Genomic DNA, 103,555 nt, shown 5'->3' with positions numbered 1-103,555 from the left:
CAGGGGCATTAGTATAGTGACAGTGTATATTATTAGCACTGATCACTGTATTAGTGTCACTGGTAATGTCAGTGGCAGTTAGTCAGTTCCCAGAAAGTGTCAGTTAGTGTCAGATTGCCTGCCATACTATCACATTCTTACTATAAGTCACTTATCACTGCCATTACAAGTAAAAAAAAAATATTATTATTATTTTTATACAGTATTTATAAAGCGCCAATAGTTCGCTCAGCGCTGTACATTACAAAGGGGGACAGAACATGTGACAGAACAATACCAATACAATGCAAAACATGAGGGGATCGAGGGCCCTGCTCTTTCGAGCTTACAATCTAGGAGGGAGGGGATGGTGGCACAGGAGGAGATAGCTGTGGGGGATGGAGTGGTAGGAAGAGTGGAGGAGGTCGGCAAGTTAGCAGGGGGTGGGATAGGCTTCCCTGAAATAATAAATAAAAATTCCAGTATATATACCATCATTTGCAAATGCTATAACTTTCACGCAAACCAATTAATCTACACTTACTGGGATTTTTTATGCACCAAAGTCATATAGCAGGATACATTTTGTCCTAAATTTATTTTTTTTAATTGAATGTGTTTTATAGCAGAAAGTAAAAAGTATTGGGGTTTTTTCAATCTTTCTTCGTTCACATAATAAAAAATTAAAAACCCAGTGGTGGTCAAATACCATCAAAAGAAAGCTCTATTTGTGTAAAAAAAAGTATATAAATTTCATTTGGATACAGAGTTGCATTACCGCACAATTACCAGTTAAATTAGTGCAGTGCCGAATAGCAAAAAATGGCCTGACCATGAAGGGAGTAAAATCTTCCAGAGCTCAAGTGGTTAAATTGAATCCTCTGAGGTAGTCTGATTAGCAGAGGTTCAACATCTTTTTTTTTTGTCTATATAGTTTTGAGTAACTGAGGATTCCGGAGTATTAAATAAAAAAAAAGGTTTGTAGGCCTTTCCGATTATTCTTTATTGGATGGAGCACTACTAGAGAGAAGCAGCTTCCTAATGATCTATACATTTCTGGTGTAAACTCCATCATCCCATATATCAGCATGTGACCTTCTCCCTTCCTCTAAAAATGGAGTGTTCAGACTCGACCAGCTAATCACCAGTCCTGAACACTATCACATGAAAGAGCGGAGCAGGTCATTAAACCCGTGCATGCTCTGAACTGAGCAGCCTAGAAGAGTACTGAATCAGACTATCAGGGGTGAGCTTTCACAAGAACTTGACACTTTGCCCTGAATAATTCTTAGGCCCCTTTCACATGAAAGGTCTGATAAGGTCCGCCTGTCAGTTTTTCAAGCGGACCTGACCAGAGCCTTCAGAGCCTGACCAGAGCCTCCTATGGATTGGCGGGTGTAAATTGACTTGAATTGTCAAAATTAAATGATTACTTAAAAAGAAATCCAGCCTCTATTGGCACATTGAATTTTTACAGCAATACATGAAGGACAATATCAGTCCTATGGATCTCAGAATACAGTTCTATACTACATTTGAGAATATTTCTTCTGACTTCAAAACCACCTGGGAACAAACCCTGATGAAATGTAGTGTTGAACTTATGAATCTCTTAGTGGTACAATATCAAACAGATTTGGACACATTAGATAAAGAACTATTGTTACTGTACTCAAAATATGAAGTGATTAAAAGCCAAAATTGTAAAAGACAGATTAGCATTCATTGAGGGATTTGCCTACCGGTGGTCAAACCCTCCATATACTAGGGTTCCTCGTCGTGATGATCCATCAATTGTTTAGAATAACGTATATGCAAACATTGACAATAAAACTGAATCTGATTCATCTGTGTTATCTCTTTCTTTTTAGCAGCTCTATAAGGATATTCGCACACGGACATTCATGAACACAGGTGCATATAAGAGAAATCACCATGTTGGGTATAACACTTCTCATTTATCTAAAAAATGTCCTGTCCAGTATCAACAATTTAGTCCTAAACCTGCACATGGTGTCGGTGCTCAACCCAAGCTTGGTAATGGGAGCATTCACTTGGTGATTAATCCAAAGAAAACCCATTTGGAACCTGTGGCTGCACAGGCCCTTCAAATATTAGGTATGCAGTCTTCTACTCAGCACCCACAGCAAGTTCCCAACACTCCTCGAGCAATCATTGGTCTTGCACCATGCCTTAACATGACAAATGCACTACCTTCTATGTCTTTTTCGCAGCCCCCTTTGGTACCACCTTCCACACAACCTCAACTATGTGCACGACAAGGAAGGTTAGACCCATATCTGACACATGAATCCACAACTCCTGGGACCCGTTCCACCACTCAGGGATACCCATGAGTTAGAATTAAGTATCATCAACCTTACTCCATTTTCATCTGAGGAACTTGAAGTATCGGACTGAGCTTCTCTCCTTCTGCTAAGATAGATATGAAACAATAAAAGACTTACACTCACTGGCCACTTTTTTAGGAACACTTTACTAGTGCCAAGAAAATATCTCCCATACCATTACACCAACAGCACTAGCCTGAACCATTGATACAAGGCAAAATGGACCCATGCTTTCATGTTTACGACAAATTTTGACCCTACCGTCTGAATGTTGCAGCAACTAGTCTACCCAATTTCCTCTGACCTTTGATATCAGGAAGGCATTTTTGTCTACATAACTATCCCTCACTGGATAATTTCTATTTTTCGAATCATTTTCTGTAAACCCTAGTTTGTGGGTGAAAATCCCAGTAGATCAGCAGTTTTTGAAATCCTCAGACCAGCCCATCTGGCACCAACAACCATTCCACGTTCAAAGCCACTTAAATCCCCTTTCTTCCCTATTCTGATGCTTGGTTTGAACTTCAGCAAGTCTTCTTCACCATGTCTACATGCCTAAATGCATTGAGTTGCTGACGTGTGATTGTCTGGTTAGCAATTTGTGCTACCAAGCAATTGAACAGGTGTGCCTAATAAAGTGGTGAGTGTATATCTATTTGCAAGGAATCTAACTTTCAAGTTTCTGTACGATCCAGAGTAAGTCTAAAACAAGATAAAGAGATGATGGAGAAAATGAAATATTTTACTGTGGAGGATTTTAGGACCCTCTGAGATCTCATTCTGTTGCTTGAAGAAAATGAATACCCAATACACACACAAGAATATGCTGCTACTTCTACTTCCAAGACTAATAAGAGACTACCTAGGTCATTCAAAAACCTCATAAATTCCCAGACCTAATAGCTACGTAATGCCAAAATTTGGGCATTTTTAACAACTGTTGATATGAAGCGTATGCCTATCACACCGAGTCCCAGTAATCTGATCCAAGTGTAGCAACAGGCTATCACTACCTTAAGTAACCATCCTGACCTAGTGATTAAACCATCTGACAAAAGGGGATAACGTAGTGCTGATGATCAAAAACAGTATGAGAAGATGTGTTTTGATGTCCTTAACAATACAAACTGGTATCGACCTATTTTAGGGAGACTCATAACACAATAAAATATCGAGTATAAGAATTTTATCAATGTTGCTTATTAGGAAACACTGATAGATAAAGACACTTATGAGTATTTAAATACTCCATTTCCTCACAGTGCAACATTTTATACTCTACCGAATATACACAAAAATCCAGTATCCCCTCCCAGATTGTTTTGGGCATAGGTTCTCTTCCAGTAAACGCAAGCAGATTGTAAGGATATATGTCTTTTTAACTGGCATCCATTTTGTATAATGCTTCCATTTCTAGATGTGTAAACAGTTAGTTTTGGTTTTGAGTTTCGCTTGTAACTTCTCTCTCTTTTCCTTTTTCTATGGTACTCATCAGCCATTTGTAGTTTTTATCTACTTTGATAAGAGCATAATATTTCATCGGTCATTCTGGTCTAGTATCGTCTGTAGAATTTGTGTATAATACTGCTTGCATGCATTAAACTCTCAGAGATTTAACTTTTACACTTCTGTGTCTGGAGTTTTATTTCTCTCGGGCCTGGGGGTGAAAAATAATCGAGGACAAGTTGGGCAACAGCCAAGAATTGATCCTATCAATTTGGTGTCAGAAGTGGGATTTGAACCCATGCCTCCACAGATTCATTGATTTTTTTTCTTGATACCCCATGTGACAAGTTTACCCTCATATATCACAGACACTGTCAACGCCTGTAGTAGTGAGCTCTTTTGATCCACAACTTGGGGTTTCCCAGGGCCCGGAGTCTAAGCCTCGGCCTGCTTGTTCACCAGGGCCCCTGATGGTGGGGATGGACTTGCAGCAGGCTGGGACCAGGTCGCGGCCCCCAGGTACACCCAGCTGAGGTAGAGAAGACCGCTAATGGGAGCAGGGTACAACGGGAGAAGACACAGGGAATCCAGTAGGCAAGCCGAGGTCAGGACAGGCGGAAAACGAGCAAGGTCAGGAACGAAGCCGGGGTCAGTACACAGATAAACTATATAGGATTCACAGTAGAAACACAAGGGAGCTCCAAAAACTAAGACGTTGCTTAGGCAAAGTGGGATAGACTGAGCATGTCTTATATAGACAAGCAAACTAGGAGGTGGGCCAGGAAGTGATGGAAGGGAAGGACATAAAACCCAGAGGATAGCAGACGATGCCCACAGGTGAACACAGACAAACACACATGTGAAGGAATCAGGAGCAGCAAGGAGGTAAAAATAAACAAACATGAGGCTGCAGGCTAACTTGTGACAGACACACTGGACTTCATCAAACACATTGAAGGCCTAGTTCTGCTTCCAGATGCCCTGCTGATGACCTTGGATGTGAAGGCATTATCCAGCATCCCTCACGAGCAGAGCATCAGGATAGCATGAACATTTTTGATAGAGCAAGATCTTTCACAATGGGAGTTCAATTAATTAATCTTAAAGATGTTGTTGTTTATTCTGACTGCTAATTGATTTACTTACAAGGATTCCCACTACCTCCAGATACAGGGGGTGGTCATGGACTGTGCCCCTGTGTACGCGAATCTATATCCAGGGGGGTGGGAACAGACAATATTTACAGAAAATTCTCTTAGCACATATGTCGATCAGATGCTATGTTGGTCTAGGTATATCAATGATATCTTTGTAATCTGGAAAGGTTCTTTGGAAGACTTGAATATATTTGTGAACTTATTGAATACAAACTAATTCAATCTTAAATTAACATTGAATTTTGACTATCACTCAATCACATTTTCAGACTTACAAGTCTTTAAAGATCCTGATAATTGTTTAGCAACCATGCTGTACTGCAAAAATAGAGCTGGAAACACAATTTGGCGGTGATGTGTGCACGTCCCCTTGCACTTGTCTGAAGTATACATATGCTCAATATACTATATATTGTACCCAACTTACAGATTTGAAACTACAAGCGGCACTGCTATGACAGAGCCTATTGCAGCAAAGGTATTCTAAGTCTCTTCTGCGGAAGGCCTACAGCAGTGCTTTAAGGCAATCAAGAACCTATTTATTGTATAACATGAAACAGCCTACCTTGTAGACTACAGCAAAATGGATTACCAAATATTCTTCTCAGCACTCTTAGTTATGGGCAGTGTTACAGAAACATTGGCATTTACTTCAGGAGGATCCCATTTTGAGTAAATACATGAAGGAGCAGCCCAAACTAGTTTTTAGGAGAGCTCCGTGACAAAATGACCCAAGGTCATTATGTTTCAAGCCCTTCCCCGAAGAATCCTAGGAAGGGGATTTATAGATGTGGCCAATGTAGCTTCTGCATTTGGGTCTGCCCGGGGACATGTTTCACACTTCCCAATCGGAAGACTTTTTCCCCTAGATTCTATGCAGACTGCAACACTGAATGTTTGGTTTATTTGAGGTTATGCAGGTGTGGGGCATTTTATGTAGGGAAAACTATCAGGAAATTGAGGCAGAGACTTAGACACTGATCATGTGTACTATTCAGCCAACAGAAAAATGATCACTTCAGTCAGTAGAGATCTAGATTCATACCATAAATTTGATACCACATTTGTTTCCTTTACTGTGCTGGAAGTGATCCCAGAGCATCCTAGGGGAGGGGATTAGGATAAGAAAATATTACAGAAACAAACATATTGGATTGAATGGCTAGATGGCATCCATCCACCTGGTATCAATGAGATATTGACATACAAACCCTTTCTGTAACAAGGCTCCCTATTATTTTCTGTAGGTAATAGGTTCCTTGAAGATGGGACATATAATGGGTTGGGGTTTTCAACAACCCCCCCCTTCTTAGTGAAGGCCGATATGGGGCATCATGGTTGGGCAAATACATCATCTGCCTGATTTTTCATTAATGTTCTGATTTATGTTGTTCTGGTATGCAACTTGACAAGCTGTTTTAGGATATAGACCTTAGTACTACTGCTAAGTCAGGCATAAAAAGGTGGTTTTTGTTTTTGGTAATTTAAAACAGCCTGTCTATGCATGTGTATACTGCACCAACATGTCCATATGCCGCACATCTCAATGACACAGAATCCAATTGGATGTTATTGATTGTTTAAACATACTATTAGAAGATGTATTGTATTATTTTTGGAGCAGCATGTTTATAATATTTTTTGTTTAATTTCCTTATGACTATCCTGGGTATGGACAGAGTGGTTGGTTGGTCTGTGTGGACCTCCCCCCTAGGTGGATAGATGTGTGGCTCCTTAGACAGGATCACTATCCCCCCACCCTTATCGGCCAGTCTAATTACTATATCTTCCCTTTTACGTAACAATTTTATACCTTTCTGTAATCCAACAATATTATTGATACGAGGTATCCCCCCTAGGTGGATAGATGTGTGGCTAGTAGTGCTGCTACACATTGCCATGGATCGCCTGTGTTGTGGTCCCCTTGGGAAGGACGTGGTACTGGTGGTGTTCCCTAGGGGTCACTCCCTGTGGAGATTTCCCCTCCTTGACTGTGTGAGTGCTTTGGGCTTCCTTGTGGCGCACCTCAGTGTTGTCTTATTGACTTTCACTAAAGGTCTATGACGCATGCGTGGGAGGGCAGACGCATGCGCAGTTCAGTAGCTGGGCCAAATGAAGTACCAATGTATGTAATGGGGGTTTTTTTCCACTTTTATTAAGAGAGGGTTAAAACCCCTGTTAGTTTTTTTTGTACCATCTGTGTCCCATTGGAAGATTTCAATTTACTTTCCTTTCTATAGCCAAACAGGAAGTGAGAAGAAATCCCTCTAAAGTGATGCAAATCCCTGGTTGTCACCAGAACTAGTGTCCCCATTGGAAGATTTTCCCTTTATTACTTTTCTGGTGACAACCCAAATTTTCTTTTGCTACCACTTTCAATGATAACGGTAAACAGGAAAAATAGAGAGGGGAAATCTCCTTGATGGGGACACAGACAACAATAAAAACCTGATAGGGGTTCTAGTCTCTCTTTATTCTGTCCAAAACTAAAAAACAAAAATTAGCCTTTACACCCCGGTCACATCAAGCCCGATTTTGAAATCATGCAACTTACAGTGAAGTTGCACGATTTCAAAGCCGGGTGACTTGCCAATTTCAGGTGTGATTTGCAAGACATCTGACACAGATGCCTATGTAAATCGCACCAAAAGTAGTGCATTTACTACGTTAGACATCGGTGCGGCTCTGACCAAGTCGGAACTGCCGAACCGGATATCGTATGTACTCTCCAGCGCCTCAGGATATGCACAGCCAAAAGGGAAGCCAAGGGTACCAGGACAGCGACAACCAAAGGAAATGCTTCAGGGGTGCAGCCCTCCTCAGACGGGGAAATCAGCCACTGGATAGAGAGAAAACAGGTGGCGCACACACCTAGTGCATTATCCAAGGTTTATTGTAGGAGTGAAAGAATAATAAAAACATACTCACAGACAAAGCATGTATCTAAAAAGCATAGAAAAATTACAATGGCCACAACGGCAGGCAAGGTGTTCTCACTGTCAGTGCGGTCAAATGTTGACGCGTTTCGGGGACAAATCCCTTTCCTCAGAGCTGATGACCAGCCTCTGATGCAGATGTATGATGAATGGAAAGTAGGAGCCTTGCTGTTGATGCCTTCTATGCTTTTTAGATACATGCTTCGTCTGTGAGTATGTTTTTATTATTCTTCCACTCCTACAATAAACCTTGGATAATGCACTAGGTGTGTGCGCCACCTGTTTTCTCTCTATCAACTCGAAACTGCACCAATATTACCGCTCTAATTGTGGACAATAGGCTATGACTTGGCCTGCAATTTTCAAGTCACATTGCATGCAAATCGCATGCCAAGTCGCACCCAGTGCGACCGGGGTCTTAGTCATATTTGAAATCCTAACAACTGAACAAAGTGGCTGAGTTCAACTCAATATAAAATACAGACAGCAATGTAAAGTGATACTCCCTGTCCATGGTGCTGAGTCACCAGGCATATAGGCACGTAGTACAGCGAATTACACCCTATTGCACAATAAATGACATGGAGTTCTGAAATGGAATGTACAGAACTGTATGTCATAGCATTTCTCATCTCAGGAATTAAATTTAATTCATAAGATTTTTGACATGCTATGCCTTTCTCAATAGACAGGTGTTTTTTTTTTTGCATAATTTTTTGGGGCTCATCCAACGAGAAAGAAAAACCTTAGAAAAAGAGGGCCACTCTGTACTGTTTTGTTAAAAAGTTGATCTTTTTTTCCTATCTTAAAATATATTTAATAAAAACTTATTTTTAAAAAAATGTTGATCCACCTAGAAGTGACATTTAATTTTTGTTAAGGTGGTCCTTCACATCACAGTCCATCACAATCTCTATACAATCTCTGTTAGATTTATCAAAATGACCATATGTGTTATGATTGCCTACCTAAACTAACCATTCAATGTATCCAATCATGCAGGCACTTGTACTACAAGGTTGTTGGAAGGTGTACAGAAGATTGGAAAATCAGATCATAACATGTATGGACAGCTTTAGATACTGCAGAATAAGGCTGCATTCACACCTTACTGTCATGTTTTTGATAATTTATTGATGATTTGTCTCATGTTTCCATGCATGTTTTTGTACAGAGTTTTTTTTGCGCATTTTTAAGGTATGTCGCTTTTTTTGCGTCGACCAGCATAGGGTCACAACACTTTTAGGATCTCTAGAAATGGATCCTTCATGTACAGAGCTCCTCCATGACTGCATCACTTTCTCCTGGATGACATCCCTCTTTCAGACTGGTATATGTAATGGCAGACCTCTTTCCCGTAGTACCGTAAGTATGGCCAGTGACTCGCATAGAATATAAGCAGAAGCTCCAAATAGTGTAATACTGTTTTTATTATTTTATATAGGTAACAGAAAAATATGCACTCACATATTCCTCCTTGTGAAAAGCATTTACAGACATTCCCCTTCACAATGGGTGTAGCTGAATGGGTGCACAAAGATGGCGTCCGACCGGAAGTACATCACCGCGCACCTACGCGTTACGTCACGTGGGTATCTTGACTTCCTGTGGGCTATCGCTATTGGGTGACAGACCTACCTTATGTAAGCAGCCAGATGAAAATCACGTGGACTGGGCAGGACTAGATTAAACTAATTACAACTCCGGTGGCCATATTTGTGTAGATCGTGTTGCTAATAAATACCTGGTCTATGAAAATTATAAATGTGTGCACTAATACTTATTAATCTAATCAAAATGAAATAAAATCAAGTTATTAAAAATGGAATGGATGAAAGAGGATCTATATATAAATATAACATATAAATTAAATAAAAAATATATTTATATACTGTCTGCAGCCATGATGTTGGAGCCCTATATTTATTATCAATCTATATCATGCTAACAAGACACTATCCATCCCCAATAAATGTACAATAAAAGATAAAATCAATGTATGTGTAAAAATGTATGTATAAAAACTATGCTAAAAATGAAAAAAAAAAACAAAAAAAAAAAATATATATATATATACATATACATATATACATACATACACACACACCTATGTATACCCCTGCTAAAAATCTACATATAGGATAACATAAGCATATATAGCTATTATGACACATGCAGCTACATCATTGGATCACATGAGCACATAAAAATAAATACATACACATATAAAATAGTCGATATGTACATGAAGTAATAGTAAAGATATGGACATAATATTATAAAACATGGTAGCAACGCATTTTATAAAATAAAATACCTCTAAAAATATTAATAATCAGCAATGAAACAGTTAAGATCAAAGTCAATGTTAAGCCCTCTAGGGGTCAACGTCTGCATACAGTAAATCCATCTAGATTCGATTTGGCTCAACAAATGGATTTTGTTACTACCCCTCCAATGCTTCTTATACTTAACAATACCCCAAAACATTAAATCTGAGGGATCTTTGTTATGATATTTCAAAAAATGTCTAGACACGCTGTGCTTCGGGAACCCTTTTCTGATATTTTGTATATGTTCCCTTAACCTAACCTACAGCGGTCTTTTGGTTCTGCCTACGTACTGTAGCCCACAACTACATTCCAATGCATAAACGACTCCCTCCGTTCTACATGATATGAAGTCTTCTATGTCATGTTTTCTACCAGTCGAAGTGGCTATAAATTCCTTTCGTTTTTTATTTTGTCTTTTTGTAGCTAGGCAGGTGTAGCATGTTTTAAAAGGATAAAATCCATTTTGATCCAAAAAACGTAATCTGTTTATCTCTTATAGGAGGGTCCAAGACACTTTTAACTAGTTTATTCCTCAACATAGGTGCTCTTCTATATATGAATCCTGGACGCTCTGGCGAAATCGTATTTAATATGGGATCCGCTATAAGAAGCGGCCAATGCTTCTTAAAGATACTTTCCACTTTCTTATGGTGTACATTATAATTCAGAATAATTGCCAAGATATCATTAAAATTGTTATCCTTAGTGTTATCTTTTAAGAGTTTTGCTCTGTCCCTATTACCTACTTCCCGAATAACTTCTTCTATTTTCTCTCTGGGATACCTTTTATCTATAAATCTTTTTCCTATAACTTTAACTTTCTGATAATATTCCTCCTGTAGCGTACAATTTCTTTTTAATCTGACGCACTGTCCCTTAGGGATGTTCAGTAACCATGGTGCATGATGGCAACTATCAATAGGTATATAGCCATTACGATCTACACCTTTAAAGTGCGTTTTTGTGATCAATTTTCCATTATTCAAATCTAGAAAATTAATTTGTTCATAGCTATACTCCCACTTCAATATAATATTTTTACTATTATTATTTAACTGGTTAAATCCCAAATGATAATGATGTCATCTCTATATCTTTTATATAGTTTCAATTCCTTTGGGGGTTTTTCATAAATAACATCTTTTTCCCAGTGTGCCATAAAAAGATTCGCCACACTCGGCGCAAAACGGGCACCCATAGCAAGTCTTTTAACTTGATGGAAAAATGATTTGTTGTACCAGAAGTAATTATAGGTGAGACAGAATTTCACACTCTCTAATATATAGTTTTTCTGTGTTCTTGTTATATTACTATATTCCTCTATACCTCACTTTGTAGCTTTTATACCATCTTCATGACTGATATTGGTATATGATGCTACATCCACACTAGCTAAAATAACATTTTGTGACTCTCCTTTCATTTCTTCCAAAAGCCGAATGAGATGCTTCATATCTCTGAGGTAAGAATTGGTATTCTTTACTATTGGCTGTAAAAAGGTATCGATATATTGCCCTAATCTTGCCAGTATTGATTGTATCCCATTCACCATAGGGCATCCTGATGGGTTCGTACTATCCTTGTGTATTTTTGGTACTGTATAAATAATAGGGATCCTGCATACGTCCGGTATTAAATATCTCGATTGTTTATCATTTAAAACATGTTTATCCACTCCTTTTTTGATGTTTCTCTAACTCCTTCTTATATTTTAGAGTAGGATCTTTTGGTAATAGCAGGTAGGTATTCCTATCTGCCAACTGAGATTCCAGTTCCTTAGTATAGTACTCCTTAGAGAGGATCACTATCCCCCCACCCTTATCGGCAGGTCTAATTACTATATCTTCCCTTTTACTTAACAATTTTATACCTTTCTGTAATTCAACATTATTATTGATACAAGGTATTTTTAGTATGTCCAAATCACGATTTACCATCTTCCTGAATGCTTCTACTTGACTGTTATTGGTGACCTGAGGATTAAACAGAGACCTATTTCTCAAAGATGTGTGTATAATGTCACTGCTAGGGGCACTGCTACTGACCGTTTTTGCTCCCGGTAAACTTAAGAAATGCTTCTTAATATTAACTCTCTAAATACATTTTTGTGTATCTACAAATATATTGAACTTATTTGCTGATATAGGCGGCGCATATTTTAAGCCTTTATCTAAGACCCATATATTCTTCCTGGGTAAGGGTAGATCCACTTAAATTAAAAATCCCCTCACCAACTACTCTTTTTTTCTTTTTTGGTCTTGTAGCCTCCTCTGCATCCTCTCCTCTTATGGGGCTTCTCCTGCTCCATTCTTCTCTCATAGGGCTCCTCTCCCCATAACTCCTCCCTAAAAAACCTCTCTGCTGGTAACCTCCCTCTCTGAGAGGATCATACCTATTGTATGTAGGCAAAGGACTTCTTCCCATAAATCCTGGACTCTTCCAACCTCCTTGGTAATGTCTAGGGCTCTCCTCATGGTATGTTCTATTCATAGGTCTTGGTTGAATATTAGGTCTATACGGGGGAGGATGGTACTCAGGTCTTGACTGATAGTGAGGCCTAACAGGTAAATAATATGGTCTCCTATTATTTACCTGGTAATGTCTAGGGCTCTCCTCATGGTATGTTCTATTCATAGGTCTTGGTTGAATATTAGGTCTATACGGGGGAGGATGGTACTCAGGTCTTGACTGATAGTGAGGCCTAACAGGTAAATAATATGGTCTCCTATTACCCCTGTATTGGGTCTTTTTATGAAAAGAACCTCAATTATTGGGTCTCCATCCGTTCCGTAGTGTTCAATAAACTGGGCCCTCATTGTAATAATAATGCTGTGGATTTCCCTTTACAGGCCCTCTGGGAGGATCTATTACTTCATTTGTTGGAGCTATATTAGAATCCATTCTGACCTCCTTGATAGGGGTAATATTAGTGGATACTATATCTGTATCTCTAACTACGGACTGCCATTTGATCTTGTTTAAAATCATTTAAATCCTTTTTGGGAACTTTTTTGCTTTTCTATACTGCACCTCCTGATCCACTTTTTCTAAATCTTTTTTGAGTCTTTTATTGAAGTTAATGATATATGGGGTTTCTTTAACAGGTTCCAATCTTTCTTTTATGTCTGCTATCTGTGTATCCAAGCTTCTCATTTTTTTCAGCTTCCTTTTTAATAAAAATTGAATAAGTTCTAGACTTTTTTCGTGGAAGAAATTAAACAATTCTTCAGTGGACTCTTGGTCTATCAGACCATCAAAAATTAGGACATCCCATCTCAATCTCGTCGGGACTAATCTATCCTGTAAATATTTTTCATGGGTGATCATGTCCCACCATGTATTCACCTTCTTTTCCATAAGGTGTCCCAGCTTCCTAAATAATGTATTAATATCCTTATCTGATCCCTGGTTTTGTTTATTAAAGATTTCTTCCATATTAATGGACCTATTATCTAAAAAACTGAAGACATCCATACTGAGCAGCTGGAGGGAATGGTATAGAGAGATGACAAATAAAATATGTGAACCTCCTGCACTACTAAGCCTATACTAAGAAGATATAATAAAGCTTTTTATGAGACAGAGGCATCAAGTTGTCACCCTAAAACAGCAAGTGCCTGAACAAAGATTTTCATTACAGAATTATGGTATAAATGTAATGAAATCCACAGGTTTAGAAATGTTATTTATATACAATTGATTAGATAGATTAGAATAGACATAACATCAAACAATACATGGGTAGTTCAACTGTAAACACATTTTAATTAAAACAAAAAAAAGACATTAATCTCTAAATCATCAATATTACCAATTAATCACACTTGAAAATAGATTAATAGTATTATATCCGCATGTTTCTCGGAACATTACATGGAACAATCCGATCTATAGAGGTGTGCTCCTTAATAGATGGTAAGCCTCTATATCTTTGCCGGGTGTGCTCTCACACACCCAATGAACAAGTTATGGCAGGGGTAGGCAACCTTTTGAGCATAGCATGCCAAAAAATATTTTCTAAAAAATTAAGAGTTCCAGCTACATATAAAAACTGAACTTTACACTCTCAATCATGAAAAGGAATTTTTTATAGGAGAAATTATGTAAACGACTTATACGAATAATGGTAAGAAATTATTATGGAGCTTTGTACCTTCGCAGCTCAGATCAACCCAATTCCTGCACTATAGACGTCAGATCTCCCCAAATCCTGCACCTTCATACCTCAGATCAACCCCAATTCTTGCACTTTGCACCTCAGATCAACCCCAGTTCTTGCACCTTGCACTTCAGATCAGCCCTAATTCCTGCACCATCACATCTTGCATCAGATCTAAAGTCTGCACCTTGAGATCTCAGATAAGCCCATTTCCTGCACCTTCACACCTCAGATCAGACACAACTTCTGCACTTTCAGATCTTAAATAAGTCCAATTCCAGCAGCTTACACCTCGGATCACCTCAATTCCTGTATCTTCACACCCCAGATCAGCCGGAACTACTGCACCTTCACACCTCAGATCAACCCAATTCCTGCACTCTCACAGCTCAGATCAGCCCCAATTTGTGCCCCTTCACACCTCAGATCACTGTAATTCCTGAACCTTCATACCTCAGATTAGCCCCAATTTCTGTACCATTACACCTCAGATCAGACCCAAGTTCTGCACCTTCAGATCTTAAGTAGGTGCAATTAATGCACCTTCACACATCAAATCACTCAAATTCCTGCACCTTCACACCTCATATCGGCCCCAATTCCTGCACCTTCACACCTCATATCAGCCCCAATTCATCGCATAACGTATCACCCCAATTCCTGAACCTTCACATTTTAGACCAGTCTCAATTCCTGCACCTCCAAATTTGTAGTTTCACAATAGATAGTTAATTACCAGTCCAAAATGAGAGCAGGCAGCTTGGGGTGTCCAACTCAACTCCAGGACTGGATCTAGTCTGCCTGATGTGGGGCTGCAGTAAAAAATGTCTGGGGGCAAAGGATTAGTTGGTCAGCAAGGCAGAGGCTAGGGTCAACAGTTTGTAGGACAGTGTACAGTTGCCAGCAGAGCAGAGGATGGGAGGTCAGCAGGGGAGTGTACAGGAGTCAGCAAAGCAGAGGACAGGGGTCAGTAGGGCGGAGAACAGGGTTGAGCAAGGTAGACAACAGGGGTTAACAGGGCAGAGGACAGGGGTCAGTAGGGCAGAGGACAGGCCCACATGGAAGAAAAATATATTTGAAATATATTGTAAAAATATTCTTCCTAATTATATTGACATATATTTGAAATACTACAATTTTGGCCATAATCAATATATTTCAAAATATAGTTCAATATATATATATTTTGAAATGTGTTTTTATTACAAAATATATGAAAAATATACTGTATGTCTTTAAAAATACAAATCTACTTTTTGGAATGCATTTACAAATATATGTAAAAATATATATTAAAACGACTTTTTTTGTATGTTAAAAAAACTGAAGAATATATTTAAAAAAATATATTTTCAAAAATATTTTACATATACTTTGTAATATATAAAAAAACCTGTATATGTGTATATATATATATATATATATATATATATATATATATTGAATATGGCCAAAATTGTTGTATTTCAAATATATTTAGGAAGAATATTTTTAATATATGCTCAAAATATATTTTTCTTCCATGTGGGAGTGTACAGCACTTACTAGGAACAAGGGTAGGGGATGGAGTCAGCAGTGTAGTATACAGGGGTCAGCAAGGGGCAAAAGAGGAGTCAGCAGGGCAAAGGATGAGGTCAACAGGGCATAGAACAGGGTTAGCAGGCAGAGGATGGAGTCAACAGGGCAGTGTACAGTGGTCAGCAGGGCATAGGACAGGGGTCAGTAAGGGCATAGGACAGGAGTCAGTAAGGGCATAGAACAGGGGTCAGAATCATAGAGGATGGGGTCCGCAGGTCAGAGGATGGGGTCAGCAGGATATAGGACGGTCAGCATGGCATAGGATGGGGTTAGCAGGACATAGTGGTACCATAGGAAAAAGGTTGGCCACACTGCCAACAGTGTAGCAGATGTAAAATCCTTTACTTGAATATCTATAAACAATGGGATAAAAATATGACAGCTCCAAGACTGGACAGGAGAACAGTAAACACGTTTCACACAAACACGTGATTAGTCATTACTAGGTTTCATCTGTCAAAGAACAGCTTAAATAGTGATTCACAGCTGATTACAATTAAGGGTTAACTCCTTTCCAAAAGCAGGACCTAGGACAAGGCTAGAAGGGCAGAGGATGGGGTCACATCTGGCAGGTCAGAGCTCCTCCTTCCCACACTGCACACAGCTAAGATTCTTTTGCAAACACAGCCTTGATCTGCACAGTGTGTACCTGGCTGTTGCAGCTGTGTTGCTTTTCCATTCTGAGAACTATTCAGTTCTACTTCTTCAAATCGGATTTTTTTAAATATATTTAATTTTGTTTTGGATAGATTTATAATTTTTTTCACTTACTCCTCAGAAGTCTGAATAAAATTTACATATGAATTTTATATATTATGCTCTTGGTGCTTTCGTCCTTGCTCACCTAGTCCCTACTCCAGCAAAAAGTCATTGGCAATTGCTCCTGGGAAAGAAGACTAGGGAGAATCATTGCTTAAAGTGGAGTCTCACAAATTTTTTTCACTTAGACTCATTGTGATGCCCAGCAATAATGCTGCCATCTTTGGATAGTACTACAGTACAATATTGTCAGAAAGTGCTATTTTGTTTTAGTTGTCCCCTGGTCTTCTAGTTGCAACCACATTAGCCTGTCCAGTTGACTCCTGGGATATCTATGTCATCGATATCAGGAGTCTTCGGTATCTAAGGAATCTGTTATAGCATTATTTCCTGACTGAGAATGACTTGATTGGGAGGAGTTACTGTTGAGGTGCGAGACCAAGAGGTGCATGCTGGGTAGCTAGCTGCATGGAAACACGGAAATGGATGGAGGCCAGCTTCAGCTGCCCACACCTATCATGGGCGCAGCAAGAATTCAAAGAGAAGAAAAACAACTAATGATTTTGTTGTAAATTGAGAGCGGAAATGTACAACAAAATCCAATGTGGATGATGTGATTTAGAACCATGTCAATGATGTTGTTATTATAATTTGGCTTATCAGCAGGGCAGGATGTTGCTTTTCCAGTCTGAGAACTGTTCAGTTCTACTTGTTCAAATCCAATTTTTTAAAATATATTTAATTTTGTTTTGGATAGATTTATCATTTTTGTAATTTACCCCTCAGAAGCCTGAATACATTTTACATGTGAATTTTATATATTATGCTCTTGGCACTTTCGTCCTTGCGTACCCAGTCCCTGCTTCAGCAAAAATCCATTGGCAATTGCTCCTGGGAAAGATACTACACCTACGCTAGACCTACACTACTTAAAACCTGACTGCGAACACCTAGTACTTTAAAAGATAAAAGATCCAGCACTCTACACTTTTCTTCTTTTCCACACTTTTTTTCTTCATCTGTAAACCCACTAGGGAAATTGTCCTCACTTTCTGTTCCTGTGATGTCCATGCCAGAAATGGAGGACTAGTTGCCTTCCAGGGCATGAAGGCCCAGGCAGCAATACATTTTTACCAGAAGGCTAATCACTGATGGAAAATCTCCCAAGTAGGGACTCAAATAATATTCATTATAGGCCTTCCCCTCTCTACCCATAACTTACATACTTTTATAGACTGGACAATATGTACAACTTCTACTACAGTTCCAGTAGCAGATCAGTAGCTGTATAGGTCAAGGTGCACACAGTAATGGTAGTCCTCTTTTTTAGTACTGTGAGCAAGACAGGTGGCAGTACTACCTCACTGCAAAGATTTGTTGGGATTGTAAAGCAATGCAATGGTTATGTTATACAATGCACCTCCTGAACTGGTCAATACACCAATTTCATCCATGGTTCGAGTGAGAGGGGCTGAAGATGTAAATGTTCGCATCATTGACATAAAAAATCCATCTCTTTGTCTCTGTAAAACCAACATACTGTATTTCTGCTCACCATTTCATCAATGTCACTTCTTTATGACTACGACTGTATGACATTTGAGATTTAAATTGAGCTTTGGAAAAAATCCAAAACAGGTGTAGATGTGATATTTGATACACAATGGCACATTTTCTCAGAGGGGAGGTGTCCATTGGGTTTCACAGTGTGAAGTTTCATAAAAAGTAATACTTTCATTAGGCATATAGTCCAATAGTGATCCTCCTCAAGGCAAATACTGCTTAATCCCATCAAGACCCCACTGCAGGTGAAGATCAAAGATGCTGCCTACATTGGTAACAGGTCAGGAGAAATTAATCCTTTTATAATCTTAAAATTAGAGGGAAATTATTCCAAATACCATATTATGGAGCAATGTTACAGTGATATGTACGGTATAGCTTTCAGTCAAATTTTAACTTTCAATGTATTGAGTTGCCTGTTATGCATTACTTCATATACAGTACTTCATGTTTTTCATGTTTAATTCCATTAGATCTATTTGTCAGTATATTTAGAGGCAGAGTTCCACTCTTCTAAGGTTAAAAAAATTATCTTAAGCATAGGAATAAGATTAAGAATAAGCGTTTGGCAATTCAGTATGAATAACATAACCGCTCATAACAGCAGATCAGCTGTCAACTATTATTTTTGATGTCCGGAGTTGAGAATAATTCAAGGAATTTGATTGATTGTTATGGGATTCAAGAAAGCTTCTCATTAGAACACTTTTTCAAATGTTTTATTTTTTTTTTTTTGGGGGGGGGGGATGGGAGGGCTGGAATTGATGACACTTATGTACCTTATATATTGTGAAGGCAATGTTATAATCAAGGGCATTTTGGTTCCTTTTGGAGCCTTCATCATGACCTAAAGGCTTGCCACATCTATATCAAATTTAATCACAATTGCTTAATAAATCAATAGACCTTTTTTTGCACTCCCCCCCCCCCCAAAAAAAAAAAAAAAAAAACAATTTAAAATAACAAATCAACAATAAAATAATAAATTAACAATGAATAATAAAGCTGCAGCATCAAAACTGTCTAACTTCCATGGAATAAGTCTAGTGTAAAGCAGTGCCATGATAAATCAAAAATAGATACCAAATATACACTCAACAGCCACTTTATTAGGTACACCTTGCAAGTGTCAAGAAAATCTCCCCCACACCATTACACTACCACCAGCAGCCTGAACCATTGATACAAGGCAGGATGGATCCATGCTTTCATGTTGTTTACTCCAAATTCTGACCCTACCATCTGAATGTCGCAGCAACCAGTCTGCCCATTTTCCTCTGACATCAACAAGGCAATTTTGCCCACACAACTGCCGCTCACTGGATATTTTCTCTTTTTCAGACCATTCTCTGTAAACCCTAGAGATGGCTGTGCATGAAAATCCCAGTATATCAGCAGTTTTTTTACTCAGATCAGCCCTACTGGCACCAACAACCATGCCACATTCAAAATCACTTAAAAACTAAAACCCTTTCTTCCCTATTCTAATGCTCGATTTGAACTTCAGCAAGTTGTCTACACCAAGTCTCCATGCCTAAATACATTGAGTTGTTGCCCTGTGATTGGCTGATTAGCAATTTGTGTTACCAAGCAATTCAACAGGTGTACCTAATAAAGTGGCTGGTGAGTGTATAAATCAGTCTTTAAATCATAAATATATTTCTAGTGATAGAGGCTTTTTGCCTACCCAAAAGTGAAATGTACTCAATTAATAATTGTATAAAATGTTTATATGTATAAATGGAGTACATTTCACTTTTGGGTGGGCAAAAAGCCACTATCACTTGCAATATATTTATGATTTAGGGACTGGTTTATATGTTTAGTATTTATTTTTGATTTCACGCGACATTGCTTTACAGTAGACTTAGTCAGAATTGCTGGTACAAATTTAGGTGCTAAAAGCAAAGTGAAAAGTGCTGCAACCTGGAACAACCAATAGAGAAATGATTTTCCAATCATCTTGTGATTGATGTAAAGCAATATATTGTATATTAATGGGTATGGGTTACTACACTGTGCATGTTACATTTGCATAGTTGCCAAGTGTCTCTATTTAGCAGGACAATCCACCCACTTTGAGAGTTTTTACACAGCCCCACAAAGTGCACCCCCATTTTTTCCTATTGTGAAATTGTCCTCTATTGGGGAAAGTTGACAACTATGTCATTGTTCTTTCCATCTACCTATTAAACAAGATTTTATTTAAAAAAAAAACAACATTGAAAGTGGCGATAGCTATGATGTTCAGTGCAGTAAGCCTGGAGCTCCTACAGAGGCTGCTGGGGGTTCCTTGAGCAATGAGCACTTTCTGCTTCTAAGATATGCTACCACTGGCCGCAATTATTATTTAGGTATCTGTAAAAGAGGGTATTCTACCCACTAACCACTAGGTGCTAGGAGTAAATAGATTTCGTTCTGGCTCACTGTATCCAATGGAGCTGTATTTTGTTATTAGCTAAATTTAACTTGTTTCACTGTAATCAGTCTGGCTGTGATTCCTGGGTTTGGCAAATTTAGCTCTAGCTCACTGTAGTCAGTGCAGCCGCATGTTAAGGTTAGGGTTTATTCTGTGTCTTACAGGCTGTAGATTGAATTGCTCCCACTCTGTATCTTCAGAATTTCCTGGACAGTTGGGGAACATAGGTGTGAGATAATGTAAATGCATGAATATTTATATTGTCCCAGCCAATCTTAGCAGGCCCTGCACAGGTGGCTGCTGAGAAATGGGTATAAATAGTCTGAGACCTGGGGCATTCTTGTCTTGTCCTGGAGAGCAGAAGACCAGCCTGGAGGTCCTGCTGTCTTCTGGACAATTCTGCCATGTGCTTGCTGTTTGTGAGGCTTCAGCTGGGCTACCTGAGAGGCCTGGAAGCTGACTGAGGGGCTGTCATCTGTGGATCTGGTCTGAGGTCACTGGTAGAGGTGTCTGGAAAACCTTGTAAGGAGACATCCATTCATCTGAAGACATTTGTGAGTACAGACTGGTGTGAGAGATCCTAGAGACTGTGGGCTGCTGCCACCCTTCTGGTGCCAGAGTCAGGGGATCGGCGAGTATCCTGAAGATCTCAGTCCATCTTGTTTGGTGTTAAAGGAACCAGGGGCAGACTGACCATTCGAGCACTTGGACACTGCCCGAGGGCCCGGGGTCAGTAGGGGGCCCCATGAAATGCCCCTGGTACCTTTTATAGGCTTTTTTGGGTGTACTTTGAGTGTGGGCAAGGACACAGGGGCCCCATGATCCCCTATTGCCCGGGGGCCCCATGTGTTGTCAGTCTGCCCTTGAGAGGAACTCTGCTCAAGTTGCTTAAATTATGAAGCTTGTGCCTTTATCTGCTTCAACTAAGCCAAGTTCATTACTAGCTCCTACAAGGACTGTTTAAATAGTATAAACAATATACTGTATACAAAGCCCACAAATAAACTGCCCTGGTTTATAAATAAAAAAAAAAAAATTGAGCATGACTAAATGGTTAATTGGATGCTCTGAACGCATTATTAAGATATGATGTTGTCTCCTTTTATATTTTTTTCTTTTTTTCAGTGATTATAATTCATGGCAGCTTTTGGAAGTTAAGGTGCCTAATAATGGGGATAGGGAAAGCATAAACGGGGTGTTAGCTATGCTGAATGTGCAGCAAACTAAAGGTTTTACTCAGAGATTTTTTTCTTAGAGAACAGGTGCAGGAACTCTTCCTGTCCAAGTCGCCCTTGTCTCCACCATTACCCACCTCCAAGCACTGTTCCTTGATACCACCCCCTACCCACCTCCAAGCACTGTTCCTTGGTATCACCTCCTACCCACCTCCAAGCCCCGTTCCTTAGTACCACTTCCTACCCACCTCCAAGCCCTGTTCCTTGGTAACACTTCCTACCCACCTCCAAGCCCTGTTCCTTGGTACCACCTCCTACCCACCTCCAAGCCCTGTTCCTTGGTACCACTTCCTACCCACCTCCAAGCCCTGTTCCTTGGTACCACCTCCTACCCACCTCCAAGCCCTGTTCCTTGGTACCACCTCCAAGCCCTGTTCCTTGATACCACCCTCTACCCACCTCCAAGCCCTGTTCCTTGATACCACCCTCTACCCACCTCCAAGCACTGTTCCTTGGTATCACCTCCTACCCACCTCCAAACCCTGTTCCTTGGTACCACCTCCTACCCACCTCCAAGCCCTGTTCCTTGGTAACACTTCCTACCCACCTCCAAGCCCTGTTCCTTGGTACCACCTCCTACCCACCTCCAAGCCCTTTTCCTTGGTACCACTTCCTACCCACCTCCAAGCCCTGTTCCTTGGTACCACCTCCTACCCACCTCCAAGCCCTGTTCCTTGGTAACACTTCCTACCCACCTCCAAGCCCTGTTCCTTGGTACCACCTCCTACCCACCTCCAAGCCCTGTTCCTTGGTACCACTTCCTACCCACCTCCAAGCCCTGTTCCTTGGTACCACCTCCTACCCACCTCCAAGCCCTGTTCCTTGGTACCACCTCCAAGCCCTGTTCCTTGATACCACCCTCTACCCACCTCCAAGCCCTGTTCCTTGATACCACCCTCTACCCACCTCCAAGCACTGTTCCTTGGTATCACCTCCTACCCACCTCCAAACCCTGTTCCTTGGTACCACCTCCTACCCACCTCCAAGCACTCTTCCTTGGTACCACCTTCTACCCTCCTCCAAGCACTGTTCCAACCTCTGCCCACCTCCCAGCACCACTCTTTTAGAAATTACAGAACCAGGCATTGTTTTGTGGTGCCAAGTAATCTGTATGGAATTTGTTAATGATAACAAGAAAAGCAGTAATATAGAACCCCTTCAGCCATAAACAGTAGACCCCCTCCAGCAACAATAGACCCCCCAGCAAAATTAGACCACCGGTGGCAGCAACAGATCTTCCTGCAGCCAGCATCAATAGACCTTCGAGCAGTCAGCCACAATTGATCCCCCCAGCAACATAAGACCCACCCCTAACTACAATATATCCCCCACTAGCAAAATAGACCCCCCACAAAAATAAATCCCTTCCAGCAACAACAGATCTCCCCATGGCCAGCATCAATAAACCCCCAAGAGTCAGCAACAATAGACCCTTCCCACAACAGTAGATCCTCTCCAGCAACAACTGTCCCCCAGCAACATAAGGTCCACCGTTAGCAACAATAGATCACCCACCAGTCATAATAAACCTCCCCCGCAACAATAGACCCCCCCCACAAATATGGATCCCCTATACCCAGCAACAATAAATCCTTCAGCAGCCAGCATCATTAGATCCTCTAGCACACCCAAGCATCCCATGCCATTACATACATTCAGTGCTGCGTTCTCCCGAGTTCCTGCTGAACGAAAGCCCTGATTTTACTTCACCTAGTGTATAGTGTTTAAAAATGGGTCAAACAATGCTGGAGTATTGGTTTCTGCTATATTGCCATGTACTTGGATTGAACTGTGGATGATGATGCCAAGAGCTAAGCCAGAACAGAGGATTTAATATGTGTTTGTTTAAAATGGTTGCATAATATCCTGGTCTGTCAAATCAATATAGGCAATAATTCACACTAAATATGACACTATACAATGTATACCATGATAATGATTAACCAATCGTGGAACAGAAGGACAGTTGGACTGCAGTACCAGTGTAAAGCTGGCCCAAAATGGAGAAACAGAAATAGGGCGCACCAACCTAGTGCATTATTGTTTAAAATAATTTATTAAAGAAACAAAAATAGGTATCATACAATGGACATAATAACACAGGCATGTCAAACTGAACAAGATATATGATCCAAACAACATCTGAGTCCATACGATGGAACCCTGGATGACCAACTGGCTAATGCGTTTCAAGGACACAACCTCTTCCTCAGAGCCCTAAAAGCTGAAAGTAAAGCTGGCCCCGCCTGCCATGGCATCATCAGCCGATTTCGGATCTTCCCATCTTGATTGCGCAGTGTATATCCAGCAGCCAAGAGAACATATTTACTGGCCCTTGTTCCTGTCCATGGACCCAAAGAAAATAACTCTATTTAAAAAACTGTTGATAAATGAACGGATGGCAACCCTGAATATGACACTATACAGTGTAAGTGTCTCTGTTCTTGATGGTATGATCCAGCTTCTCAATTGCAATGAGCAGGACAAGTGGACTGCAGCACCAGCATCAAGCTGGCCCCACCTGCCTGACATTACCACGTCATGATACGCTCACCTGCCTGAACTCAGCAGATCTTGGATGGGCTGGTTTTTTGAATTGAACAGGCCCAGTGTATATTATATATTATATTTATTTACAGTATATAGTGTATATTTATGCCTGTATATGGGACATTTTTTGCTGGTGCATGCTCCCGTTCATGAACAACTCTAGACAGGTGCAAAATGTCTTTTTTACAAACTGTTGTCCATTCAGCTCAGTATAGAAATCAACAGTCCATATACTGTTTATTCTCCGTTTACTTATTTTCTCAGGATGGGAAAGGATAGAATTGTGTTCTATGACTGTTGCATTGGTTGCTCTCTGTTTGTCCTTCCTGATGATTCTCAATAAGAAGAAGGGTAAGCTTCCACCAGGTCCCAGAGCCATTCCCGTACTAGGCAACCTTCACCAACTGGACACCAAAGACTTGGTCAAGTCACTGAAAGAGGTAAATGTTTTAATTTGTTAACAAAGACCAATTGCAGAAAATAGAATCACAATAACAGTTTTACCTGATATTAATTAGTATGATGTACACTATACACTCATCGGCCACTTTATTAGGTACACCTTGTTAGTGCCAAGAAAATATCCCCTACACCATTACACCACCATCACCATGCTGTTTATGTCAAATTCTGACCCTACCACCTGAATGTCACAGCTGAAATTGAGACTCATTAGACCAGGCAATGTTTTTCCAATCTTCTATTGTCCAATTTTGGTGAGCCTGTGCGAATTGTAGCCTCCCTTTCTTGTTCTTAGCTGACAGGACTGACACCCGGTGTGGTCTTCTGCTGCTGTAGCCTATCTGCTTTAAGGTTCGATGTGTTGTGCACTCAGAGAGTGTATTCTGCATACCTTGGTTGTAATGAGTGATTATTTGAGTTATTGTTGTGTTTCTTTCATCTTGAACCAGTCTTCCTATTCTCCTCTGACCTCTGACATCGACAAGGCATTTTGTCCACACAACTGCTGCTCACTGGATATTTTCTCTTTTTTGGACCATTCTCTGTAAACTCTAGAGATGGTTGTGCATGCAAATTCTAGTACATCAGCAGTCTTTAAAATACTCAGATTAGCCCGTCTGGTACCAACAACCATATCATGTTCAAAGTCACTTAACTCCCCTTTCTTCCCCATTCTGATGCTCGGTTTGAACTTCAGCAAGTCGTCTTCACCACATCTAGATGCCCAAATGCATTGAGTTGCTGCCATGTGAATGGCTGATTAGTCATTTGTGTTAATAGCAATTGCACAGGTGTACCTAGTAAAGTGGCCAATGAGTGTATAATTAGAGATACACTTCCTGTTGGGTCTTTATGAACATCCTCAATGTCCAATAACAAATTGTGGGAGGGTAGGGACTATCCTCGACTCAAAACGTTGAAGCCAGAAAGTCAACAATAGCCAAGTAACTAGAGTTTTCAGAAGGAGGTCAGCCTTGGCAGCCCATAGGCTTCTTTTAAAAATGACTACTTAAATCCATTGTTGGCCCAAGCCAATGCAGAGGCTTTTGTGATTTACTGCTTTGCTGTAAGTAGCCTGAAAAACAGTAGATCAAATTACATAAAGGTATTTACAGTAATTGTCTATGGACTAGCAGAAGTAACCAAAAAGCAAGTCAGCAGTTTTGGGCGTACTTATTAGAAAGCCTACAATAAACTGTAAGCAAAGCATCAAGGACATAAATTATGTATTTCATTAGTTGTATTTTGTTACTGTTTGCTGTGATTCTCTACTTCTCTTATGTGTATTGTTTTTATTCCATATGTTTTACAATCTTGACTAATGTTACAACATAACTACAGCTGAGCAACAAATACGGCCCAGTCTTTACCATCTACCTTGGCCACAAGCCCCATGTTGTCCTTTATGGCTACCAGGCAGTCAAGGAAGCTTTGGTGGAACAAGCTGATAATTTCAGTGGCAGAGGGAATTTCCCTGTGGTTCAAAACTTCACCAAAGGCAATGGTAAGATTTTTTCTTTATTTCCTGTGATGAAAATTTACAGCAGAATTACTAATTTTTAAAAAAGAAAGGGAATAATAAATGTTATTACATATAATTGATAAGAATACGCTTTAAAGTAGATAAAGTCGACTTTAAAGTCATAACTGAGTGACATTTAGTTTGCTTAACCACTTGCCCATAGCCCTATAGCAGAGATACTGCTACAGGGTGGCAGGGCTGCACAAAATCATGTATATAAAAGTTATTTGCATTTCCAGGTAGGGGGTGCGTGTGCCGCTGTCCTACCCGCTCTGCCATTGGCGGCTAGGGATGTCAATCACCGGGTCCCGGCCAGAGATTCCCCGACTGCACCCGGCAATCATCGGGGAAAGCTGACAGGGGAGAGACCTGTGTGTAAACAACACGTCTCTCTCCTGTCGGCATGGACATGCTGTTTTGTATCTCTCTGCACAGCAAAGAGATACAAAGCAGCATGTTTCACTAGTGAAACACACACACAGCACACAGTTAACCCTTTGGTTGCCCCAGATGTTAACCCCTTCCTGCCCAGTGTCATTAGTACAGTGTCAGTGCTTTTTATTAGCAGTGATCACTGCATTAGTGTCACTGGGGATGTCAGTGGCAGTTAATCAGTTCCCACCCAGTGCCAGAATGCCCACCGCAGTCCTGTATATATACCGCCATTTGTGGATGCTATAACTTTCACGTAAACCAATTAATGTACCGTATTTTCCGGCGTATAAGACGACTTTTCAACCCCTGAAAATCTTCTGAAAAGTCGGGGGTCGTCTTGCGAGCCGGTGTCAGGGCGGCACTTTTTCGAGGGGCAGCGCGGCGCCGCCCCCCCTCCTCCTCCAACGGACACTAAGTACAGGGGTGGGCAGAGGGGCTGCTGTACCTTACCTGGATCCGGTCCCACGACGATCCGGTCCAGGCAGCGCGGCTGCTCCTTCTTTCAGTTTGGCCGCTCGATGGTCACGCGGCCGCTCGGCTCCGCCTCCTCACTGGTGATTGGGCGCCAGCACTGGAAAGGCACACAGGCAACCAATCACCGGCGAGGAGGCGGAGCCGAGCGGCCCCGCGAAAATCAAGCGGCCAAACTGGAAGAAGGAGCAGCCGCTCCTCTCCCCCACTGACACCAACGATGAGGCACTATTCCTCCTCCACACTGACACCAACGATGAGGCACTGTTCTCCCCACTGATACCAATGATGGGGCACTATTCTCCCCACTGACACCAATGATGGGGCACTATTCCTCCCCCACTGACACCAACGATGGGGCACTATTCCTCCCACTGATACCAATGATGGGGCACTATTCCTCCCACTGATACCAATGATGGGGCACTTTCCCCACTGATACCAATGATGGGGCACTATTCCTCCCACTGACGCCAACGATGGGGCACTATTCTCCCCCCCACTGACACCAACGATGGGGCACTATTCCTCCTCCCCACTGACACCAACGATGGGGCACTATTCTCCCCACTGACACCAATGATGGGGCACTATTCTCCCCACTGACACCAATGATGGGGCACTATTCCTCCCCCACTGACACCAATGATGGGGCACTATTCCCCCCACTGATACCAATGATGGGGCGCAATTCCTCCCACTGACACCAATGGTGGGGCGCAATTCCTCCCACTGACACCAATGATGGGGCGCAATTCCTGCCACTGACACCAATGATGGGGCGCTATTCCTCCCACTGACACCAATGATGGGGCGCTATTCCTCCCACTGACACCAATGATGGGGTGCTATTCCTCCCACTGACACCAATGATGGGCCGCTATTCCTCCCACTGACACCAATGATGGAGCACTATTCCTCCCACTGACACCAATGATGGGACACTATTCCTCCCACTGACACTAATGATGGGACACTATTCCTCCCACTGACACCAATGATGGGGCACAATTCTTCCCACTGACACCAATGATGGGGCACTATTCCTCCCACTGACTAATGATGGGGCACTATTCCTCCCACTGACTAATGATGGGGCACTACTCCTCACACACTGACACTAATGATGGGGCACCATCATTGGTGTCAGTGGGAGGAATAGTGTCCCATCATTGGTATCAGTGGGAGGAATAGTGCCCCATCATTGGTGTCAGTGGATGAAATAGTGCCCCATCATTGGTGTCAGTGGGAGGAGTAGTGCCTCATCATTGGTGTCAGTGGGAGGAATAGCACCCCATCATTGGAATACCATACTGAAATACCATACCATATTGAAATCAAATCTGATGTTTTTTCATTTTTATTTGGTGTGCGTTGGAAGAGGGGTAGTCTTATACGGCGAGTATAGCTCAAACCCTGTATTTTAACAGGAAAAGTAGGGGGTCGTCTTATACACCCAGTCGTCTTATACGCCGGAAAATACGGTACATGTATTGGGATTTTTTTTTTAGCAAAGACATGTAGCAGAATACATTTTGGCCTAAGCTTATGATGAAATTTGATTTTTTTAATTTTTTTTATTGGATATGTTTTATAGCAAAAAGTAAAAAATATAGCTTTTTTCAAAATTGTTTATAGTGCAAAAAAAATAAAAAACACAGAGGTGATCAAATACCCCCAACAGAAAGCTATATTTGTGGAAAATAAATTACATAAATTTAATTTATGTACAACGTTGCATGACCGCACAATTGTCAGTTAAAGTAACTTAGCGCCATATAAAAAAAAATGGCCTGGTAAGGCAGGGGGGTAAATCCTCTGGAGGGCAAGTGGTTTTTAAAGAGTATCTACTGTTGGGAATACAACAGCATGTACTATATACAGTATTGTGTGTTAATGTCACTTGACCAGTAGATGGCACTGTACACTAAGGTTACCAGTTGTGCATATCTGAAAACTTATAAGGTAAAATATACAGTAAGCGCTCATCAATAGTGGCAGCAGCTGAACATAAAGGAAAACGCATATAAAGTCCCACAATTCATATATATAAAAAATGCAGCGCTTGAAAAGAAAGGTGATGATAAGACACAGTCCAGTGAACAAAATGTGCTCCGTATTTCCTAGTGCAGGTGGTAAAGATTTACACTAACCAGATAGCGTAAAATTATACGCATGTGTATATGTATCCTGTAGAGTCCCCTTCTGCACTCAGATCTGGTCAAATAGATAGCCGGAAAGGATAGACATCCTACGCCCTCTCGTGGTAAAAGAGTGGTCCAGCAAGTCAGAGCGATGCCAATCAGAGTAAGCCTTCCCCCTTCACTGGAGATGACAAGGAGATTCCCTTGGGGCTGTAAAAGTTGAGGAAGCTCCTCACAGGGGACACAGGGAAGTGCTCATAGTGTAGTAGATAAGGCTTTATTGTAAAAACATAGGTGCACAGTAAAACGGGTGTAGACAGGTATGGATGAACACACTGACCCCCTTGGAATTAAAGATGGCCGCCGGGCCTCCTCGTGGCACCGGCGGCTTAATGTCAACGGCGTCCTAGGTCCACCTGACGCGTTTCGTGCGCACGCACTTCTTCAGAGGTGGAGCAGGGACCGCCGTGACCGTCTCCTCTAACATATATACCGTATCTGGCGCATGCGCACTGATGCGGCGCCATCTTGCCGAGGTCCGGGCGTCCGCACCTCGGCAAGATGGCGCCGCATCAGTGCGCATGCGCCAGATACGGTATATATGTTAGAGGAGACGGTCACGGCGGTCCCTGCTCCACCTCTGAAGAAGTGCGTGCGCACGAAACGCGTCAGGTGGACCTAGGACGCCGTTGACATTAAGCCGCCGGTGCCACGAGGAGGCCCGGCGGCCATCTTTAATTCCAAGGGGGTCAGTGTGTTCATCCATACCTGTCTACACCCGTTTTACTGTGCACCTATGTTTTTACAATAAAGCCTTATCTACTACACTATGAGCACTTCCCTGTGTCCCCTGTGAGGAGCTTCCTCAACTTTTACAGCCCCAAGGGAATCTCCTTGTCATCTCCAGTGAAGGGGGAAGGCTTACTCTGATTGGCATCGCTCTGACTTGCTGGACCACTCTTTTACCACGAGAGGGCGTAGGATGTCTATCCTTTCCGGCTATCTATTTGACCAGATCTGAGTGCAGAAGGGGACTCTACAGGATACATATACACATGCGTATAATTTTACGCTATCTGGTTAGTGTAAATCTTTACCACCTGCACTAGGAAATACGGAGCACATTTTGTTCACTGGACTGTGTCTTATCATCACCTTTCTTTTCAAGCGCTGCATTTTTTATATATATCTGAAAACTTGTTGGTTCTCTTTCTCTTCTCTCTCTCTCTTCAAAACCAAGATGTCTGCTGTTACACATTACTGAAGTGTTCTGTATGTTTGCAACTTAAGCCACACAACTAACCAAGTTCTGCGTCATCACAAACTACCAGTGTCTTCTCTAACACATAACCAACATCTACACCCACTGCCATGCATGAACGCATGCAGAAGAACACATTTTCATATACCACATGGAAATGCTCTGAACCCCAATGCATTTTTGCAAATGCAGGTACTTTCACAGCCAGTAAAACGCATAACACCACAGTTTTCCCATAATACCAATAGCCCATTGAAATTCATGGGCTGTCAAAAACATGCCGAACTGTACATGCGCGTGAATGCACCCCAAGTGGCAGTTAGTGTCAGATTGCCCTCTGTACTATCACAGTCCCACTATAAGTCACTGATCACCGCCATTACTAGTATTAAAAAAAATTAAATTCCTGTATCTGTCCTTTAGTTTGTACACTCTCTAACACAAAAACCAATTAATATATACTTATTGGAATTTTTTCACAAACAATATGCAGTAGAATACATTTTGGCCTAAATTTTTGACGAAATTTGATTTTTTTTTTTTAAATTTAATTTCATATGTTTTATAGCAGAAAGTATTAACTATTGTCTTTTTTTCAAAATGTTCTGTCTTTTTTCATTTATATAATAAAAAATAAAAAACAGTGGTTATCAAATACCACCAAAAGAAACTCTGTGTGAAAAAAGTATATAAAATTAATTTGGATACAGTGTTGCATGACCATGCAACTGTCAGTTAAAGTAGCTCAGTGCCGAATAGCAAAAAATGGCCTGGTCATGAAGAGGGTAAAATCTTTTGGAACTCAAGTGGATATTGTATATTATATCTATATAAATATCTATATTTTTTCTGCAGAAGGGAAGTAACCTTTCAGCACTATGTATAATGATCAATTTTCTTTTTTTTTCTTTTTATCTTATAAAATACTGTTTATCCCTCTTCTTCAACCTTTTTTTTCATATCAATGCTGTTGATCTCATCCAACCTCTTTCAGTCTACATGCATTCAATCCAGTTTCAGCTGCACCTTATTGCTCTGAACAAATTTCTTGATAGTGACAACAGTGGACTATGCCTACTCAGTTTGGGGCTGATTTACCAAAGGCAAATAGACTGTGCACTTTGCAAAGTGCAGTTGCATTCTGCATGTGCAGTTGCTCCAGAGCTTCATAAATGGGTAGAAGCTCCTGACTTCCATCATCCAATCATGTGCATGCCAAAATGCTGTTTTTTTTATTTTCCTTGCATGTGATTGGGTATTCATTCCAAAGTGAAGCTTTACTTCATTTTTTAAGCTACGAAGCAACTGCACTTGCAGAATACAACTGTCTATTTGCCTTTAGTAAATCAACCCCCTTGTGTCATCAAAACCACTTGTAGTCTCAACTAGGGCTGCATGTTATATTTGGGTGACAGTTGACTAAATATAATGCCTGAACAAGAACCTCAATGGCCATTTTAATGAAAGGCAACAATTTAAAAAGATTGAAAACGTTTGAATTTAAAAAAATCTTAATAAAGCTTTAACCTCCTTAGCGGTTTTCCCGAGTGTAGCTCGGGGTAAAATTTCATTACCAAGAGCGGTAACCCCGAGCTACACTCGGGCTTATTATGCGGCGTTGCTCAGGGGTTCCCTGCAGCACTTACCTTGTCCTTCGCTCCCGCGATGTGTCCCCTGCAGCGTCCCCGGCCATCTCCTCCGGCTGATGCCGGCATCCGGCTTCCGTGTTCCGGTCCCTGTGACATCGGGACGTACGTGCGCCGGAACCAGCGGGAAATTTGAAATTTTTAAAAAATGGCATTTTTGCTGTCATTGCTGTTTCAATGCATTTCACATATATTTTGTCCCTAATGCTTTGTCCTGCCCTGCCTGCATTTTGAATGTTCTTTCTGCCTGGAAACTTAGAAAAGTCCATGGCGTCCAAAAAGCGTCCCTTTACGTCAAAAGCGATTTTAGACCGGCTAGAGAACAGCGATAGTAAATCAGAACCACTTGCAGAATTGAGTGATAATTATTTGTGGGGAAATTCGTCATCAGACACTGAAAACAATTTTGCGACTTTGCTCAGCGATGTGCGAATTTGCCTCTGTATTTCAAATTTCAGTGTTTTTGGTTTGATTATATTATTGAATTAAATGTAATATTATTATATTATTATTATTTCTGATTATTTATTATATTATAATTTATGATTTTGTGTTTCAAGTTTTATCTTATCCGGGATGTTTAATAGACTCTTGTTCGGACAGATTTCAGTGAGTTATTCCTAAAAATTACAGCCTACAATAAAAAACTACATATTTCCATGCAAAAAAATGGTACCGCTTTCAGCATAAAAAATCGGAAAGAATCATACCGCCGAGGAGGTTAATGAGAGTTTAGCACTCAGGTTTATGTTTACTAATGGTTTAGCTAGTCTCTGAGTCTTTGAGTGTTCCATTGTCCTATGACTGAACATTGGGAATTATTACTTTCTCCTACTGTTAAGCACAACCATTGTCCCATGTTCCTGTTCATTTTCTATGGAATGGGTTAACCCATTGGGGAATCTAGGGATGCGCCGCAAGCTGCAGTGTCACATGCATGCTCTACATACTCTGTGCCCCCTTCTCAGCATTAGGTAGCTCTTGCTGACATTGTGCTAATTGTAGAGGACCCATGCATTTTCTTTCAGTTAGTCCTTGCTGCCGCCTACAGTGGCACAGTCACCCAAGCACCTCAAGATGTATTAGCATGCTTAACCTTTTGGCGCCGATGGTACACAACTATGCAGCCTCTCGGTGGCTGGCCTTGATGCTGAGTGGACGCATATTTTCATACCAAAAGTAAACAAACATGTGCCATTTGTGATTGGGACCTTTCTGATCATGTGACCGCTATGACAGCCAATCATGGCAGTGACATGACCCTGAACTGCAATCTGCCTCCTGGCATCAAAAACCACTTAAAGGGCTGTAGGCGCCAGCGCCAAGGGGTTAAATTAGTATAATGAAGTCTCAGGTGCCATTCACGTCACGTATTATAGTAGGGTATCCAGATGTATAGTACCTATGTGCAAGTCTATATCAGTTTCAAAGGGTAATCTGGATCTCCTTCTCCAGGCAGTACAACCTAGTAATTATAAGTAAAAATTAAAATATATTGTACATCAAATGACAAAAGGATAAATCAAACTTAGTTGTCAAGTCGAAGCATTCACTCCTAGAGGATGTCACATGTATCCAACCAACAATGCAGGAATTATTGATCCACATGGTGTAAACAGCATCCTTTAATTAATTACATGTTGTAGACAAAAAGAAAATGAATATCCCAATAGTCCTCACCTACCACTGTGTATTATATCTGGTCACTTATGCCCTGCTCTTTCCCATGGCCACACAGGGCATGGACAAGAAATTAATAGGAGGCTTTCCCTTTCGCCATGTGCTCTTCCAATTTTGCCATACTGCACCATCCATTTATTGATGCCATTTCAGCCTCACAGCACTGACCAGAGGATGTTAAACATCTCCCTCTGTATACAAGACACAGAAGCAGAGAAGTCACTGAGGAATGGGTGAATTGAGCCAGGTGTCTTCCTTTCAGTTAGATGGAATTTTTCCCAAAAAACAATCCAGCCCAATTTCATAAGGGGGATTGGTGATGCACCACAATGTCCTAAAAGAAATTGTTGTAAGACAGAGGGAATGAAAGAACCCATTGGGGTAGATACTGTATGTTGTCATATAGTCTATTAACAGCAGTAGCCTAATTTTTGACAAAAGTACAGTTTTAGTCATACATAATGTAAATTTATAACAAAATGTATTTTGTACATCAAAGGGCCTCATGCACACAGGATGTTATAAAAACACCAATAGCGTTAGCTGTGAAAGACGCATTAAAAATATGAGTTTTGCAGCGTTGTTGCATAAGTGTTTTGTCACGCTAGCATTTTTTAGCAAAAAAACACCACTCTGCTACTTTTTACTCCCATCTTCCCACAATACATCACTGTCATTGTGTATTTGTGTAGTCACCATTTTGAGAGCTATTTTTTCTGCGTGGAGCACAAATATGCAGTTGGCCGTGCTAATTGCATTTCATGTTTTGTCTGTGTGGAGCCACACAGCACAAGGTCAGATAATGAAAGCAAGTACAGAAAACCACACTGGGAATTGTAGGAATTTACTGTATAATGACATTTGCAGTGTCCAGCACTCCTAGTTGTGTTTTGGCACGTTTTACCAAGTTTAACAGCGGTAGAGCGTTTTTACAGCTGAAAAACTCCTTTTCAAATGCGGTAATTCTGGGATTTTTCCAGTCTGAAAACGCCCCTGATGCTGATAGAAGTCTATGTGTGTATGGACACATAGGATAGCATGCTGGGGAGTTTACTGGCTGTAGAGAAAACTACCAGACACCAAAAACAGCAGCTGTAGAACAGGGGCGGACTGCATCTCATGGGGCCCCCCCAACTGGGGATCATGGGGCCCCTGTGTCCTTGCCCAAACTCAAAAAGCCTATGAAAAAGGTACCAGGAGCATCCCATGGGGCCCCCTACTGACCCCGGGCCCTCGGGCAGTGCCCGAGTTTCCAAATGGTCAGTCCACCCCTGCTGTACAAATGCCCAGTTTTGTGGCCTAAAGGTTCATTTGAAGCAAGGAGAGTGTGCAAATTGTAGAAATGGTTTAAATTAGGTGGCTACATCTATCCAAAGATATTTTGTAGCTCAATGAGAGTGGATCCACGTCATTTCCAACTGTAGATTTTTTTTCTTCATAAAACTTTTTATTGAAGAAAAGTTGCACATCATACAGTGATAAAGACATCCAAGAATACACAAACATCAAGAGATGAGACATGCATGGAGCATACAGACAGTGCCATAATAAGTCAGGGAACATACCTGCACCAAAAATCTTACGGAAGAAACAATACACTGGAGGACACATGAAACCTAAGAAATAGTATGCTTCAAATGTGAGCACGTCTCTCTTGTGTTTATCATTCCCTTCGTTCGTTGCTCCCATTTAAAGCAAACTCTGGTTTGTCAAACAAGAGTTAAGAATAGCAAAAGGGAGGCAGTAGAGACAGAGAGGGCCAAGAGAGGGGGAGGTGAGGAAAGAAAAAAAAAATAAAGGGATGGGTATAAAAAGGAGGGGTCTAAAACTGGCTGGAGCCATCCTCACACTTTTCCCATACCCCATACCCCCAAATTGAGAAGGCTCTAGGCCTCTAGGCTCCACTCCAAAGGTAGATTTTTTGTACCAAACTCCCTCACTTTGTTCAGAATGCACCCAATCAAGGGTTAGAAATTTAATGCAAAAGGGTACATAGCTGCCTGTCTCCATATATGGGGTACCCCAAGGTTCTGTTCTTGGGCCCCTCCTTTTCTCTCTCTATACCTCCTCCCTGGGCCAACTGATAGCCTCCCATGGCTTCCAATACCACCTCTATGCTGATGACACCCAGATCTATCTCTCCACTCCCCAGCTCACCCCCTCAATCTCCTCACGTATCACAAATCTACTAAGCGACATATCAGCATGGATGTCACATCACTACCTTAAACTCAGTCTTTCAAAAACTGAGCTTGTAATATTTCCTCCTCCCCGATCCCCCACTCACGACTTTACCATTAAGATCAACAGCACAACCATTGGTCCTTCCCCTCATGCCAGGGTGCTAGGCATAATCCTAGACTCTGACCTCTCCTTTGGGCTCCACATCCACTCACTGGCTAAATCCTGCCACCTCAACCTCCGGAACATTTCCAAAATCTGCAACCTTCCTGACCAATGACACCACAAAACAACTTATTCACGCCTTGGTTATATCCCGCCTCGATTACTGCAACTCCCTCCTCACTGGTCTACCGTTACACAGGCTATCCCCCCTTCAGTCTATTATGAATGCTGCTGCTAGACTCATACACCTTACCAACCGATTAACAACCGCTGCCCCTCTCTGCCAATCTCTTCACTGGCTTCCACTAACCCAACGTATAAAATTCAAAATACTAACCACAGCTTACAAAGCCATCCACAACACTGCCCCTAGCTACATCACCGACCTCATCCACAGATACCGCCCAAATCGCCCACTCCGCTCTTCCCATGATATCCTCCTCTCTAGCTCCCTCATCACCTCCTCCCACGCTCGCCTCCAAGACTTCTCCAGAGCCTCTCCCATCCTCTGGAACTCCCTACCACAGCATGACCGGTCAGCCCCCACCCTGTCTGCCTGTAGGCAATCTTTGAAAACTCACTTCTTCAGGGAAGCCTACCCCACCTCCACCTAAGAACTGTACTTGAATCACGTCCGCCAGATCATCTCCTGCAGCTATCACCTTTTGTATCACCTCCCCCTTCCTTTAGATTGTAAGCTCCACAAGCCGGGCCCTCCTATTCCTTCTGTACTGAACTGTATTGTTGCTGTATTGTCTCCCGTTATATTGTAAAGCGCTGCGCAAACTGTTGGCGCTATATAAATCCTGTATAATAATAATAATATATGGGAGTCTATGAGAGCTTACAGTTTGTACTCTAGAAAATATCCGTATGTATGTAGTGACATTGCTATTTCAAATCTGGAGAAGTCAAACCATGCAAGCAAAGTACATGTCAAAGCAATCACTACAGAAAAAGATTTTAGCAATTGATGTTTTAAGCAAATCTCTTCTAAAATAAGCTTATAAATTTCTGCCTAGCTCCCTATTGGTCACTAAGGAGGCTAAGGATGTGGCATCTGGTCAATGAGCAGTTGACCACATCTAGTCCTGCCACCTTCTGGATTGAAGGTATTGTCTCTATTACTAAAACGCTACCATTGTGAGCTGCAGTCTCTGGGAGTGAGAGTTTGTAGGGAACAAATAAACAAATATTTGACTCAAGGGAGGTAAAGAAAGTTGTATTTTACTTTATAAGGCTTGTGCATCACATAATACCTGGTTTAGGACTTGTTTAGACTATCACACAATAGCCTTTAAATGTATTTCATATAATACATTTCTACATAGACAACAGCATTACATATGACTGATTGATTTTAATATTTTGCATCATATCCATACATAATCATAATACAGCATCTGACCTCTTCTGTAATGCAAATACCAACTTCAACTTAGAAAGTCAAACCTAGGCCCCTAAACTTGCTCTGAGCACACAAAACAGGTATAGGAGCTCCAACCTCTAAATGTCTGCCACAAAAGCTTATGAGGAGCCATGTGGTTGGCCCAATAAAAGTTTTGTTGGTCCAGTAATTCAACCTCTCTTGTTTTGTAATGCAATTACCAACTTCAACTTGGAAAGTCAACCCAAGACCACTAAGCTTGCCCTGGGGACACAAACAAGAATAGGAGCTCCAGTCTCTAAATGCTTTGCACAAAAGCTAATGAAAAACCATGTAGTTGGCTCAATATAGGTTCTGTTGCTCCAGCAACTCAACCTCTCTTGTTTTGTGATGCAAATGCCAATTTCAACTTGGGAAGTTAAACCTAGACCCCTAAGCATGACCCTGGGAACACAAACCTATATAGAAGCTCCAGCCTCTAAATGCTTAGCACAAAAGCTAATGAGAAGCCATGTGGTTGGCCAAAAATAGGTCTTGTTCCTCCAGTAATCCAACCATCACTATGCTCTGCTTTCATTTGCTGTGCTGTTTCACACCAACCAACAATGATTTAACAAAATAGGGCTTTTTTCCCCTATTTATACTTACCTAAGAGGATGCAGTATCGGTCCGATGATGCATCTGTCCCCCACCAACTCTAAGGGTAAGAACTCAGCGATCACCTGATCACTGAGTACTCAGTCACTCTGAGCAGAGTGTGGGACTGTCAGTCATCGTTGTCTGCTCTGCCCCCCCAGTGCACTGGGCTATGGAGGGGGAGGGAGCAGCTGACTCAGGCTCTCAGTACTTCACTGCGAGGCTGAGCCAGGTGCCGCTCCAGACTCGGGTGGATCCCGACTTTGAAGTCGGGATCTTTCCCCAGCCTGGACCAACTGAATGACGTCAGCTGAAAGCAAACTTCAGTAGGAAGTACTGGCCTATAGAGTTGGATTTTCTAAAAATGAATATCTATTAGTAGTATTTGTCTGGATGAAATAATAGAAAATATGATATGCCTGGATTTTTCATTGTTGTATGGCCTTTCTGTGACCCATTACCTTTCAAAAAGGCATTAGTGTGTGCATGTTAATGCAAGAAAAGCTAAATAATGCAAAACCTTTCACTGAACAGTCTTTTGAGCTCATAATGATGTCCCCAAACATAACCTGTACATTCCTTTGTTGGTAAACATAGTCTGCATAGCAAATAATGTAAGAGTTGAAGAGGTGGAAATGGATATCTTTCAATGTATAATCCGCTTATCTAACATTTACACAGGACTACTTTGCCACTGTGACACAACAAACCAAGCCAACAACTTTCAACATGGGAGGTTGTGAGTAAAACACCAGCCCAAATGCTGAAGAGACTTGCCTAACCAAACTATACATTTTCTGTACAAATCTCTAGACAAAAGAAATGGGCTTATTTCAACTTAAACATCTCATGGCTGCCCAGGCATGAGGGACAATTCTACCCAAAACCGATATTTCAGGTAGACAAAAGTGGTTTGGATCATCCTTTTGCTTCTGAAATATTTCAGAGACTGTGTGGGTAAGATTTCCCCAGAGCAAGTAGGCTCTTAACTCTTTGCCAAATAAATGTGCCTCTTTCCTATCTCTGGATCTCATAAATATTGATCATTCTACAGTATTAAAGTCTAATTGCACCCTAAGCCTAACTAACTCTAAACCTGCTGCCAGCACCACTCTAAGCCTCATCTATCTAACCCTGTTTAAGAAAAGATGTGTATACTTACCTATTCAGAAGCCGCTCTGGTCCAGTCCGGTCTCCAGCTGTGGCTTCTGTGTAGAGAGAGGAAGCCAACAATGGCTGGGAAATGAAGAGGAGATGATGTCACTCGTAGACCTCCATTGTCGGCTGCCTCTGCTCTACACATAAGCCACCACTGACAGCTCAGCGTGGGACTGAACCAGAGAGGCTTCAGAATAGGCAAGTATTCACATCTTTTTCTTTACAGGGTTAGATAGATTAGGCATAGAATGGGACTGGTAGTAGGTTTAGAGTTAGGTTTAGGGTGGAATTCCACTTTAAGAAACCAAAAAGGCATGATCATTTGGCCTTATGGTCGCTGTAGTAACCATATGGCCTAATGTTTACTGTAGTTGGGTAGAACTGGGAATTCTGGAAGAGAAGAGAAGAACTAAAATGTAGATTAGTTGACTTTATGTAAAATTCTGCATTAGCAAAGAGCACTTCCACTTTAAACCAATTGATGTGGTATACATAGCCAAAGAGTGTTGTCAAGATGTGGACATTCCCACTGAAAGCTGGTGCCTTGTTTTTTGATGTCAGAGACCTCTGTGAACCATAATTCCATGGGTCTCCATGTTTTTTTATGAGGGAAAGCAGCATAGACCATAATTATATTGTAGAAGTATAAAGCTTCTAATCTCTTTTCCCATCTACATTCTTTCCTATGATTCTTTTATAAAGTATTCATGTCATCTGTGATAATATACCACATTCCACAAAACTCTAAGGATAAAAGCACTTTCAGTACCTTTATCATTTTAACTCCTTTCACCCATCAGCAGTATGTATTATGCCTAAATGCCTCCATGATATTCTTCACTTTACAGTCTGCAGGACAGAACACAGCATGTAGACAAGTGCAGACTCGTTTCTCTGCTGCAGGTGGTGCTCAAACCACAGAGGCATTTAAGAGGGAGAGGAAGTCAGTAGGAACTTACTCCTCTATGGTTTCCGGAGTCACAGGGAAGCGATCTGGTTGGTTATTGCTGTCCCATGTGACCAGGCTTGCCACGCATTTTGGGAGTGGTGAGTGTAGGGACAGGTCACCCACCTGTTATGGACAGGGAAAAGCATCAGGGAAAGGTTCCTGATGAGTAGGAATAGATCTGGGACACTCTATGTTCTACAGGAATCCTCCCCTGTTGGGTTCAGACTTGCCAAGCCCAATTCTACCCTGTAAGACAGGTGTTGTTGATCCATGAGGACCGGTTCTGCCTACATTGCCACAAGAACTGTGAGAGTACCTGGCTGAGCATCTTCCCACTGGGCTTTTTGTATCTTTGAGCCATTCCCTCAATACAAGTTTTGTTCATTGCAACCGGGACTCTGTGTGTTCATTGCTGCTGCACCACACTGCACCTACCCACAAGCAACTCTTTATAACCTTCTCATGCTTGCAAACTGGTCCTAGCACTATGCACAGCCCGAACGTCAGTCATCTCAATAAGAAAGCCCACCAATACCTTGATACAAATATATTGCATAAAGATTTCCTAGCCTGCCTTACAGCCAGGAGGAGATGAGTGATCCCCATAGACATGAGTTTATTACCTGAAAATAGCTTGCTCAGGTGGTTGTTGTCTTGTGTCTAAAGCTGTACCTACACACTTAAAGGACTTGCTCGGTTCCCTCAACCATTCAACCAACAGCCTGGATGAATGGATTTCCCATGCCAGCTATTGTATTTTGACATCCAGCACCCACAGCAGGCAGAATATCCAAACAGTTTCTGCAGCTGTTTGGATGACAGTTTGCCACCCTGCTCCTTTGATATTTCAATCAAACCTTGTTGAGCTAGTCAATGCCTACATGGCCCTCTTAGTTAGAATTTCAGAAGAGTCTCAAGAAGAAGTTGAAATTCTAACAGCGTATGAACGGCTTAAAGGAGAATTTTGGGGCACTTAAAAAAACAAACATACATACTAATCTCGATACTGCAGTATCGCTGTGATGTTGCAGTTGTCCTCCACCAGTTCTAGGACCAAGAACTGAGCAATCTCATGACCACTGTCAGTCACCACTCTCCGTTCTGCACCTCAATTAGTCACAGTAAACACCAAGATGTATATGCAGTAAAGCATGCTTGTTATACTTACTGTGGAATCCTCCACATTATGTAAAAAGACTGTTTTATCCTGTCTTCTCTGATCCTCACCTTCTTCTAGTGCCACCAATCCATCTGCTGATAGTACAGAGCCATAGGAGACACTCTCCACCAGCTCAATTTGGTGTGTATTGCTAGAGAGGTTTTGTTTTTTGGGAGGGTGCATGTGATCGGCACAGGGTCAATTAGCACTGACAGGGATTATGCAGTCTCATAGGACAGTCAGAGGAGAATGAAAATTCCATCTACAGGATTAACCAGTGCTTGGCCAGACACTGATAGAAGTCACAAGACTACTATATACTGATGATGAGAAAATATATTTAGCAGTTTATATTTACTAAAATAATTGCATTTTCATGTATTGTGTATTGTAAAAGACTGGATATAGTGAATGCAGGGTCCTGGGTTTAGTAACACTTTAAATGCCATATGTGAAAGAGGAGGGGGAGAAGGAGCAGAACTTCCCCTTTTGGGTTAAGTTCTGCTCTAAGTTAAGGCTAGGGAAGGGCAAGCAGTGGACAACTTTAGTATTACCATTTTGACTACGTAAAAAAAACATTGATATCATTATGTGTCTAAAGCGGCTTCAAAATAGGTAAGTATAAGCAGCTTTTCTTTTACAGGGTAGGTAGACTAGTCTTAGAATAGGGGTGTGAGTGGATTTAGACTTAGTTATGGTTTGACTGGAATGCCACTTAAAAGTGCTTCTAAAGGCTGGGTGCAGAATCCCCCTCAGCCCCCCCTCCATACTCACCTGAGCCCCATCCTTATCCAGCGCTGTGCACAAGAGCAGAAGCTCTCCCGGGTCTCTGCCTCCTCATTGGCTGAAACACAGCAGTGAGAGCCATTGGCTCCCCCAGAGCCAGTGAGCAGGGTTTGGGGTGCGGGGCTTAGCTGCACTATGTGTGTCTCTTAGAGGCACAGAGGGGACCCAAGAAGAGGAGGATCATAGCTGCTCTTTGCAAAACCATAAACCATAACATGTTGGTTATTAGAGGAAAAAAAAAACGATCTGAACCTTTACAACCACTTTAAATTCTGGCTTAGTGCATTAGAGATAATATTAACACTGTTCAAAATATTGTTTAATAATAGGAAAGGTAAAGTGGTTCAAATAAAATATTCACATAAAAGGGGTGTTACAATAGAAACAAAGAGACAATAATGCAACAGAAAAACAAAGAGGGTTTAAAAGTGAAAATACTTAACCCCCCCTGGCGGTATTCCCGAGTGTAGCTCGGGGTTAAGTTTCAGTGCCAAAAGCAGTTTACACTGCAGCGTTGCTCTGGGATTCCCTGTTTCACTTACCTTGTCCTGCGCTCCCGCGATGTCCCCCCTGCAGCGTCCCCGGCCATCTCCTCCGGCCCATGGGGTTCCAGTCCCTGGGAGCGTCAGGACGTATGTGGATGGAACTGGCGGGACATTTAAAAATTTGAAAAAGTGACATTCTCTAAATACACTAAAATCACTAAAATCACATAGTATAACATTACTGTATCAAACCATTTCACATACATTTTGTCCCGAGTGCTTTGTCCTGTGCCCTGCCTGCATTTTTACTGAGAAACATCCATTGCGTCCAAAAAGCGTCCCTTTAGGTCAAAATCGGTTTTAGACCGGCTAGAGAACAGCGATAGTAAATTAGAACCACTTGCAGAATTGAGTGATAATGATTCGTGGGGAAATTCATCATCAGACACTGAAAACGATTTTGCGACTGAGCTCAGCGATGTGCGAACTTGGCGCTATATTTCAAATTTCAGTGTTTTTGGTTTGATTATATTATTGAATTAAATGTATTATTATTATATTATTATTTTTTGTGAGTACTTATTAAATTATAATTTATGATTTTGTGTTTCAAATTCTATCATACCTGGGATGTTTGGATGTTTACTAGACTCTTGTTCGGACAGATTTCAGTGAGTTATTCCTAAGAATTACAGGCCTACAATAAAAAAATGACATATTTCCATGCAAAAAAAGTACCATTTTGAGCACAGAAATACTGACATAATCAGACCACTAGGGGGGTTAACAAAACCTTGGTTCTGTGAGTTTTGCCAAAGTCCAGTCAATCAAGGGGGAGTGGCCTGGAGCATTGGCGTGGGACCCGAGAAGAGGAGGGTAAGAAGGTTCAGTGGCTCTCAAATATTGGTTTTCAATAAATCTTGGCTGATGTTCCTTATTGATGGCAAAAGAGAGAGCTCCAGACTAGTGATACAGTCTCTCTTTCTGTTCCCTTGGGAGGGTGTTGACAGAAATGATCTGACCAATGAGAAGGACTGAGGAGTGGCAAATGGGATGTCACAGTCTTTATGATCATTCAGCTGCTACTCCTTCAAATACAATTTTATACATGTATTGATATCTTGGAATACTTACAGGTTGCATTTTGGTAACTTGTATAGTATTGTCCAGCATTGAATTACCATTTGAATGAATACAAATGTGATGGGTATCAGATTTCACCTAGGAGATGTAATGGGCCTGATCTGCCTCCAGTACCTTCTAGGATAGTGGTGTTTGGGCTTAAAGTGCTGCAAATTAATTGATACAATGTGATACAATGTGAGGGGTGTAGTTCTGTGAGATACTGTATATACGATCCAATGACAATACAGTGTACATATACCCTTTTATACAAAGATACGCTGAAATGATTGCCAATGTTTTAATGCTGCTTCTTCAGTTGAGGTGTAATCTTCCAATGAATGCCGACATTTACAGTTCCTTCTTCAGGGCTAAGGTGGGTATAACATTTCTATAATATAACATGCAAAAATCAATAATATATCAAACATAATTAAAAAATACTTCACAAGTAGAATGTGCAGGAGTGAGTATGTACATGCTCTACATAGAACATTTTTTAAATACACTTACAGCTTGTATATGTATGATACTATATCCAAAAGCAACAAATGTTGCCAAATATATTGAGCTGGTATCTGCCAAACATCACACAGGTCCTGCCAGGAATCCCCTCCTGGACTGACCGCACAGCCACAAGGATCCCTGAGTCTCCACAAATGGGTTTCCAATGGGTCTGCAATAAGCATGTGCAGAAAATGATTAAAGGCAAAAATGTCATCCCAAATGGACAGGTTAGTCCTAGAACTACACAAAAATAATTTGCGCTAGTAAATAAATATTACAATTATACCTGTGAACAAGAGAAATATAAAAATGTTATCAATGTGAGTAATAATTATAAAAACATAATTGAAAAAAAATTTATATATAAAAGTGTCCAAAAACAGTCCAAATTAAGATGTGTAGTACAAATCCGAAGAAAGGTGCACAAAAATGTGACAATCCACCACCAAAAGCACTAAATAAACTCACCAGAGCTATAAAAAACTGAAGCATACTGTATATTGCTCTGGGGGCGATGGTATTAGCAGAGTAATGAACCACTCATGGATGTGTCTTCAGGGAGTAATATTCTGCAGAACCCAGCTCCAAGCAGACCAATTTCAATGAAGCAATGCTCTATAATTCAATACCACTGAGGAAATCCACTTCTCCAAGAGATCACTTTATTCGTATCCAAAAGGGGTAATACCAGACACTCTGAAGAAATAACAAGAACTTCATGGTGCAGTATTTTTAAAAAACAGCTTAATTTATTATGCACTCATTGCACTTAACTCAAAGGGTGTCCCAGCCAACACCAGCGTTAACAGCATATAGGAATCACAATGAAACGAACCCAGCCACTCGGCACATGCGCAGTAGATCACTGGGAAACGTAATGACGTCACATCAATCAAGCCTCGCCCTACGCGTTTCGTCATCGACGTCCTCACGGATCGGATCTGTTCGGAAATCGACCCATGTATGGCCAGCCTTAGTTTTTAAGAATTCTCACTTAACTTCCTGCATGCTTGTTCTGAGTATAGTAGTCCTTGCTCTGATGGGTGTGGTATGTGATTAGTGACCTCTCTGTTGTGTATTCTGAAAACAGGTGTTGCATTTTCAAATGGAGAGAGGTGGAAGGTACTCAGGCGGTTTGCCCTGACTAATCTTAGGAATTTTGGTATGGGGAAGAGAACTATAGAAGAACGAATTCAGGAAGAAGCTCACTTCCTATTGGAGGAATTTCGAAACACAAAGCGTGAGTATTGAGAGACATGGCTTTCTTCTGTAGTTTTGGTGGAGACGCTGATGATAGTTGAAGGAAACATTGCATGCCGTGAAATGTCTGCTTTTTAAATGTACACCCCTCCCTCTTGCTGCAACGCTGAGTAAAAGATAAAAAAAACACTTGTAGATGAAAAAGTTAGATATAAGTCTGCATTGACACTTGGGCTGAGTGGCTTTGGTTATTTTAAAAGGCTTTTTTTTTAATGTTTACAGACACTTTATGAATTTTTAGACTGTCTTAGACTTGAGCAATTTTTAACTACTATTTTTAGCCAATAGAAAGCAAGTTACTAGGGAAAAAACATGTGTGTTTGCATGTTTCCCAGGTGTTCCCACTGAAGTCTGTTGGGGCCAAAAACATTTGATGATTGAAGTTCAGAAGAAGCTCATGTACATTTTTGAGCTGCAAGCTTCAAGTGACAATACACATAAAGTGTTACTAAACCACGGACCCTGCATTCACTATATCCAGTCTCCCTGGACCTTGAATTCACTATATCTGGTCTCCCCGACCCTGCATTCACTATATCTGGTCTCCCTGGACCTTGCATTCACTATATCTGGTCTCCCCGAACCCCGCATTCACTTTATCTGGTCTCCCCGGACCCTGCATTCACTATATCCGGTCTCCCTGGACCTTGCATTCACTATATCCGGTCTCCCCGGACCTGGCATTCACTATATCCGGTCTCCCCGGACCCTGCATTCACTATATCCGGTCTCCCCGGACCCTGCATTCACTATATCTGGTCTCCCCGGACTCTACATTCACTATATCTGGTCTCCCCGGACCCTGCATTCACTATATCTGGTCTCCCCAGACCCTGCATTCACTATATCTGGTCTCCCCGGACCCTGCATTCACTATATCTGGTCTCCCCGGACCCTGCATTCACTATATCTGGTCTCCGCGGACCCTGAATTCACTATATCTGGTCTCTCAGGACCCTGCATTCACTACATCTGGTCTCCCCGGACCCTGCATTCACTATATCTGGTCTCCCCGGACCCTGCATTCACTATATCTGGTCTCCCCGGACCCTGCATTCACTATATCTGGTCTCCCCGCACCCTGCATTCACTATATCTGGTCTCCCAGGACCCTGCATTCACTATATCTGGTCTCCCCGGACCCTGCATTCACTATATCTGGTCTCCCAGGACCCTGCATTCACTATATCTGCTCTCCCCGGACCCTGCATTCACTATATCTGGTCTCCCCGGACCCTGCATTCACTATATCTGGTCTCCCCGGACCCTGCATTCACTATATCTGGTCTCCCCGCACCCTGCATTCACTATATCTGGTCTCCCACAGTACACAGAACATGGAAGTGCAATTATTTTAGTAAATATAATTATATTTCTCTTCAGCAGTATATAGCAGTCTTGTGACTTCTATCAGTGTCCATCAGAGCACATGTTAAAGCTTATAGAATGAGTGTTCTTTCTGCTCTAGGAAGATGCAGAACCCCTGACCTCTGTCTGGACAGTGCTGATTGGCCCTGTGCTGATCACATGCACCCTCCCAAAAAAAAAAAACCTCTCTAGCCTAGCAATACACACCAAACCGAACATGTGCAGAGTGACTCCTAGAGCTCTGTACTATCATCAGATGGGTTGGGGACAGTATACGAATGGGAGAATCAGAGAAGACAGCCTTTTTACACATTGTGGAGGATTAACCCCTTAGGTTCCACAGTGAGTATAACAAGCATGCTTTACTGCATATACAGACTGATTTTACTGTTGTGGGTTTAGTAACAATTTTGGAGCTTCAAGCTTTAAAACTGTTCAGGTGTGAATGAGGCCTTATACTTAGCTTTAGTTTAGCTTCCATGGTGCAGGGGATGATGTCATCAATCCACCAATGAGATCCTAGAAAATCTGAATACTCCAAATCTCACAAGAAAATACTGCTGCACAGTGCTGGGAGTATTTGGGCTATTCAACATTCCCCGGATCTCACTGGAAGGAGAATGATGTTGCTTTTGCCTAGGCAAAGCAGGTAGAAGCTTAGTACTGGTAACCACCTGTCAACCGCTCTCAGTAAATATAATGCGAGCAATCAGCAGGTGCAGGCACAATCATGTTGCAGGAAAGAAAATCGCTTGATTTCCCCATCAACACAGTCAGTGTTGATGGGGGAACCCCTTCAATGGAGCCACTGTGTTCTCCCGATTCAGGGCGAGCTGAGCCATCCCTGCTGGGAGAACACACAGTGATTACTGCTGGTGGCTATGACAGCCGCTAGCAATTATCACATGTAAAATTGGAAAGGCTGGTTGTACCGAAGTTGATCGATCGATCAATTTGGATACATTCAACCTGCCCATACATGACTTGAATCTTGGCCGGTTCAGCAAGCGAACCATCTATGGTTGGCTTTCAGGATAATGTTCTCCTAACAATAACCTTTCCTTAATTTCTAACATGGGACTAGACCAGCAATGGGCAAATTACGACCCGCGGGCCGTATACGGCCCGGCGGACCTTTTAATCCGGCCCGCGGAGCTAGGCTCCCGCTAGGCTCCTCTCACAGTCCACCCTGAATGAAAATCTGTCTCCTATGAGGATCTGTCCCCCTCGACGTATCTGCGCATGTGCCGGAGATCGCGGATCGGCTGCTAATGCCTGAAGTTGGCACATGCGCAGATACGTCGAGGGGGACAGATCCTCATAGGAGACAGATTTTCATGCTACACCGGAACGGCGAGAGGAACGCGCGGAGCAAAGGTAAGTGAATTGACACAGGGGGGACTTGGGGACTTAATATGGGGGATGAATTACTATGGGGGATGAATTACTATAGGGGGGATGAATTACTATAGGGGGGATGAATTACTATGGGGGATGAATTACTATATGGGGGATGAATTACTATATGGGGGATGAATTACTATGGGGGATTAATTACTATATGGGGGATGAATTAATATAGGGGATGAATTACTATGGGGGATGAATTAATATGGGGGATGAATTACTATATGGGGGATGAATTACTATGGGGGATGAATTACTATATGGGGGATGAATTACTATATGGGGGATGAATTACTATGGGGGATTAATTACTATGGGGGGTGAATTACTATGGGGGATGAATTACTATGGGGGATGAATTACTATATGGGGGATGAATTAATATGGGGGATGAATTACTATGGGGGATGAATTACTATATGGGGGATGAATTACTATGGGGGATGAATTACTATATGGGGGATGAATTACTATATGGGGGATGAATTACTATATGGGGGATGAATTACTATGGGGGATGAATTACTATATGGGGGATGAATTACTATGGGGGATGAATTACTATGGGGGATGAATTACTATATGGGGGATGAATTACTATGGGGGATGAATTACTATATGGGGGATGAATTACTATGGGGGATGAATTACTATGGGGGATGAATTACTATATGGGGGATTAATTACTATGCTTACTATGGGGGAATATTACTATACTTACTATGGATGACACATACACATCATTCATCTACTCTTGGTCCGGCCCCCGGGTCCAATATATGAACCCATTGCGGCCCTCAAGTCAAAAAGTTTGCTCACCCCTGGACTAGACCCTGCAATAGCATACTAAATTAATGACCCATTTCTCCTGGGTGCTCTTGTTTTCTTGACTAATCCAAAAACATATGGGCAACTTGTATGGGTGGCTTGGCTGGAAGTAACCTGAAAGCTTTATTATATACATTTATTTATTTTTAAAGAGGCTCCCTTTGATCCAACCTTCTTCCTGAGTCGAGCTGTCTCCAATGTCATCTGCTCCATTGTGTTCGGTAATCGGTTTGATTATGATGACAAGAAATTCCTGGCACTCCTTGAACTCATCAATGACAGCTTTCGGATCATAAGCTCTACCTGGGGAACGGTAAGACTAATAGACTTTTTTATATTTTAGGGCAACTTTTATTTAGGGTGAATTTTGTGCAGTTTCCATTCCAATCAGTGGGGGATCAGCTCACAGCTCCACTGCTGATCGGATCACAGCGGACGACGAATGACACACCTGTCTGCTCAGTTTCTGCAGAGCAGACATGTACAGAGCCTGCTCTGCTCTATGGGCAGTTGGGTGTAAATGGACTCTGCTTACACCTGACTACCCAATCCGCCCAAATGGAAAAGGATGGATCCCTTTCCATTGTTTTTTAGTGGACGGGATCAGACCCGGAGGCAGGTGTGTGTAAATGGACACAAATCTCTTCATACCCACCTGTCCATGGGGATACTTGGACCATCCAATCAGGTAGGAAAAATTGACAGGGGGACCTGATCAGATCGCCCGTGTAACCCAGCTAAATAATATGAATGATTTTTTTCCCCCAATGCCTGTCATATAGCCTTAACCTCTTCCCGTCCGGCCCATACCAATAGCAAAAAAATACAAATCCCAGTGGTGAATAAATACCACCGAAAGAAAGTTTTATCTGTCTCAAAAAATTTGAAAATTTTCACTTGGGTACAGTGTTGCATGACCGCGCAATTGTCATTCAAAGTGTGATAGCGATGAAAGCTGAAAATTGGCCTGGACTGAAAGGGGTGAAATTGTCCGAATGTGAAGTGGTTAAAGGGAACATACAGTGAAACAAGGGGAATTTCTGAAAATTGGAGCACCCAGAACCTGGAGTAAGTTTGCGTGACAACCAGTCAGCTTCTATCTTTCATTTATAAAGATTAAGGGCTCTTTTACAGTGGCTGAAGTGCTTACTGACCTCTGAAAAATGATCTTTTCAGATGGAGGCACTGCAGAGACTGGCAGGCATTCAGGAAAGGATCCGCTTTTTCTTTTAAACCCAAGGGTGATTTTGTATTAAAATACTGTTTGGCTCACAGTTGTGCTCCTATTGTTCTCCCTCGTGCTCCCAATAACTCCAATGGCACGTTTTACAGCTGAGTTGAATTTGCCAGGGCATGTATACAGCACCATGGAAAAAATAGATAAATAAATGAAAAAGCAGATTTTGATCCAACTCCACTGTCCTTATAAAGAAGATAGGGAAAGTGTGTCCAAAATAACATATGCAAACACAGTTATTAGAAACTTGGCCAAGTACTTAAAAGAAAACAAATACAAACTGGCTTCCTCCTATATAACAAAAGTTGCCTATAAAAGGATATACAGTATAATACAAAAAATGTATGAGAGCCTCTTATATTACATTAATATGGGTTAGAGCCCGCGCAGATCACAAAAAGCACCATTTGATATGGGTTAAATCCCCTTGATATTAATCATATACATCAAGTGTCATTCATTCCAATGTGTTCCAAATTCTGACGAGTAACTTATATTATAATATCAAGCAAGCCACATTAGTGGCAAGAATTCAGCATGCAGTAGAGAATACAGATGAAACATCCTATGATTTTCCTACTGCAATAAACCAACGAGGTCATGCACAATAACAGCAGGATTTGCTCAGACTCCTCCACTATATAGGAGAGAACTGACTTCTCCACTATATAGGAGAGAACTGACTTCTCCACTATATAGGAGAGAACTGACTTCTCCACTATATAGGAGAGAACTGACTTCTCCACTATATAGGAGAGAACTGACTCCTCCACTATATAGGAGAGAACTGACTCCTCCACTACACGGGAGAGAACTGACTCCTCCACTATATAGGAGAGAACTGACTCCTCCACTATATAGGAGAGAACTGACTCCTCCACTACATAGGAGAGAACTGACTCCTCCACTATATAGGAGAGAACTGACTCCTCCACTATATAGGAGAGAACTGACTCCTCCACTATATAGTATAAAACTGACTCCTCCACTACATAGGAGAGAACTGACTCCTCCACTATATAGGAGATAACTGACTCCTCCACTACATAGGAGAGAACTGACTCCTCCACTATATAGGAGATAACTGACTCTTCCACTACATAGGACATAACTGACTCCTCCACCACATAGGAGAGAACTGACTCCTCCACTACATAGGCTAGAACTGACTCCTCCACTATATAGGAGAGAACTGACTCCTCCACTACATAGGCTAGAACTGACTCCTCCACTATATAGGAGAGAACTGACTCCTCCACTATATAGGAGATAACTGACTCCTCCACTATATAGGAGAGAACTGACTCCTCCACTATATAGGAGAAAACTGACTCCTCCACTATATAGGAGAAAACTGACTCCTCCACTATATAGGAGATAACTGACTCTTCCACTACATAGGAGAGAACTGACTCATCCACAATATAGGAGAGAACTGACTCCTCCACTACATAGACAAGAACTGACTCCTCCACTATATAGGAGAGAACTGACTCCTCCACTATATAGGAGAGAACTGACTCCTCCACTACATAGGAGAGAACTGACTCCTCCACTATATAGGAGAGAACTGACTCCTCCACTACATAGGAGAGAACTGACTCCTCCACTATATAGGAGAGAACTGACTCCTCCACTATATAGGAGAGAACTGACTCCTCCACTATATAGGAGAGAACTGACTCCTCCACTACATAGGAGAGAACTGACTCCTCCACTACATAGGAGAGAACTGACTCCTCCACTATATAGCAGAGAACTGACTCCTCCACTACATAGGAGAGAACTGACTCCTCCACTATATAGGAGAGAACTGACTCCTCCACTATATAGGAGAGAACTGACTCCTCCACTACACGGGAGAGAACTGACTCCTCCACTATATAGGAGAAAACTGACTCCTCCACTATATAGGAGAAAACTGACTCCTCCACTACATAGACAAGAACTGACTCCTCCACTATATAGGAGAGAACTGACTCCTCCACTATATAGGAGAGAACTGACTCCTCCACTACATAGGAGAGAACTGACTCCTCCACTATATAGGAGAGAACTGACTCCTCCACTACATAGGAGAGAACTGACTCCTCCACTATATAGGAGAGAACTGACTCCTCCACTATATAGGAGAGAACTGACTCCTCCACTATATAGGAGAGAACTGACTCCTCCACTACATAGGAGAGAACTGACTCCTCCACTACATAGGAGAGAACTGACTCCTCCACTATATAGCAGAGAACTGACTCCTCCACTACATAGGAGAGAACTGACTCCTCCACTATATAGGAGAGAACTGACTCCTCCACTATATAGGAGAGAACTGACTCCTCCACTACACGGGAGAGAACTGACTCCTCCACTATATAGGAGAAAACTGACTCCTCCACTATATAGGAGAAAACTGACTCCTCCACTACATAGGAGAAAACTGACTCCTCCACTATATAGGAGATAACTGACTCTTCCACTACACAGGAGAGAACTGACTCCTCCACTATATAGGAGAGAACTGACTCCTCCACTACATAGGAGATAACTGACTCCTCCACTATATAGGAGAGAACTGACTCCTCCACTATATAGGAGAGAACTGACTCCTCCACTACATAGGAGAAAATTTAGGAAGGGGTAATGATAGGACTTTGAGGAAATTTTATGGGATGTGTTATGTATACAGCCCTGCCTGGCTGTAATGTTAGAATTTAGGTGGGTGGCAAGTAAAACCATGGTTAAGCTGCTGCCCACACCCCACTGACCCCCCCAGCTGCTCCAGATTATGTCTGCTCCAGTTTTGATAAATTCACCCCATTGTATTTTCAGCAAAGGTATATTTATTATTTCAGTGTTTAACCACTTGCCAACCTCAGTAGCGCAGTAAAATGTAGACGGGTTGCTCATACAGGCACAATCACGTACCTGTACGGCAGTAGTGTCTTCGGGTTCAGGGAGCCTGGAAGCCCACCCCCTGCTAACTCCCGCTATGATTGGACACTGCGGGATTTTGTAAGCAGGTTTCAGCCAATGATTCATAGCTGAGACCGGCTGATTGGCTGTGTCCAATCACAGCCCAGAGTCCTGTGTTGACAAACACACAGGGCTCTGTACAGAGGGAACAATCTGTTTGTTTTCTCTCCCTGCTGAACAAATAGATATTTAGTAAAAAGCAGCACACATTACACAAATTAACACTTGCTAGGCACACACTTAACCCCTTGATTACCCCAAAATGTTAACCCCTTCCCAGCCAGTGTTATTAGTGTCAGCTTACCTGCGGCACAATCACAGTCCTACTATAAGTCACTGATCACCACCATTACTAGTATAAAAAGACATAAATAACAATCCCAGTATATAAACCATCTTTATTAGAAGCTAATACATTTGCACAAACCAGTTAATATACACTTATTGGGATTTTTTTTAACAAAGAAATGTAGCAGAATACATTTTGACCTAAATTTATAAAGAAATTAGATTTTTTTTTTTTTGGGGGGGGGGGATATGTTTTATAACAGAAAGTAAAAAATATATATTTTGATTTATTTAAATTTTTGGTCTATTTTCATTTATACTGTATAATAAATAAAACCCAGTGGTGATCAAATATCACCAAAAGAAAGCTCTATTTGTGTGGAAGAAATTATATAAATTGTATCTGGATATTATTATTATTATACAGTATTTATACAGCGCCAAAGGGTATGCTCAGCGCTGTACAATAGCGAGGGGGACAGAACAGTAACAATACAATACACGAGGGGTTCGAGGGCCCTGCTCTTTCGAGCTTACAATCTAGGAGGGAGGGGAAGGTGACACAGGAGGAGATGGCTGTGGGGGATGGAGTGGTGGAGGTTAGTTGTTAGGTGAGGTCGGGTGTTAGGTGAGGTTGGGGTAGGCATCCCTGAAGAGGAGGGTTTTCAGGGTGCGCCTGAAGGTGAGGAGGGTAGGCGACAGTCTGATGGATTGGGGTAGGGAGTTCCAGAGGATGGGGGAAGTCCTGAAGAAGTCCTGCAATCGGACGTGGGAGGAGGAGACCAGGGAGCTAGAGAGTAAGAGGTCCTGTGAGGAGCGGAGGGCACGGGTAGGGTAGTATTTGGGTATCAGGTCAGTTATGTAGTTTGGGGCGGCATTGTGAATGGCTTTGTAGGTCAGAGTTAGCAGTTTGAATTTGTTGCGTTGGGCAATCAGGAGCCAATGAAGGGATTGGCAGAGGGGGGAGGCAGATGTGGAGCGGTTGGTGAGGTAGATGAGTCTAGCCGCTGAGTTTAGGATCGATACAGTGTTGCATGGCAGTGCAAATACCAGTTAAAGTAGCACAGTGCTAAATAGCAAAAAATATCCTGGTCATGAAAGGGGTAAAACCTTCAGGTGGTCAAGTGGTTAAAGGGGACATTTCAGTCTTAGTAAACTTCTATAATGTCTCAATATACATGACAGTAACATTTTCTGAGTCAACCTTCACCTTTTATCATAAGGCTCCATGCACACTGGGGGGGCGTTTTGATAACGCTGGTAACGTTAGCTGTATAAAGTCACTTAAAAACATGAGTTTTTCAGTGTTTTTTAGCATTTTTGCATCAGCATTTAGCAGCGCTTTGCCGTGTTTAGTGACATTTTCCCATGTTGGTGTTTTTTAGCCTTTTTTTCATCAAATTTTCTGGTCAAAAAAACATCCAAAAACACCGGGTAGTGGCGTTTTACAGCGTTTTACCGCGTTTTGCAGCGTTAGAGCATTTTTACAGCTAAAAAACTCCTCCAGAAACCCACTAGTTCTGGGATTTTTTTCCAGCCAAAAAACATCCTAGCCAGAAAACATTGATTACAGTCTATGTGTGCATGGACACATAGGATAACATGCTGGGGAGTTTACTGGCTGTAGAAAAAAAATGTCAAAAGCCAAAAACAGCCGCTGTAAAAACGCCCCGTGTGCATGAGGACTTAAATGACAGTTGTTGAGTTCCAGTCCAGTGACTTTGTCTGGACTAAAATGATGTCATCAATCTGCTGCAGAGAACATTTCTCCTCCCTAGTGGTCAGACTGAAATACTGTAACTTTGTAGCAAGTCACAAGATAAGAAGCTCCAGACTCTTTATATCTGGAGGAAAAGAAATTTAATCTCCAAACACGGAAAGGTTTCTTCACAGTAAGAGCTGTGAAAATGTGGAATAGACTCCCTCAAGAGTTGGTTCTGGCCAGCTCCGTGGATTGCTTTAAAAAAGTCCTGGATTCTTTCTTAGATACACAGAATATAACTAGATACTAACATTTATAGGTAAAGTTGATCCAGGGAATATCTGATTGCCTCTCGGGGGATCAGAAAGGAATTTTTTTCCCTGCAGGAACAAATTGGATTATGCTTTGCTGTTTTTTTTGCCTTCCTCTGGATCAACTGTGGGTATAGGATTATAACTTTTTTTTAATAGTTGAACTGGATGGACTTTTGTCCTTTTTCAGCCAGACTATGTAACTATAAAATGGCTGAATTGTGTCATCTCTGAGCCAGCATCTTGGTTGAAAAGTAAATGCTGACCCTGGAGGATGCATGAACAAAGAACAAAGATGAACATGGCTCTGGAGGGAAAGCAGATAAAGGCTTTGTCAGGGGGAGTACTGTGATCTCTGTGAGAGGTAATAGATACCTAAAAGTTATACAAAAGCATAAACTTATCATGGAAAAAATAAATCTGATGCTGGTAAGAGTTGATATGACTTTTACGTCTTATTGACTCTCTTTTAACCAATACTGGGATGGGACATCAGCCTCACGGACAATGCACTGTTTTCAATAAGTCATCTGACTTTCAGACTTGCATGATTCTTTAGTACTGCAAAGCAGTAAGTAGAGTCTGCATAATAACAAGTAAATACAGCAGCCTCAATGCATAGATATTATAGTGTAGGCACCACAGGAATGCCGTCCAGGTCTTCCCCAAAAGCTTTGCCCCACAGTCAGGCACATAGGCTCACTCATGCATTCCATCAATGGCCAGTGTAGGGGATGTTTTTGTTGTTTTATTTTTGGAGAACTTGGATAGGGTTGATGGAATTAGATGGGATACTCCAAAAACAAGAACTATGTGCACTTGAGGACTTAGATATTCTTCAGGATAAGCTGTAACAAAGTCTGTGCTTGAAACAAACCGTGGACTTCAGCTTTAAGGCATCAGCTGTAGTAGAAGTAGTAGTTTATCTGAGTATCTCTTTCTTAGAGCCACAAGAGCAGAGTCCCTTTTTAGTAGGAGAGTAAGTGGACAGAGCTCTTCAGAATACCAGCCAGTGTCCCCTTTGGCTAGACCAGTGGTTCTTAACCTGGGTTCGATCAAACCCCAGGGGTTCGGTGAGTCAGTCTCGCGGGTTCGGCGGAGGTGAAGACCCACACCCGACTCATATGATTCGTGCAGTAAATATTCATTATTATGTTTTTGTTTTTGTGTGAAAATCATGTTTTAATGGTTTTGTTCTTTGTTCTTAATGGTTTTGTTCATTTTGTGCACCTATGTATAAATATATACCTAAATATATACCTATGTTTTGAATTTGAAAAATCATATTTTATTTTTCCAATTAAGAAGGGTTCGGTGAATGCGCATATGAAACTGGTGGGGATCAGTACCTCCAACAAGGTTAAGAACCATTGAGCTAGACCCACAGCTGACTCCATAGCATCAGAGGGGTTTTAGGACAACAAAGTCTCTAAGATCCTTTCAGAGGTGTCTGCACTCACAAGGTCCAAGGACAGGTGGTTGCCTTCCTCTGTGATACCAGACCAGATCTTCAGTAAATGGCCCCTCAGTCAGCTCTCAGTAGAACCTGGGTCTTGGCATTCAGGCCCTCAGGTCAGCCACCTGAGGCTTATGACAGCAGATGCAGCAGCATTGCCTGGGAGAGCAGCATGTCCCCTCCAGGTTGGACCAGTCCTATACAGGAGAAGGTCCAGAACTCACTGAATATATACAGTTTCCCAGCATGCCATCACAGCCTCTCTCTCTGGGATAGGCCAGGGCTTTATCAATATTCATGTGCCCATCTGCAAGGCTCCACACTTTTCATCCAGAAACTTCTCAAGCTTTCTGGATGCAGAAGAAGCTATCAGCCTGGCAGCAGCTGAACATACTGAGCGGACCTGACTAACAGAACACAGCAACACTGATTATAGTGCGCAAACTATGCTTTTACCTAACAATAATCACAACCACATTGACGGTAGTGTGCAACTAAAATTACCTATCAAAACACATACTAAACCTTGTCTATCAAAACCTAGCACCTATCTTGGTGGGTGCTACAATAGCAAATTATACAGAGAAATAGGCTTTTTAAAATCTTAGAACATATTTATGGTAGAATTTTGATCAAGGTGATCACTTTTACATGTCGATCTACAAAAAAAACCTTAAGAAGACTACATGTAATGTAATGTTTATCAAGAACCTTCCATCATCATTTTTTTCTTTTGTTCTTTTTTGTGTGCTTTTGTTCTGTGTTATAATGTCCAGCAAATTACAGTTACTAGTTATATGATACCCTGATGGTTCTTGTCTTCTTTCTCTATATCTACTATATTTTTAGTAGTGACTTTGAAGAATTTGTTTACAATGATAGCTACAACTATTGCATTTATTTATGTCTAATATCATTTTTACCGTGTAGTTATATAACATATTCCCGGGATTCATGGATTTTCTGCCAGGACCTCACCATCGCATTTTCAGGAATTTTGAAAAAATGAAGATCTTTGTGATGGAGCACCTGAGAAAACATGAGGAGACCCTTCAGCCAGACTGTCCTCGGGACCTGATAGACTGTTTCCTTACGAGAATGCAAAAGGTAAGCGAAAATTAGTCTTTCTAGAGCGCACCACATTATACTATCCTGAATAATGGTCTATAAATTTACCAACCTAGGAGAAAGGGAATCCAAAGAGCAACTTCAACATTGACACCACAGTAATGACTACACTCAACTTGTTTTTTGGAGGAACAGAGACGGTCAGCACAACCCTGAGATATGGAATTCTTATTCTGATGAAGTACCCACACATTACTGGTATGGGAGTCCACAACTGGGCTAAGTATACTGACTACAATAGGTGACATAAGCAGTGAAATATGACCCTATTTGCAAAGTGTTAAAAAAAAAAATAGTTGTAGGGTGGGGGGGGTTTATGTAAAGGTGATAAGGATGCTCCAACTACACCATTTTATGAACAAGGCCCAGCATGTCCATGTACTCGGGGTACCTTTGCTAGAGTCAGGCTTACCAATGCTCGGGAAAAGGTGGGATCTGAGTTCATGTGAAAGTCTGACTTTAATGCGTTCTCCCTACCCGGAGATGAGCTAACACTGAAAGCAGTACAAATCCCTATTTCTTCATTTCAAGAGCTGTCCCATTGCTCTACTCCCAGTGTATAACATATGTTGCATTCAGGTTGGCGGGTTGAATCATGCCACTCCACCGGCCAGCATGCCTCCACTACGTCACTCCGAGTAATGGAATGGAACCCCGCCGGATACTTAGTGTGGGTCTCATATGTGTCCTGTGTTAACTCCTTCTGTACCACACCTACTGGTCAGGATCAGAATCAGAAGGATCAGAAGCCCTGTGCTGCTGGTCTGTTCCCGGTTGCCTATGGGAGACAGACTAGAAAGGGAGCCCAATTGGCGCTACCTCACTACCATAGGTTACCTCATCCTTCCAGATACCATGCCTCAACTGGTTGCTTGTGGCTCTAAGAGATGAACTTGGTTGCCCATTCTCCTGACCTCATTCTCCATTACCGTGCAGGCTACTTGTATTGTAGTACCGTGCACTTCATACCCCTTAGTGCTATTACAGGACCATGTTCTTTGTATTCACCATCCTTATTATGCACACCATCAGACCAGGCTCAGGAAAAGGTTAACAATTTTTTAACTCTTCTTCCAAGTGCAACATGATACAGAATAAATTATGAACTGTTCCTTAACCAATTCACTTTCACTCCCTTCCTGCCCAGGCCATTTTCCAGCTTTCAGTGCTGTTGCACTTTGAATGAAAATTGCGCAGTCATGCAACACTGTACCCATATGAAATTTGTATAATTTTTTTACACAAATAGAACTTTCTTTGGTGGTATGTAATCACCACTGTTTTTTTTTTTTTTTTTTTGCTAAATAAATGGAAAAACAAACAAAAAGGCTATTGCTTCCGCATCATCAGGAGAAGAGGGTGGCAGCTTGGCAGCGAGCAAAACAGTCGGTGGGTTGTCTCCATCGCCACACTCTGCCATGTGCCACTTTCAGGTCTCCTCACACACTGCTGGTGTGTTGAATTTTTTGACATAGGGTGCTGGCAGATTACGGGCCTCCCATAGCTGCTGCCAGGCCCCTAATCTGCCATAGGCCCCTATATACCGCCTCCTCATGCTGCTGCCAAGTCCAGAGTCTCTCATGGGTCCCTGTACGGCCTCCCATTGCTGCTGTCTCCATCGCCACACTCTGCCATGTGCCACTTTCAGGTCTCCTCACACACTGCTGGTGTGTTGAATTTTTTGACATAGGGTGCTGGCAGATTACGGGCCTCCCATAGCTGCTGCCAGGCCCCTAATCTGCCATAGGCCCCTATATACCGCCTCCTCATGCTGCTGCCAGGTCCAGAGTCTGTCATGGGTCCCTGTACGGCCTCCCATTGCTGCTGTCTCCATCGCCACACTCTGCCATGTGCCACTTTCTGGTCTCCTCACACACTGCTGGTGTGTTCAGTTTTTTGACATAGGGTGCTGGCAGATTACGGGCCTCCCATAGCTGCTACCAGGCCCCTAATCTGCCATAGGCCCCTATATACCGCCTCCTCATGCTGCTGCCAAGTCCAGAGTCTCTCATGGGTCCCTGTATGGCCTCCCATTGCTGCTGTCTCCATCGCCACACTCTGCCATGTGCCACTTTCAGGTCTCCTCACACACTGCTGGTGTGTTCAGTTTTTTGACATAGGGTGCTGGCAGATTACGGGCCTCCCATAGCTGCTGCCAGGCCCCTAATCTGCCATAGGCCCCTATATACCGCCTCCTCATGCTGCTGCCAAGTCCAGAGTCTCTCATGGGTCCCTGTACGGCCTCCCATTGCTGCTGTCTCCATCGCCACACTCTGCCATGTGCCACTTTCAGGTCTCCTCACACTGCTGGTGGGTTCCATTTTGTCATAGGGTGCTGGCAGATTACGGGCCTCCTATAGCTGCTGCCAGGCCCCTAATCTGCCATAGGCCCCTATATACCGCCTCCTCATGCTGCTGCCAGGACCAGAGTCTGTCATGGGTCCCTGTACGGCCTCCCATTGCTGCTGTCTCCATCGCCACACTCTGCCATGTGCCACTTTCAGGTCTCCTCACACACTGCTGGTGTGTTGAATTTTTTGACATAGGGTGCTGGCAGATTACGGGCCTCCCATAGCTGCTGCCAGGCCCCTAATCTGCCATGGGCCCCTATACCGCCTCCTCATGCTGCTGCCAGGTCCAGGCGAACGTAGTCACACAGGGGAGGAACTTCTCAGTGTAATGAACAGAGAAATCGACAGATGGCTGTCTCCGCGCAAACTGAAAATCGGAACCATGTTGACCGACAACGGAAAGAACATGGTGTCTGCTCTGCGTCAAGTAAGGTTGTGCCATGCGCCATGCATGGCTCACGTGTTCAATCTGGTTGTCAAGCGGTTCCTAAAATCCACCATCCCACTGCAAGACATCCTTAAAATGTCACGTAAACTTTGCATGCATTTCAGCCATTCCTACACCGCAAAGCACACCCTCCTTGAGCTGCAGCGGCAGAACGGAATTGCACAGCATCGCCTGATCTGCGACGTTGCAACAAGGTGGAATTCAACCCTACACATGTTATACCGCCTTTACGAACAGCGAAAGGCCATCACCGATTTCCTGATGTTACAAGCGGATAAAGGTACTCCCTGTGTAACTTAGATGTCAGCCATTGGCAGCTCATGCGTGACACCTGCGCTTGCTCAGGCCCTTTGAGGAGGCCACGCTATTCGTGAGTCGGCAGGACTATGGGATGAACGACGTCATTCCTCTGTTGCACGTCCTGGAACAAATGCTGTTAACAATGGCTGGTCAGGGTGCGGTAGACGTGGCGCACAGATCTCAACGCCACATGACCCCTGTGGGGGCAGGACAGGAAGAAGAGGAGGAGGTAGAGGAGGACATTTGTGCTCAGGAATTATTGAGTGAAATGGGTGGTTTTTCCACTCAGCGGACAGGAGTGGAGGAGCAGGAGCATCTGGTAGAGGAGGAGGAGGAGGAGACAGAGGACCCAGACGCACCGTGGCAGTATGCTGTGGAGATGGAGGCAGGGAGTTTCTCGCATTCCTTGGCACAAATGGCCCATAGCATGCTCGGTTGCTTGCGTAGCGACAGCCGAATAATAACCATCAGACAGAGGGATGACTTTTGGCTGTCCACCTTGTTGGACCCTTGCTACCGTTCAAAAATGGTGGCCTTTTTCACACCTGCTGAGAGGGAGGCCAAAATAACGTACTATAAAAACCACCTATGTAGTCAGCTGGTCTCTGCCTGTCTGCGCCAACGTCCATCCTCAGACACTGTGGGCCCTGTGCGCTCACGTTCCGCTGCCATGGCAGCAGGGGAGGGGTGGGGTGGTAGGAGCAGTGGCAGCTCCACCAGCAGCAGCTGCCTCAGTCTGCAGTCGATGATGAGTAGCTTTCTTCACCAGCGCAGTGAGGAAACTACTAACCAGCCGCAGCAGCAGCAGCAGCAGCATCAGGTGGACCTGGAGCAGGACCTCAAACAACAGGCTTAGGCCTACTTGGACAGCACCCTGCCAACCGAGGTAGACAATCCCCTTGACTACTGGGCAACGAAACTTGACCTTTGGCCCCAACTAGCTGAATTTGCCCTTGAAAGGCTGTCATGCCCGGCCAGTAGCGTGGCATCGGAGCGCGTGTTTAGTGCGGCAGGAGGTATTGCAACTCCGCGGAGGACACGACTGTCCACCCAAAGTGTGGAGAGACTCACGTTTGTGAAAATGAATCAGGCGTGGATTAGTCTGGATTTCAAACCACCAGTTCCTGACACAACTGACTAAATCCGCCATGAATCATGCCTCAAACATGTGCCACTTTCAGGTTTCCTCACACACTGCTGGTGTGTTCCATTTTTTGTCATAAGGTGCTGGCAGATTACGGGCCTCCTATAGCTGCTGCCAGGCCCCTAATCTGCCATGGGCCCCTGTACCGCCTTCTCATGCTGCTGCCAGGTCCACAGTGTCTCATGCCATGTGCCACTTTCAGGTCTCCTCACACTGCTGGTGTGTTGAATTTTTTGACATAGGGTGCTGGCAGATTACGGGACTCCCATAGCTGCTGCCAGGCCTCTAATCTGCCATGGGCCCCTATACCGCCTCCTCATGCTGCTGCCAAGTCCAGAGTCTGTCATGGGTCCCTGTACGGCCTCCCATTGCTGCTGTCTCCATCGCCACACTCTGCCATGTGCCACTTTCAGGTCTCCTCACACACTGCTGGTGTGTTCAATTTTTTGACATAGGGTGCTGGCAGATTACGGGCCTCCTATAGCTGCTGCCAGGCCCCTAATCTGCCATGGGCCCCTATACCGCCTCCTCATGCTGCTGCCAAGTCCAGAGTCTGTCATGGGTCCCTGTACGGCCTCCCATTGCTGCTGTCTCCATCGCCACACTCTGCCATGTGCCACTTTCAGGTCTTCTCACACACTGCTGGTGTGTTGAATTTTTTGACATAGGGTGCTGGCAGATTACGGGCCTCCTATAGCTGCTGCCAGGCCCCTCATCTGCCATGGGCCCCTGTACCGGCTCCTCATGCTGCTGCCAGGTCCACAGTGTCTCATGCCATGTGCCACTTTCAGGTCTCCTCACACTGCTGGTGTGTTGAATTTTTTGACATAGGGTGCTGGCAGATTACGGGCCTCCCATAGCTGCTGCCAGGCCCCTAATCTGCCATGGGCCCCTATACCGCCTCCTCATGCTGCTGCCAGGTCCAGAGCCTCTCATGGGTCCCTGTACGGCCTCCCATTGCTGCTGTCTCCATCGCCACACTCTGCCATGTGCCACTTTCAGGTCTCCTCACACACTGCTGGTGTGTTACATTTTTTGTCATAGGGTGCTGGCAGATTACGGGTCTCCCATAGCTGCTGCCAGGCCCCTAATCTGCCATGGGCCCCTGTACCGCCTCCTCATGCTGCTGCCAGGTCCACAGTGTCTCATGCCATGTGCCACTTTTTGGTCTCCTCACACTGCTGGTGTGTTGAATTTTTTGACATAGGGTGCTGGCAGATTACGGGCCTCCCATAGCTGCTGCCAGGCCCCTAATCTGCCATGGGCCCCTATACCGCCTCCTCATGCTGCTGCCAGGTCCAGAGTCTGTCATGGGTCCCTGTACGGCCTCCCATTGCTGCTGTCTCCATCGCCACACTCTGCCATGTGCCACTTTCAGGTCTCCTCACACTGCTGGTGTGTTGAATTTTTTGACATAGGGTGCTGGCAGATTACGGGCCTCCTATAGCTGCTGCCAGGCCCCTAATCTGCCATAGACCCCTATATACTGCCTCCTCATGCTGCTGCCAAGTCCAGAGTCTGTCATGGGTCCCTGTACGGCCTCCCATTGCTGCTGTCTCCATCGCCACACTCTGCCATGTGCCACTTTCAGGTCTTCTCACACACTGCTGGTGTGTTGAATTTTTTGACATAGGGTGCTGGCAGATTACGGGCCTCCTATAGCTGCTGCCAGGCCCCTAATCTGCCATGGGCCCCTGTACCGCCTCCTCATGCTGCTGCCAGGTCCACAGTGTCTCATGCCATGTGCCACTTTTTGGTCTCCTCACACTGCTGGTGTGTTGAATTTTTTGACATAGGGTGCTGGCAGATTACGGGCCTCCCATAGCTGCTGCCAGGCCCCTAATCTGCCATGGGCCCCTATACCGCCTCCTCATGCTGCTGCCAAGTCCAGAGTCTCTCATGGGTCCCTGTACGGCCTCCCATTGCTGCTGTCTCCATCGCCACACTCTGCCATGTGCCACTTTCAGGTCTCCTCACACACTGCTGGTGTGTTCAATTTTTTGACATAGGGTGCTGGCAGATTACGGGCCTCCCATAGCTGCTGCCAGGCCCCTAATCTGCCATAGGCCCCTATATACCGCCTCCTCATGCTGCTGCCAAGTCCAGAGTCTCTCATGGGTCCCTGTACGGCCTCCCATTGCTGCTGTCTCCATCGCCACACTCTGCCATGTGCCACTTTCAGGTCTCCTCACACTGCTGGTGTGTTGAATTTTTTGACATAGGGTGCTGGCAGATTACGGGCCTCCTATAGCTGCTGCCAGGCCCCTAATCTGCCATGGGCCCCTATATACCGCCTCCTCATGCTGCTGCCAAGTCCAAAGTCTGTCATGGGTCCCTGTACGGCCTCCCATTGCTGCTGTCTCCATCGCCACACTCTGCCATGTGCCACTTTCAGGTCTCCTCACACTGCTGGTGTGTTGAATTTTTTGACATAGGGTGCTGGCAGATTACGGGCCTCCTATAGCTGCTGCCAGGCCCCTAATCTGCCATAGGCCCCTATATACCGCCTCCTCATGCTGCTGCCAAGTCCAGAGTCTGTCATGGGTCCCTGTACGGCCTCCCATTGCTGCTGTCTCCATCGCCACACTCTGCCATGTGCCACTTTCAGGTCTCCTCACACTGCTGGTGCGTTGAATTTTTTGACATAGGGTGCTGGCAGATTACGGGCCTCCTATAGCTGCTGCCAGGCCCCTAATCTGCCATAGGCCCCTATATACCGCCTCCTCATGCTGCTGCCAAGTCCAGAGTCTGTCATGGGTCCCTGTACGGCCTCCAATTGCTGCTGTCTCCATCGCCACACTCTGCCATGTGCCACTTTCAGGTCTCCTCACACTGCTGGTATGTTGAATTTTTTGACATAGGGTGCTGGCAGATTACGGGCCTCCTATAGCTGCTGCCAGGCCCCTAATCTGCCATAGGCCCCTATATACCGCCTCCTCATGCTGCTGCCAAGTCCAGAGTCTGTCATGGGTCCCTGTACGGCCTCCCATTGCTGCTGTCTCCATCGCCACACTCTGCCATGTGCCACTTTCAGGTCTCCTCACACTGCTGGTGTGTTGAATTTTTTGACATAGGGTGCTGGCAGATTACGGGCCTCCTATAGCTGCTGCCAGGCCCCTAATCTGCCATGGGCCCCTATATACCGCCTCCTCATGCTGCTGCCAAGTCCAGAGTCTGTCATGGGTCCCTGTACGGCCTCCCATTGCTGCTGTCTCCATCGCCACACTCTGCCATGTGCCACTTTCAGGTCTCCTCACACTGCTGGTGTGTTGAATTTTTTGACATAGGGTGCTGGCAGATTACGGGCCTCCTATAGCTGCTGCCAGGCCCCTAATCTGCCATAGGCCCCTATATACCACCTCCTCATGCTGCTGCCAAGTCCAGAGTCTGTCATGGGTCCCTGTACGGCCTCCCATTGCTGCTGTCTCCATCGCCACACTCTGCCATGTGCCACTTTCAGGTCTCTTCACACTGCTGGTGTGTTGAATTTTTTGACATAGGGTGCTGGCAGATTACGGGCCTCCTATAGCTGCTGCCAGGCCCCTAATCTGCCATAGGCCCCTATATACCGCCTCCTCATGCTGCTGCCAGGTCCAGAGTCTCTCATGGGTCCCTGTACGGCCTCCCATTGCTGCTGTCTCCATCGCCACACTCTGCCATGTGCCACTTTCAGGTCTCCTCACACACTGCTGGTGTGTTGAATTTTTTGACATAGGGTGCTGGCAGATTACGTGCCTCCCATTGCTGCTGCCAGGCCCGTAATCTGCCATGGGCCCCCGTACCGACTCCTCATGCTGTGACGTTGCAACAAGGTGGAATTCAACCCTACATATGTTAGACCGCCTTTACGAACAGCAAAAGGCCATCACAGATTTCCTGATGTTAAAAGCGGATAAAGGTACTCCCTGTGTAACTTAGATTTCAGCCATTGGCAGCTCATGCGTGACACCTGCGCTTGCTCAGGCCCTTTGAGGAGGCCACGCTATTCGTGAGTCGGCAGGACTATGGGATGAACGACGTCATTCCTCTGTTGCACGTCCTGGAACAAATGCTGTTAACAATGGCTGGTCAGGGTGCGGTAGACGTGGCGCACAGATCTCAACGCCACATGACCCCTGTGGGGGCAGGACAGGAAGAAGAGGAGGAGGTAGAGGAGGACATTGGTGCTCAGGAATTATTGAGTGAAATGGGTGGTTTTTCCACTCAGCGGACAGGAGTGGAGGAGCAGGAGCATCTGGTAGAGGAGGAGGAAGAGGAGACAGAGGACCCAGACGCACCGTGGCAGTATGCTGTGGAGATGGAGGCAGGGAGTCCCTCGCATTCCTTGGCACAAATGGCCCATAGCATGCTCGCTTGCTTGCGTAGCGACAGCCGAATAATAACCATCAGACAGAGGGATGACTTTTGGCTGTCCACCTTGTTGGACCCTCGCTACCGTTCAAAAATGGTGGCCTTTTTCACACCTGCTGAGAGGGAGGCCAAAATAACGTACTATAAAAACCACCTATGTAGTCAGCTGGTCTCTGCCTGTCTGCGCCAACGTCCATCCTCAGACACTGTGGGCCCTGTGCGCTCGCGTTCCGCTGCCATGGCAGCAGGGGAGGGGTGGGGTGGTAGGAGCAGTGGCAGCTCCACCAGCAGCGGCTGCCTCAGTCTGCAGTCGATGATGAGTAGCTTTCTTCACCAGCGCAGTGAGGAAACTACTAACCAGCCGCAGCAGCAGCAGCAGCAGCATCAGGTGGACCTGGAGCAGGACCTCAAACAACAGGCTTAGGCCTACTTGGACAGCACCCTGCCAACCGAGGTAGACAATCCCCTTGACTACTGGGCAACGAAACTTGACCTTTGGCCCCAACTAGCTGAATTTGCCCTTGAAAGGCTGTCATGCCCGGCCAGTAGCGTGGCATCGGAGCGCGTGTTTAGTGCGGCAGGAGGTATTGCAACTCCGCGGAGGACACGACTGTCCACCCAAAGTGTGGAGAGACTCACGTTTGTGAAAATGAATCAGGCGTGGATTAGTCTGGATTTCAAACCACCAGTTCCTGACACAACTGACTAAATCCGCCATGAATCATGCCCCAAACATGTGCCACTTTCAGGTCTCCTCACACTGCTGGTGTGTTCCATTTTTTGTCATAGGGTGCTGGCAGATTACGGGCCTCCCATAGCTGCTGCCAGGCCCCTAATCTGCCATGGGCCCCTATACCGCCTCCTCATGCTGCTGCCAAGTCCAGAGTCTCTCATGGGTCCCTGTACGGCCTCCCATTGCTGCTGTCTCCATCGCCACACTCTGCCATGTGCCACTTTCAGGTCTCCTCACACTGCTGGTGTGTTCCATTTTTTGTCATAGGGTGCTGGCAGATTACGGGCCTCCCATAGCTGCTGCCAGGCCCCTAATCTGCCATGGGCCCCTATACCACCTCCTCATGCTGCTGCCAGGTCCAGAGTCTCTCATGGGTCCCTGTACGGCCTCCCATTGCTGCTGTCTCCATCGCCACACTCTGCCATGTGCCACTTTCAGGTCTCCTCACACTGCTGGTGGGTTCCATTTTTTGTCATAGGGTGCTGGCAGATTACGGGCCTCCCATAGCTGCTGCCAGGCCCCTAATCTGCCATGGGCCCCCGTACCGACTCCTCATGCTGCTGCCAGGCCCGTAATCTGTCATGGGCCCCTGTTGTCGCTTGTTGGCATATTCCGCTCGTTCAGATGCTCCTTCTCCTGCTACTCCTCTTCACGGATTCCGTCAGCAGTCTTTCTTGGAATCCGTTTCCAAGAGACAACAGTTTGCGAGCACGCACCAGACGGTGCAGAAACTGAACGTCCTCCTGTCCAAGTTGCTGCTGCCAGGCTCGTAATCTGTCATGCGCCCCTGTACCGCCTCCTCATGCTGCTGCCAGGTCCAGAGTGTGTCATGGGCCCCCGTACCGACTCCTCATGCTGCTGCCAGGCCCGTAATCTGTCATGGGCCCCTGTACCGCCTCCCCATGCTGCTGCCAGGTCCAGAGTGTGTCATGGGTCCCTGTACGGCCTCCCATTGCTGCTGCCAGGCCCGTAATCTGCCATGGGCCCCCGTACCGACTCCTCATGCTGCTGCCAGGCCCGTAATCTGTCATGGGCCCCTGTACCGCCTCCTCATGCTGCTGCCAGGTCCAGAGTGTGTCATGGGTCCCTGTACGGCCTCCCATTGCTGCTGTCTCTATCGCCACACTCTGCCATGTGCCACTTTCAGGTCTCCTCACACTGCTGGTGGTTTCCATTTTTGTCATAGGGTGCTGTATGGCCTCCCATTGCTGCTGCCTCCACCGCCACACTGTGGCTCCACACTCTGGCTTTGGCCCCGTGACTGCCCAAATGAGTGAAGTGTGCGGTGATTCTAAGATCGACGGCACTCATCTGCATGTCATACTGACTGACAGTATTATTTCTCTTCCCCAGCAGACTCCAAGGGCATTTAAATTAAAGGTACAGTGTTCTGCACTAATATTAAGTCTCTCTGAAGCCTAGAAACACCCTTTTTTAAGTTAAATTCACAGCGAATATATTCAACTCGAATCAAAATTTTTCCACGAATTCGCCGAATCAGTCGAATCGAATTTTTGAATACTTCGCTCATCTCTAATTATTTAGTCTGTAGGAAAGTTATAGAGTCCAAAAACTATGGTATACATATATAGTATAAATCTGAAATTCGATCACTCCTGATGTACTGATGGCCCATCTCATTTCTTGAGGCCCGAAAATGCCAGGACAGTACAGGACAGAAATTTTCTAATTTAAAAAAAGCTGATTTTTACACGTAAACAAAAAAGTATCAGAAAAGGCTTGGCCAGTGAATATATTGCTTAATTTATTTAACCACTTGAGCTCCAGAGGATTTACCCCCCTTAATGACCAGGCCTCTTTTTGCTACTCGGTGCTGCACTAATTCAATATATATTGATAATTGCGCGGTCATGCAATGCTGCACCCAAACGAAATTTACGTCCTTTTTTTCACACAAATAGAGCTTTCTTTCGGTGTAATTTGATCACCTGTGCGCTTTTTATTTTTCACGCTATAAACAAAAAAAGGCCAAAAATTTTGAAGAAAAACAATATTTTTTACTTTCAGCTATACAAAATATATAGTAAACTCAAAGTTGGTTATAAATTTAGGCCAAAATGTATTCTGCTACATGTTTTTAGTAAAAAAAATCCCAATAAGTGTATATTGATTGCTTTGTGTGGAAGTTATAGCGTCTACAAACTATGGTATAAATACTGCAATTTACGCCATTTTTCTGCTATACAGCGCTGCGCTAGTTTAACGGACAATTGCGCGGTCATGCAACATGGTACATAAATGAAATTTACATCCTTTTTTTCCCCACAAATTGAGCTTTCTTTCGGTGGTATTTGATCACCTGTGCGGTTTTTATTTTTTGCACTATAAAAAAAAAGGCTGACAATTTTGAGGAAAAAAAAACAATATTTTGGACTTTTTGCTATAAAACATGTCCAGTAAAAAAAAATGCAAAAATCAAATTTAGTCATAAATTTCTGCCAAAATGCATTCTGCGGCATGTCTTTGCTAAAAAAAAAAAAACAATACGTGTAAATTAATTGGTTTACGTGAAAGTTATAGCGTTTACAAATGGCGGGAAAGATACTGGGATTTTTAGGGGTTTTTTTTATACTAATAATGGCAGCGATCAGGGACTTATTGCGGGACTGCGGCAGACATTCTGACATTGGGGGGTGCTGACTTGGGGTCACTGACATCCCCAAAAACACTAATACAGTGATCAGTGCAAAAAAAAAACCACTGACACTGTACTAATGGCAATGGGGAGGAAGGGGTTAACTTTATTTTGCAGGCAAGGGTTATAGGAGTGAGGGGAGTTTTTTTACTAGGGGGTGGGGGTGTGCTGGGCGGGACAAGGCTGATCGAGAAAGAGAAACTCTTCTTTCTCGATCAGCTCATCCTCGAACTGACAGGGAAGTGACAGACAGCACAGCTACTGCAGCTGTGCTGTCTGTCACTGTTTGCCGCCGATCGCCGTGAAACAGCCGCTAAGGACCGGCTGTGACCTTGCGACTCACATCTGCGGCTGTGATCGGCGGGACAGATAGGGTGGCGGCGCGCCTTGTGCGCGCCCCCTATTTGTTTACAAAACACACGTTTTAAAATGTGGTTTTGCCTGCGAGTGCCGCCCTGCCACCATATATCTACAGTGGCTGGGCGGCAAGTGGTGTAATGTGTTTTCACAAAATTTTAAATTTTTTATGTATGTGCAGCAATAAATAAAAATGGCTTAGGCAGCCAAAGGGTTAAGTAGTACACGTGACACCGTATTAGTTATTATTATTGTGTGTATTCTGATCAGATGTGCCTCATTACATACCAACGAACAGAATATGTAGGATTTTTTATTTTTTTTGGCACAGTAGAGTGTAATTTAGCATAGATAATATCTACACATGATGGATTAGTCATTCTGAAGGAGATGGAACAAACCCATATCTAATGAATTAAAAGCTACTCAGAGCTCGGGGCGTTTCTGACTACTGTGTAATAGAAAGGCAAACAGTTCTCCTGTACAATGGATGGGAAGGACCTGGGATCATCTTGTCCTGTGTAATTTCTTTGTGTAGACAGCATTTAATGCTCTTACATGACTTTAACCACTTAAGCTCCAGAAGATTTCACTCCCCTCATGACCTGGGCAGTTTTTGCTATTCGGAGCTAAACTACTTTAACTGGCTGACTACGCCATTTTTATTGTTGCACATACATACAAATTAAATTTATATACATTTTTTCACACAAATAGAGCTTTCTTTTGGTAGTATTTGATCACCACTGGGTTTTTTATTAGAAAAACAAAAAAAGACTGAAAAGGTAGAAAAAAAATTCAATATTTTTTACTTTCTGCTATAAAACATATCCAATTAACAAAAAATTTAAAAAAATCACACTCCTTCACAAATTTATGCCAAAATGTCTTCTGCTACATGTCTATGGTAAAGAAAAAAATCCCAATAAGTGAATATTAATTGGTTTGTGTGAAAGTTATAGCATCTGCAAACTGAGGTATATATACTGGAATTTCTATTTATTTTTTTCCTTTTTATGCTAGTAATGGTGGTGGGCAATCTGACACTAACTGACGCTGGGTGGGAACTGTCTAACTGACACTGACATCACCAGTGACACAAATACAGTGATCAGTGCGAATACTATACAGTGGTGCACTCAGAATCTGGTGCACCTGTGCATGGTAACCAATCAGCTTCTAACTTCAGCTTGTTGAATTAAGCTTTAGCAATAAAACCTGGAAGCTGATTGGTTTCTATGCAGAAGTGCACAAGATGTTGAGTGATACAGCTTTAGTAAATAATCCCAATTTCACTGTACTAATGGCACTGGCTGGGAAGGGGTTAACATCTAGGGGCAATCAAAGGGTTAACTGTGTGCCTAGCTATGTGTAATGTGTGTAATATGTGCTGCTTTTACAGAGCCCTGTGTTGCTAGTAAACACAGAGCTCTGTACTGTCATTCACTAAGCTGATCAGCATCCCAGCCATAAATCATTGTCTGTGACCTGCTGACCAACTTGTGCTGAAGCGAATGACAGCACAGATGGGGTGGTGGCATGTGCGCCCCCTACCCATAAATGCCGGATCACGTACATGTGTGTGATCAGGCGCAGCCAGGCCGCTCTGCCGCAGTAAAAGTGTGGTGGGCAGTCCACAACTAGTTTAATTCAGCCTGGATTTCCAGTAGTAGAACCATGTGGCTCCCTGATAACAGGCGCCTAGGCTCAGTTTTGTAGACAATCTTCCTATAAATAACTAGACAGGGAATTGCTGTAACTTATACTAACGATCGCAATATAATTAGACATGTGCATTTTGTTTCACTTTGATTCGTTTTTCGGATGAAAGTTTAATCCGAATCTCTGAATGGACGTAGTGACAAATGTCAACAAATCCAGAAAAAGTGATACCGAAATTACCAAATGCATTTGTTTCATTCGGATGACATCACGTGATGCTATAGTAGTTCGAGCCCTTGGGGAGATTAATTAAATTTTCAAATTTGTTTGATAATTCGGATTCGGATAATGAATGGAACTTAATTCCATCCCATTTGTTAATTCAGATGCACAGTTGATATTGTCCAATCAGCTCATGTCATTGCTCTTGGTAGGTTGGACTAGCATCTGAAAATATTGAATCCTGATTCGAATCCATCTAATTTGATATTACATCAAATATATAGCAATCTTCTGGAAAAACTGCTAAATTTTTCAAAATTGCCAACCAACAAATGAATATACAAAACAAATGTCGAAGATACGGAATGAATTCTGAAAATTAATCAGTTCAACATAACGAATATGACGAAATGAAATTCTTCAATGAACGAATGCATCCAAAACTAAATGAAAGGATCATTTCCGGCGTGCACATGTGTAATAATCATTCCTGAGAGCTTTTAGGGCACATATGTCAAACAAAAGGCCCACGGGCAGAATCCGGCCCTCCAGGCTATTTCATGTGGCCCTTGCACCTCTCCTGCGGGTACACCCTTGTCTCCGCCCCCACCTTGTCTCAGCAGTCAGCAGAGAGAGGAGAATAGAACTCTGCCAAATCCTGCACCTCTCAGTGTAGCTGCAGCACCCCCTCATCTTTGTCTCCCCTGATCTCAGCATTCAGCAGACTCTGGTAACTGATTTCACTCCTCCTCTGGTCCTCCTCAAGACCCTGCACTTTCTGCTGTTCAGCTTTGCCCCCAAAGGGGGTGCACGGTGATGTTAGGGAGGGTGCAGGGGCAGACTGACAACTCATGGGGCCCCCGGACAATAGGGGATCATGGGGCCCCTGTGTCCTTGCCCAAACTCAAAAAAGCCTATGAAAAAGGTACCAGGGGCATCTCATAGGGCCCCCTACTGACCCCGGGCCTAGGGCAGCGCCCGAGTTTCCAAATGGTCACCCTCAGTTGGGAGGGTGTGGGATTCTTGACATCTGATGTAATGGGGCGTGGGGAGCTCTGGACATCTACTCTTACAGATACAACCGGCCCTTTGAGGGCAATCATAATGCTGATACGGCCCATGATGAAATGGAGTTTGACTCCTCTGTTTTAGGGGGTGAGACTTGGGCCTTATATATGATTGTGTTCTTACTAAGAACTGAAGTCAATTCTTGACAGTGAATTCCTGACCAGGGAACATTAGACATGGTCTAAACATTTGAATCTGATTGGTGACTGTGGGGAGACAACTTCAGTTCTTTGTAAGGATGCGTTGATACCTTGAACCTCCAGTCTAACCTTGAATCCCATTTTACATTTATGTCACCTATAATGGATTTGGTGGGATGGCCCCACATCTTGTCCCTCTGTCCCTCTGGTGTTGTGCCCTGGACCATGTTCCCGGGATCCCAGTAACAATGTTATCTGAGATACTGCACAACTGCAAAGGTATTACTTGGAGGGGGGGGGGGAATAATCAGGGCCATGAGTGCAGCCTGGTCCTCATACACAGTGGGGCAAAAAAGTATTTAGTCAGCCACCAATTGTGCAAGTTCTCCCACTTATAAAGATGAGAGAGGCCTGTTATTTGGCATCATAGGTAGACCTCAACTATGAGAGACAAAATGAGAAAAAAAATCCAGACAATCACATTGGCTGATTTGGAAAGAATGTATTTGCAAATTATGGTGGAAAATAAGTATTTGGTCACCTACAAACAAGCAAGATTTCTGGCTCTCACAGACCTGTACCTTCTTCTTTAAGAGGCTCCTCTGTCCTGCACTCATTACCTGTATCAATGGCACTTGTTTGAACTTGTTATCAGTATAAAAGACACCTGTCCACAACCTCAAACAGTCACACTCCAAACTCCACTATGGCGAAGACCAAAGAGCTGTCGAAGGACACCAGAAACAAAATTGTAGACCTGCAACAGGCTGGGAAGACTGAATCTGCAATAGGCAAGCAGCTTGGTATACTTTTTTGCCCCACTGTATTTAGGGATGTGGTCTATGGGACCAACCTGTAAAATGGGCTTGGTTTAGGTGCACCCACCGAAAAGGTTGGTATGCAAAATGTAAATTATGGATGGTGTTAACAGTGTCCTAGAATGAGGGACCATAATGTTGGTATGAGTCTATACAAAGATTTCTGCTCATTACTATGCTCCAGTGTCCCTTTTATAGCCAAAAAAACACTTGAGGACCACCTTGGTCACACCATGAAGATTCTAAACTAGTTTCTGCCCGGCCAATAGGAGGTTGATGACCGGGTGGGCCTTTCCTCCCTCCAGGTTGACATCATATGACGTCCTCCCGGTCACACCGCTCATGCGTTCATCAGTGCAGCATATCAGTGTCCATCAGTGCCACCTTATGAGTGCCCATCAATGCAGCCTATCAGTGCCCATCAGTGCAGCCTCATCAGTGCCCATCAATGCAGCCTCATCAGTGCAGCCTCATCAGTGTCCATCAGTGCAGCCTCATCAGTGCCCATCAATGCAACCTCATCAGTGTCCATCAGTGCAGACTCATCAGTGCCCATCAATGCAACCTCATCAGTGTCCATCAGTTCAGCCTCATCAGTGGCCATCAGTGCAGCCTCATCAGTGCCCATCAATGCAGCCTACCAGTGTCCATCAATGCAGCCTCATCAGTGCCCACCAATGCAGCCTACCAGTGTCCATCAATGCAGCCTCATCAGTGCCCACCAATGCAGCCTACCAGTGTCCATCAGTGCAGCCTCATCAGTGCCCATCAATGCAGCCTACCAGTGTCCATCAGTGCAGCCTCATCAGTGCCCATCAATGCAGCCTATCAGTGTCCATCAGTGCAGCCTCATCAGCGCACATCAGTGAAGACGAAAATGTACTTATTTGCAAATTTTTATAACAGAAACTAAGAAAAGGTTTTTTTTCAAAATGTTAGGTCTTTTATTTGTTTGCTTAGCAAAAAAACCAGAGGTGATTAAATATCACCAAAATAAAGCTCTATCTGTCTCAAAAAAATGATGAAAATGTCATATGGGTACAGTGTTGCATGACCGCGCAATTGCCGTTTAAAGTATGACAGCGCCAAAAGCTGAAAATTGGCCTGGACTGGAGTCCAGAAGGATTAGAACCTTTGTCAGTTTTTTACAACTCATAAAATAGAGAAAGCCACCACCCCACAATGAGCCTCAGTTATGTATTGGGCTCACCATACAGGCAGCAAAGAAAAATTGCCAAACACATGTTCTTCCACTGAGGACCCTGTGGTAACATATGTCTTCATCTTTGTAAATGATATGTACTGATCTCAGATACTCTTTGTCCATTCAGAAAAAGTTCAACAGGAGATAGACAAAGTGATTGGAAGGAACCGATACCCCGCAGTGGAAGATCGGAGTAAAATGCCGTACACGGATGCTGTAATACATGAAATACAACGTTTTACCACCATCATCCCCCTGAGTCTGCCACATTGTGTCATACGAGACACTGACTTCAGAGGATACTTCCTGCCAGAGGTAATCAGAAACAGAAAATCATAATAAATCATAATAGATCATATGGGCAGCACAGTGGCTAAATGGTTAGCACTTCCGCCTGGCAGTACTAGGGTCGTTGGTTTGAATCCCAACCATGGCACCACCTGCTATGCAGAGCCATACAAAGCAGTGCGTTTACAGATAAAAGCACTCACACAACTTACAGTAAAACAGCACACAGTTAACCCTTTGATTGCCTCACATGTTAAGCCCTTCCTGCTCAATGACATTAGTACAGTGTCAGTGCTTTTTATTAGCACTGATCACTGTCTTGGTGTCACTGATGATGTCAGTGACACCATGTCAGTTCCCCCCAGTGTCAGAATGCCTGCCGCAGTCCCGCTATAAATCCCAGTATATATACCGCCATTTTTAAACGCAATAACTTTCACGTAAACCGAATAATTTACACTTATTAGGGGTTTTTTTTAGCAAAAACATGTAGCAGAATACATTTTGGCCTAAATTTATGACGAAATTAGATTTTTTAATTTTTTTTCCTGGACATGTTTAATATCAAAAAGTCAAAAATATTGTTTTTTTTCTCAAAATTGTTAGTCTTTTTTTTTTTTTTTATAATGCAAAAAACAAAAACCGCACAGGAGATCAAATACCACTGAAAGAAAGCTCAATTTGTGGGGAAAATAGCTTCATTTGGGTGCAGCATTGCATGACCGCGCAATTGTCAGTTACACTGCACCGCAAACAATGGTCTGGTCAGGAAAGGGGGTAAATCGTCTGGAGGGCAAGGGGTTAAAGGTTATGCAAGGTAACATTTCCATCTATTTCTTTTTGAAGTCAACTGTAGGCACAAGATTCTTTGCATGTGCGATCAAAGAATGGCTTCCAGCATAACTTTAGATATGCATGCTACCTCATAAACTGAATGACTGAATGAGGACACATCTATATTGATGCTGTGTGTCCTTCACAATGTAATGCAAAGAGACCATGTGTAGTGTGTAACCCTACCGGCTCATGCAATCCATGAGCACTCTGCATTTACTTACAAGGGGTCCATCAGGGTTGCCTGGATTGCTGGGTGGAAACCTCCTCCAGACATCTACCCTCTGAGAAACACTGTGATCAATCCAGCCTTACCTAAGCTGGACCTGGGCCCTCCAACTTAAACTGCAATCTCTTCCTACCAGCCTTGGTCCTGCTCATATCACTGGGCACAAGCCCATGTCCAACAGTAGTCCTTCATTGGTACACAAAGGCAAAGTCCACACCAGGCTCCTTAAAAAGATAATGGACTTTATTGGAGAACATTAGGTGATAAATCTGCCATGTAGGATATTAGCAGCACCATACTTAAACAAGTTGTTGCAATGTGGAGGAAAGGAAGAGCCAGAGAGACCTTTGCCTTACCTGTGGACAGATCCTAATCCTGAAGCAAGAATGCAATCAGTATTACGCCACCAAGCGTCAAAAGCAGGGGCGGACTGACCATTTGGAAACTCGGGCACTGCCCAAGGTCCTGGGGTCAGTAGGGGTCCCCATGAGATGCCCCTGGTACCTTTTTCATAGGCTTTTTTGAGTTTGGGCAAGGACACAGGGGCCCCATGATCCCCTATTGCCTGGAAGCCCCATGAGTTGTCAGTCCGCCCCTGGTCAGAAGGCTTCCCCTAATAGGTAGCTTGCATAGGAGGCTTTCCTGGCTACAAGATGAGAAATACTGCTTGCTTCTTCCCACAGATTGAAGGCATTCTCCATTAATTTGCCAGATTAGTAATATAACCCTCCAGGAATATCCTAGGCTGGCAGGGAAGAGATGCCAAGCAATCTGAAGCAGGATACCACCTCAACGGGCTTCTATTGCGGTAACTGCCTAAATACGTAGAGACAGCTTGTGATGGCTGGACCTCCAGTACATTGGGGATCTCTTTCCTACAATAACACTGGATTTTTTTTTCATGTTCCCCTACCATCAGCATATTTTTTGTGTGTGTTCCAAACAGGGGCGGACTGACAACTCATGGGGCCCCCGGGCAATAGGGGATCATGGGGCCCCTGTGTCCTTGCCCAAACTCAAAAAAGCCTATGAAAAAGGTACCAGGGGCATCTCATGGGGCCCCCTACTGACCCCAGGCCCTTGGGCAGTGCCCGAGTTTCCAAATGGTCAGTCCGCCCCTGGTTCCAAAACACTAAAGGATATGTACTGTATAGGTATGGTATAAAAAGTCTACTGGTACTGGAACAATCAAGAGTTATAATTTCTATTATATCCTATGCAGGGCACAGAAGTCATCCCGGTGCTCACCTCTGTTCACTATGATCCTGAGAAATTCAAAGACCCTCACACCTTCAACCCTGAAAACTTCTTGGATGAGAATCATCGTTTCAAGGCTAATGACGCATTCATGCCGTTCTCCTCAGGTATTTATCTGGCTTAAATATCTACTCCAATCAATTTTATTTTCAGGAGACATAATGGGAGGTGTGGAGCAGTTACCATACCCCAGGTTAGAGGAAACCTATGGCACTCACTATTCAAAATAAAAATTCAAGCTTGAGAGATGCCCAAAGGGAGCACAACCTACCTGCCCAGTAGTAGAGTTTGCTGTAGTATACCTCAGTCTCATTTCTCCATAATCCGGTGATCTGTGCAGGAGAGGATTTTCTAATCCTCCCTCCCTTTCCCTATATGTCAGTGCTTAGTTTTACCTGATCATCAATCAGATTTCTACCTGCCTTGAAAGTTTGAATGTTCCAAAAAACTCAGATTAAAGAGTATGTAAACCCAACATTTCATATTCCTGATCTGTGCCTGCTGTACCATGTACTTGTATGAAAAGGTATCCTGTTCTCTTTGTATTGCTTCCTTTGTGTGAAATCCGTGGTATTCCTGCCAGTCCCTCTGCTTTCCTATTAAAAACTAACCACACTAAGCATGAGATCACACTGTGGTCAGCTTTCTAGCTGAGAACTCAGCCTGCTCTCCTCCAATAATCAGACTTGCCCTGATGCGCCCCCCTTCCTGCACAGCCATTCATTTGGAAGACCAGTATGCTGCTGCTGTTTCTCCACTCTCACCGCTATATGCTGCTGAGAACAGAGAGTATGTGAACACATTAAAAAAAAGGGGGAAAAGATGTGTTTTTTAATGTTTTTATATCGATATACAAATGTTTTGCATTTCAATTCTATTTTAAACTGAATGGGTTGTTTTACAAGGTGAGGGTTCACATATACTTTAAGGTAAACTAAGTGAATTCTCTGATTTTAGCACAACTTCATTGTTTGTTCAATAGCCTTAATAGTAACAGAGAGAGTTGTTCTCTGAATGGCGCTCATCCACAGAGCTGTGAAAATGTGGAATAGACTCCCTCAAGAGTTGGTTCTGGCCAGCTCAGTGGATTGCTTTAAAAAAGTTCTGGATTGTTTCTTAGATACACAGAATATAACTGGATACTAACATTTATAGGTGAAGTTGATCCAGGGAATATCCGATTGCCTCTCAGGGGATCAGGAAGGACTGTTTTTCCCTGCAGGAGCAAATTGGATCATGATTTGCTGGGGTTTTGCCTTCCTCTGGATCAACCGTGGGTATAGGATTATAACTTTGTTTTTTTTTTAATGGTTAAACTGGATGGACGTTTGTCTTTTTTCAGCCAGACTAACTATGTAACATTGGACAAAGCTGGACTATGCAAAAACAAAATCATACTTGGATTTCAGCTTTAAATTGAAATTTAATTGTTAATTGTTATCTCCTAGATTGTAAGCTCGAAAGAGCAGGGCCCTCGAACCCCTCGTGTATTGTATTGTTACTGTATTGTCACATGTTCTGTCCCCCACTATAATGTACAGCGCCGAGCAAACCTTTTGGCGCTATATAAATACTGTATAATAATACTATAGCCAAAATGTTATTTTTTTGCGTAGAGTAGGGAAGGGCAATGCTTCCATTAGATACTACATTTTTTGTTTTGCCAGAATTCTTTCTATTATTTATGTTGATTATAGTTCTCCATGTGTCTTTGTAGGAACGTACAGTTTTCAGAAAACTGTTATTAATGTTTATGTAATCCCTAGTCTGCAATATCACCGTATATTATACATTACAGCAGGGAAGTCTGTATCAAGTGGACAATAATCATAATAATAATATTTAAAAATAATAATTTTTAATTTTTTTCCTAACAGGTAAACGGATATGCCTCGGGGAAAGTCTGGCCCGCATGGAGCTCTTCTTATTCTTTACCACTTTCCTGCAAAACCTAATTTTCAAGCCAACAATTCATCCGGATATGATTGACCTCACCCCATCAATCAGTGGAACTGGCAATGTGCCCCCTGTTTATAAGCTCGGCGTTATTCCTCGCTAGATGACCCTGTTTGGCTTTAGTTTAGTCCCTTGCTTTTGTAGAACAACTGCATTAATCTCTATTAGCCAGCAGAGGGCAGCAGAGTAGCATTTTTATTTAGAGCTCAAAAAAATATTGACTATGCTGTATGAACTGACAGTTTAAAAAGTAAAGACTGCTAAATTCAACATTATCGTCTCCAGAAAATGTGTTCATTAAACATATTTCTCAATTTACAGTAATATTATGACTGTAAATTAAACATTCAAGCTTAACAACTAAATAAACTGCTGAATCGTATTATCATTTTTCAATACTGATTGTCAATGCGCAACCACAGATACTCGCTAACTGGGGCAAGAATTTTATTTGGTGGAGGAGGAATGAGGAGAGAGCTTACTCCAAAGACATGCTGGTAGGTTAATTGGCTCCTGTCTATATTGTCCCTAGTATGTGTATGCATGAATGTGAGTTAGGGACCTTGGATTGTACGCCCCTTGAGGGTTAGGGACTGATGTGAATGTACAATATATATGTAAAGCGCTGCGTAAATTGATGGCGCTATATAAGTACCTGAAATAAATAAATAAATAATAAAATACTCCGAGAAGATAAAACCAGTGGTGATGCAGTTATCACAGCCTGCAAAACTTCTGGTTGCCACTGTAGAGAGATTCACTCAAATTTAGCTGGCTGGACAGACATGACAGATACAAATCTTGAATACAATTTGGTACAATTGAAGGGTTGTGGAGAATGCAAGTGATTACTACACACCTGAGATTCCACAATCTGCAGTGCCATGAAAAAGTATTCATACCCCTTGAAATGTTCCACTTTTTGTCATGTTACAACCAAAAACGTAAATGTATTTTATTGGGATTTGATGTGATAGACCAACACAAAGTGGCACATAATTGTGAAGTGGAAGGACAATGATAAGTGGTTTTCAACATTTTTTACAAATGAATATGTGAAAAGTGTGATGTGCATTTGTATTCAGCCCCCCCGGAGTCAACCACCTTTTTGTTTGCAATTCCAGCTGCAAAGTCTTTTTGGGGATGTCTCTACCAGCTTTGCACATCTAGAGAGTGAAATTCTTCTTTGCAAAATAGCTCAAGCTCTGTCATATTGGATGGAGAGCGTCTGTGAACAGTAATTTTGAAGTCTTGCCACAGATTCTCCACTGGATTTAGGTCTGGACTGTGACTGGGCCATTCTAGCACATGGATATGCTTTAATCTAAACCATTCCATTGTAGCTCTGGCTGGATGTGTTGGGTCGTTGTCCTGCTGGAAGGTGAACCTCCTCCCCAGTCTCAAGTCTTTTGCAGACTCTAACAGGTTTTCTTGTCCTGTATTTGGCTCCATCCATCTTCCCATTGACTCTGACCAGCTTCCCAGTCCCTGCTGAAGAAAAGCATTCCCATAAGATGATGCTGCCACCACCATGTTTCACAGTGGGGATGGTGTGTTCAGGGTGATGTGTAGTGTTAGTTTTCCACCACACACAGCGTTTTGCTTTTAGGCCAAAAAGTTAAATTTTGGTCTTATCTGACCAGAGCACCTTCTTCCACATTTGCTGTGTCCCCCACATTGCTTCTCGCAAACTGCAAACGGGACTTTTTGCTGCTTTCTTTCAGCAATGGCTTTCTTCTTGCCCCGCTTCCATAAGGGTCAGATTTGTGGAGTACACAACTAATAGTTCTCCTGTGGACAGATTCTCCCACCTGAGCTGTGGATCTCTGCAGCTCCTCCAGAGTTACCATGGGCCTCTTGGCGGCTTCTCTGATTAATGCTCTCCTTGCCCGGCCTGTCAGTTTAGGTGGACAGCCATGTCTTGGTAGGTTTGTAGTTGTGCCATACTCTTTCCATTTTCGGATGATGGATTGAACAGTGCTCCATGAGATGTTCAAAGCTTGGGATATTTTTTTAGAACCTAACTCTGCTTTAAACTTCTCCACTTTATCCCTGACCTGTCTGGTGTGTTCCTTGGCCTTCATGATGCTGTTTGTTCACTAATGTTCTCTAACAAACCTCTGAGGGCTTCACAGAACAGCTGTATGTATACGGAGATTAAATTACACACAGGTGGACTCTATTTACTAATTAGTTGACTTCTGAAGGCAATTTTCAGATATTTATTTGTAAAGAATTTTGAAAATCATTTCTTATTTTCCTTCTGCTTCACAATTATGTGTCACTTTGTGTTGATCTATCACATGAAATCCCAATAAAATACATTTATGTTTTTGGTTGTAACATGACAAAATGTGGAAAATTTCAAGGGGTATGAATACTTTTTCAAGGCATTGTATCTAAAATCTTGGTGTGATCACTTTTCCTACTGCCACATACCAGACACACGACTAAGGTTAGCATACTACCACCTGCATTTTGTCAGCGAACTAGTCTACTAGACAATCATACACTCAGATCATCAGTGAATTTATAACTGAATAGACGTGTAATTTGTTTCCTTATGAATCAATATTCAGACAACATTTTCATTATTCGGAGATTCAGATATGTCCAAATCTTCGAATCCCAAAAGTAATGGATTTCAATGAATCCCAAATAAATTACAGTTGCAAGAAAAAGTATGTGAACCCCTTGGGATTACGTGGAGTTTTGCATGAATTGGGCATAAAATGTGCTCTGAACGTCATCTAAGTCACAACAATAGAAGAACACAGTCTGCTGAACATAATACTACACAAACATTAGATGTTGCCATGGTTTAATTGCACATAACATGTAAACATTCACAGTGCAGAGAGGAAAAAGTATGTGAGGCCCTAGCTTAATGACTTCTCCCAGAGCTAATTGGAGCCAGGAGTGAGCCAACCTTGACTAAAAATAGTGTGATGATATTGGATGTGTTGCTGACAGCTGTCCTGCCCTTAAAAAACACACACCTGTTTTGGGTTTACTGGTTTCAAGAAGCACTGTCTGATGTGAACCATGCCTCACAGAAAAGAGCTCTCAGAAGACCTACGATCAAGAATTGTTGACTTGCAAGAAGCTGGAAAGGGTTACAAAAGTATCTCCAAAAGCCTTGATGTTTATGTGTCCACGGTAAGACAGACTGTCTACAAATGGAGAAAGTTTAGCACTGTTGCTACTCTCCCTAGGCGTGGTCGTCCTGTAAAAATGACTGCAAGAGCACAGTGCAGAATGCTGCATGAGGTAAAGAAGAATCCCAGAGTGTCAGCTAAAGACCTACAGAAATCTCTGGCACATGCTAACATTTTTGTTGACACATCTACAATAAGGAAAACACTAAACAAGAATGGAGTACATGGGAGGACACCACGGAGGAAGCCATTGCTGTCCAAAAAGAATATTGCAGCACGTTTGAAGTTTGCAAAAGAGCACCTGGATGTTCCACAGCACTGCTGGCAAAATATACTGTGGACAGATGAAACCAAGATTGAGTTGTTTGGGAAGAACACACAACACTATGTGTGAAGAAAAAAAGACACAGCACACCAACATCAAAACCTCATCCCCACTGTAAAACACGGTGGAGGGAGCATCATGGTTTGGGGCTGCTTTGCTGCCTCAGGGCCTGGACGAATTGTTGTCATTGATGGGAAAATGAATTCCAGAGTTTATCAAGACATTTTGCAGGAAAACGTACGACCATCTGTCCGCCAACTGAAGCTCTGCAGAGGATGGGTGATGCAACAGGACAATGACCCAAAGCATACAAGTAATTCAACAAAACAATGGCTGCAGCAGCACAGAATACGCCTTCTGGAGTGGCCCAGTCAGAGTCCTGACCGCAACCCGATTGAAATGCTGTGGCATGACCTTAAGAGAGCAATTCACACCAGACATCCCAAGAATATTGCTACACTGAAACAGTTTTGTGAAGAGGAGTGGTCCAAAATTACTCCAGATCGTTGTGCAGGTCTGATCTGCAACTACAGGAAACGTTTGGTTGAGGTTATTGCTGCCAAAGGAGGGTCAACCAGTTATTAAGTCCAAAGGTTCACATACTTTTTCCTCCCTGCACTGTGAATGTTTACATGTTATCTGCAATTAAACCATGGCAACATCTAATGTTTGTGTAGTATTATGTTCAGCAGACTGTGTTCTTCTATTGTTGTGACTTAGATGACGTTCAGAGCACATTTTATGCCCAATTCATGCAAAACTCCACGTAATCCCAAGGGGTTCACATACTTTTTCTTGCAACTGTATACGAAAACAACAAATTAATTTGTTTCATTCAGATGACATGAGCATCTGAAATAACGCAACAACATAACGGATGATCGGAATTGATTCCGATTCTTTTCATTTTATTTGTCTGAGAGTGGTGTGGTAATCTTTGACTCTTAGATAGTCAGCCGATTCTTTTTGCATTAAAATGTTTCATTATTATAAAAAAATGCTCTATATATGAAATTGAAACATATTGCAATAAACACAGTAAGCTATAATATGATGACTGCTACTTATTGTGTTTCGGTTGGATGGAGGTGGATCCATCAGAATCTCCAAATCATAACATAATGAAGTTACTTTTGTTACTCCAGTCTATATCATCCAATCAGCTCATTCCATTTCTCTTTGTGGGTTGGACTAGCAGGGATTAAAAATTATTTTGGATACTTTTTTCTTTTTAAAGATAGAGTCTGCCTGCTGTCTCCCTCTTTAGTTGGCCTTATGGAAAACAATTAGATTTGCACAGCTGATCTGTAAAATATATAAATTTGGAGTCTGATAAAATAACAGTACAATTGAATATTTTGATCGGAAATATGTGTAGAGCCCCCCAGACCTCCAGTGGAGTGGTGGCGACCCCCAGAGACAGGTAGGGCTGACATTGCACCTCACGGTGCAGGTTGCTAGGCATGGTGGGTGGTGGGCAGTGAAACAAAATGGAGCCAGTCACTTTTATGCTGAATAAAAATGAGTTTATTGCTCCAAACAACAACAATTCAGGGAGGGAGGGGTAGGACACAGGACACCCCCCCCCAAGTCAAATAAAGCAGCAGGCCCCCCAAGTCAAAGGGTACACAGCAGTACAGGAAGAGAGCCTTTAACCCTTTCACCGCCAAGTCCAAATGTTGTATGGACCTGACAGCGGGGGGTTTTATACACAATCCGATGGCTGCAGCCACCAGGATTATGTATAATACTGCCAGGCAGACTCCTGCCTGTCAGGTGGAAGCGGTTGGGCAGCTGCACTGCTGCCCGATCACTTCCACAGCCCCCGGAACCAGTGCCCCCCCACACTTGTGTGTTCCCACCATGTATCTAGCCCTGCTTGCCCATCTGCGGGCCCGGGGAGCATCCTGGCGGGTGCCGGAGTGTGGAGAGGAGAGAGGAGAGCAGACAAATGTTCGCCCTCTTCCCCTTCTTCCTGCGACCCAGAAGGCGATAAGTAAACATACACGTTGGAGAGCCTACGAGTGAAAGCGTTGATTGTTGGAATACACATGTTCCATATCACCACGCATGCAGTCATTTATTGTGCTTTTTTACCCTAAAATTCACTTTAGTGTATTTTTTACAGAAAGTTTGCATTTCCTAGACCTAATATCGTGTTACATAAAAAATTGGAGCTATCGCTACTTTATTCTCTAGGGCAAGGGTCTCCAAATTTTGTAAACAAAGTGCTCGTTTTTTACCCTTCAGACTTTAGAGGGGCCGGGTTGTGGCCAGTTGGAGTAGAAAATGCTCTGGCATCGATAACAAAGCCCCATTATTGGTGTCAGTGAGAGGAGAAGTGTCCCATCAATGGTGTCAGTGAAAGGAATAGTACCCCATCAATGGTGTTGGTGAAAGGAATAGTACCCCATCAATGGTGTTGGTGAAAGGAATAGTACCCCATCAATGGTGTTGGTGAAAGGAATAGTACCCCATCATTGGTGTTAGTTAAAGGAATAGTACCCCATCATTGGTGTTAGTTAAAGGAATAGTACCCCATCAATGGTGTTGGTGAAAGGAATAGTACCCCATCAATGGTGTTGGTGAAAGGAATAGTACCCCATCATTGGTGTTAGTGAAAGGAATAGTATCCCATCATTGGAGTCAGAGAAAGGAATAGTGCCCCATCATTGGTGTCAGTGGGAGAAATGGTGCCCAATCATTCGTCTTGGTGGGAGGAATAGTGCCCCATCATTGGTGTCAGTGGGAGAAATGGTGCCCCATCATTGGTGTTGGTGGGAGGAATAGTGCCCTATAATTGGTGTTAGTAGGAGAAGTAGTGCTCCAACACTGGAGTCAGTGAGAGGAATAGTACCCCATCATTGGAGTCACTGAAAGGAACAGTACCCCATCATCGGAGTCAATGAAAGGAATAGTGCTCCATCAATGGTGTCAGTGAAAGGAATAGTACCCCATCATTGGTGTTAGTGAAAGGAATAGTTCCCCATCATTGGAGTCAATGAAAGGAATAGTGCCCCATCATTGGTGTCAGTGAGAGAAATGGTGCCCGATCATTGGTGTTGGTGGGAGGAATAGTGCCCCATCACTGGAGTCAGTGAGAGCAATAAAAATATATTATTCTGTGCTTGAAATAGCTATAATTTTCAGCCTGTCTCCCACAAATATATATTCCTGTATAATTGTATTGCTATGACTGTCATATTCCATCCTATTAAAAAAGAAGAGATTCAGTGTAGTACATACGTACCATTACAATACAGTGTCTTGATTTTTTCTTTCCTGCTGAAATATGATTTCTAACTGCTTCTGAAATTTCATTGGATTAAAGGATTTAATGACTCTCTGGATCAACTCCATTAAATTTGTATACAATATTTGAAGAGCTAAATTTTAATTTCATGTTTCTGCCTTTTAAATGCCTACTCCTTGCCTCTCAAAATGCATCCTAAAAACCAGTATGAGGTTCTGTGCTTCAAATGCATACAATCTTTATACATTTCCCATAGAAAAATAACAGTTCACTTAATATTTGTAGGTGAAATGTGCCTACTCTCTGCCTCCAACACACCTTCACATCTATAATATGAGTCAGTTTAGCAATAAACTGTTTCCATTTGTAGACTCTAAAACAAGACACTAATTCTACATACATGTGATTGCTCTTTCCATCAGAAATTGTTACCTATCCAGTAATGGATTCAACTGTGTGCTGCAAAGTTTTTTCCTTTTACGTTTGAAACAAATAGACAGATGGGGTGGTTTTACTATAGGCAAATAGACTCTGCAAATGCAGTTGTGCGCATTTTCCCCAGAGCTTAGTAAATGCAGTAAAGCTTCACTGATGAAGAATACCAAATCAGGTGCAAGGAGAATTAAAAAAAAAATGTTTGTTTGAACATAATTGGATGATAGAAGAGTGGTAACACATTTACTAAGTTCTGGGGAAAATGAGTGCAACTGCCCTTGCAGAGTGAACAGTTTGTTTGCCTTTAGTAAATCCATGCAAATATGTCTGCTCAATCCCTTAGAAATTGTGGCCTCTCAAGAAAGGGTTAATAGCCGTGGTGCTGAACTGTAATTTTTTTTTCCTTCTCAGTCTATGAATCTAGACACTAAGATTTTATTTTCAGATGACATATGCACGCTAGGTTGCTCAGAAATTGCAGCCTGTCCATACAGGTTTAGGATCTGTGGTGCTAGTCTGTGTCAGGGATGCGGGTGTGACCAGAAGTGTGTGGACTGACACAGGGAAACGTAGGCTTCAGATATAGTAAATAATATAATTTATTGAGACTAACAATACAAATATAAATGCAGTGCACTAAACCCCAAGCTAACACAAATACATACAACAAGGTGAAACAAACCCAAACCTAAACTGATATAGATACACAGGTACATATACATATAGAGCACAACGTAGTCAGGCAGGCCGGGTCGATAACTATCGGGCAGGTAGGTACAGGAGGAGCAGGCGGAGAGAATGGTCAGGGTCACAAGCCAGGGATCAAACAGGAGAAGTCAGCAGAGGTCAGGATCAGGCAGGGTCGGCAACAAGTCAGGCAGAAACAGGAACAGGAACAGGAATGCAGGTTACAAGATACAGGGGCCCATGGAAAAACACACACCAAGGCCCTGACTGTGAGTCTGGCCATTCCTTAAATACAACCCCTGCAATCAGCTTCAGGTGTTTTGGCTGACTGCAGGGGTGAGTCTCTGATTGCTGAGAGCACCCGCTGGCCAGCCCTGGTACTGCAGCCCACAAGGCAGGTGAGTCCCACCGTTATTGGCAAGTCCATTCCTGACAGTCTGTGACATTTTTCCATCTTCTGTCTTTTTAAAAAAAAATTTTTTTATTTTTTACCAAATGCAGTCTGCTTGCTGTCTACCTCAGAAATTACAACCTACTGTGTCCAGAAAAGGCTTAAGGTGGGCTTTAAAACTGCATTTTCTTTTCCTTTTACATTCAAAACAAATAGGCACATTTTTTTTTTCTGTAAAATGTTTCCCTGTTTAGTCTTTAAAGCAAGACACCAGTTTTTAATAATAAGCCATACAGGCATAAAGTTTTGACATCATCATTCCCTTGCTATGGGGGAACCTGAGTAGGTGCACTCCCGAACCACTGTTCCGTGTGTCCATTAACACACGGAGCTGTGGCTCGGCCCTGCCCCCTCGGTCTCCCCATTGGCTCACTTGCTGTGATTGACAGCAGCAGATGCAAATTGCCCCCGATGCTGTCTCAGCCAGTGAGGAGGCAGAGACCTGGGACAGCCGAGGTTCTAGTTCACATCGCTGGATCACAATTGGACTCAGGTAAGTATTAGGGGGGCTAGGGGACTGCTGCACACAGAAGGTTTTTATTTCTAATATGTTTCTAATATTTGGAAATATAATAAAATAAATATGCTGTTATTGCAATCAATAAAAAGGAAAAAACATATAAAGACCCTTAAATAATAGCAACCTTTTAAAAAAACTACAAAGTTTGGACCCATCTTTTGCTGTGTGGCTATAGAATTCATGAAGATAAAAAACACTGAGCCTCTACAACCACTTTAAGTAAAAGACAACCTGTTTTTTGGACATGAAATCTGCCCGCTCTCTCCCTCTGAAATAACAGACTATCAAAAATGATGAAAAAAATCTGATGAAAATATGTACTATTTTTCAGGCTCAAAAACAATACACGTTTGTTCGTTTGTTTGTTTGTTTGTTTAATCAAGGTGAAATCTGCATGCTTTCTCCCTCTAAAAAGGAATTCATACTATCCAACAAATCCATTCTGTTGTTCTCGCTTATGGCTCTGGAAACTTTCATTCTAATTTAGCTATATATAAAACACCTGCCAAGTTTCTCCTTTTTCCATTGTAGTCTAGTAAAAACATGGCATGCAACAGGTGTGCTTTTGACATTATTTTTTTTCAGAATGACATATGCCTCATCTCTTTCTCTAATATATTGGCCAAATATAAATGTTTGCTTAATGTGAAGCAATTCTCTATATTATTTATTGCTGCTTTCTTTGAAATATCTTACTCTGTAATTTTAAAAAAAGTAAACTTACACTATATTGCCAAAAGTATTGGGCCACCTGCCTTTCCACGCACATGAAGTTTAATGGCATCCCAGTCTTAGTCCGTAGGGTTCAATATTGAGTATGTTAGTTTTCACTAGCCCAGGTACTTCAAATGTTACATTAGGCACCTGTCTAGCAGTGGAATGACCTGTATTATTAAAACCTTTTATAATACACACGGGTGAATTTGGTTTCACAGGTATGTTTTCTCTGGTAAGACTAATCCCAGATCCGCTGTCAATCAAAAATGTAATCTTTTTACCATTTAGTAAACCTTGTATAAATGGTCTTCCATTGTCATCCAATACAATTGGAGCGACAAATTCTTATGGTATTGGGGCTGAATGTGGACGTGATTCTATTTTTGGAACTGGTAATAAACCATTTGTGTCAGTGACAACCCTTCTCACCATGTTGTCAGAATAGTTGTTGCTAGTCATATTATGAATCTGTTTAATTGATAAGACATAAGACAATTCCGTTAAACCTTTATCATTACACAACAAAGCAGGTTGTACAACAGCTACTTTTTCACTTTTTATTTCCATTTTCTTTATTTGTTAGTCAATTTTAAACTTCCAACAATGCCGTCTAATATGACCTTGTTTATGACAGTGAAAGCATGTTGTATACTCTTTATGACCCACTTGCTTGCATCTGTCATGTGATTCTTACTGGGACTTGTGGTACCTGGCATGACTGTCTGGCTATTTTTGTCACTTTGAATCACAGTTACCTCGTAAGTGAGATTGCTATTTTTAAATTTTCTCTGGATTTTGTCAGTGAAACTTACTATGTCATTCAGATTTTGTTTTTCCTCTGCTATGGCAACTGTTACTAGGTCAAGATACTTGAATTTCTTTACAAAGGCTTTGATCATAGCTGAGTCTTCCTCATTTTCTACTCCAAATATAATTTTATATGCTTTGGAAAACTTATTTTTAAACTCAAAAGGGTCTTCGTCAGCAGTAGTCTGAAGTAAGTCTAGCATTTCTACAAAAGGTACGTCTTCACCTGTTGAACATAACAGCAATTGTCGCAGTCTGTCTGTCACGTCACTATGTTTTTTCTGGTCTTTATCGTTAATAACAGAATTTTTTATTCGAGCCATAAATTTAATTGGTAGCCATAACGGAAATAAACAATTTATTTCATGATTTGAAAGCTGATGACATTTGACGTGCATTTCATACATTTCCATGCTGCTGTAGATATCTTTATCTGAATCATAAGCAGGGATGTCTTTTAAAACTTTCATTATTGATTATGTATTTGCAACTTAAGTTTTGCAGTTTTACATAACAATTCTTTATGTTTAATATGTGTTTCATCAGAGTCAATATCCGAACTTTCAGAAATATCGGACGGTCGTGGCTCTGACCTTAAATCACTCTGTTTGTCATCTGTGTTTATCATGGCAACCTGTTTACTGTCATTCTGCAGTCTTAACAAAAGATTTGTATTTGAATCAATTTGTTCCTCAAGATTTTCTATGTACCGTATTTTTCGCTCCATAAGACGCACTTTTTTCCCCCAAAAAAAGGGGGAAAAACGTCAGTGCGTCTTATGGAGCGAATATAAAGCGGCCGGTCCGGTATTTCTGCCGCCACCATGTCAGAATACCGGGCCGGCCGCTCAGCTGTTCTCTCCTGCAGGGCCTTACCTGTTCCTCGCTCCAGCGCTGCACAGTCTTCCCGCGCTGGCTTCTGTGACAGCCGGGTGCCCACTGCGCATGCGCTTCACTTTGTGAATGGTCCGGTGTCTTCTGGGACACATGACAGGCTTCTCGCACATGCGCAGCGGGCACCCGGCTGTCACAGAAGCCGGCGCGGGAAGAAGAGAGAAGTACAACTCCGCGGAAGTGTGAGTGGGTACCTGTCATATTCAGGTACCCGCTCCCCCTCCCTCCCCAAAGGTCCGCAGTCTCTGGTCCTCTCCTTTACTGTCTGCAGTCTCTGGTCATCCCCTGCACTGTCTGCAGTCTCTGGTCATTCCCTGCACTGTCTGCAGTCTCTGGTCATCTGTACTGTGTCCCTGGTATTTTCCCTGTTCTATGTCCGCAGTCTCTGGTCATCTCCTGTACTATGTCCGCAGTCTCTGGTCATCTGTACTGTGTCCGCAGTCTCTGGTCATCCCCTGTACTATGTCCGCAGTCTCTGGTCATCTCCTGTACTGTGTCCGCAGTCTCTGGTCATCTCCTGTACTGTGTCCGCAGTCTCTGGTCATCCCCTGTACTGTGTCCGCAGTCTCTGGTCATCTGTACTATGTCCGCAGTCTCTGGTCATCTCCTGTATTGTGTCCGCAGTCTCTGGTCATCTCCTGTACTGTGTCCTCAGTCTCTGGTCATCTCCTGTACTATGTCCGCAGTCTCTGGTCATCTCCTGTACTGTGTCCGCAGTCTCTGGTCATCTCCTGTACTGTGTCCGCAGTCTCTGGTCATCTCCTGTACTGTGTCCGCAGTCTCTGGTCATCTCTTGTACTATGTCCGCAGTCTCTGGTCATCCCTGTACTGTGTCCGCAGTCTCTGGTCATCTCCTGTACTATGTCCGCAGTCTCTGGCCATATCCTGTACTATTTTTTCGCAGTCTCTGGTCATCTCCTGTACCGTGTCCGCAGTCTCTGGTCATCTCCTGTACTGTGTCCGCAGTCTCTGGTCATCTCCTGTACTATGTCTGCAGTCCATTGGTTCAGAATTTTTTTTTTCTGTTTTTCGCCTCTAAAACCTAGGTGCGTCTTATTGTCAGGTGCATCTTATGGAGCGAAAAATACGGTAGGTACAAAAAATGTCACAAATTGGACAATTAAAAGCATCTTGGGACAAATTTTCATGCTTTTCTGTGTTTTGTACAGTGCTACATTCTGTCTGCTTTAATGTACAAGCTTTTTTAACAGGTAAATCAACATTCAAATTCATTTTGTTGAATATTCTTATTAAATTTAAGATATTAGATATCTTTTTACGCTGTCTGTGCACAGTAAATCTAGATTTATCTATCTGAATATTGGCCTGTAAACATTCATTATACATGTAGTGCCATAGCTAACCATCTTCAGGATATAAAGAAACATCTTTAAACTCTAGCTTGCTTTCAGTAACTAAGTCATCAATAAATTCCATAATTGTTACTCACCGTAATCAGATTTTCTCGTTTGATCCGGCTCAGTCACAGGACCTCTCGTCCACGTCTGTTTAATCGCCTTTTCTTCTAGGTTCTTTTCACCGTGTTTTTTCCAGACTTGAAAATCACAGAATTGTGCATACTCCCCCTTATCAAGGAATGGAAAACCGGAGAAAAACTTCGGCAGAGGCTGGCTCACCAAAATGTTGGAATATAGACACATATAATACTTCTTGAGGCGATTATGAATGAAAAGCCATTGAAATAAAAAATGAAGTGTGATTTTATTTCATCACACAATGGCTTAAAATAACAATTTAAAGCATATCATAAACAGTTCCATGTAGATAAAACTATTGTAGAAATATCAAGCAGAAGTTTAAAGATAAGTCATCATTATTTGTCATAGCTGTCCTGGCTATGTGCTGTTCTCCATGTTCTTCTAGTCCTTCTCAAGTCTTTGGGAAGAAGCCGGAAATAGACGGAAGTAACGATCTTGTCTTGCAGCATGCACCTGTTGGATTTTCTCAGAAGGTCCTAGACATGTGTGTGTGTGTGTGTCAGAGTGTCAGTGTTAGCGTGTGAGTGTCTCCCCGTGTCCCTTGTCTCATGGTCTTTTATGAGGCAAATTTATATCATATCAGAAGATTCTAAGACCTTCTATGGAAATCAGTACTGCTAGTAAAGCAATACCATAGAAAACAGGGGACACTATATATATATGATGTTTGATGGACAGGTACAGATGCTGATGTACATAATACTATAAGCTAATGATGTAACCTCAGCTATTCATATTTAAATGATAATATAACTTAAGAACATATTTTTACAACATATCAATGTATAATCACTAATCTATACATGTATCAATATTAGAAACGTATACTAAATACACACAGATACTGTTAAAATATATTAATAGTAAGTCTATAATGAGTCACTCCTAGTACCCTTTTACTAGAGACTTAACCAGCTGTGCCTAAATATAGTCTTCAGCTGGTTTAGCTGGTCTCAGCTTAACTTACTCATATCTTTCAGTCTCAGTTATATCTGAAGAATTGTAATACTACCATTTCTCAAAAGACCATTCACACATATTAATATTAATTATGATTAATCATAAAAACCAAATATTTTGCAAGCTTGCCATCGATATAAGTGCAGAATCAAAAATTTGATGAATGAATTTCCTTCAACTTGCATGAAGCTGGAAAGGGTTACAAAAGTATCTCCAAAAGCTTTGATGTTCATGTGTCCACGGTAAGACAGACTGTCTACAAATGGAGAAAGTTTAGCACTGTTGCTACTCTCCCTAGGCGTGGTCGTCCTGTAAAAATGACTGCAAGAGCACAGCGCAGAATGCTGCATGAGGTAAAGAAGAATCCCAGAGTGTCAGCTTGTCAGGAATGGACTGGCCAGCAATGGTGGGACTCACCTGCCTTATGGGCTGCAGTACCAGGGCTGGCCAGCGGGTGCTCCCAGCAATCAGAGACTCAACCTTGCAGCCAGCCAAACACCTGAAACTGCTTATGCTGGTGTATTTAAGGGATGGCCAGACCCGCAGACTCGGCCTTGGTGTGTGTTTTTCCTGGGCCCTGTATCCTGTTCCTGCATCCTGTTCCTGTTCCTGTCTTGTTGCTGACCCTGCCTGATCTGGACCTCTGCTGACTTCTCCTGCTCTGACCCCGGCTCGTTCCTGACCATCCCTCTGCCTGACCCTCTGTACCACGCTGCCCGCTACCTGCTGAACCTGGCTTGTGACCCCGACCATTCTCCGCTTGCTCCCCCTGTACCTACCTGCCCGATTGATATTGACCCGGCCTGCCTGACGACGCTTGCATTGTATGTACTGTTATCTGTGGGTGGTTGGTTTGGTTTGTTTGCACTGTGTTATGTTTTAGTATTGCACTGCGTTTATGTTTGTATTGTTAGTGTTAATAAATTATATTGTTTATAACATATCTGAAGTCTGCGTTTCCCTGTGTCAGTCACACACCTCTGGTCATACCCTGGAGCCCTGACACAGCTAAAGACCTACAGAAATCTCTGGCACATGCTAACATTTTTGTCGACACATCTACAATAAGGAAAACATTAAACAAGAATGGAGTACATGGGAGGACACCACGGAGGAAGCCATTGCTGTCCAAAAAGAATATTGCAGCACGTTTGAAGTTTGCAAAAGAGCACCTGGATGTTCCACAGCACTACTGGCAAAATATACTGTGGACAGATGAAACCAAGATTGAGTTGTTTGGGAAGAACACACAACACTATGTGTGGAGAAGAAAAGGCACAGCACACCAACATCAAAACCTCATCCCCACTGTGAAACATGGCGGAGGGAGCATGATGGTTTGGGGCTGCTTTGCTGCCTCAGGACCTGGACGGATTGTTGTCATTGATGGGAAAATGAATTCCAGAGTTTATCAAGACATTTTGCAGGAAAACGTACGACCATCTGTCTGCCAACTAAAGCTCCGCAGAGAATGGGTGATGCAACAGGACAATGACCCAAAGCATACAAGTAATTCAACAAAACAATGGCTGCAACAGCACAGAATACGCCTTCTGGAGTGGCCCAGTCAGAGTCCTGACCTCAACCCAATTGAAATGCTGTGGCATGATAAGAGAGCGATTCACAGCAGACATCCCAAGAATATTGCTACACTGAAACAGATTTGTGAAGAGGAGTGGTCCAAAATTACTCCAGATCGTTGTGCAGGTCTGATCTGCAACTACAGGAAACGTTTGGTTGAGGTTATTGCTGCCAAAGGAGGGTCAACCAGGTATTAAGTCCAAAGGTTCACATACTTTTTCCTCCCTGCACTGTGAATGTTTACATGTTAAGTGCAATTAAACTATGGCAACATCTAACGTTTGTGTAGTATTATGTTCAGCAGACTGTGTTCTTCTATTGTTGTGACTTAGATGACGTTCAGTGCACATTTTATGCCCAATTCATGCAAAACTCCACGTAATCCCAAGGGGTTCACATACGTTTTCTTGCAACATACAGTTGCAAAAAAAATTGGCACAGAGGAAGGCTTTCCTTTTTCTATAATTTATGTAACATGATATTTAGAATATCTAGAACGCTAATCTACATTCCAACATTAGGTGGCATTAATTTGTGGTTTATGCATAATACAATATGCATGGCAGAGAAAAAACAAGAGAAATTGATGTATATATTATCCCCTAGGAATGGCAACAAAAAGACTGAATACTAAATATAAAACAAAATCTAGTGCAAATCATCATATGTACAATCACATAAAATACAATAATTACAAATTTATATAGTGCGTGCCCTTCATAGAAAAGGCCAAAACCTCATTGAGGCCAGGCACTACAGTTGCTTTTAGCGCATGTAGAGCTTACCCCGGAAGGAACTGCTTGGTACGGCGGGCTGTCTGCTCTGTGACATGACTCCGTGAACCTCTTTGTCTCCTCTGGCACATCTGGTGATACGATGTCATTCTGCAAAGATCAATATTAGCCCAGGTATGAAAACATTACCCAACTACATTCTATATTGACATATAGGAAATAAACATCAGGCTGTAGATTGTAAATGTAAGTAAGCATATTGTCAAATAAAGCAAAGTCAATGGCAGTGTGCCAACATTAATGAACAGATAAGGGATCCATTAAACTGCAATAAAGTATCTGGTGTGAATACTAGGCTAGGATATGGCAGTTAACCTAGACCACAATATTACTAGACCAAGTTAATCTGGAATACACAGCAATAACAAAGAACCGTCTAAACAGTGAGAAATATAAACAATAATAAAGAACAAAACGCCTCACAGTCCCAGCATGAATCATCAAAAAAGTATCCCCAAGTACACTCTGTGATACACCCCACATATTCCTGAAAGGGGTACCCCTGGAGATGGCTGTAAAGTACCTGATACCTATCTGGTAATCTTCAGCTAGCTAACGGTGGGGCCCAATCTATATGTTGGTGCATGTGAACTACTTAGCGGATACTAAGCAAACTAGGTAGTCTTTTTAATGATAGGCCAGCACTAAAGAACACACAGAGCAGGGGCAATATAACAGATCATGTTCTGGATGCTTGCCTATTTGGTAGTCCCTCTGGCTTCTTCAGGAATTGGGACCCACAGGCTCTGTTCCATCTCCAGTCACAAGACTCAATCTCAGGACACAAGAATCCAGTCCTCATACAGGTCCTCAGTGGCTCTCTCTCCGGTGTGAGTGCACACACACATCAACAGATCTACACAGATCTACACTCCTTCTACTGAATGAACAAGTACAGGTTTGGTAAAAGCTATCTGCATTGATAGTAAATTGGTTAAATAAAACAGAGTAATACAAACTGCAACCAAAATAAGTTAACACAAACTCCTACACAGAGAACTTCTATACCACGATTGTGTGCAAGAAACAATGCTGCAAGTAACTGGACCCAGGTTCTTTTTTTATCAACCAGCTTAACCTGCAATAGAGCCACCCAGGTAATGTAAGGGCAGCCAGAAACCGATAGTATAAACCCCAGAAGGCTATGCTGCCCTTATGCCCTGGGGTGACTCTGCTTAGTCCAAGTCTGCCTGCAGGACTTCAGTGTTCAGCAAGGTGGAGAATTGCTAAAGTCTATGTAAACACCATGAGATAGTAAGGGATAATCTAAAAAAAACCATGGGAAAAAAATAGTTATTCCTGCTGGCATGGTTGGGGTCCTTTTGATTGTGCACAAATGATGATGCTAAGTTTCTTCCTGATACCTCCTCCCAGTATGGAGGGGAGGAGGGAGCTTAAAGAAGAGTTCTGGTGTGAGGAACTCAGATGGGACATAACGGTAATAAGAGTGCCAGCAACAAATGCAGAAAGGAGTCAAGTGGTTCTGAGTTATTAGGGTAATCCAAAGCAGGTGGTATGGCACTTCTCAGTGGTATGCAACATAAGCACTGCCGTGTCTAGGAGACCGAATGGCAAACTGTTAGAGTCTTGCTCTGTTCTGTGGTGCAAAGTGTGGGGTGGGTTGGCAACCCTCTCACCAGTCCTGCTCTTCAGCTATGGTTACAGACAGTGGAGAGGTCGTCTCATGGATTGTAGGCATGAGCTCCAGTGATCCTACTCTGCAGGACTGTGGCTGCAGATGATGATCAGTGAACCAGCTCTGTATGACTGTGGATGCAGATAAGTAGCCCACACTGGTGAGTAGGTGCCTGAGGTCTCAGCACTCTCCCTGGACGTCCGCTTCCTTCCTTGGTCTGGCACCAAGCTTCCCAATCCTCTCAGCAGTTTTGGGTGTACCCACCCTTCCTCAGGTTCAAGTAAGTGATTCTCTTTATCATTTGTTTCCAAATCCTATTGACTAAACATGGGTTAAAAATAAATAGGATGGGGTGCTTGATTTCTGGAGGTTAATGCATTCAGATTCTTACCCACTGGATACTAAAACTTACCTTTTATTATCACCAAATTTTATTGATTTCTATTTATTTTTGTTTTTATTTGCCCACACATCTGCAGCTACAAACAAATATAGGGGGTGAGTCAATATATTCTTTGCAACAGATTTCTGGTGGTAACAGTAAAATAAAACATCATGTTGGACTTACTTACCTCCATTGAACCCTCCATCATAGGTTGCTAGAGATGCTAATGGCCACCAGCGTCATAGCAGCCAATAATGCAGGCCTGAACATACTTTATCATAGGCCTGCCTCCCCTTAGATTACCAGTGGGTAGAGTCTGATGGGAGAAGTTGGGAGACTAGTTGCCCATCAGATCCACCTTCCTCGTGATTGACAACAGTGGGTGTATTCCATAGCCACTAGACAGCCCACAAGCAACTATGGAATCTACCCACTGCCATCCACTGTCAATCACGAGGGAGGAAGACTTGATGGGCTACTATTCTCAGAAGTCCCATCAGGCTCTGCCCACCCAACAGCAAAACTCCTAGGTCATTGTGCCTGTCTGTGGAACAGGCACAGTTGTCAGCACTGAGCTCAGTATTACTAAGGAGGACAAAGTGTCAGGTATGGATAACCCAGCCTCAGTTCCAACATTCATGCCACAAATTCATATACCTGTTTTCAACCGGTAACCAAATTTGTTGCAAGAACCAACATTTATCAAGCAGAAGCATGACAGAATTCTAAAGAGTATCTGCAACACTCTTTAGGAGTTCCAAACATAGTGTTCCCTATATTGTGGGTTGTGCAATACATGAGTATACAGCATTAGAAGTACATTTTCCTCATACTGCACTATCCTTCCTCTCCATTTCTTGGACAGCGCAAATTCTTCCAAAACAGTAATTCCAATACAATCTTTAATATCCTCCTCTCTATTTTTTGAATAGTGCAAATTCTCCATTCACTCCTCTTTCTTACTATAAAATTATAATCTTACTGTTTTTCCTTTTTTTCACAAGTATCCCCCTTTCTCTTCTAGCTTGCTAGAGCTTACTTTTCTATTTCTTTTCTTATTTTTGCTTAGTAGCTTTTTCTTAGGATTATTTTCAGGTACAACTTCAATCACAAACAAAATCACATTATCATTACACTGGGTGGAGTACTTATATAATTTAATTTTGTTTGAGATGGGAGTCATGCCATATTCAAAGGAGGATATAAGTATTGAGGAAGGACCAGGTGGTAAGGTTGAGCAAGAAAATAAAGCAAAGACAGTTGGAAGGTGAAAGAAAAGGAAGGAGAACATCAGTTTTTAGTGTTTCTCCATCAGGTAGCAGTATGGATTGGTATGTCTCATATGTCTTTATGATCATCTTATTTGTGCCCTGTGTAATTTTAAACTTCATGAGGATTATAAAGGAGAAATCATCACTTCCTCTGGGACCCATGCCCTTACCATTCATTGGGAACCTCCTGCAGGACAAAAAAAAAGACATTGGATGGTCAATTATGAAGGTGAACAAGCCTTGAGAGCTCTCAGTCCTATTGAAAGGTAGTTTGGGTACAGGTTTCAGTGTATTTGTGTTTTTTAGGTTTTGTTAAAGAAAATTTTTTTCTGGCTGTTGTTTTTATCCTCTGGCTTTAATATGTTGTGTCCCTGACCTTGAACCAGTATGCAAATAAGGATGTCTGACTTTACAGATGGGCATATTTGTTCTAGATCATGGAATCAAACCATAGTGAACCCAGCTGTCGAGATCTGAATCACCTGTTGGTGGCACTGTGTTTCCCAGAGCAGAGGGTTGTAGTTCCAGTCAGGGCTGCCATCAGTTATCTGCTATACTGCAGTCCTTAAGCATTTAATGAAACTTTATGGTACTTTAAAGTGGAGCTCCAGATAAAATAAAAATAAAAGCAGCTACAAAAACTGTGGTTGCTGACCTTTAAATATAGCCACTTACCTTGATCCCTGTTGAAAAAGTCCACATGTGACGAAACGCGTCCGGGGTATGTGATATAGTGACATATTGATGTCTCCAAAAGTGCCGTGGCGGCCATCTTGGGTTCTGGAACACGTGGCCGTGCATATCCTTGGGACTTCCATCTACCACCTGGCTCTCCTTCAGAGTTGTAAGGCTATTAGCTTGAAGCTACCGCTGGGGAGTGATGTTGTCTTGATTGTTTCACTATATGGAAGCTGATCTCATCGTTTTTTAATGTAAGTTGCTACAATAAAACCCGTGTGTTATTTAATACAAACACTGACCCCTGGTCTGTTTATGAGGTCTATGGGAGGTGTCTGGAGAAGATGAGTGATATATTGTTTGGAGGCAATCCCATCCTTACTATGGATCCTATGCTGGTTTTATCTATATTAGGGTAATTATGCACTTTTATTATATTGTGTGCAGAGGGTTTATTTATTATATTGTTGGAGTTTGAACATCTCACGATTGCTGTGGCACTGTAGTTTTTGCATGTGACACGTGTGGCACTATTATAAAGACCTAGGATAATACACTATGTTTAGATTTTTTTTCTTTGAGGTATATGAAGATTTTTTGGAGTTCATCATCATATTTGCCTTGGGATCTGAATTATTTTGAAATCACCTGCAAGTGTGTTTTTTTGGACTTTATTTGGACATTGGGTTGTATTGATATTATTGATGTGTTTATTTATTTAAATCAAGTCTGCTATATTTTTTATATATAGCCACTTACCTGCCCTTCGGTCCAGCGGTGTCCTCACCACCGCTGGCTTCACCACCCATCTTCTCTCCCCGGCACCGGCATCTTCAGTGTGGGCCTCCGTTTGTGACAGCTTGCGGCTTCACAGCCGGGTGCGCACTGCACATGTGCGGGAAGCACTGCACTTTGTGAATGGCCCCATAGTCTTCTGGGACCTGTCACATGTCCCAGAAGACTACGGGGAGGGAGGGGGGGAGGACAACTTCCGCTTCCAATCACCTAGGCAATTCCAGGGGAAGTGGGAGCGGGTATCTGTCAAATTCAGGTACCCGCTCCCCAAAGGTGCCAATCCTTAATGGGGAGCGGAGGGGACAACGGCTTAAAGTGGAACTTCCCCTTCACACTGGTGCAATTTTAGGCGCGATTTGTGAATTGAAATTGCACCTGAAATCGCATCTAATGAACGTCGGTATCTTAGCATGTGCGATTTGCTGCAGCACGATTTCTAAATTTAGTTCTTGCATGACTTTTTCTGCAGTTTTGTTGTGATTTCACATACATAATATATTATGGAGATCGCACTGAAAATTGCAAGAATTTGTTGAAAATCTTCACAAGTAGCATAGTAAGGTCTTCAGAAATCGCACTGAAATTGCACGGTGTGTCCGGTGACTTCATGTTTCTGGCCGGAGTAGTCAGTGATATTGGATCGAACCCCATGATAGACATCCTTAGGCCCATTCTATGGATGATAACACTTACAACGCAACGTTTCTACTTTTTATTATATTATTCCTTTGCCATCTGTTTTTCTTCTCTTCATCGAATCCTATAACAGATAAAGGTAGCATAGGAAGGATCTTGTGTCTGGCAGGGGTTAATAGGATTCCTAAAGAACATCAAGTAGGAGGAGAGGGGCTGGGTGTACTCTGTATATACAATGAAGCCCTGTGGTGTCTGGTTCCCTCTTCAGGTAAAGAACCATAAGCAACTATCCATCACATCTACACCTCTACAGGTAAGATCTCCTCTCCTTATCAGCTTTGTAGGTCTGGTCTTGGGGCTGAATGCGAGCCAAGCAGTGGCCAAGACTTTTGAGTGATGCCAATAATTTTGACGCAATCGGTCAATGTCCCAATGTATGGTGCGCTAATGATTATATAGGGGAACCACAGGCAGATCAGCATTGTACGGGATCTGCTAGCCTGGAATTTCTGATATCCAATTACCCTAGGTTCACACTTATGCATTTTTTAGTGTGTTTTGCAGAAACGCACTACAGTCCATTTAACATGATTTCCTGTGGATCTAGTTCCCATCTGTTTTGAGCCGGTGAGTTTTTTTAGAAAGGATCAGGGACTTTTTTCCTGCAGCAGATTGCATTTTGTATAAATAAACTTCAAGTGTTGCGTTTTTGATGTGTTTTTGTGTTCTGTGGGGGGTCTTTTGGCTAAAAGGAAAGTATGAAAATTCTGCTCATGTAGTGCAACTTGGATGGACTTTGATGCAACTTTGTTGCGACTTTTGATGCTACTTGAGTGCCATACAGTATAAATTTGCATCAAAGTAGTGCAGGAATTTTATGTTTTCAAAGTCGCGTTTTGACTAATAGGAAAGTATGACAGTTCTGCTCATGTAGTGCCAATTTGATGCAACTTTATACTCTCTGGCACTTTAGTAGCATCTAAGTCACGTCAAAATAGTGTTGGAATCTTTATGTGTCCAGAGCAGGGGCGGACTGACAACTCATGGGGCCCCCGGGCAATAGGGGATCATGGGGCCCCTGTGCCCTTGCCCAAACTCAAAGGAGCCTATGAAAAAGGTACCAGGGGCATCTCATGGGGCCCCCTACTGACCCCAGACCCTCAGGCAGTGCCCGAGTTTCCAAATGGTCAGCCTGCCCCTGGTCCAGAGTCACGGTTTTGGCTAATAGGAAAGTATGGCAGTTCTGTTCATGTACTGTGACTTTGATGTGACTTTGATGCGACTTTGATGTGGCATTATACTCTCTGGCACTCAAGTAGCATCAAAGTCACATCAAAGTCACATCAAAGTCACAGTACATGAACAGAACTGCCATACTTTCCTATTAGCCAAAACTGTGACTCTGGACACATAATGATTCCAACACTATTTTGATGCAACTTAGATGCTACTAAAGTGCCAGAGAGTATAAAGTTGCATCA

General features: G+C 42.9%; 1 protein-coding gene across 1 annotated transcript; it reads left to right on the top strand.

Annotated features, from left to right (window-relative positions):
* The first annotated feature begins 18,438 nt into the window (after positions 1–18,438).
* On the top strand, positions 18,439–80,975 carry LOC149445142 (cytochrome P450 2F3-like). Its single transcript, XM_089654199.1, has 10 exons — positions 18,439–18,541; positions 24,730–24,905; positions 26,269–26,431; positions 45,712–45,861; positions 49,637–49,797; positions 58,379–58,555; positions 58,633–58,774; positions 76,157–76,344; positions 78,603–78,744; positions 80,515–80,975. Exons 1-10 carry the CDS (start codon positions 18,520–18,522, stop codon positions 80,694–80,696), a joined length of 1,503 nt encoding a protein of 500 aa, XP_089510325.1. The 5' UTR covers positions 18,439–18,519; the 3' UTR covers positions 80,697–80,975.
* The last annotated feature ends 22,580 nt before the right edge of the window (positions 80,976–103,555 follow it).

The sequence above is a fragment of the Staurois parvus genome, unplaced genomic scaffold (assembly GCF_062004578.1).
Source record: "Staurois parvus isolate SC_StPar_1 unplaced genomic scaffold, SC_StPar_1.0 ptg000746l, whole genome shotgun sequence".
In the NCBI taxonomy this organism is placed as follows: domain Eukaryota; kingdom Metazoa; phylum Chordata; class Amphibia; order Anura; family Ranidae; genus Staurois; species Staurois parvus.
Note: the sequence above shows the minus strand (reverse complement) of the source record. Positions and strands in the feature narration are given on the sequence as shown.

Excerpts from the sequence above, each read along its gene's own strand:
- LOC149445142 (XM_089654199.1), top strand. The coding sequence starts at position 18,520 with ATGCTGCCTACATTGGTAACAG. Across the intron at positions 26,432-45,711 it reads AAACTTCACCAAAGGCAATG|GTGTTGCATTTTCAAATGGA; the intron begins GTAAGATTTTTT and ends TTCTGAAAACAG. Across the intron at positions 58,775-76,156 it reads GAAGTACCCACACATTACTG|AAAAAGTTCAACAGGAGATA; the intron begins GTATGGGAGTCC and ends TTGTCCATTCAG.